At 56.9% G+C, this 140,543-nt stretch overlaps 1 protein-coding gene across 1 annotated transcript; it reads left to right on the top strand.

Moving 5' to 3' along the window:
* Window positions 1-75,201: 75,201 nt before the first annotated feature.
* PPP2R2C (protein phosphatase 2 regulatory subunit Bgamma) lies at window positions 75,202-130,886 on the top strand. The gene is made up of 8 exons (XM_042936940.1): window positions 75,202-76,251; window positions 78,278-78,443; window positions 80,703-80,815; window positions 87,307-87,484; window positions 103,863-104,027; window positions 115,382-115,551; window positions 119,274-119,365; window positions 128,137-130,886. Exons 1-8 carry the CDS (start codon window positions 75,955-75,957, stop codon window positions 128,426-128,428), a joined length of 1,473 nt encoding a protein of 490 aa, XP_042792874.1. The 5' UTR covers window positions 75,202-75,954; the 3' UTR covers window positions 128,429-130,886.
* Window positions 130,887-140,543: the final 9,657 nt, after the last annotated feature.

Below are 140,543 nucleotides of genomic sequence, written 5' to 3'. Positions count from 1 at the left end.
TTTTGATTTCTCTCTTCTTGGCTACCTCCCCTGTGTGGCCTCAAATCCTAGCGGCAGGGAGGGCTGCCTAATGGTTACCTCAGTCCCGCCCCAGACTCCACGGCTTTATTCCTGTGATAGATACGCCATAGTTCAATTAATCACCCCCATTGTTGCATAATTAGGTGGCTTGTTTTTCTGGTATAACACCGAGTGAACGAACACTGTTTGCTATGAAGATACTCTACGCCCAACTCCCAACCCCGAACAGCTTTGGAGTAATTTCTTCAGAGAGAACCCTGTGCGTGCAGTGTCTTGCGAAAATGATGAACGCGTTTGGTGTTCTCGACGCATGTCGCCAAGTTATGCTCCAGAAAGTGTTGCTGTTTTTACCACGTGCTGATCAGCACTCGATACCCTAACGTGTTTGACCTCTGCAGATATCACAGATGAAAAGTATTCGTTTTAATTTATGTCTGAGTACCGATGAGATGGGCTATTTTTTCCCCCTTTTGTTCAATAGATATTTGCCGCCCCCCCTTCTGTGCCGGGGGGATGTTAGCTGTTGGACGGGCAACGTTGAAGACGGAGTTCATTGCTGTCCTTCAGTCAGCCACTCATTCATTCGCTGGGCAGATATCTCTGGAGCTGCCTCTGTGTTCTGGGCACTGGCTTCTTCCGGGTTGCTGGGGCAGGGAGGGGGAGGGTGGGGTGAGAGCTGGGAGAGGAGAGCGCTCAGGAAGAGCCTGGGGTTCTGCAGTGGCTAAAGGACAGAGCACAGGGAGTCTGTGGCACGGTTGGGGTAGGCACCCAGGTGGGCCGTGGAGTCATAGGCCTGAGAATCTGGGTGGGAAGGGACAGGGCGGGGGAAGAAGGATGGGTCACCATCCTGCCATCCTGTTGGGTAGGAGGACAGTATTGGAAAGCGTCTCCCAGGCTCCCTGTTTCAGGTGTTTACACGCACCCTGCACCCTGTTCCCCGGGGCTCTGCTTCGGTGATGCCGTCTTTCCATGAACCCTTAAGGTCTGCAACCCTGTCTCCCCGCTCAGGTCTCCCTGCTGGCACACAGAGTCATTTGCTCTCTGTTCTCCGCTCTCCCCGACAGACAGCCCCTTGACCCCTTTTCTCCAATCTCACTGCCTCTGGGGCAAAACGCTCCAGGTCCTAGAAGGCACGTTTCCAGAGCTCTGTGCTCTGTGGACACAAGCCAGGCTGTGTCCTTCTCCAAAACGTCGGCCTGTCTCTGCCAGGGTCTTGGATGCCATTGGGAGAGTGAGCTGCCTCCAGCAGTCTGGAGGAATCTGCAGCCCGCAGCACCCTGGGGAGTCCTGCTAGTTAAACCAGGCCCTGCAAGACAGGTGCCTCTTTTCCACTGCACTGGTGTCCCGTGGCCCTCATCAAAACGACCCATGTAGGGGCGCCTGGGTGGCGCAGTCGGTTAAGCGTCCGACTTCAGCCAGGTCACGATCTCGCGGTCCGTGAGTTCGAGCCCTGCGTCAGGCTCTGGGCTGATGGCTCAGAGCCTGGAGCCTCTGTTTCCAATTCTGTGTCTCCCTCTCTCTCTGCCCCTCCCCCGTTCATGCTCTGTCTCTCTCTGTCCCAAAAATAAAAACAAACAAACAAAAAAAAAAAAAAACGACCCATGTAGACTTGAGTATTAAATGATTAGGAAACCAACATAATAGCCATTATTAGTATTAACCATTTATTGAGTATATACTATGTGCCAGACACGATGCTAAGTACAGCATCTTACTGGATCCTAACAAAGCTCTGGGTTGTATGTATTTTCCCCATTTTACAGGGGAGAAAGCTGAGGTTTGGGCACATGTGAAGAGTCACGGCTATAAACGGGCAGAGCTGGGGTTTGAACACAGGCTATCTGCCTGCAGAACCCACACTCCTGACCTCCACACTGTGTGGAGGAACCAACAGGGAGGGGACAGGAGATCTGTTGGGTTCTGATTATGCTCCTTGCTTAGCAGGGTCTGGGATTCAAACCTAGCACTGCCTGGTGTGGTGCTCACGCTGGGCATGCAGCAACACATCGGTCCTAGCAGTGTGTGTGGTTGGAGGCAGTTGAGATGGGCCAGGAGGAGAAGGGCTCCCCTCTACGGCATAGGGGGTGGGGGCCGGGGGGATGGTCACAGCTCTACAGAAGACAGGTGCTTTGGCACTGAAGGGAGTGGCATTCTTCAGGGCAGACAGCGATGCCCTTTGGGACATGGCATTCTAGTACATTCCAGGCAGGAAGAACAGCATGTGCAAAGTGACATATGCTTGTCTCCTGACAGCGTCTGGGCTCTTCCTCCTGGGTCCAGGAAGCAGTTCCCAGCCAGCTCTGGGTGCAGGGACCACCTGGGAGCCACTGTGCTGCCCAGGACAGGCACTGCCTCCTTGTACAATGGGGGCTATTGTCCTCCCCAACCCTGGGCTGAAGGGCCCATTGAAACGGAACAAAGGCAGCTTAGAGGTGCCGGCTGCCCCGAGCAGGGATAGGATCACCAGCTCAGGCCCGGGGCTTGCTCTGGGCCGGCCTGGCCTTCTGCATTTCTCCACCCTGGAGAGGTCATAGCCCTGACCCCTGGGGCTGCTGCTGCTGGAGGCTGGGACCTGGGCCTCCCGGGGCCTGAGCTCTGGTCTGAGCTGGCAGGTGCTTCAGCCTCGGAACCTGTTTCCCCGTCCATCCGTCCATCCGGGAAGCAGAGAGAGAACTCCCAGCCACCCGGGCTTTTTGTGAGCATTGAGTGAAATAATCTATATACTGTACAGAAACCTCAATAAAAGGCAATTACTTGTGTTATGAGTATCAGCTTTTGGATTTTGTTTTCATTTCAAAAAAGTGGTAATGAAAACTTTTATTTATTTTTTTAACATTTATTCATTTTTGAGAGAGAAAGAGAGAGAGAGAGAGGGAGGGAGGGAGAGCACATGAGTAGGGGAGGGGCAGGGAGAGACGGAGACACAGAATCCGAAGCAGGCTCCAGGATCTGAGCTGTCAACACAGAGCCTGACGTGGGGCTCAAACTCATCTGCCGTGAGATTATGACCTGAGCTGAAGTCGGACGCTTAACCGACTGAACCACCCAGGTGCTCCCGGACTGAAAAATTTTTAAGCCAAATCAGGACCCCGGTCACATCACCCCACCGCAGCAGGCCAGTGTTTCTTACCTGACCAAGTCAGAACGAGTGCTAATTCCTTCCCATCTGAATTCTGGTCCATCTTGGCAAGGTCCCCACTTGTCTCAAAAATGCCTTTTTATGGTTGCTGGGTTTGAACCAGGATCCCAAGGCCCGCACCTGCAAGGGGGTGTTCTGTCTCTTATGTCTTTCCTGATCGAGACCAGTCCTCTATCCCATTCTCAGACCCTTGACTGCTAAAGACATTTGTGACTGCTTTGGAAAGATGCTGGTTTCACCCCCTACTGTCCCCAGCCTGTGTCTGGCTCCCAGTTTTGCCAGAAGGGTCTAGAAGGCTAATGAGCGGTTGCCCGGACCCTGGGAGTCACCCCGGGAACGTGCCTCTCTCTCCTTCCAGGGCCTTCCTCACCTTTCATCAGCGGACAGACCGGGGCATCCGTCTTCACCGAGGCCTAGCCAGATGGGAGATTCGTGAACAAAAGCAGCGGTTTCTGTGTTAAGCCATTGAGTTTTGAGATGATTTTTTTACACAACAGATAACTGGAATAGTCATGGATTCCCAGCTTGAATTCTTGGTCCAGCTCAACTCCTGTTCCTTCTGAGGCCCCTTGTCCAGCTAATTGTGCTTTCCTTGGTTCTGCCCTTGCAGAGCCTTCCAGAACTTCCTACCTGTGTATGCTAGCCTGTGTCAATTTCTGTTGTTTATCATTACCCCCAATTCCCAGTGCCAGCCAGGAAGGCGACTCAGCTCAGATCATAAGACAAGACTGGAACCCAGTCCCTTCTGGAACATCAGTAGATACGCACATGGGACGTACCTGCTTCCCCTTACACAGCTCAGCACCTGCTACCCACCAGGTGTTGGGTAAATATGTGGTCGAGTGACCAAGAGGAAAAGTGCCACACTTTCCCCTACCAGCTTCCCCGAGTAGAAACAGTCTTCTCTTGGCAAAGTTGAAATACGTGCAGATTTCAGTCTTCACGGTTCCAGGGAAATCGCGCCAGCGCCGCGGCCCCACGGATCAGACTTGAGCTACCCCGGCGCGGTAGCTGTGAGGAACTGCGTCAATTGCAAACTTTGCCAGTAAGTTTTCAGGGCACGGATCACTAAGTAAATACCAGATGCACGTTGCAGAGCCTGCCAGGTCACTTCTTTCCGTGTCTGTCGCTGGCTGGTCACCGCGCGTGTGTTAGTTCACACACAGACAGCAAAGCATGTGGTACTGTTGCCTCCTTTGTCTCCCCGCGATGAGGCCATGTGACGCCTCACGGAAATGGAAAATCAAAAGAAGGAACGGGCCAACAGCGACGACGCCCAGCAGGGGAGTGAAAAGGGATCCTGCTGGAAGAGAACCGTGGGTGGCATGTGAACGGAGTCCTAGAGGAAATCGCTGATCCTGGGAGCATTGGAACCATGGCCTGAGGAGAGTCTCTTGGGCAGCGACAGGCGCTAAGTGAAAGAGATCCTACCCTCGTGGCTGAAGAATGTGGCTCCGGAGGGAGGGAGATACCCCAGAGGAAGTGACTCTGGGAGGTGTTTCACCACGTTGGAAACGCAAAGGGGTGAGATCTTGGAAGCTGATCTGAACTTGGGAAGACGGCTCTCCAAGGCACAGACGAGGTGCCAGCCGCCAGCAGAAGCAGCAACCTTCAAACTACTTTCCATATGCTTCTTTTTACAAAGACATAAAACACTTGACTTCTCTCAATGTTTCCAATGCTTTAAATCACTGAACTAAATAAATATTGGTTTTACTATTTTTTATATCCCTATACGCTTGTAACCATCAATGAGAGAGGTTTTTTTTTTAAATGCTTACTTATCTTTGAGAGAGAGAGAGAGCACGCGCGCGCACGGGGGGGAGGGGCAGAGAGAGAGGGAAACACAAAATCTGAAGCAGGCTCCAGGCTCTGAGCTGTCAGCACAGAGCCGGATGCAGGGCTTGAACCCACAAATGCGAGATCATGACCTGAGCCGAAGTCAGATGCTTAACCGACTGAGCCACCCACATGCCCCAATAAGAGAATTTGGTTTAAAAAAATTTTTTTTTAATGTTTATTTATTTTTGAGACAGAGAGAGACAGAGCATGAACGGGGGAGGGTCAGAGAGAGAGGGAGACACAGAATCTGAAGCAGGCTCCAGGCTCCGAGCTGTCAGCATAGAGCCCGACGCAGGGCTCTAACTCACAGACCGTGAGATCATGACCTGAGCCAAAGTCGGATGCTTAACCGACTGAGCCACCCAGGTGCCCCTAGAGTTTTTAATGACTTAAAAAAATTATCTTTAAAGTCACAGAACGTTTGTAATTTCCAGATTGATTCTTAAGATCACTTTGAATGATTTGAGCGTGCACGGTCATTTCTATGCTCCCCCAACCCAAGAACTCCCTGTACTTATTTCAAATGGGTAGTGTCTATGCTGCATGGCCCTTTCACAGGTCGAGGCCACGGTGATGTTCTGAATGGTCAATATTCTTCTTGTTGAAGGCAACGACTCGAGAATATTAAATAACGCAAATCCCTCACCGTGGGTATGGTCAGGCAGCCCTTGGATCGCTGAGAGAGGGACACACGCCCTCCCGCCGCTGTGCTCACCATGCGGACCTCCAGCCAGCCCGTCTGCTTCGGGGACAATCCATCACAGAATGAGCTGGCTGAAGGAGTCCGAGGCTGAACGAAAGTGGCTCCTGTATCGGCTTTCAACGTGAAAGGTGATAAAAACAACCCTGAATATTTTATAGCCCCGAGGAGAGGTCAGGCTCTTTATTGAAAGTGTGAAAATATAATCCATCATAACATGTCCCGTATCATCAGACTGTGGGAGCTAAGCTCCATTCAGGTGCTCCTTGCGAGAAGATTTTAATTGTATTTCTCTATTTATTTCATCTCATTACAGAAACGTTTGAAAATGCAGGAGGTAGAACGGGGGGGGGGGGGTGGAATAACATCCTGATGTCACTGCCCCGGAAACCGTTGTTCCAGTTTTTTTGTATTTCCTGTTTACCACTCCCCTATAGACTGTAATGTAAATACAGTTTGTATCTTTTAGAATACCTAACACGCTGAAACGTTTCCCCGTATTGTCACAGTTTCTGAGTAAATAATTTTTAATGGCTGCGTAATAGTCCGTTGCGTAGATATAATTATTCATTCAGTAACTAGGTCCGGATTCGTTCATCAGACTAAGGTGGATGCCTGCAGTCGGTGTGTGTGTAGGGGGGAGGTGCAGGACGGACGAACAGGGCACAGCCCCTCCCTGGAGAACGTCTGGAATCAGGGGGACGTAAATATAGGGTCGTAATACAGTGTGCTGGGGGCTGGGAGGCAGGGGGACCCCACAGCTGGGACGGGGTCGCCGTGTGGGGCAGGGCAGAGAGGCTGGGTCCGGAGCAGAGAAGCGGCCGTAGGGAGAAGGGGAGAAAGCGTTCCCAGCACTCGGAACCAGTTGGCACATTGTGGGAGCCCATTCACCTATGGGGCTTGGGCTCCCCGGGCAGTGGTAGACGAGCAGGCAGGCCGGGAAAGGGCCCTTTGTAATCTGTCCAGGCACGGAAGGAAGAGGGAACGAGAGTGGCCGGAGGTCCCTGGGGGGTTGGAGAGTGAGGTGGGGAGGAGGGTGACGTTCAGAGGTTGTGTGAGCACCTCCAGGAGCGGCGAGAAGGCTCCTGGGACGGGCCTTGGGAGGAGGTGGAAGTGAGGGTTGTCCACGCGCCCTGGTAGAGGGAGGAGGAGGGCTGAGCCTCCTCTCATGGTCTGATCACGACAGGAGTGCTCCCCAGCTGGCGTCACAGGTGACAGTGGGCCAAGGGAGGAGGCACCTCCCTGCTCCTGGACGCCGACATCCCAACTCTGGGTGGTTTTTTTTTTTTTTTTTTTAAGTTTATTTATTTATTTATTTAGACAGAGCATGAGTGGGGAAGGGGCAGAGAGAGAGGGGGAGACACAGAATCCCAAGCAGGCTCTGCTCTGTCAGAGCTCGAATCCACAAATTGTGAGATCGTGACCAGGGCTGAAATCAAGAGCCAGACGACTCACCGGATGGAGCCACCCAGGCACCTCCCAACTCCAGGGGCCTTAAACGTGCTCATCATGTGATGAGCGTCCTTGTGAATGTGTCTCTTCCCGTATCTCGGGTGTTCTTGTCTCTGGCCACCTGGGAAGTCAATTTCTCGGTGAAAGGATAGGAGAGTTTTTCGGGGCTTGAATAAAGATTTGGGTACCATGTTGACTACCGAAATAAAAACAAAATTGACCAACAGTTTTTCTGGGGGAGATCTTCGGAAGAGTTAAGTGTGTGTGTATGTCATGAAGCTTTGGCACAATCCGTAGGTCACAGTGAACCCGTCAGGCTCGGTCTTTCTTGCGTAAGAAAGACAAGGATGGATTTCAAGCTGGGCGCCTGGAGACGTAGGGCTCTGTTCATCGTCTCTCCGTGTGTATTTAATGGCGATGGGCTTCGGCTGTGCCGAAGGACACGTACCGTGAACCTCTGTCCGCACCTACAAACGTTCCTGTCTTCGTGGGAAGATGACAGTGGTGGTGACGGTGACAAGAGGAACTGCCATTTTTAAAAAATATTTTGTGGTGTTTTTGTCGATTTTTGAGACGGAGAGAAAGCACAGGTTGGGGAGGGACAGAGAGAGAGGGAGACAGGGACCGAAGCGGGCTCTGTGCCGATAAGCAGATATCCTGACGTGGGGCTGGAACCCACGAACCGTGAGATCGTGACCTGAGCAGAAGTCGGTTGCTTAACTGACTGAGCCACCCAGGCGCCCCGCTGCCATTTCTTGACTGCTACGGTGTCGCAAGACATATGTTCGTGACCTCGCTGGAGCTTTATACCCACCCAGGAGTGGGGGAGTGACCCCCTTTGGTATATCAGGAAACAGAGCCCCGTAAAGGTCAGGTTGCGTGCCTGAAGTCACATGGTGTGTGTTTGTACTTGACAAACCGCTGTAAACCGTAGTGACCGAAGACGACAGCCGTGTCGTTATGGCCCCTGGATGCTCCGGGTCAGGAGTTTGAGCAGGGTTTGGCTGGGCTCTGCGTGGCAAGTACCGAGCTCCCCTTCTAAGCTGGGGGGGCTGGCTGGTCTGCAGGGTCCAAGAGGGCTTCACACGGGTTGGTGCGTGGTGGGGACGGCTGGGAACGCTCCCCTGGAACGGTCGACTTGGCCTCTCCAACACGGCGCTCTCAGGGTCTCTTCAGGCGTCCGGAGAACCACGTGGAAGATATAACCTCCCCATCCTTGGAGTCCCCCTTCCCCAGTGGTTGAGTGCACCGGCCAGCCCAGGCTGGGTTGAGTCACCAGCCAGCCCAGGCCGAAGGGGACGTAGGCTCTGCCTTCGGATGTGGGAAGGGCCAGGTCCGCCGTGGGAGGGGAGACAGTGGGAGGGGAGACAGTGCCGTGGCCGTGGCCCTGGCTGGGAAACCGTCTGCTGCAGACGGGGCCCAGCCAAGCTCTGTCTGCCCTTGAAGCTGCCGCATCTCCAGGGAGCGACATTCTGCCTTTTGCTATCCTGACCGGCTGGAGGCAGCGGAGGCCCCTTCCTCCTCCACGCCGCTGTCCCTGGCCAGAAGCACAAAAAGCATCCTGCACTTTTGCCACCTTGAATACAGAGCCTGTGACAATATGGATGAAGCGTGGGGCCACTATGCTAAGTGAAATAAGTCAGACAGGGAAAGACAAACGCCGCGTGATCTCGCTTAGACGCGGAATCGAAAAAGGCCGAAGTCGTAGAAACAAGAGTCTAGGATGCTGGTTGTCAGGGGCTCGGGATGGGGGAAATGGGGACAGGTTGGTCACAGGGTACACGCTTCCAGTTTTAAGATGTATAAGCTCCGGGATCTAACACACTATGCGGTGATTATAGTTAGTAGCACTGTATTTGAGTTTGAACGTTGCTGCGAGAGTAGATCTTAAATATTGTCAACACAGAAAAGAACTGGTGGTCATGTGACCTGGTAAAGACGTGAGCCGATGCTGTGGTGGCATCATTTTGTGGTATTTGAGCCTGATCAAATCAACGCGTTAAACTCACTCACTCGAAACCCTATACGATGTTATATGTCAATTATATCTCAGTAAAGCTGGAAAAAAATAAACACAGAAAACAAGAGGTGAGGAAGGGCTTTCTGTAGGGGGCAGACTAGATTTCCCGCAGACCTGCCTCCCCCGTGCGTGCACCAGGCAGAAGTTACGAACGCAAATGAAGGTCGGATCGGGTGCCGAGTGAATCCCGCCCCCCCCCCCCCCCGTCCCTCCCCCTCTGCAGGTGCGCTACCCACATCAGGGAAAGTGGCTTTGGGTAGAGCGGGCCTTTCTCTCTTGCCAGGGCCCCTGCGGTGGGGGAGGGCTGCAGAAGAGAAACAGGTGAGCTGGATGGTTTTTCTGCTTGGCTTGACTCTAAGGACACACTGACCTCTCACAGAGGCAGTTTTATCGGAAACCATGATGGCCCGGTGGCCTGGTCCCAGACACGGCGTCCGCCCATGGGCAGTGGGCTGTGCTCTGAGTGAACGCCATGGAGGGGAAGGAAGCTGCCTGCCATTGAGTGAGAGTGCGGGCGGGGCAGGCAGTGTCCAGGCATTGTCCCTGAGGCAGACGCTGTCATTGTCCCCATTCAGGCGGGACCTCAGGGAGATGAAGGGACTCTCCTGAGCCTGTCTGCCCCGCCCGCCTGACTCCCTCCTCCACCCGGCTGCGTCCTTGCTGGAGAAAGCGATACCTTTGAGAGGTCACCCTTAGGATCTAGTCCCAGGCAGTAATCTTTCCCCTGCAGGCCATTCTTCTCTGGAGCAAGGGAGCGTTGGGGTGCATTAGAGGCTCCCTCCCAGCCTCAGAGTAAGTGTGGGGCGTTCCCTTTCCTCTGTGTGTCAGCAAAGCTAATGGAAAGAGTCTCTGTGCACCAGGGTGCATGCAGGCTATGGGACAGGCACGTGCCTCGGGTTCGGCCAACACGAATGGGCTCAGCCTGTCCCCCGAGGAACCCCGGCCAGCTTGAGGCCCCAGCGGCCGGGATGCATGCCTTTAATTAAAAAAAACAAAACAAACCCCCACAAAAATCCGGCTTTATTGAGATGCAGTTCATATATCATGCCATTCACCCATTTAAAGTGTCCAACTCAATGGTTTTTGGTATGTTACATAATTAAGTTTTTGAGAATGGAGGTAAAACAATACAACATAAAATCTGCCAATTTAGCCGTTTTTAAGTGTACAAATCAGTGCCATTAACTGCATCCACGATGTTGTGCGGGCATCACCGCTATCTGTTTCCAAGACCCTTTTATTACAGCAAACAAGCTCGGGGCCCATTAAGCAACAGCCCCCCTCCCTCTGGTCTGTGCCTCTTTCAGGGACGGCGTATAAATGCAGTCACACACTGTCCTCCATACCTGGCTCGTCTCCCTGGGCATATGTCTTCTAGATCCATCCACGCTGTAGCAGTTGGGAAGGAGGTTAGATGTTGGAAAGCCTCAGGTGCACTGGGACAGAACTAAGCCACGCAGATGGTCTTGGTGTTCCGCACGTGGGGGAGGCGGGGAGAAACTGGCCAGCCTTGGCCCTCTCACATTTGTGGGTTCCTGGATGACACACAGCGGGGGGGGGGGGGGGGGGGGGGAGGGGGGGCACTCCCTTCTGACCTTGCCTTATCTTTTCTGCATCTAGAGAGGGGAGTGGTTCTCCCCATTTTACAGTTGAGGAAACCTACCTGCCCAGGAGGTAAGACCTCCCCCAGCCTGGGGGGAGGGCCTGGGAGGGTCCCTGATGCAGACGCAGCTCCTGCTTCCCGCCTTAGGGCCCCTCCCCCATGCATTGTCCCTGGTGCTTTTATCTGCAGCAAAGGGCACCTTGAGGGACTCCAGTCACCCTGGGGCTAGCCTTCCTTTGCATTCACTCCCCTGTGTGCGGTTGGCCTGCCCCAGCCTCTCCTGGTGCCCCTGTACCTTCAGCTAAATTGGGGGCCAAGGTGAATGTCTTCCAGAGGTCTCTTTGAGGCTGGACTGAGCCCCGCATTCGGTTTACCTGATACTCGGAAAGGTCCTGCCTGACGCTCCTCTTCTGCTGAGCGGGGGGCAGGGGGGGGGACCTCACAGGGAGGGAGCCACCCAGCCCACCCACGCGTGTCAGCATCTCAGGAAAAGGTGCTGGTTCCCTGGCTCTGCAGGCCTTGACCCTTGGCTCTGACCCACCCCAACCGATCCCAGCCCTGCCCTTCAACCAGCTGAAGGGCATCCTGCAGTGTGGCCAGATGAAGGAGCCAGGGAAGGGAGCAGCCCATCCAGGCAGTGGGAGCCCTGCCCTGAGGTCCTCTGCGGCGCCCGTGGTATTCCCGGGAGGGTCCCCATCTGTGCTGGGCCAGAGGGCGAATGTATCTCCAGGAGAGAGCCGAGCTGGGGACAGCCAGCAGCACAGGGCTGGCCCCAAGGACCCACACGGGCTTTGTGCGAACGACTAAGTACTTGACACCCCGAGTCCCAGACTTGAAGTGTTTGGAGTGAGGCCGGGAGGCCCCAGGGTCAACCCTGTGAACCCCGTGTGAACCCCAAGTATAGACCTCACCGATGGCATCTTCCCTGTGGGTGACCCAGTTAAAAAAAAACCAAACTGGGACACTTGGCCGACTACAGGTGTGTCCATATGGGGACAGTGGGACAGCAGGTGATAAACTGGGGCAGTGGCTGAAAACCTGGGGGCTGGGGTCGCCGTAGCTATATCCTTGTAAGCGGCTGTGTGGCGTGGTGACAGGGGATGGCGGTGGGCTTGGAGACCCCGTGCAGACACAGGCTCTCCTGGTGACTGGCTGTGTGACCCTGTGGAAGCCACAAGGCCTCCCTGGGCCTCAGGTTCCTCACGTGTGCAGTGAAGACTGTCTCGAGGGCACAAATGCCCGCGTGTCCCCCGAAGGAAGGGCGCTGCACAGGGCAGCAGCACGTGCAGCTGTGAGACCCGGGCCCCAGGAGTGGGGTCCCATTACGGGGGGGCAGGGGCTAGGAAGTGAGCTAGATGTACCATACCCTGCCAGCTAAACTCCAGTCTTACACATTCGGGGTCTGAGAGGGATGTACAAGGTCATTCGGAAGGGACACATGGCCCCCAGGCCGGCAGGAGGTGGCCGGACCCATTTGTACGTCTAAGGAACGGCGCAGCGGAGTGGGACCCGGTCCCTCCTGTCTCCTGTCCAGGCTGTCGGGAGGCCCTGACCTCCCCCCCCCAGCCTTCCTTCCTGGGAGGGTTCTCTGTGCCCTCCCCACCCTGTTCAGGCACTCTGGGGGCGGGGAGAGGGTGCTCTCCTTTGTGGGTTTGGGATAAGTTGTGACATAGGTGCCAGAGCTAGGGTGGGGGTGAGGGCGCGGGTGAGGTCATTTCTGGGTTCTGGAGACACCCCATCGTACCTCCTACCGGCCTTTCTCAGGAGTCTGCCTTTCCCGGGATATCGGATTCTCCCCTCCCCCCTCCCCCTCCCTCTGGGGGGAGGGGCTTCAGCTTAGGGCAGGACCCTTTACTGGGCCCCCAGACACCCCAGCCAGTCCCTCAGAGGGGGAGGAGCAAGGGGAAGGGTACTGAGTACAGAGAACACAAAGGAGAAGAGGAGGGTGGGGGGTCCCCTCCCCCCCCCCCCCCCCCCCCCCCCGCCTCCCTGGCCGCGCCCCCCCCCCCCCAAACCGGGCCCTATGGGTGGTGGGGAGGCGGCTGAGAAGTAATTCTGCCTCAGCTTTGTAAATAGGCAGCTATAAAAACCCATCCGCAGTGCCGCACCTCCTCCATAAAACAGGCTCCCCTGGGTTTATCACCCGGGGCCCTTCTCCAGGGCCGTCCTCAGAGGAGGACCAAAGCAGCCATCACTGCTCTGTCTGCTGTCGAGAGCGCAGAAATACAGGCTCCGGGAGACAGGGCAGGTGGAAACCGTCAGGATAAGAAGCTGGATGTGGCTGGGGGGTGTGGGATGTTTGGGAGAGGAAAGAGCCACGAAAGGAAAGCTCCACCCTGCTGAGAAAGAGACTCAGGTGTTGGAGAGAATTTAAGTGAGGTGTGGTGAGAGTCTTTGGCCTGCAGTTTACTGAGCACATACTATGCATCGGGTGCTTTGCTGGGAGGGGGGACTACGGCCGTTGATGTGACTGACGAGGTCTGGGTTCTGAGGAGTGCCCAGAAGGGTCCAGAGGGACAGGGAGTCGGTGTTGGGAAGGTGGCAGGGAGCAGTCTAGGGGCTGACTTTCCCAGAGGAGGGCCTGGGTGGTGGGAGGTCAGGGAGGGCTTCCCGGAAGAAGTGAATTCATCCAGTATGTATTTCTCGAGGCCCGCCGTGTGTAGGCATCGAGATGGGTTTGGGGGAGACAGGAGAGACAGTTCTGAGCAAGTTCTAGGATCTAAGAAGGAACAGGAGAAGGGAAGATGATTCTGAAGGGTGAGCAGGGAGTGGGCAGCACTGAGGAGGAGGCAGAGACGGGCCGGCTCAGGACTCCTTGTGGGTGTGGAATTGTCCTCATCTCCAGTTGACAGGCAAAGAAATGGAGGTGGGGCTTCACAGCTCCTACGTGGGTGGGCTGGGATTTGTATCCAGGACCACAGATGCCAAACCCAGCCCACCCACAGTCTGCGCAGACCTCCCTGCACCCCCGGGGGCTCTGGGATGGGCACCTTCGTTGGCCCGCTCCCCCAGCGGCCTCCCTTCGTTGTTGGCCAGGATGCTTTGAGCAGGCGCTGCAGGGCCGGAATCCCCCGAGCTGACCCACTGTGCCGGTCATCTGGCGTTTTCCTTCAAGCACTTGGCAAGCCTCGAGAGTACGGCTGGGCTGCTGCTTGATATTTCTCTGACCCAGATGAAGAGCTGGGTCGCCATTCACCCAATAAAGTGAGCGACAGACCCCGTGTTCAGCTTGACAATGGGGGTGTTGATGGCAGGCGAAGGAAGCCCGTGTCTGTGGAATAGTTGCCGGAGACTGGCCAGAGGCACCAGCCACGGTCCTTGGGTCCTTGCCTGCAGGTGGTGCTGGGACTCCCTCCCCGCTGCCCCCCATAGATGAGAAAACCAAGGTTCAGAGAGGTCAGGCTCCCTGCCCTGGATTGCACAGCCAGCGGGGTAGTGGACTTGGGGTTCGACCCCGCCTTGCCTGGCTATATATGCTATTTCCACCACTCTGGTGTCTCCCAGAGCTAATTTTACTGCTGCTGGAAACTCCACCCCTGAAGCTATCTAGGACAGGGAACTCGGGTGAAAGAGAATTAGGAGGGAATCCTACAAAAAGCAGACGAGGCAGTTCTCCCAGGAGGTTGGGATTAGCCTCTTTTCTGGGCTCTGTGCTCCCCAACCCCCTCTCTTCCTCCCCCCCCCCCCCCCCCCCCCCCCCCTATTCCTGCACTCAGGACTTGCTGTTTCCCTGGAAGTCGTAGCTCACCAGCATTTGGCTTCTGGTGAAAGAAGAGAAGATTCTGGCCCCTGAGAGCAGGCACTCGCTGGCCGGGTGGGGGCCAAGCAGGGACTGCTGGGGTGAGGGAGACTGTGGGCTGCCCAGGTGACTTGGTGTCCTGGGACTTAGAGAGCTGCATCCCTGCTGAATATATACATGACTCTCCTGTCTGTTTCGTGCAGCACGCCCTGCTGTGCGTGGGGGTGAATGTCCGACCCCACAGAGCCCGGGAGGGGGCCACAGAGGAGGCACTGGACGATCGGATGGCTCAGGGCTGCAGGGACCTCACATCTGTATGGCTCTATATTTTCCTTTCTCCCAAGTACATGGTTAGTGGACTTTTATTAGCAGTTGCTTTGACACTCATTAAAAGAAATCAAATTCTTTATTAAAAATTAAAGTTATGTATTCACAGGGTAGAAATGCTGGGAACACACAGAGACATAATATGAAAATACAGTTCTTTCTGCACGGGCCCATGGAGTTGTGCCCGTTGTCCCTAATGGCTGCAGAGATCTCCTGTCGGGCTGGAGCACCATTGATGAAAGCCACCGTCGGTAGATAGACTAGGTGGTGTCTTTTCGATTTGCTTCCTGTTTTGCGTGATGCTGTGAATGAACACCCGCGCTGTATATCTTGACGAATGCACTCGCGTGTGTGGTGCCTGCTTCCCCACGCCTCACCAGCACTGGGCTCTGTGGCTTTCTACCCTCGACAAAGCCTTTCCTTTAGAAACAGTCACAGAGGGCACCTGAATGGCTCAGTCGGTTAAGCGTCTGACTCTTGATACAGGCTCAGGTCATCATCTCACGGTTTGTGGGATCGGGCCCCACGCCGTGCTGGGGAGTTCTGTCTCTCTTTCTCTCTGCCCCTCCCCCACTCGCACTCAGTCTCTCTCTAAAAATAAAGTAATAAACATTAAAAAAAAGAAAAGAAACAGTCTCGAGGCCACCTCTGTGCCGCCCAGGTGGGAAACCACTGAGCAGAGTGAACCCAGGCCCTGCCCGCAGGTGCACTCACTCTGCCTGGTGAGTCCCACAGGCCTGATCTTAGGGGATGGGGGTTGGCTGTTGGTTACTGAGGCTGACTGTGGGGCTTCGAGGGGCTCTCTGCGGGAAGTGCCATCGGCAGGGACATTTCGGTTGCCTGCTGGGGTCAGCCCTGCTCCCCGAGCCCACTAACCAGGATCTCATTTAACTTCATGCAGGCACCTTACTTACTGTAGCACGTCCCTCTGGGGTTACAGCCGATGGCTTGTGTGGTTCCTTTGTTCTTCTGGGGCGGAGGGGACCGCCAGATAACAGAGGACGGTTCCCGTCTTTGGCCCTGCTCCGGGCGTTCCTGGCTGAGGCCCTGGGGAGGGTCTCTTGGCTTCCTGGGCCCCAGCTTCCCCACCTCCCACATCAGCAGAGCCTTGGCCCTGGTGGTTCTGGCTAGGGGTTGTCGCCAAGTCTTAGGAGCCATGGTGACGTGAGGGACGAGTGGACCCTGGGACTAGTGAAGGGTGAGCCAGATGGAGGGGACAGCGACATATGCCGCATAGGCTTGGGGGGCCTCCCCCGACGGTCAGGTTGGGTCCCGTGCCAACCTCCAGCTACAGCTTGGAGGCTGGTGGGGTGGGCTGATCCGGGGAGGGCAGGGAGGTCCCAGAGCGGGCTGTCGTGCCACCCTCTCCATGTGACCTCTAGTGGCCTCAGTGTCCCCATCAGCAAAGCAGGGGCAACGGCTCTCAAAGTCGGAGGGTGGCTGTGAGGACCACATGGCAGAGAAAGTGCCCGACACCTGTTTGTGGGGCCCCTGTTTGTGGGGCCCCTGTTTGTGGGACGTCCTGTTCTCACCGGCCGGGTGCTCTTCTCATTGGCCAACTGCGCGTGTGAAGGCTGGCGCTCCCCACGGGGCTGCACGGGAACCCTCCGCTCTCCCTGCCCCCAGCAGGGGCCCAAAATCCTCTGACTGCATGAACCGAAGAACTTTTCTGTAATACTTTCGGATTATCAGACCAACGCGCTCCCGCTGCAGGGGGAGGGGGGCGGTGATTTCCGAGCTGCAGGTGCACCTGTATCTGCTTTTACCGGAGCCTCTGGAGAAAACGGAGGCTCTGAGCGAGGGGCTTGTCCAGATCACGCTGGGACGACAGACCCTGGATTCGAACCCAGGCCGTGTCCCTGCAAACCTGGGCCCTCCCAAAGGGAGGCAGACGGATGTTGTTCTAGATGCCGTTGGCAATTCCCTCCCTATGGCTCGCTCTCCAAGGACATGGCGTTGCTCCCGTGGGTGCAGGGAGTAAAGGCTAAGTGTGCCCCCAGGCCCTGGTCACCTCCGCCGTCTGCGCTGAGTGAGTGGGTGGGTGGGTGGCTGGGGCCGGGCCCTGGGCCTCGAGATTCCCATGGCGTCCGGGTGCGGGTGAGAGCCTGCCATCCCCCATCACATTTCTCCTGAGCACTTCCTCCGCAGGAAGGAACAGCAGCCTGTGATGGGGTTATTTCAAGGGGATCCCCATGGAAACGGAGAGTGGGAAGCTCCCTCGGCACTCGTGTGTTGGGAGTTGCCTTGGCTGAGGCTCCCGGGCTGGAGGGTGTGAGGGCCTCTGCCGGGCCTTCCTCTGCACCTCGTGGGTCTCGGGCTGGGAGTCCCAGGCCCGAGGGAGGTCGCTCCCCTCCATGCTGCCCTCCGTGGCCAGTGTGAGCCACCAGCACAGCCCCCCAAGCCCCCAAGGCTTCTTCACGGGAGACCAAGGAGGGCTCCACAGGGGCCTCCAGACCTGGCCCTCGGGCTGCTCTTTCCTCCAGCAGGTCGAGGCTGCAGCCGCCACAGCTTCTGGAAGTTTTCGGGACGTGGCCTCAGTGCCAATCAGGCCCTCATTCATCCCTCATTCATCCCTCAGCTCCATCTAGCTGGTTTGCATTGTGCAAGCAGAACCCTTTGCTCCGTGAACGCGCTGACACGGATTGCATAACCCCCTGAGCCTCGCTTTTCTCATCTGATTAATGGGGACATGGGCGCCTGCTCTGGTTGCCTCAGAGATGGCTCGTGAGGAGCGGGGAGAAGGTGGGCTGTGGGTCAGGAGTGCTGTGCAGATGACCTTGGTGTTTCCAGGGCCACGGGGCCAGATGGCCCGCAGACAAGGGCAGGGAGGCGGGGAGGCCCCCGGGAGACCTGCAGAAGCATCCAGGGTGGTGACACTCGTCAGCTCCCTCGAGCCCCTGTGTGTGCACAGCGCGTTTCAGCATGCGGTGGCCTTTCCTGCCTGTATACTTTTCGTTGATGCTTTCACCAGTCCTGCGGGGCAGACGGCATTAGCTTCCATTTTACAGATGAGGAAACTGAGGCTTGGGGAGGCACCGTGATCTTTGCCCACGCCTGGGAGGAGGCAGGGCTGGAACTCAAGCCCAGGTGCAATGCCCGTTGCCTGGCCTGGCAGCGGGGGTGGGTTGAGACCACACGGAGGGGGGGGGTAGGGGCGGGGGGATGGGTCTCAAGGGTGGGTGGGGCTGGAGAACTAACCTTCCTGTCCTCTTTCAAGTCAGGCTGTGCTTGATGGGAGTGGGGTGGGGTGGGGAGTGGTGGAGGGGGACGTTTGAGATGCTGCAGGGAGACCTCTGAGTTCTGGAGGCTCAGGATAATAACTGATATTTTCTGGGCACTGCCTGAGGATCTGGTACTGTCTGAGCTTTCGCCCTTCATCTTTAACGTGACCCCATACGGCAGGTTGTCACTGCCGTGGTCACTGACTTTTTACAGGTGAGGAAGCTGAGGCCCAGAAGGGTTCGGTAATGTGCCCAGGGGACCCTGGCCCTAGAAAAGCCAGCTCTCAGGGTCAGGGTGTGGTCCTTGGACAGCATCCAGACGAGTGAGTCCCCTCGGGTGGGCTTGAGGCCACATGGCCACTCGGGGGCAGAGATCTCGGCTTCCTACTTCAGGTGCTGGGACGCATGGGCGCTGAGGGTGGGGGGCCAACTTCTCGCTTCCCCCGGAGCATCACATCGGCGTGAGAACGTGCGTGTGGTGCAGGCTGGAGCCTTGGTGCTCAGAAAGGCCTCTTGAGCCCCTTGGATCGCTGAAAGTTACGCGTTTAGAATTCCTCTTTTGTTAAAACTTAAATTTTACAATCTCACCAGCCTATTTATGAAGCTTTGCTTTTGTGGAAGATGAGAACAGTCACCTCGCTGCTTCTTTGGATGTTTGGTTCGCAGAGAGAAAGCTGGCTCCCTCTGACAGTCTGTCCTTTTGCAAACTTAGTTAATTAACTTCCCCTAAATTGGTTCCAGTTGGATTAATTAAATGCACGGTTGCTGGTACGGATGTGCAAATGATCCCAGCATGTCATGTCTTACCTGGGCAGTGAATGCAAGAGCCTGGAATATTCTTAGCTGGTGCATGGAGCTGGCCAGGAGTCACCCTGAAAGGGCTTCAGGAGAGGTTTCTAATGCCGCAGGGCCATGGATGGGAAGGTGCCTCCCCGAAGTGATCCCTGGATGTTTCTCTGATCTATGCGGGATGATCCATCCCAGTAAAAAAAACTGCAGAGTGCAAAACCACCTGCCCAGCTAGTCATCACGTGGAAATGTGGGGACACTGCAGGTCTGTCCATCTTCCCTGTGCAGCATTCTTATGTTTGAAGAAATTCAGAAACTAAGTCCCTCCACTCTTAGTAGCCTCTGAAATGCAGAATCGCTGTCTTTGAAGCAGTGGGGCGGGGAGAGGTGGAGAGAAGGAGCGTGGTGACTTTGAGACCCTTGGGGGAGACCACACCTGTGAGAACCCTTGGAAGGAGCAGAATTCCCAATAGTCCTGCTTTCCCTGCTTACAACCCAGGGGACCTGGGGCAAGTTATGTGACCTCCGTAAGCCTCAGTCTTCTCATCTATAAAATGGGGGGAGTAGCAACCAGGCTCAGGTGTTGTTAGGAGGACCGACCGAGTAAGAAAATGGTTGTGGTGGGGCACCTGGGTGTCTCAGTCGGTTGAGCGTCCAACTTCGGCTCAGGTCATGATCTCACAGTTTGTGGGTTCGAGCCCCGCGTCGGGCTCTGTGCTGAAGGCTCGGAGCCTGGAGTCTGCTTCTGATTCTGTGTCTCCCCCTCTCTCTGCCCCTCCCCTGCTCGTGCTGTGTCTCTCTTTGTCTCTCAATAATAAATAAACGTTAAAAAATAAAAATGGTTGTGGAAATTGGCTGTCACAGCGACTGCCCCCCTCCCCCTGGTCCTCCCTGGCCTCTGCAGACACAGACCTCCGGTAATAAGTGTCGGGGCCTGTGTCTTATCAGTCTGGTTTCTGTACCTGGGGAGACTGTCTCTAGCCTCTGTTGAGCATTCGGTAGCCATCTGTACTGTCAGACTTTGTCCGTTACTTGGTTCTGGGCTATAGTTTTCCTGATCTGTCAGTTCTGTCCTCGATCATGGCCAAAGGGCTGCAGGCAGCCCAAATCTGTGACCTGGGTGGTTGTTTATGCTGCTGGGCTGGCTCAACGCTGGCCTTATCACACTGCTCGCAAGCCTTGCGTGGGCCAAACGAGGCAGCCGGATAAGATGCACCCAGAAGCCATCTGTTCGCAGCCCTTGGACCAGATGGTCTGCAAGGACACCCGGGGGTGGAATGGGGAGGGCATACATTTACTGAGCACCCAGCATCTTCCGGAGCCTCTCTGCAGCCCCGTAAGCCCGACGTTGCCATTGTGATCATACAGAGCAGGAGCAGGAGGCCCAGAGTGGTCAAGACTCTGGTGAAGGCCACACAGCCAGGAAGCGGTGGGGTGGAATTTGAACCCGGGGCTTCCTGATTCTTAGCTCGTGTCCTTTCCGGGCTGCTGGGGTTCGCCATCATCTAGCTGAATGCTGCGTCAGTGACTTACGGGAAATGTCCATAAATAGGGAGTGACTCATGCAGGCGTAAGCTGGCTCCTCTCAGAGTGCCTGATGCCCCCCAGGTCCCAGGGTGTCCTTGGGCTGTTGCATGACAGTCTGGACCGCTTCCTGCAGCAGTATCGGACATCCAGAACAGAGGGTTTGGGCTGGAGGGCACCCTGTGTGTGTCATGAGATACACCCATTGCCTATAAAAACCTTCCTAATAAAATCATTGGGAGACGGAGAAGCCAGAGTCACTTCTGAGAGATGATGCTGATCGTGTATTAAGGTTGATCAGGCTGACGTGTGTGCAGAGTTAGTCCTGCCAGGGGGCTGCTGGGTGGGCTGGCTGGCTGGGATCCTTACCAGAACAGGGCCGAGGAGAGAAGGAAGGGGCCTCATCTCTTCTGGAAGCTTAAAAAATTGGGGCCACTGCAGGACTTTGTTCTCCATGAGGCTGAGGGTGGAAAACAAGATTTCCCATAAAATGCAGGAATGGGTGGTGGATGGTGGTAACCCCACGGGGAGGTGGCCAAGTGTAGTGACTCAGGACATGGGTTTTGGAGTCCAGCAGACTCAAGGTCAGGTCCTCTGGGTGGCCCCAGGCAAATCATGCAAGTTCCCTGGGCTTTGGTTTCCACCGCTGTGGTAGGAAAAATACAGGTGTCTCCCTTGGGCAAATTCTGGGGGCCCAGGAACTCATTATGGGCAGCTTCACAGCCAGCAGCCACCCCATGCATTCACAGCTCAATACCTACTGGCTGTGTGCCTTGGGGCGAGTTGCTTAACCACTCTGTGCCTAGATTTCTTCATCTGTCAAACAGGGATGATAAAATGGTAGTCGTGCCTTAAAGGTTACTGGAAGCTTAAATGAGTTAATTAGTATAGAACACTTAGTACCTGGGACACAGAAAGTGCTATTTGTCTTGGTGGCTCTGATTATCACCACGGTCAGCAGCAGCATCGCTGTGTACTCTCCCCAGCCCCTGGCACCATGCTGTTTGCCCGGAAGCGGAACTGGATGGTCCGTAGAGCATCTTGATGATGGCTTGGTGGCCCCAGGGGCCGGAGCAGGTGGCTGAGGGCAGGTTTTGCTTCCCCGTGTGAGTTTCGGAGGGTCCAAGTGGGTTGGTCCTGAGCCCGGGCCTCTGCCCACTTGCCCACCTCCCTGCCGAGAGCAGGCAGGGGCTGATCCTCTCCCCAGGCAGGAGAATCATCTGCAACCCGAGGCTCAGAGGGGAGTGTGGGCCTTCTGCCTGTGGGGCAGATGGCTGGGAGTAGCTGGCCAGGTGCTGGGGATGGATGTGGGAGACGGCACGCTGGACAGTCTGGTGGCTTCCTCACCCTGGGGCCGCCCAGGCCGCTGGCAGTTTCATTGCGAGCCAGGACGCCACATGTCACAGCTTTCTGAGTCGCATCAGAATGTGACAGCCCGAGCTCAGCCACTCGAGGAACAGGATGAATTGGAGAGTGAGGTGGTCATCTTGGCCAACTGGCTTCTCCCACCCACAGTCGATGTTTGATTCCCATGGGCTGTGTGCTCCGTCTGACCCAGGTGGCCAGGTGGCTTCTGCCATGGCTTGTGGGGTGTGGAACGGGGCAGTGAAGACACGAGATGCAGGTGCTGGGTGTTTGTGCAGAGACACACGGTGCCAGGTGGAGCATCAGCTCACATGCGTGTGGGGGCCACGCCCTCTCCTTCAAACACCACCCCTTTGTCACTTACCCGGTTCACCTCCGAGGTTCCTCTGCTCCTCACGGGGACAGTTACGAGGGCAGCAGAGGCCCAGGCCAAGGAATGAGGTCTAGGAGAGGGCAAGGGGCAGGGATGCGGGTGTGCTGAATGGTAAACCAGCTGCAGAGGGGGACGCCTGAGTCCTTGGCCAGGTGGACAAGACTGGGGGGCTTTCAGGAGGAGGTCACAGCAGAGCACAGGCCAGGTGGAGGGAAGGCATGCGTGGGGACACTGCAGGCCATTCGGTAAGGCAGGATTGTAAAACAGGGTGGGAGTCAGGGGTGGGGGCTGCAGGTTGTGGAGGCCTTGTGGGGAAGGCTGGGGAGGCTGGATTTTCCCTGCAGGCTATGGGGCTGGGAAGGGCTTTGAGCTGAGGAAGGAGAGACCAGAGTTGGGTTGAGAAGGGCCACTGTGGCATTAGCGAGGAGAGGGGCTTCAAGTGAGGAGACTGAGGGAGGGGGTCTGCCACATCCCTTCAGGGTCCTGTACTGTTTTCTTACGTAAGGACCCCCGAAGTGCTTTCTCTTCCAGGAACCTGCATGTGGGTCTCCCTCTGCTGCTGGAGCCCCCCTTGCCAGTGCCCTGGTGGGGAGGGGCTCAAAGTTCCTGGACATCTGTGCCTCTGTGGGGCAGTGGGGGCTGGCAGGTGGCTCTGGCCTCTCACTCTTGATCACAACCCCCTGGGGTGACCTGCCCTGTCCCCAGAGCTCCCCTCAGGGCTGAGCCAAGTTGCCCTCCTTGTGTTTTCTCTTGGCCTCACTGCCCTCTTGGTCTCCTTTCTGTCCTGGTCTCTCTCCCCACACTCTTTCTGCTTTTTTCCTGGGAGCACTCTGTCATCACTTCTGCTCAGACCCTTGCCTCCAAGTCCATTTCTGGACCCAACCTAATACAGGGCAGCAAAGGAGCCGAATACTTATTCAAAAGGGTGTTCAGGGGAAATATGATGAGACAGGACCCAGGCAGTGGCCATCAGCCCTGCCAGGAGGCTCTGAGGCGATGGCAGATGGGGAGGGAGGTGCTGAGGCCATAGGGGAAGCAGAGGCTGGAAGTCAGCACCACGGACAGCACCGCGGACAGCACCACGGGCGGGGGGAGGGGGGCACCTGGGTTCTTTACCTTTGGCTGGGCCTCCCGGACCACAGCGGGCTTTACAAAAGTTGGGCATTTAAAATCCGGCCCGTTTCCCCACTGCTGAAAACCAGGCCATCTCTGGTCAGTGCCATAGTGTCCAGGGGCTTGGGCCTCCCTTAGGAAGTTGCTGGTCTGTTTCTCTATACCCACCCTGCAAATTCTTGGCCCAGGGGACAGGATCTGATAGGACTTTGGGTTTCCCTATTTCTGCTTTTCCTGTGCATGGGATTGGAAATCTGCCTTGAGCTTGCCAAGATAGAGGACTGATGGTTCAGGCATGAGGCTCTGAAGGTAGATAGATACCCTTTTCTGAGGACTTCCCAGAAAATGAATCTGTGAAGCATATGTTCACTACTCCATCTATCTACCCGTCCAATGTGGGTTGCTTTCCAGTTGTTGGTTGACCCCATGCTAGGCTCTGAGGACCTAGAGAAGGCTAGGTCATGACAGTCATGCCCTGGGGAAGCAGTTTGAAGGGGGAGACAGTTGGACAAAGAGACAGCTATGGTGTCATTTGCAGAATTCTGGGATGGAGGGAGCCACAGGGACTGTGAGAGCTGACCTCTATGTGGTGATGGAGGGATGGGGAATTGGCACAGGGTTCCTTGAGCTGGTCTTAAGAGATTAGCAGAGTTTTCCAGGCAATGAAGTGAAAGCAGAGGGCAGGCTGGGTGGAGGCGTTGGCCCCTAAAGAATGTGAAATAGCATGGTGTGCATGAAGAATGATACATAGTAGTGTATGGCTTAGGCTCAAGCTGGCCAAGATGGGGCTGGAGTATGGACGGGATTTTCAGATGATGTGCCAGTGCATTTGGACTTGCCCCTGGAGCTATAGCCATCCAACCAAAGTATTTAAGCTGGAGTGTGATGGAGTCAGAGTTTCAATGTAGAAAGATCTCTCTGGATCTGAAGGGAAGGGGGCATGAGGCGGGGGAGCCCAAAAGCTGGAGGGCAGTCAGGAGACCTGCAGACTTTCCGGTCAGAGGGAGAGGGCTGGTCCCAGGGCCTGGCTGTGAGGCTGTGACCAGAAGCATCCCTCAGCCCACATCACGCCTCCCTAATTTATTTATTATTTTTTAAAAATTTTAAATGGTTATTTATTTTTGACAGAGACAGAGACAGAGGGTGAGTGGGGGAGGGGCAGAGAGAGAGGGAGACACAGAATCCGAAGCAGGCTCCAGGCTCCGAGCGGTCAGCACAGACCTCGACACGGGGCTCGAACCCACGACCCTTGAGATCGTGACTTGAGCTGAGGTCAGACACTTACCTGACTGAGCCACCCAGGCACCCCAACGCCTCCCTAATTTAGAAGAAAATTTCATTTCTGCTCTTCTGGGATGGAAATGAACTATTTTGAACCATGCCAAAGTTAGGCTTCTAATTTTCCTCTTAATCCATATCTCATTTAGAGCATTAGAAACCGGAAAAGCAGCACAGTGTGGATGTGGTGCCGTAAATCAGTGCACGTCACAGGCTACAGCGCCCGTCATCTCTACACGGGCGCACATCCTGCATTTGTAATAAATCTAATTCTTTATCTTTCTGAGCTTCAGACTAGAGTAATTAGTAATTTCTGCTGATACTGGGAAACCAGCGCTTATGCAGGGTTAATGGAAAAGCAAATTTATTTGAAGTGCTTTTGCTGTTGCTAATGAATGTCACGATGGGCCTTCTTCCTGGTTTCGGAGGGGAAACATCCTATTTATTTATTTATTTATTTATTTCATTCTTGCTTTTTCTATAAATAGGTATGGCAATAATAGTAACAAACATCGTCGACTGAGTTCTTCCTTCCCACATCCCTAGTGCTGTTCAGGGATTCCGTGTGAGAGGATCCTTTGTCCGGATGTCATTTTTCTGTCCTGTGTGTTCTGAGGTCCTGTAATTGATCTTGTTGGGCCTGTGTTTTTGCTGTGTCCACACTATGTCAGGTTTCAACCCTGTAAACGATAGTGGGTCAAGGACCACCTCTACACCATTCATGGTGTTGTTAACTTAATGTTTTTCTTGGGGCACCTGGGGGGCTCAGTTGGTTGAGTGTCCGACTCCGGTCATGGTCTCACAGTTCATGGGTTTGAGCCCCACGTCGGGCTCTGTGCTGACAGCTCAGAGCCTGGCGCCTGCTTCGGATTCTGTGTCTCATTCTCTCTCTGCCTCTCCCCCGGTCATGGTCTGTCTTTCTCTTTCAAAAATAAATAAACGTTAAAAAAAATTTTTTTTTAAAAACTTAACATTTTTCTTTAAAAACTGGCCCTCTACTATAAGTGGAAAACCAGCAGATCAGGCCAAAAATAAAAAGCAACTGTAAAGATAAGCGTGGGTGTCTCTGCTCGAGCAGAATATATACGTTCCTGAGAAATCTCTCAACCGGGAAAATCACATGCTAACACCAGGCTGATGGGGAGAATAAGGCTGGGAGCAGAGCAATGGAAACCTAGGCCGAGTTGGACCAGAACACTAACAAATGTAGTAACAAACCTCTAAAAATCTAGCACAGTTAAAAAAAACAAACAGCATGTTAAATTCCTAATAAATAACTATCCCAGCAATTATATAATTTTTCTCTTGCAAAAAAAAAAAAAAAAAGTTAAGGTTGTTTGATGTGCAAAGGGAGACAAGTCCCATGTACAGAAGAGGGAGTTGTGCATCAAACAACTTCCAGACTGGGCCAAGAAGAAGAAGCGAGTGAACGGGCCTGGTTTCCTGTGCCGTCTTCTTGGCAGCTTTCTGCATTGAGCTGTTACTGTTTTTTGTCTTCAACTGCTTGCACTGGCTGGCACAATACATTAATACACCGAGAAAAGTCGTGCCTGAGCCAACCTGACTTTCCCATCTTCTAACATCGTCCTCGTGTTTGAGAATCACGTATGACCCACTCTGCTTTGCAAAAGCCACGGTCGCAGCAGAACTGAGTGTCGGATGGCAAGCGGTGTTCAGCTCAGGCTAGACTAGATGCTGTAGCAGGGCCGTGACCAGGACTGTTGGTCCAGGCGCGTGGGATGAGACAGGACAGGAAGGAGAGTTTTGGCGAGGGCTCTTGCAGAAGCATACTTCTCTTTGCCTTCCAGAAAGACCCAGTAAAACTGCACTCAAGCCAACAGGAACGCCGCTCGGGGATTGGTTCAGACCAAAAGGAGGGAAACTAGCTAAGATATTTCCATCCCCCACCCCATCCCCCCCTTGCAAGGGTGCTTAGATCTGTTAACAGTGAGAAAAGTTCCTTACAGAGCCAGGAGTCAGCAGCTCACTCCCGCAGAAGTGGGGGTGCTTTATCTCGGCCCAGAGTTGTGACGGTTTGATGAGCTAAGGTAGGGGAGAACAGACCGCGGAGGTGGCAACGAAGACTCGCTCACACGGCTGAGTGACACCACCTGTCATTTCTGCAGGAAGCTGCCATGCCTTTCTTTGTGCACCAAGTTCCTGGCATGTTTATGAGACTTTACAAGTACATTTCAGTAAACACAGCAGACAGATGGCAAGAGACACGACTCCCTCTGCTTTCTCTCTTTGTCTCGATGGAGTTCAGCTTTGAAGAAGGGGTCCTGGCGGGTTTATGATGGCCAAGTGAAGGGTGAAGGGACATTCGATGAAAGCTCTGGTCCAGGGGCTTCCCCGGCTCTGGTCAAGCCAAGCTCCCCTCTGGGCTGTCGTTCCCCGTCTTTGAAAGACAGGGCTTGGGCCAGATGGCCCCAAGAGGCCTTTCCAGCCCTTATGTCTCAGATCCCCTGTTGCCAGCAGGACAGAAGGAAGGCTTAAGCCACAGATGTGGTTTCCCTTTGAGCAGTTCCAGATCTATGTCTTGGTGGCCACGTTCATCTAGCACTTTACCAGCTTTTTTGGGGAAACAGAACAAGAGCCTTGTCCTTCACTTTGGTGACCATGAAACGTGGATGCCCAAAGACGCCAGGCAGGTCGGGCAGTGAGCAAAGGACGGCATGTATAAAGAGACACGGTGTGGCGTGCTGGTGAGCCTGGCCGTGGGGGACTCTAGAGTGGGCAGCTCTCACAGTTTCTGAGAAGAAATCAGAAATTCCGGTTTGCAGGTCAAATCTTGCAAATCTCCTTTTTCTTTTTTAATGTTTATTTATTTTTAGAGAGAGAGAGAAAGAGAGAACACGAGCAGGGGAGGGGCAGAGAGAGAGGAGAGAGAGAATCCCAAGCAGGCTCTGTGCTGTCGGCACAGAGCCTGATGCAGGGCTCCATCCCACAAACCGCAAGGTCAGGACGTGAGCCGAAATCGAGAGTCGGACGCTTAACCGACGGAGCCACCCAGGCGCCCCCCATCTTGCAAATTTCTAAATGTTCACTGAGAAGTTTTCCAGCATCATTTGGGCCACAGCACGTGTGTGGGTCAAGTTTCCCAAGGACAGCTCGGGCATTTGTGACCCCATTGTCACCTCTGCCTTGGAGTCCGTGTGAGCGATTAGTAAGCTGGGGCCCAGGGACCGAATCTGGACTGCCCCCTGTTGGTGGGTGGAAAGCAGCCCACACCTGTTTGTTTCGGGATTGTGCGTGGCTGCTTTCCTGCTACAGCAGAGCTGAGAAGTTGTGTCAGGGACAGCGTGGCCCGCAAAGTCTGAAATGTCTCCTGTCTTGGGTCTTTGCAGAAAAAGTGGCCCACCCTCCGGGTGGGGTCATTGTAGGGCAGGGGAGACATTCTGGATTTGGAACCAGAATGACCTGTGTCCGCAGCCTGGCTCAGGGAGCTCACCGCTTTAAAACGACAGGGGAAAGACAGTGTTTCCCTTTCTTCCTCCCGGAAATGATCCTGACGCAATAGCGGAACCGTGGAGGTGTTGTTCATCGCGGGCACAGCCGTGGCGCCCGGAATCCCATTTGTGGGGAGGGCCAGGGGGGGTCAAAGGTGGGTTCGGGAGGCCTCCGGAGGGAGAGCAAACGCCCAGGGCTGCGGAGCGCAGAGAAGGAAAGCAGAATTCTCCACACCCTGGGCGGTGCATGCACAACACAAGACCCGCCACCCCTTCTGGGGAACGGCAGGGATGAGTGCCTTGGCTGGCACGGAGTCCCCTCCGCCCCCCAAGTCTAGTTTATACAAAGGAAAAGCAGGGGAGTGTGGGCTGAACAACGATATTTTCTGGAAGCAGCCTCCTGGGGAGGCAGGGCAGGAGAGAGAGGCTCTGTGTGGGGTGCAGACCCTTGCCTTCGCTTTTGCCCAGAAAACAGTAAAGACCAAAAGGGCTGCGGTCTCGCTTTCGGGGCTGTCTTGCTCACGAATCTTGTAGAAAGGAAGAACCCACCTCATGCAAAGACAAGTAATAATCAGGAACACCCAGCACCGACTCCGTGTTAAATTACTCTAAAGAGCCAAGAAAGTAAGGGGCGAAGAATGTGCATGAGCAAAAAGTTGCCACCAGGCGGAGGACAATTTGAGCAGTGCAGAAAGCCTTGGTTAGGGGAGAAGCACGGGAGGCGATCGCATCTGTAAAACAAGAATGTGATGCAGGGGTGCCAGAGCTCCGGAGACGAGGCGACACGGCGGAGCCCCGTAAGACAGATGGACTGAAAAATGCAGCCTCCTGAAAGCCAAAGTCCACCATGGAATTTTTCCAACGGGAAGTACAAGGACACACTGGGAGATCCGGAGGGCGGGGCTGGGAAAAGCAAGGCAGATTAATATAAATAAAGGAGGAGAAAACAAGTGACCCAGGAGACAGAGGAGACCCAACATACTCGCAACTGGGGTCCCCGAAGATGGGAACGGAAATGACTAAGTAAAGCAATATTTCAAGAAAACTTGCCAAACAGGAGATTTGACTTCATGGATTGATAGGGAGTGTGGTGAGTGAGGAAAGAGGAAAGATACACTGGTGAGAGGATCACAAGTTAAAACGAGGTACCGTTTCCACGGGTCATATAGGCAAGGACCAGACGCCTGATCGTGCACGTGGTGGCCAGGGCGCAGGGGAAGCAGGAACTCCGAATGATGACAATTCTGGACTCGGGAAGCCCACTTGTGACCATTGTCTACTAAAGACGCTCACGTAAGTGAGAAATGACGCTGGCCCACGAGATGCACCGTATTATTGGTGGTGATACCAAAGGGCGAAGTAACCGTGATGGCCATCAGTAGGGGACTGGCCAGACGAACTGTCCCAGAGGCTGGTAAGGCTCCGCGATGGAAAGCATGAGGCGGCCCGATGCACCCGGATGTGGGACAGTGTCTAAGATTCTTTAGGTGACACGGGCAAGGTGCGGGGTAGTGGGAGATCTGGGACACCCAGGCTAATGAAATGGGATATTTCAGGATTGCTGTTCATACGATATTTCTGGCAGGATGATGCGCTTGAAACTGTTCACGGTGGTTGCCACCAGTCAGGACAGCAGGTGGGGAGAGAGAAGCATGTCAGGGAGACTCGCTCTCATGGTTGGTTTTGTTGTACTTTTCCGTAACCAGAGACTGCACAGCTTAGAAAAATGATGACCCTAAGCTCTGGAGCCTGCGGAGTGCAGATGCCGGCTGGGCCACCTCCCATCTGTGTGACCTTGGGCACGTCACTTCGCCTCTGTGGGTGTCAGACGTGTGAAATGGAGTTAAGGATTGTACCTACTGCTGTGGTCTTAATGTTTGTGTCCCTCCAGAATCCACATATGGGATCCTAACCCCCAAGGTGGTGTATTAGGAGGTGAGGCCTTTGGGAGGCGATGAGGTCATGTGGGCAGAGCCCTCAGGATTAGGAACATTGTCTCATGAAGAGACCCCAGAGAGTGAGCTCGTCTCTTGCACCATGTGATGTCCTAGTGAAGAGACGGCCAAGGATACGGGCCCGCACCGCACACCGAGTTTTCTGGTGCCCTGCTCTCGGACTTCCCACCCTCCAGAACTACGAGAATTGTTCATTGCCTATAAGCTACCCCGTCTATGGTATTTTTGTTACAACAGCCTGAAAGGGTTAGGACACTACCACATAAGCATGTCGAGGATTAACGAGTTCATTCAAGTGAAATGATTAGGCAAGAACCAAAGTACAGTCGAATTAGCTGTTACGATGACTGTGTCCGTGGTTGAACCCAGGGCCTGGATTCGGAGCCCGGGGGCCTCTCAGCCGCGTGGCGGAGGCCAACCTGTCGACGGATTGGCCACAGCCAGGAAGAGGGGGTCTGGAGCGGGGCCCTAAGGAGGGCCGGCCGGCTCATCCTCATCCAGGGGAGGCTCGGCGGCTGCCGTCCTGCTGGGTCTCAACGAATGAATGGGGAAATGAGGCAGGACCCTTTCAAAGCCCTCCGATGTGCAAAATTTTCCAAGTCTCATGTATCCGAGCGGAGGGAGGGTGGAGAAGCGGAGTTGCGCACGCACCGCCCTTGGAAGCAAAAATGAGAGCAACCATTTGGAAGGGGATTTGCTGGCATCTAGAAGTGGGAAAGCCGCCCAAGGCCTCCGGTCCAGCTCTCCCCTTCACGGGGAAATAGGATAGAACTGCCCAACAAAAACCATTCAATGATCTCACGTCCCAAAGCTCCAAAAGCCAGAAGACTTGTGTGACTTGTTAGGCAGCAAAACCTGACTTAAATTGATGTCTCGAGTTGACTTACAGTCTGTATTTATGCCTGTAGTGTGACTTTTGGTATGTTTTGCTGCAGAAATAAAAACGTGTGTCGGCCCGGGCGCTAGCCCGGATCCTCCCGATGGTGATGTGTGGCCGGTGGAAGGCAGGGCGGGGACCTCCTCTGACTTGTGCTCACTCACCGGCCGCTGCTGGAGGCTGGCTCAGAGGGGGCAGGGATGGAAGGGGAGACTGAGACCAGGTGTGTGTGTGGGGGGGGGGAGGGGCGTGGATGGGGGAGAGAGCAGAGAGTCAGTAGAAGCTGGTCCAGCCTCCACCCCAAGACCACACTGGCTGGAAGGTGCTGGAAAGTGTCCAAGGTAGGCTTGAGGTTGTGAGAATCCAGGCTCTTGGTGGGAGTGAGGAGGGGGGGTTTCCCTAGAAGCGCTGAGCCGGGACAGGAGTGTAAGCGACTTATTAAGGAGGTGCTCCCAGGGGAGACTAGGTGGGGCATGGGGGAGGCAGGGGGTGATTTCAGATGAAGGTAGTTTCAGGCTGATCCTGATGGATTGTTCTCAGTGGGGGTAAGGCAGCCGTTACTGCTATGGGCCTGGGGTGGGGGGTGGTCATCCGCACTCCCAGGCACTGCCCCCTCTCTTTGGGGGTGCGGAGGGCATCTTCCTAAGAGAGTCGCAGGTGCAGTTGGGCAGAAGCCAGCATGGAACGACACCAGGGCAGGGGAGCTCAGAAACGGGGAACGGATGGAAAACAGTGCTCCCTATGCAGTCTTGGTGCTCAGTCCCCTCCAGAGCACAGACTGGGGACGGGTGGACTTACAAAGGAACCAGGGAGTGGTGGTCTGACTTCTGGGTCCTCCAGCGTTCTGGCAGCTGGCCATGCATGGTCTCTGCCCGGTCCCCCTCTCTGCGGAAGCCCCTGGAAACCCCGTGGCCCTAACTTATTTTACCCCAGGAGGTGGGTCTCACCCGATCACGTTCTGAAGCTTCTCCTAGTAGCTCACGAGAGCCAGTCACTCGGCTTTTAGTGTTGTGAGCTGGTCGTTATCCTGTTGGTAGCTCGATACCGGCCACAGGATGCGTATTGCCCCCATGGAGGTCGGCCCCCTCCTCCCTCAGTCGTTCGATCCCTGTCTTGGGTAGGCTCGCTCTGAGATTAGGAGTGCTCGGTACAACTACGAATCTGTGGCTGTGGTCCTTACCTCGCACTGAAAGCCAGTTCTTCCCAGCACCCTGTGGCGGTGGTGGGGTGCTGTCACACAGGGGAGTCGCCCTTGTGTTCCTGAACCCATGGTCTTTGGCTTTTCGCTGATACAAGGTGGTAGAAGTGGAGCAGAGAGAGCATGGATTTTGGAGCCAGACCGCTGCTGCAGGCTGTGTGACCTCAGGCAAATTGCTAGACCTCTCTGGGCCTCGCCTTCCTTCTGGGACACCCGAATGATCATCAGGGAGCCCCCAGGGTTTCAAGGGAGATGAGGGCGGCTGTGAAGCACCATACCCATCAAGGGTCTGGTTGTGGTGGCCTCTCGTTGATTTCGGCGCTGGGGAAAATTCCGCTGGTTGCGGAGTTGGAACTCGATTCACGCGGCCACGGCTCGAGGGGAAGTTCACACCCCAACTTTGGTCCGGATCCGCCGGGCCCTGAGCATCAACGTTAGCTTAGGAAACTGGGGCATTCAGATGGGGGCCAGGCCCCTGCAGACGTGACGTGTGGCCTCGGGCAAGGCGGTCAGCGTCTCTGGGCCGGTGTCCTCATTGCACCGTCACCGCACCATCTCCAGCAAGGGCTGCCTCATCGTCACGCCTTCTGGAAGCTGTGGGGGGTACAGCCGGCCCTGCTTCCCAGGGGCCAGCCTGCGCTCCGGGAGCCTTTCTTCTCAGACGTGACGGGGCACTCGTTAATCCCCTGACCGTGAACTCCATTCCTTCAAGGATTGAGGTCCAGCGTGTTAGCATAAAATAAAGCCTCAAGGAGCTGCTTCAACGCCATGAGACGGGTCATCAATTTGGCTTTTCATCCCCGTCACAGCTTTCTCTCTACAGAAAATGGGAAGCGAGACAGAGCCACACAGGATATTCTGCTAAATCCAGAGCAACAGCCAGGACTCCAGGGTCTCTCGTGCTGCTTGTGACCGGGGACTCGGCTGTAATTCGGATCAGCGGTGCTGGAATTAATGTTATCGTCCTGGACTGTTTACTTTTGGGTTTCCTTTAACGTTTGCTGTGGATTTCTTTAATGGCCTTCCTTCTTTATAGTTTTCAATTAAAACACATCTTCGTGAGGCTTGTGTTCGTCGTTGTTTTTTTTACCATGTATGAGGGCCTGAGATTTACTGTTAATTGACTGCTGATGATCTGATTTGAGCCCTACATTAATTTTTTTAAGAAATGTGAAAGCAAGCTGAGAAATGAAAATACAGACGCGGTGTTTAAGTTAGAGAAATGCAGGGTCACGGTCAGAAGTTCATGCTGCTCCTGCCCTGTCGTGTGGTTTTGAGACAGGGTGGCGACGACAGCCTGTGGGCCAAACCCCGCCCACTGCCTGCTTTTGTAAATAAAGTTTTATTGGAACACAGCCACACCTGCTCACTTACAGACTGTCTGTGGCTGCCTTTGTGTGATGACGGCCGAGCCGGGGAACTGCAACAGAGACCGTATGGCCACAGACTCTCCCTGTCGACTCTCTGGCCTTTTATAGAAAGAATTTGCCAACGGTGATGTTATCTGTCAACCTGGTCGGGCTGTGGTGCCCAGATGTGTGGTCAAACGTTATTCTGGATGTTTCCGTGAGGGCATTCTTAGATACGATTAACTTTTAAATCAGCAGACTTTGAGTAAAGCAGTTGACCTTTTATAACGCGGGTGGGCCTCATCTAATTAGTTGATGGCCCCAATAGAGTGGAGACTGACTTCCTCCGGCAAGGGGGAATTCTGTCAGAAGGCAGCCTTCAGACTCAGACTGCAACGGGGCCTCTCCTCGAGTCTTTAGGCTGCTGGCTAACCCTGCAGCTTTTGCCCTCGTCAGCCTCCATAACCACATGAGCCAGTGCCTTATTAAATTTCTTTCTCTGTGTAAACATCCTATTACTTTTGTTTTCCCTGATTAATATGCCAGCCCTTGGTATGGAGGAAGGGGTGTGGCTCAGGGTCAGACCATCTGTAGTGAAAGACTGTGCAGTCTGGCAGTCCTGGGACTGGTCTGACCTGGGAGTCAGGCAGACCTGGGTTTGAATCCCAGCTCTGCCTCTTCCCGGTTGGGACTCTGAGCTAATCCCTTTGCCTCCCAGGGCTCTGGTTTTGTGTCTGTAGATTGTAGCCATCTCCTGCCCACATTGCAGGGCGATTGTTCCTGGCTGGGACACTTCACAAGGGGCCTGGCACCTGTTCCGGTCACTGTCCGTGTTATCACCGTAAATGAGTTGCCTGGCTTATTCATTAGTCTCTTGTGAGTTTGGTTCAGATGAGTCAGCCCTCCAGGCCTGCTAGACTCCAGCTGCCCTGACATGATGTGGTTTCTTAGCCAGAAAAATGGAAGCCCTGACCTTTAATGGTAGAGTCACAGGTGGCTCTGTGACTCTGGTCTCTTCCCTGTTCCCCACCCCCCTCCACAGAACCACACAAGCCCAGGCCCAGGAGCTGGACATTGGGGTGGCAGAGACAGCACCTCCTACGAACTTGGCTGGAAGAGGGGGGACTTCGGGCCAGCCGTGTCCTGACTTCTTGCTGTGAGCAAGTCTTGCGGAGGGGTGTCTGTCCAGACAGCCGTTAGAGGGTATTAGGCACAGCCACGGTGACAGGAACCAGAGGTGAGCAGAGGCCGTGAAGGTCTCCTCCCAGGAGGCCCTTCCAGCCTTCTCTTCCGCATAACCCGCCAGACAGCCTGGATCTGGAGTCGCTGTCCGGAGACATGACAGGGACTTGCTGCTCGAATTTCTGTCTGGTTGGAGCTGAGCGTGGGAGACGGGCCCTGAGGCCAGGCCCCAGCTTGGGAGCCGCTGGCCTGGTTGCAAATGGCTATACCTGGGATGTGGCCGTTGAGTTCGTTGGAAGGAGTCGTCTTGCCAGGCTTTCCCAGTCTTCATTTGAGCACCCAGGCACTGACGGCTGAGCCCTCATTCTCCTGCTCAGTTCTTTTATTCATTCAACAAACCTGTATGGAGCACCTACTGTGTACCAGACCTGTTCTAGGCACCGAGCACCCACCAGGAGCCTGGCAGACCCCTCCTGGCCCTCTAAGCCCCATGGGCACAGAGCGTAGGCGTCCGAAGCCGGGCCCAACCCAGCTCTGTGGGTCTCATTAACAAAGAGCCAGGCTCTGGGCCAAAGAGGAGAGTGAGGGTGGCCTGCTGTGTGGGTGGTTAGAACGCAGGCTTGCAGTCAGAGCTGAGCGTGAATCCTACTCTGCCACGCGACTCCCGGATGACCTTGGGCAAGTGACCCAACCTCCCTGTTTACGTAGGAGGCTGACCCTGATTTCTCAAGGGCCCCGGCCAGCACCCGCCCTCCGCGATGCCATTCTGGCTCTGCTCTGGGATGGTCCATTCTGTCTTCTGACAGTGACATTGAGAGTGCTTTGGAGCACTGGCAGGATAGAGTGGGGGTGCTGTAGAGGGAGGCGACGCTGCCCTTGTGTTGAAACATAGGGACCACATGGTCGTGCAGGTGTCGCTACGTGCAGCACACGTTTCCCCGAGCGGACTGAGCCAGCCGCTCCCCCGTGTGGGTCCCAACCCCTTCGTCCTGAGCCACGAGCAGTTGGAGGCCAGGCCCCGCCTTGCGTCTCTGCATCTCACATCCTCAGCCCGGATCCCGGTGCGCAGCAGGCGTGCGGGAAGGGCTTGGGGAAGCACGTGTGGCGCTGGAAGGATTCCCGCTGTTGGGAGTTCTAGCAGCTGACCGTAGAGGTGGCTGGACCGCGGGGCTGCCTCTCCCCTCCGTGAGGAGCCTGTAATGTGAGGGCCGCAGGCTGCTGGCTGCTGTCCGATCCAAGGAGCCGCTTCCTGCCAGTCCCGGGCTCGGCAGAGGGACCCCGTTGGTCCCCGGGACCGAGCCGGCCAGGAAGGAGGTGATTGGCCACGACCCCGTGGGCACCATAGCAACGGCTGGGTGCCTGCTGGCTCCTTGGATTGGCTGCATGGATCAGAGCCTGCCCCTGGGAAGTGGCCCATCCCACCCTACCGTGGCTGCAGACCCGCGCCCCCCTCCCCGGGCTCCCTCAAGTATTGATTCTGGGGCCGTGTTCTCCCTGCACGCGGATTTGCCCCCAACAGATGCCGCTGCCCGCTGTCTCCGTCAGCTGAGGCTGCCCTAACGACGTGCCGTGGCCTGGGGGACTTGATCCACAGTTTTTTCTCACCGTGCTGGAGGCCGGAAACCAGAGTCAAGGTGCCAGCCAATTTGGTTCTTAGAGAGAGCTCTCTTGCCTTCTAGCAGACGGCCACCTTGTCGCGGTGTGCTGACAAGACAGAGAGAGAAGCAAGCTCTCTTGTTTCTTCTTGTCAGGTTGCTGATCCCTCGCGAAGGCTCCCCCCTTGTGACCTAACTGCCTCCCGAAGGCCCCAACTCCAAACGCCATCCCGCTGAGGGATTAGGGCCTCCACGTACCCGTTCTGGGGAGATGCCAACGTTCAGTCCGCGGCCGCCCGGGATCTGATGCTGGAGTGGGCTCAGAGATGCCCGGTTGTGCTGCTGCTGGGGACAGGCACGGACACGCTTTTCTCAGGGTTCCCGTGTGTGCCGAACAGGAAATGGCAGCTGCCTGGGCCACCCAGCCCTCTGTTCCTGCGGAAAGGCGGAGGGTCTTGCGTCTGCTCGGAAACCAAAAGCCACACGTTCACACGTTTGGGCAGGTGGCGGAGGAGAACGTGTAGAGCTTCCGAGTCTCTGCTCGGGAGTCTCACAGCGCCCCGAGAACAGGCTGCACTTGGAGAGAGGCACCCCTAAGCTTTGGGCAGCACTGCCTTGTCAGACCTGGCTGGCCTGGGTCCTCGTGGGACTCCCAAGGAGGGGGCTGGCCTGATCCTGTTCTCCAGGTGACAGCGCTGCCCTGAGGGAGCTCAGATCAGAGAGGTTGTGCATGTGCCCAGGACACACAGCGTGTGAGGCACAGAACTGAGTGTGGCCAGCATGGGGCTCCTGAACCTGCTCTTAATGATTGTGGGGAGGGTGGGGCTAAGCTAACCCTGGGCGCAGGGTCTCCTGGGAGGGGCCAACAGGGGAAGAGCTCAGAGTTGAGGAGGGCTGGCTGCTCTAGGGACCCGGTGGAGAAGGAGGACCCTTGCCCCAGCCCATGCGGTTTCTGCGTTGGGGCACACAGTGCTGCCGCATCCTTCCTCTTGTCCCCAGACAACCCCAGATAAACGAGAACAGGAGCAATGAACATTGTTTCTAGAGCCTTCTGGGTCCCAGGCTCGTGCTAAGTTCTTTGCCTATATTAACCTAAGTCTTGCTTCCCCAGGACAGGCCTAGAGCTGGAGACTTGTATCCCTAAGTCACAGAGGAGGAAGTGTGCACACGGAGGCCAGCTCGGCAGTGCTGGAGTCGGGATTTGAACCCAGAAAGTCTGGCTCTGAGGTCTTAGCGTTGGCCATTTGTGAGTGACAAAATAGACTCTCTGAGGTGAGGTCACTGCCCCGGGTCTCGTGGGAGGTGTGGGGGCTGGAAGGGTAACACCCCTGCCCCACCTCTCCCACAGAGCTCTACACACAGGACACAGTCCTGCCCCCGTGCCTTTGCACACCCCACCCCTCTTCCTGGAGTGTCCTTTCCTCTCCCAGGGCCCGACCCCAACGGTCCAGGCCCCACACCGGGGCCTGCTTTGAGGAGGCCTTTCCTGGGCTCCCCCTAGGTACACCTCACCGATACTGCTTGTCTGTTTGGCATCTGTCTCCCCAGCTGGAAGGAACTTTCTTAAGGACTTGTGTTTCTGGCCGACTAAACTGTACCTGCCAGATAGCACAGGACTGGCACACAGTAGGGCTCTGATGTTTGTGAAAGGATGAGGAATGCCCCGCCGTCCCTCCCATGCAGGGCATGGCCAGGGGAGGAGGGGAGTATCTGGCAGGCCCCGGGGCGGGATGTGAACCCACCTGGCTGGGGTCGTTCCCTGGCTTAGAGAGGATGCGTGTGAAATGCATGGCCTGTTACTGGCACTCGGTGGGCACAGGTCAGTGCTAATTATTATTGGTGACGCGGGTGTGAGCTATATTATATGGTAGAGCCTTTACGTGTGTTACTGTTACGGGCTGAACTGTGTGTCCCGCCGCCCCCCCCCCCATTCATATGTTGAGTCCTGACCCCCAGCACCTCAGAATGTGCCAGTGTCTTTCTCCAGAGCTGGTGCAGGCCACGTGCTAAGCTCAGAGGTTGCCGTTTTGTAGCGTGCATGTACGCATCGTTTTGTAGTGTGTATGTACCCGGCCTGGTGACCAAGCCCTTTCTCGCCTGTATTTCAGTTTTGATGCTGACTCTACCCCACAAATGGTTGGGTCGGAGCCCAGCGCCGGGCAGGCCCTGAGCCCCCGGCCCCCCGCCCCCGGCAGGACCGTGCCAGGCCCCCTCCTCTCTTCCCTCAGCTCCCTGGTGGTGGAAGCCACCTGGTTGGTCCGCACGGCGCCAGGCAGGTCTGCGGGCTGTGCGTTCGCGGCCGTGGTTTGCGGCAGCCAGCGGGCTTTTGGCACAAAGCAGGTGACGGTGGCGCCCATCTCCGGAGCTGTCCCGTGAGCCACAAGCACTTAGTGAACACCTAGGTGCCAGGTGGGGTGCTCTGAAGGCCGGAAATGGGGCCGAGCCCTGGCCCTGGGTGGGGCCTAGAGACTGGGCAGGAGCTGCAAAGCCAGATTTGCCACTGGCAGACCGGGAAGCCGAAAGCGGGGAGCCTGCGATGCCCTTCGGCAGGACCGGGGCCAGCCAGCGTGGCCACGATGGAGTTCAAGGCCCCTTCTGTGTAGGAGTATCTGATTGGCTCACGCAGGTCATGTGCCAGCCAGGAGGCTCGTGATTGGCCGAGCCCAGGTCTCCTGCCTGCCTGTATTTGGGGGCGCAGAGAGGGTCTGGCCGCTCGGTTTCTGAGCATCGGGTGTAACCGGGGTTCACCCCAAATGCAGGGGGGTGCGCACAGAACAGCCAAAAGGACACCAGACACCCACCATTCCCACTGTGTGTCCCCCGGTGTGCTTGGGGTCAAGGGTACTGACACGGGGTTGCGCCTCGGTGCCTGTGGCCCCAGTGATCCCTCTGCAGGTAATACCCTCCACCCTCTTCAGAGCCCATCCCTGCACCCCTCCTCCAGGGAGCCCTCCTCAAGCCCACCAGGGAGAACCAACCCTGCCCCCACCACCAGCAGCAGCCTTCCTCCCAAGGCTATGTGGTGGGCTGGACAAAGTGGAGGCTTGGTAAACAGGTGAGGGTCCATTCACCTAAAATATCTGATTATAACATTCAGCGACGTGTTTAGTGAGCACCCAAGAGTGCCCGCACAGTCCTGGTGCCGGGAATGTCGTGAGCATCTTTACAGGTCAGATACGTGTTCGTTGTCGGGGGGCTGGTATTGCACTGGAGGGCCACGTCGTCTCATTTCACCCACCTTCTCTTCCTGGGCATTCGCTTCGTTTTTACTCTGTCTGCGGCATCTGCAGGGCCCCGGGATTTGTCGCTTCCGTCGGTGACAAACTCATGGGTGACAGCGTCCCCAGCAGATCACGGGTGCTCAGCCACCCCGTGGTTCCCTTTCCGGACCTAAGCAGGTGGGAGGCGGAGGTGGGCCTAGGGAAGCAGTGAGGGGCCTGCCCTTGCAGCTCATAGGCAGAAGCTGACACGTTGCAGGAAAAGTCTGGTCCCGGGGGCCAGAAGCTGCACAGGCAGTTATGACTCCCAGGCTGGGCCTCGCTGCCCGCCTGGTTCGAATCCACCCAGAACCTTAGCGAATATGGGCTTATTTGGAAATCGAGTCTTTACAGATGCAATTATTTAAGATGAGGTCATACTGGAATGGGCCCTGGATCCAATGACTGGTGTCCTCAGAAGAGGAGGGACACACAGAGACACAGGCAAGGGTATCGTGTGAAGACAGGCAGAGCCTGGAGTGACTCGCCTACAAGCCAGGGGAGGCCGAGGGCCGCTGGAAGCTACCAGAAACTAGAAGGACAATGCCTGGATTTCCCCTGGAGCCTCCCGGAGGGAACCAGCCTGCTTGGCGCCCTGACTTTGGATTTCTGGCCCCCAGAACCGTGAGACAATACATTCCCAGTGTCTCCAGCCTCTTTATTCGTAGTCAGAAAGAGAATTAAGACACAGACCCAGCCCAGCCCCTAACGCGCTGACCCCCCGGTTGTCTTCCTCTGCAAAGTGAGGTGTGGACAGGGCGAGGGTGACACACGTTTTGTGTAAATGACCAGATAGAGAATGTTTTAGGTTTGTAGGACTAAAATACAGCGTCTCCTGCATAGTTTGCTTTGCTTTGTTGTCATCGTTTCTTGGTCGTTTGTTTTATAACCCGTTAAAAACGCAAAACACATTCTTCATCTGGGGCTGGGTTTGGCTTATGGGCTGCACTTTGCCAGCCCCTGGACTTGAGGCATGAATTCTGCCTGTGGGGAACCCCAGCTGCATGCACAGTCCTCCCCCGGGGGCGCAGAAGGGTCCTGGATTCTACCGTCAGCCAACTGCCTAATGGAGAAGTGGGCCCGGAGCCTCCCTGGCCTCAGTGTTCCCACCTGTCAGTAGGGAATAAGGGCTGGTTTTCCTGAGTGAAGGTCACAGGACAGCACTAGGCGGGCGCGCACCTGCCTGCCTCCATGCCCAGGACCCATCCTGTTCACACTTCCCTCCTCGGCGCTGGGCGCAGGGCCTGGCACGTTGCAGGAGCTCAGGGGAGATTTGTTTGAAGAACGAAGGAAGCTTTCCAGAAGCCCTCTCTGGGTCAGGTATTCCCCAGCCCCCACTTTCACTGCAGTGACTTCCGTGGTGTCATTGTCTCTGAGGGAGGGCAGGTACTCTGGCCGAGTCACCTCCTGTGCAGAGTTTGATGACAGAGGGGAGGAGAATCAGCCGAAGGGAGTTACGTCTGACGGGTGTCTGGGCTAATGACGTGATTTGAACCGCACCCAGCCCTGGCTCAGGGCCACGTGCCGGGGCCCGGGTTCAGTCCTGGAGACTCAGACTCTAGAAAAGGGGGAAATGATTTCTAAAAGCCGTGTGAGCTGGTCCTGGGAGGGCCAGAGTTGGGAGTCAGACCCAGATTGGAATTCCAGCTTTGCTGCGTGGCAGCTGTGTGACCCCGGGTGAACGTCTTAACCTTGCCGGGCTTTATTCGGCCTCCTCCCTCGGAGGGCACAGAAAGCCTCCCTGTCCTGAGAATGGGGTACGGTGTGCCCGGCACAGCACAGGGCTGCTTGCTGTTAGTAACACTTCTGTAGTCACTGGCTGTGAAGGATAAAGCCTCACATTTTTGCCAGGCCCTCTCTCCTTCCAGAGTGGGTTTGTGTCCCCTGTTCCCTTGGGTCCCATGTTGCCACCGTGCAAGGGTTGCTGTGGTCACCCTGTTTTACGGATGAGCAAACAGAGGCTCAGCGAGGGAGGTGACTTACCTGAGGCTACAAGGCAAATGGCAGCATGGTGACCACAGCGTGGTCCTTCTTCTGCCCCCTCGTCCCCCTCCAGAGTCCCTGCCTGCTCAAGGCATTGTCCCGGCCATGGACGGTTGGGCCACATTGACCAGAGCTAAGAGAACCCTCCTCATCCCAGATCATTGGATTGAGCAACAGAAATCCGTCAGGGATGCTGCCGTTTGAGGCATGGCGACTCCACGGAGCACCTCCCTGCTGGCTGCTCTGTGCACCCACTCCCTCCTGCCCTGCCCTCCCCTCCCCTCCCGGGGCGCACACAGCCCCGATCCCACCCTTGATTAGATTCTCCTGGCCTTAAGCAGAATCTGTCCCGAGAAGGCCTGTTTGCCCAAACAGGAGCATCTTTGCGTTATTGCCACAGGGCCGAGGCCCGGGCTGGGGTCCCTGGGGCCCTCCGACTTGAGAGTCTCCGCAGGAGAATGTGTTTACCGAGAAGCCAGAGCAGCGTCCAGAGGGAGCCAGGCAGGCTGGGCCCTGGAAACACACCCAGTTCGGCTGCCCCTGGGATTCGAGAAGCTCATTCTCAGTATATTGCAGGGAGGGGATAGGTGCAGGCGGAGGGGGTGGGGGAGGGCCAGGCCGAGGCCACAGAGAGGGAGGGGTGCCAGGAGCCCCAGAAAGGGTGGTGCTTCTTAGCAGAGGATTCTGAGGCCTGAACGAACAGGCGGCAGAATTGGAGGAGGGGCCATGCCCTTAATTAGTGTAATCGGGGGGAGGGTCTGTGTGATCACCTAGTCTGTGGGGCCTGGGGGTCTCCGAGCCCTTCTTTCTTTCCTTTTCTTCGAAGCAGCATCCCCACCCCGTCCCTTTCCATTCACCCCCTCCCCTCCTCATCCTTTACGATGTCCTTACAGGGCGCCCAGGGGCTCACCCAGACAAGGAGGCAGCATAGGGAAGCAGAACGTCGCTTCAAGCACCGCGTCGTGGCTACTGGAGGACGTGGCTTGGGTGTCTCGGCAAATGGGCGTCCTAACAGCGAACCCCAGAAATGGTCTGGGGAACCTGCCCATCTCTGGACTCTGGCAGGCGATGCCGGGCGGGGGGGCGAGGAGGGGCTGGGCTCCTCGTGCCGGCCCTCCTTCCAGGTGCACCAGAGTGAGTCACCCTCCCTCCCAGGATGAGTGCAGGGGCGCGGCAGGAGTCTGGAAGACATGTGTCCCCGACTCTGGCAAGTGGTCCCAGCTGTGGGAGGTCAGATCTTGAGAAACGGAAGGATCCGGATTCAGAGCCTGGCTCTGCCACTGGGTATCTGCGTGGCCAGAGGGCGTGTTGGCAGCCGGGACACAGACAGGGGGTCGGTGTAACTGGAGCAGAGGTGGGGGGTGGGCAGGGATGGCAAGAGAGAAGCCTGGCTGGGGTGCAGGGGTCTCAGCCAGGGCTCCCACTTTGTCCTGGAGCTGGCAGCTGGTCTGCTGTGTGGACGAACTCAGGCCGGAGGGGGCAGGGGGTGAGCAAGGCTGGAGGCATGGTGGCGAGTGCTAAGCTGAGCAGAGGCTGGGGGGAGGGTCCCCGAAGGGCAGGATAAGCGGCATCAAGGTGGCAGAAAGGACGGGCCGTGCTGCTAGACTGGCCATGACAGTTTCACTGGGTTTCATTCAGACCCGGGTTTGAATCCTGGCTCTCACTCTTGGTAGCCGTGTGACTTCGTCAGCTTGTATGACCTCTCTGAACCTCAGTTTTCTCATCTGTAAAGTGGGAGAAACTCCCCGTTGTGGGTTTGCTGTGTGCACACGGCCGGGCACACAGGCGGCCTGGTGATGAGAGTATCTTGGTCGGCGTGTTATCCTGGGGGAGGCGGGAGGGGCACTGAGCCGACTCTGGCTTTGAGGCTGGGCTGATGGGTGGACATGGGGGAGGAGTGGGTTTATTTCGGAAGAGGGTGGGCTCAGTCCCAGGCAGATTGTGTTCACATTGCCGGTAAGGAAGCCAAATAGAAAGACCCAATGTCACAGGCAGGGATTGGAACAAAAGACTGAACCTGTTGTCCCTCTCACTTGTCCCGTGGATACCGGAGCCAGGTGCTCTGTGTGGGATGAAAAGGGGGAACCGGTAGGGGAACACTCAGGGGAAGTATGTTCTACCACAGCCACCTTAAATTGGAACGGGTTGTACGAGGAGGTAGTGAGATCCCCATCTTGGGAGGGATGAGAGTCAGCTGGAGGTCTACTGGGGGGCCCTGGAGAGAGGACACCAGTGAGGCCTGGACTGGATGAGCTTCAGGTGCCCTCCTGTGAGCCCTTGGCATCTGCCCGGCTTCTGCACAGGATCCAGGGCACAGAGGTGCTTTCCAAAGTGTGACCGTCACCCTGGTCCACACATGCTTGAGCCTTGGCCGGGCAAGCATATCGAGGGTTTTTTTGTTCTTGGGTTTTAAGCAGAAACAGTAAAGTAGGCACAAATTTGCCCTTAAAATAAGATGCTGAGTATCTTCCAAATGCAAATGGATTTAAACCGCTGGAGGTCTAATCTCCAGATGTGTCTTTGGTAGTTTCCAAGGGGCTCCGAGCCCCTCGCGGGCTGGCATGGTGCACCCACTGGCACTGGTGGGTTTGGGCCCATGGGAGGCCTCCTGTCCTGGGTGTCTGCTTCCGAGCCGGGGAAATGCAGCCGGTCCTCGAACCCGTGGACAAGGGGATGTGGCTGTCACCCGTCAGCTCTGTGCCAGGGCACACAGCTCTTCGCCCATTGTCCTGGCGTTTCTCGGCCCCGTCACCTGCACCTGTTGCTGTCGCTGTCCATCCCGTCCTTGTGCGCGTGGGTGAGATGCTTCCGTTGGCCCCTGGGAGAATGGCCCTTCGCTCCCAGAGTCAAGGGCAGCAGGCTGGTGCAGGAAGCCGGCAGCACGTGCTGAGCACCGCAGACAGCCCTGGACAGGAAGTACTTTCATCGGGGCTTTCAGATGAAAGCCCCTAAGGCTCAGAGGGGTTAGGTGGCTGGGCTGAGGTTGCACAGCCAGGAGCAGTGAAGGAGCAGCAGTTTGCATTGGGGTCCCCGTTCCCCGGTCCTCCCTCCACACCACGCCTCATGTTAGGTCACGCCTGGCACGGGGCCTTGTGAACACACAAGTAGCTCACCAGGAGTTCCTTTCTCTTCTTTCTTGCCTTTCTGAGCCTCAGCTTCCCCGTCTGAACAATGGGAAGAAACCCGCCCCCTTCGCAGGGCTCTTTGAACTGGTGAAGTGAGAGCCAGATACTGGCTCTGTGTAAACTGTGCACGTCCTTGGCCTTCCTTGAGCGTCAAAGGGACTTCTGCTTTGCCTGGTGCTCCCCCACGGCCTCCTGCTTTCTGTCCGGCCGCCCTCACCCCAGCAGAGACCAGAGCTGCCTGCGTAATTCATTTCCACCGGAATCCCCACCGTGCACGTGGCCAGAGCACCGAGCTCAGATCTCCGGAGAACCAGCTGTCCTCATACGGGTAGAAAGTAACACAGAGCGCTTCTGAATAAATCCTCGGCCTGCCCTGTCGCCAGCTGAGTGGCGTCCCAGCTCAGACCAGTGCTGCCTCCAGCCAGGCGCAGGATAAAGAAATACCAGACGGTATTTTGTTTCTTTGCGTCGTGGCTATTAAAACACACACCGCAGCCACAGGCAGGCACACGCGCGTGCACACACACCATCTGTGGTGTTGTCCAGAGGATATTTGGTAGATCTGGGCCTCTCTGATCCGGTTCTGGCCATCGACTGGCTACGTGGCGTTGACTGCCAGGACTCGAATGGAGGGTTCTCTGATTCTGATGAAGAGGGTGTAAGGAATGAGGCGCACAGGAGGAAGCGGAGGGCGTGAGCAGTGGCCTCGGGGGCTGGTGGTCGTGGCGAGCTGGGGGGTTCTGAGAGGGAATCCGGCTCTGCCCCCTGCTAGCTGTGATGTTGGACCAATCAGGCCCCTTCTCAGGGCCTCGGTGCCTCTACCCGCCGACAAGAGGATTGTTGGGGTGTCTACATTTAAAAATGCGGGTCACGGAAGACCCCGGCGTGGAGACCTGAGTCAGCTTTCGCTGTCACTACGGGAAACAAGACCCGTGCTCTTGCGTAGGCCGAGAAGCCAGCCGGGGTCCTCTACCCACAGGGGACAGATCCTGGCTCTGATCACGGCACCGAGGCCAATACCCTTGGGCCCTGGCCGCGTCCCCAGCAGTGTCCCCCTGGCAGTTTAATTACGGCAAGACAGGTGGTGCTGGGGTCATTCGTGGTTCTTCAGCAGCGGTAAAGTCGGGCGAATCCCCATATCTGAGGCCCTGGCTTTGACCCCAAGCCGCTGGGCCAACGGGGTTCCGCTCCAGCTGGTGTGAATGTCAGAGTATGTGTGTGTGTTTGCTCTGTTTATTCTTGGGGGAAAGAGCAGGAAACCTTTATTTTATTTTATTTTTTATTCTTTTTTAACGTTTATTTATTTTTGAGAGAGAGAGACTGAGTGTGAGCGGGGCGGGGGGGAGAGGAGGGCACAGAGAGAAAGGGACACATAGAATCGGAAGCAGGCTCCAGGCTCCCAGCTGTCCGCACAGAGCCCGATGTGGGGCTCGAACCCACCACTGTGAGATCATGACCTGATCAACCGACTGATCCACCCAGGCGCCCGGAGCAGGAAATGTTGAAGAAATGATTGCATGTCCGTCTTGCGGGCTGGGGCCGTGGCTCCGTTAGAACCTTCTTCGGTACGCGGCTGACCCTTCCAGGGCCGGGGAAGGGTCTGGAAATGAGGCTGCAGCTGGCGTTGTTCCAAGAGCAGGAAAGCACAGGGTGGTCCCTGACGCTGCCCCCTGGAGTTGCGGTCCTTGCGCGGGGCGGTCGGTCATTGTTCGAGCACACAGCGGGCATCTAAGGACGCCTACTGTGTGCCCAGGGACATGGCAACAAAGGGAGGAGTCACTGTCGTCTTGGGCAGCCAGCTTACCCTCCCTGAGTCTCATCTTCCTCACCTGTAAGACGGGGTAATTCTGAGGGGTCCCTTAGCTGGACATTGACAGTATCTAGCTGGGAGCCCCGCACAGTTTGTACATATTCTGTTCTGTCTCTTTCCATCGTCCTTGCTGCTTTTGACTGGCAGATGCTTCTCAACTTCTGACGTCGTGAAGAGAATGTCTTTTTTTTTTTTTTTAATTATAAATTGTTACTAAAACTGATCTTTTATCCACGGCAACTTCTGCAAAAACATCCAGTGAGGATTTACTAGGCTCCTGCCGTGTGCTCCTCACTGGGCACAGAGCCGGGGGCAGCCGGAGCTGGGGAGAGGCAGGGCTGCTCGGAGGAAGGCAGGCTCAGAGCGTACGTGCCCTTCTAGAATCTCAGGGCTGGAGGAGACCCAGCGTGTGAGTGATGCCTCAGGTTCCCCTTACAGCATTTTCTACGTGGGAACCTGCACCTTCTGTTTGCACACCTCCAGTGCCAGGGAGCTCACACCTTCCTACCGTTCTGTCTTCAGCTTTGACTGGTAGGTTCATCCTGTAAACTGAGCCGAGCGTCTGCCCGCTGGACCGGTCGGGCCTGTGGGGCCACACAGACGAAGCCAGCTCCCTGTTAACCATGAGAACCCAGCAGACCCCAGAGGACAGTGAGTCTTGTCTTCTCTTGGCCCAGCATCCCACACTTCTTCCAGGGTGCCGTTTGGAATAGGGTTTGGGATCCCTTCTGTCCCCTTCGTGCTCTGTGCAGAACGCACTTGGGTTGGTCTCTGTTCCCCTAAGATAATATGTGTGTGATCGAGCCCAGCTTCCCAGCCTTCGTCTTCATGGTGCTGTTGCAAGTAGGTGGCTGTGGTGGGCACCCTGGCTTTGTGAACCCACCCCCTGTTGAGTCACAAATGTGTGACATTGGAGAAGTCACTTAACCCCCGCCCCCCACGCCTCAGTTTCCTCATCTGTAAAATGGGGGTATTCACTTAACCCTTGCGATGGGGATTCAAGGAGGTACAGCAGGTGCATAATGCACCCAAGGTGGGGCCTGGCACACAGGTGCCCAGTCAGGGTTGGCCGCCATGGTCATTATCACTTTATTACTGGTCTGGACCCCGAGAGAGGTCCTTTACTGAGCTGGGCTGGTGTATGTGACCTGACACCCAGCCTGGTCTCAGCAATCTGAGGCAGGAAGGGCCTGCCACCCCCACCCCTTAGCAGGAAGGGCTCAGGAAAAGAATGGAAACAGACTTTCATTATATTTAACACTTCAACAGTGCATGCTGTTTGCCAGGCACCGTTCTAAGTCATGTTCCACCCTTAACTCATTTAATCCTCAAAATAATCCCTGGAGGTATTATTATCCCCATTTCCCAGATGAGGAAACTGAGGCACCATGAATATTAAGTACCCGGGGTAAATGGCAGAGCCACCGGGATGGAGGGCTGTCCGAACAGTCCAGGTGGAGAAGAGACACCGATGTGAGAGCTTACGGAATGCGGTTGGTTTAGGGCGAGACAGAAGTTGCGTGGAGCAGGGGTGCAGGGGAGGGCAGCTGGGAGGAAGGTAGAAAGGGCGGGAAGAAGGGAACCTCTCGCCCCCTCCTCCTTGCCGCCCTCCAGGCTCTGGGATGGGGCGGACCACGCCAGCGCTAACATTCACACCAGCGTTGGAGGCAGGCACGGACAGCCTGGGCTGGAATCCTGGCCCCACCCCTTCCGGGCTGTGTGCCTGTAGGCTTCCTTACCTGTCCTCTCTGACCCTCGGTCTCCTCCTCATCAAAATGGGAGTAATACTAGTCCCAGTTGCTCAGGGCTACTGTGTGGATCAAATGATCAGTGTATGCAGAGGACTCTGATCCGGGGTAAGTGTTTCTGGAAGACGGCCACTTGCCCAGACTCACTCCGGTGGCAAGTGGCAGAGCTGGGTTTCATCCTCGTCTGTCCGACTCTGGGTACCCCACAGTGCCTCGTGTGCAAGCAGGCCCTGTCCACACACCAGCCAGAATGCCCCTCGACGGCCCCTTCCTGCATGCCGCACATTCCTGCCCCTGCACCAAATGCCACCTGTCACCTGTCACCCTCCCCGTTATCTTTGTGATATTTTATCCTCCGTCTAAATCCGAACTCAAATCCCGGACCCCACTAGCTGGCGCATGCGCTCCCCTCTCCCAGGACCGGACCTCCTTCTAGGGCACACCCCCAGTTACACAGTCCCTGCCGCTGCTCCCCGAGTCCGGCTGGGGTCCCCTCCTTCGCAGTGGGTGACGAGGGCACACCCGGGGCAGAGGGTTAATTAAATCACACAGTGAGGTTTGTAGAACATGGGATGCTTCATTAGGCCCTGCGTGAACAAGCCGTGCGGGCTCGTGAACTGGTGTAATTACAGTTACACGGCGGCCTCATTAGTTCTGCGAGGCCGCCAGGCGGGCTCCTGCCTCGGGGCCCACAGAAAGTGGCCCTGAGCTCAGAAACCCAGTTCTCTAATAAAAAGAAAAATTTTTTAATGTTTATTTTTGAGAGACAGAGAGTGAGCAGAAGAGGGGCAGAGAGAGAGGGAAACCGAATCCGAAGCAGGCTCCAGGCTCCGAGCTGTCAGCACAGAGCCCGATGCGGGGCTCGAACTCACGAACCGTGAGATCATGACCTGAGCGAAAGTTGGACGCTTAACCGACTGAGCCTCCCAGGTGCCCCATTGGAAACCCAGCTCTAAGCAGGCATGCCCATCTTGCCGGCTTGCTGCTGGCTGTTTAAGGGCATCTGAGGGACATGTTTAGATGGTGACACCAGGGTGGCTCCCCCTATAAACTCTGTTTCCTGAGAAACAATTGCCCTCAACTCTGGAACCAGCTAGGACTTCAGGTGGAGGTGAAGTGGGGCTTCAGTCAAATAGATGCCAGGTGAAAGGAAGGGCATTGCAGATCGGCTGCTCAGGTGAGAGTGCCGAGAGCCTGGTGCCCACTGGCCAGTTTTCCAGGAAGTTCTGAGGCCACGCTGGCTGGGGTTTTGTGGTGAGGGTGCCCCTCTGATCCTCTCGGGGCCGCTGAGACACTGACCCTCCTGGCTGGCTCTGGCCCCCTGAACTGGACCCACGGCAGCCGCCCCTGGTCTGTTCCAACCTCTCTTCTCCATCCACCGACCTCCGCAACCTTTGCCCCTGGGGTTTCTCAGTGTGACCCTCAGAGCTCCTGTGGCCGACACACTCGGGGGCTGATTTAAAACACAGCTTCCCAGTTCCCACCCAGACGGTCTGGGGCCAGGGCCAAGGAATCTGCATTCTTAACGAGTGCCGTTGTAACTGACATGCTCAGCTCTGGATTATTTGTGTTTCTCTTGGCCCTGGCTCAGGGGTCCTGCAATCCCTAGGAATCCTTATACCTCCTGAACTCACTACCGCTCTCAGGCCACTGCGGGGGGGGGGGGGGGGCGGGGAGCAATGTGATTGGCTCAGATCTCGGGGCAGTCTGGTGATTGGCTGCCTTCAAAGAGGGGTGTCTACCTCTAGATCCAATCAGCCGAGGGCAGCGTGGAGGTGTGGTCATGAGGTAAAGATCTGTTGCTCTACCTGGTGGTGGGTAAGGGACAGCGAGAAGTCCTTGCTGCCCACATTTGACTCCTTTGGCATGTTGTTGCTTGTTTTGGGATCGTAGTCTCATCTGCCATTTAAAATGTTTTCTTTTTTCACCAACCGAATGGCACACACAATTTTTAAATCCCCAAATTTCCAGCCTACCCTAAATCAGTACTGAGCCGTAGAGATGTAATGGGGCCACACGTGTAATTTCGGATTTTCTAGTAGCCACATTACACAAGTGAAAAGAAATAGGCGCAATTAATTGTAAGAATTAATTCACATATCCAAAACGTGATCACCATATAATCAATATAGAAATTATTGAGATGTCTCACATTCTGTTTTTCACTAAATCTTTGAAATCTGTTGTGTGTTTTACGCTTACAGCACAGCTCGGTTTGGGCTAGGCACCTTTCAGGGGCTCAGTGGCCACGTGTGGCTGGTAACCACTGCCCTGGGCAGTGCGGCCCATGTGATGACTTTGCTTTACAACTTTTGCATCCTGTTGATTGTATTCTCACCCACTTTTGAATAGTTTAAAATAGTTTAAGGACTTTTCAGTCCACTGGCTAAGAGTGTGTGCCTTCAAAATGCTGGGTTGCTAGCAATAAATGCTCGCAAAGTCTGTTGGAGTTTTGGAGCATTAGGTCCCTTCATTCTGACTTACTCCCTGTATCCTGATTTTTTTTTCTGGGTCTTTGTTGACCAGGTCAGGTAGCCCATTATTTTCCATTAGCAAGTGTATTAGTTTTCTGGGGCTGCCCTAATTGTCACCACAAACTCAGTGGCTTAAAATGACAGAAATTTATTCTCTGACCGTTCCGCTGGCCAGATGGCTGAAATCAGGATATTGGGAGGGCCACACTCCCTCTGGAGACTCTGGGGAAGACTCCTTTGCTTCTTCTGGCAAAGGCGTGACTTGGCTTATGGCCCCATCACCCCAATTTCTGCCTCCTTTATATCACGGGAGTGTGACTCATCTCTGTGTCTCTTACGAGGACACTTGTCACTGGATTTAGGGTCCACTTGGGTAATCTGGGATGATCTCATCTCAAGATCCTTATTTTTATTATGTCTGCAAAGACCCTCTTTGTAAGTGAAGCCACTTACGTTCCGGGTTCTGGGGGTTACAACGTGGACACGTGTCTGGCAGGGCCACCATTCCACACACGACAGGGAAACGTCCGTGTTTCGCAGTACGGATGAAGAAGGGAGGAGGCAGGGACGGGCTTTCTTCCCCTAGGCTGGGAGATGCCTACGGCAGTGGGCTATGAAAGGTACGCCTGCCGGTGTCGTGGAAAGTGCCGGTCCACGCTTCAGCCAGGACCAGACAGGAGTTCAGGGGACACACACGTAAGTCAGACGCATCCAGAAAGACAAACCGCAAGACGATAGAAAGGCAAGCGTGTCTCACGTTGTTCAAAAGTAGATATGGCGATGCTTGTCACACGCCCGGAATAGGGCCGGCTCAGCCCAAGCACTTAATAAATGCTAAATCTCATCATCAAAATTGTGATTATCGTGATTGTGTATTTGCATCCAGATCGTACACCTTTATATTACTAACGAGGATGATCGCCGATAGGCTAAGAGAAAAAGAGACCCCTGCCAGGATACAAACACAAAGAATTAAGCTGAATCTGTAAGTCACCAAATGGGTTTCGGTGACAAAAACCTTTCTTTATGAGCTCTCCCGGCGCCTCGGTGATGCCGTTACCCGTGGTCATGCCTGTTCACGGCTCACTTTATGTGCCCATCTTTCTTGTATATGATCATCAGGATGGCACTAATTTGGGTTTGCAAATGAGCTTTCCCTGATGTTGTCATGTCAGCGTCTAGATTCAAGACGGGATGCTTCCCAGACCCGGACCCTCCAGTGTGGCCGGCGAGCAGGCCCAGCCCCTCCCCCTGATCTAATCGCCCCCTGGAGCCTGGGGGATTTGCTAATGGGCCCAGGAAACCATAAACAGTAATGACAGTGCTTGTGTTACTGCGGGCATGGGGTTGCCCTCGGGGCTCCCTTCCCTGTCATTAAATTGGGGATCTTCCTTCTGCCTTTGAGCCGGAAGAGAAGGTTCGCTCTCGCTGTGCCCTGCACTCATTCATCCATCCCTTCACCCCTCCCCGCCATTCATCTGTGGGCTCGTCCATTTATCCATCCACTCATTTGTTCAGCCCACCACTGCCGAGTGCCCCAGTAAGATGAATTTTGAGGGCCACACTTTCCTTCACGACCGAGGAGGTGGGGCTTGGCCGAGCTGCCCCAGGACAGGAAAGAAGGGTGGTGGGGTCCTTCTTTAGCGCCCAGCTGACCTGACCCAGCCCTTCTCCTTGGTGGGGGGAGTCTCTTAACTCTTCCCTCTTGGGGAGACTCATGAATAGCCATGGTCCTCCAAAGCAGCTTCGAGAATTGAAGGAGGTCGTGGAAATACCCGGCACCCTGGCTGCCTGTCACAGGGCACGACTCGTGGAAGAACCCCTGATGTGTACGTAGCACTCATTTTGTGCTAGGGGCTCCTCTGAGCACTTCACTGCCATGAACCCATCCAGTTCTCCAATGTCACCCCTCTGCCTGCCTCTCGGCGCACAGGGGACCCCGTTCACCTGGTCTGCCCACTGCGTATCAGACCCTCCATTGCAATCACCCGGTGCCCGAACCCACCTCGCTTTTGCTGACTTACCTGCCCTCACACTCACTGCAGCCTCCCTCACGGAGCCAGTCAAGTGCAGATTCCCCAACTCAGAGATGTCAGGGCCCAGCACCTTACAAGCCCCGGGGGAGATCATTGATGCACCTGCTTGTTGGAAACCTGTTCTGTAGGGAGCTGAAGGTCATTCCCGTTCCCCGAGTCTCAGCTCCTCTGTCTTAGGATGGCCAGTACGCTGCCTGGGGGCTTCACGGGTGATGTTGCACACATTCAACCAAACGCAGGAAGCAAATGCACCTTAAACCTGCAATGTGCTTTGTGGACGGGCAGGGTCGGGGGCACCGGTTCCTCTGGTGGAGACAAGGGCTGAGCACCTCTGGGTGGGAGCCCAGAGCTGGGATGCCACAGCTGGTTTCTGATCCCAGCTCTGCCGCTTCGCCCTGCAACTTAACCGCTCTGAGCCCCCAGCTTCCCCATCTGAGAAATGGGTATAATAATAATTACCTTAGAGGAGGCGTGGGAGGGCCAGTGACGTGGTGCAAATGTGTTCCTAAGGCAGTGCCAGACCTGCGGCGGGAGCCAATTAACCTTAGTCACCGTGTTAACCAGCAACGATGCGCACCCTGGGGAGGCCTGCACAGGCCTGACCTCCCTGCCGGAGTGTGGCAGGCAGTCGGTAAACCGTCAGCTGACCGGAACCGAGCTGAAAGGGATGAGGAGAGGCAGTTTGGATGGGAGGCCCTGAGAGTCACAGAGGGGGACAGCTGCAGAGGCCGGAGCTCAGACCAGGGTCTGGGTGGGACATGTGGTCGAGGAGTCCTCCAGGGAAGGGAGCCTGTTCCCAGGGCGCAGGGTGGCCTTGGACCGGCTGTGTAAACCCGGGCAAGTCCCTCCACACTTCTGGGTCTCCCTTTTCTTGTCTTTACGATGGCAGAGCAACAATTCTGCGCCTTCCAGGCTGTCGCAAGAGATACAGGGCAGCACAGCTGAGTGTCAGGGGCTGCAGTTACGTCACAGAAATGGTGGCATCCAGAGGGGACTGATCGGAGAGGTTCTGACAGGGTGCCCACCCTCCACCCCCCACCCCCCACCCTTTGTCCCCTCCTCCTCCCACCACGTTAGAATCCCTGCGAAGTCTATTTAGAGTAAGTTGTGTGCCTGAGCCGTGGCCAGAATTAGCATATGAAAAGGTCGCCCGATCAAATTTGATTTCAGAGAACAATTTCTTTTTTTTTTTCAATGTTTATTTTTGAGGAAGAGAGAGAGAGAGACTGAGCACGAGTGGGGGAGGGGCAGAGAGAGAGAGAGAGAGAGAGAGAGAGAGAGAGGGAGACACAGAATCTGAAGCAGGATCCAGGCTCCAAGCTGTCAGCGAAGAGCCGGGTGCGGGGCTCGAACTCACGAACCATGAGATCACGACCTAGGCCGAAGTCGGACGCTTTACCGACTCAGCCACCCAGGCGCCCTGAGAACAATTTCCTTTAGGAGAGGTGCAATTACAGAGTTCTGATTTCCTGACCCAGCTGCCACTGCCCACTTTACAGATGAGCAGGCTGAGACCCTGAGAGGCCAAGCACCAGAGCCAAGGTCCTTGAACAGCCAGGTGCTGGCAGGCGTGGGAGGGGGCTGGGGCCCTTGGCCGCACTCAGTGCTCCTGTCCCCCGTGACAGTCGTGGGGTGGGATGGCAGAGGGTAACCCTCTCGAATAACAGGTGGTGTTTGTCTAACCCCCAGGACTAAATATCCCGGCCAGGGGAATAGGTTCCGTGCTCGGAGAGGGGGCCAGCATGTGCCCTGAGTGGTGACAGTGACAGCTTCCAGGAAGCCCCGCCAGGCCAGCAGCCTCCTCTCTGTCCGGCACGTCTGATCAGCTGCACACATCTGGAAACAGCAGTGATTTCGTTAATCTTGTCTATTTTTTAATTAAATAAAACACTGGGGAGCGGCAGTCCTTCGTACTCATCTGGTCTCCAAAGCGGTTCCTGACGTGGGCTCGGCCCCGCTCCCGAGTTTCTGTCTCTGAGGCCCTGACCCCCCAGAGGAACACTCCGCCCACTTAAGCGAGACGGAATGGCTCTGGGACCCCGCTTCGTTTTAATACCTTGCACCGCCAGCGATGTCCCGGTGGACTCAATCACCCCGCAGATGTGGGGACGCGTTTCCTGCCGAGAGTGGTAATTGAGGCCCTCAAACTGCTCTGTGGTTCTAATTAGCCCAGAGTGGCTCCTTCTGGCCTCGGTAGAGTTTACAGCTCATCCGCCTCCTGATTTACCAGCTGGTCCTAGAAGGTGTGAGTCAGGAGACAGCGAGAGGACGCCCAGATTTCCTTCACTGACTGGAGCGTTCTCGGCGGGCCCTTCAGGGCCTTGGCTTTGGAGGACCGTGTCTGCCTCCCCTCGCTGCTGCCATCCTCCACGGGGTGGGGGCTCCACGTCTATGCCCCTGTCCACCCCGAATGCCTCCCGGCCGGCGGTGTTTCTATTCATACGGACCTTCCGGGACCCAGCTTCAGCACCACCTCCTCCAGGAAGCCATTCTTGATTCCCCTGGCGGGGCCCTCACTGGCCATACCACGTGGTACGTGTTTACCTGCCTGACTCCCCAACGGGACTGGGAGCCCCTAAGGCCACGGCCTCCATGTCTGAGTCACTACTGGCCTAGTGCGGTGGCACAGCACCTGTCTGCTGTAATGGAAGGAGGGAGTGAGGAGAAAAGGAAAAGGCAAGGAGAGAAGGAAGGAAGGGAGAGAGGCCGGGTAACACTGTGCCCATTTTGCAGATGAGAACACTGAGGACATGTGACTGGGAAGGGGCAGAGCCCCTGTGAGTTCATCATACTTTGTATCTTGGGTCTAAAATAGCAAAGAGGAGGGGCGCCTGGGGGGCTCAGTCGGTTACGCATCCAACTCTTGATTGTGGCTCAGGTCATGATCTTGTGAACCATGGAATCCAGCCCTGCATAAGGCTCCATGCTGACAATGCAGAGCCTGCTTCAGATTCTCTCTCTCTCTCAAAAAATTAAATAAATAAATGAACATTAAACAATTTTTAAAAAATGGCAAAAGAGAGCTTTTTTTAATGTTTTTTTTCCTTAATTTTATTTTTGAGAGAGACACAGAGTGTGAGTGGGGGAGGGGCAGAGAGCGAGGGAGACGCAGAATCCAAAGTGGGTTCCAGGCTCTGAGCTGTCGGCACAGAGCCCGACGCGGGGCTCGGACTCACGGACCGCGAGATCGTGACTTGAGCCCAAGTCGGTCGGTCAACCCACTGAGCCACCCGGGCGCCCCAAGGAGCTTCTTTCTGATTCGGCGAAACCAGAAGGGCTTGAGTTACAAGCCACAGGTAAAGTGCAAAGTGCAGAGGGCTTGGGGTGAGGCGGGTGTGTGTGCGTGGGGCCCAGTGGTACCCGCCGCGGGACCTTGGACAGGCACTTCAGCCTCCAGTGTGGCTTTTCCCCTCAGTAAAGTGGAGACCACAGCCCGCGCTTGCTTCCCGTGTTGCTGGCGGGTTGGAGGAGATGGCCAGAGCAAGGACAGCTACGCCCCAGGCAGTGTTCCAAGAGTGTCACTGTTTCCCGCCCCCCCCAACCCCCCTCCCCCGGCGCCATGAGGAGCTTGACACCTGCCATATCATCGACCGTGATGTACAGGCACACAGACATCGAGCAGTTGGCCTGAAGTCACACAGCCAGGGTGTGACAGAGCCAGGGTCTGAAGCTGGGTCCTCCGGCTGCGATATTGGGGCCATTGGCTCTTCCCCTCCAGCGCCTGAGGTATGTACGTTTCCAGCGCTGTGTCTGACTGCCGTGGGCACTTAAGTGGCACCTACCGTTGTCATTTTCCTAACACTCTCTTCAGCACCCTCCACGGCCGCGTCCAGGAGGGAGGCTCCCCTTCCTAGATTCTGCTGTTTGCGCAGCAGGAAGACAGGGCGTGTTCCCCAGTCTTGCTCGTGTCTTTCCTCTGTGAGCTCACAGCTGAGGCACCTTGGAGCTGATCTGCGGTCCCAGCTGTGTGGTTGTGGCTCCTGGAGCCGCTTGGATAAAGTCATGACAACGGAGGACTGTCAGGCTCATGGATCTTGCATCGGAGCCTGGAGCCTTCCAGCCCAGCTCAGGGCATCTCAGACCAGGATGTGCCAGCATGTAGGGCTCTGCGCTATGCAGAGCCCCAGGCTGCTGTTCCATGCACGGCCTTGCCCTTGGTCTCTGAAGCCCAGCTAGCCGCATCCTTGTCGTCTGTGAACTGTTGGGGATCGGCGGTCCGGAATCCCCAAGATTGCCGTTGTAGTCGTGCATAACAACTCACTAGGCAGGCGCGTGCAGAAGTATTAAAAATAAGCCTACAGGGAGGGAGGCGTTCTGAAGGCTGCACCCGGAAGATCTCAGAAGCACCTTCCTTAAACATTGGCCAACTGTCCACCCGTGAAACTGTATCCTCACTGTCAACTGTGGGTCAGGAGGCGGAGACAAAATCACCAAGTTTTTCTAGGACAGGCGAACTGAATAATTAGTGTGCTATGATTTCCAGTAAGATTAATGACTCAGGGGCGCCTGGGGGGCTCCGTCGGTTAAGGCTCCGACTTCGGCTCAGGTCATGATCTCAGGGTTCGTGAGTTCGAGCCCCACATCGGGTTCTGTGCCGACAGCCCGGAGCCTGGAGCCCACTTCGGATTCTGTGTCTCCCTGTCTCTCTGCCCCTCTCCTACTCGCACTCTGTCTCTGTCTGTCTCTCAAAAATAAATGACCATGAAAAAACCATTATTGATTCAAATGTTGGATATGATTTCAGATTCATTCTCATAATCCAGTTTTTTCTATGGCAGTGATATTTCCCTTTGGCCAAATATTGATTGTAGCCTCCAACCATGCACCATTTGGCCAAAATGTGCACTGGACACGTGCTGCTTTTGACATATGAGTTGAGATCTTTCTCCCCCCTTGAGACGTTCTCTGGGCCCCTCCTGGCTCAGCTCCCTTCCCACAATCCCTTGACCACAACAACCCCGTGGGCAGAGGCAGGGCCTTATCAGAGGGATCAGAGCAGCAAATCTGCCCGTGTGAGCTTTAGCTCGGTTTGGAGATGTCGGCTCTCGGAGTCTGATCGGCTCACCTTCACTTCTCCATTTGGCTCTGGGCATCTTGTGACAGGCGGCCCCAGCCCAGGGACACGGGAGAGTCCTTGATGGACCCAGGAGCTCTAAGGACCAAGGAACGTTGCTTGGATCAGGAGACACGTTAATAGATCAAAGACGCAAATTGCCCACCATACTTTTAGGGCGGTGCTTGTCAACCTTTTTGGTGTTAGGAATCCTTTACACTCATAAAAAATTATTGCGGATCGCTAAGAGCTTCTGTGTGTGCAGGCTATACCCATCGGTAGTTGCTGGGTTAGAAATGAAGACTGAGGCACCTGCAAGGATTTACGTAACTATCCATTTATTGTTTCATATTATTTTTTAATGTTTGTTATTTATTTTTGAGAGAGAGACAGAGTGCGAGCAGGGGAGGGGCAGAGAGAGAGAGGAAGACAGAATCCGAAGCAGGCTCCAGGCTGTGAGTACAGAGCCCGATGTGGGGCTCGAGCCCATGAACCATGAGATCACGATCTGAGCCAACGTCCGACACTTAACCGACTGAGCCACCCAGGTGCCCCTTAGGGGTTGGTTAAGTGTTAGTCGGTTAAGCGCCTGATTTCGACTCGTGTCATGATCTCACGGTTCGTGGGCTCAGCCCCACATCAGGGTCTGTGCTGACAGCTCAGAGCCTGGAGCCTGCTTCGGATTCTGTGTCTCCCTCTCTCTCTGCCCCTCCCCCACTCACGCTCTGTCTCTCTCTCTCTGTCTCTGTCTCTCTCAAAAAATAAGTAAACGTTAAAAAAAAGGGCCAATTATGTGTTAACATACATAATATTGTTTTGCTGGAAAATTACTGTGTTTTACAAAACAAAAAAAGCCTCAGGAGACGAGTAGCATTTTTGTAAATCTCTTTAATGTCTGGCTCACGAGATGACAGCAGGATCCTTGCACCTGCGTCTGCATCTGGCCTGTTGTGACCTGTCGTCTGGCTAAAGCGGTGGGACATCCAGCTTTGTGCCAATACGTGGCTGGAAAGACAGGACCCCGTGAGCCGCCTGTGTCCTTGGACCACATCCGAGAACTGCTGATTTGGGTGATTGATGACCTCAGGATGAAGCCAAGAGGGAAGTCGTGTCAGCCCCGGGTCACTTCATCCGTTGACAAGGGAGCTCAGGGTCTTTGAGCCTTGACCGTGTCCCACTGGAGGTGAACTGGGAGGAAAACAGCAGCAGCGACTGGCTGGACTTCAGACCCCCAGCCAAGACCCCCATCCTTTGGCTCAACTGTCCCCAGCAGCTGTATCTAGCTGCAGACTTCTGTCATCCAGCTGGATGGGGCATTTCTGGTGGAAGCCTGCCTTTGACCCCATAGCGGCTGCGCACTGATTTTCAAGCTTCACTGCTGTATTGCCCACCCCAGCCCCCAATGTCACATCAAAATGGTCCTCACTCTGCCTTCGTTCGCTGGTCCAAGCCTCAGCATCCGAGGGTATCCCGGGAAAGGCTTCGTCCGTGGAGGGGCGCAGTTCGGGCTTCTCCCAGGCTCAGCTCAGCCTGCCCACGCTGGCTTCTGGCTTCCTGTCACCACTGACGAGCTCTGCGCGCCTGGGAAAGATGGACGATTATTAATTAACTCAACACGCAATTAATGACATTCTACCGAGTGCCTGGCACAAGGCGTTCCTCACGCCTGGGCCAGGGCGGGTCAGACCTCTCTGGACAAATCGAGATGAATTAGCAGCTTGATAAATACGAATGATCTCAGCTGATGAAAAATGCGCCAAATGATTGTTTCCCTTCATGTAATTACTCAGGTGGTCGGCTTGCCTGTAGAGCCCTTAGGGTGTTGAATCAGCATTTGCTGGAGGCTTCAGAAGGGGGTAGGGGGCTGAGGTGGCGGCTGCTTTCCCCCCTTTTCCTCTTGGCTGCAAACAGAAACTTAGAAACAATGTTATCAAGTGCAATAAACTGAGTCTACTTATAGCTACAGTCCCATCGTGTTGACAGCTGTGTTCTTAGGAACGTGAGGCGGTAATCAGGATCCAGTACATTTCCATCACCCCCAAAAGTTTCCTTGTTCTTTTGCTCTGTCTTTGATGGGCCCTGCGTCCTGGTGACCACCGATTTGTCTTCTCACACTGTATATTAATTTTCTTTTTTTCTGGAGCTTCATAAAAATAGACCGCATATTCTTATGTCTGGCTTCTTTTAAAGATTTTTTGTTTTTCCAATGTTTATTTATTTTTCAGAGAGAGAGAGAGAGAGAGAGAACGCAAGCAGGGGAGGGGCAGAGAGAGAGGGAGGCACAGAATCAGAAGCAGGCTCCAGGCTCTGAGCTGTCAGCACAGAACCCCACGCAGGGCTCGAACTCATGAGCCCTGAGATCATGATCTGAGTCGCAGTGGGACGCTTAACCGGCTGAGCCACCCAGGCGCTCCTTGTCTGGCTTCTTTTACTCAGCATAATTCTTCCGGGATTCATCCTGTGGCGGGTATCACTGGCACCTCCTTTTTTATTGATGAGTAGCATTCCCTTGTATGGATACACCACAATTTGCTTCTGCAGTCACCTGCTGCTGGATATTTGGGTTGTTTCCAGCTTTGAGCTGCTGTGGATGAAGCCTCTATGAACACGTGCGCACAAGTCTTTGTGCTCAAGGGCTTTGTTGTTCCTGGTGACAAGAGGTGGCCGGGTCACATGAAAGGCAGATGCTGAACTCTAAGGAACTGCACGGCTGTTTCCCCAAGGCCACTATTGCTGTGCATGTCCACAAGGGGTCAGGATTTCCACTTGGGTGACGTCCTCGCCAGCCAGAGTGGTGTTATCAGTCTTTTTAATTTTAGCCCATATGATGGGTGTGTCCAGGTATCTCATTGGGATCTAAATGTGCATTTCCCTGGTGACCACGGAGGTTGAGCATCTTTTCGTGTGTTTGCTGACCCTTCATCTATTTGGCTTTAAGAGGTGCCTGTTCAAATCTTTTGCCCATTTTTAATTAAGTGGTTTGCAGTCTTATTGAGTTCTCCAAGGTCTGTATACACTCTGGGTACAGATGGTTTGTCAGATATTCATATTGTGACTATTTTCTCTCGTTCTGTGGCTTGTCTTTTGGTTTTTATGATGGTTTCTTTCAAAGAGCAAAATTTTAAATTTTGATAAAGTACAATTTACCCATTTTTTTCTTTTGCCATTTATGCTTTTTACGTCTTGTCTAAGAAATCGAAGCTGCTGAGATTTTCTCCTCTATTTTCTCCTAGCTGTTTTCTAGTCGTAGCTTTTATATTTAGGTCTGTGACTCATTTCGGCGTGATTTTGTATGTGGCATAAAATAAAGGCTGATGTTAATTTTTCCCCCATACATCTATTTATGTATTGGGAAGACCACTTTTTCCTCATCGAATTGCCTGGGTGCCTTTAGTGAAACCCAACTGACCACGGGTTTGTGGGTCTGTTTCTGATTCTCTGTTCTGTATGTGTGTCCTTTCACTGGTAGCATGCTGTCTGATTACTGTAGCTTTATAGGAAGTCTTGAAATCAGGCTGGGTAAGGGCTCTAGCTTTTCTTTCTTTTTTTCTTTCTTTCTTTCTTTCTTTCTTTCTTTCTTTCTTTCTTTCTTTTTTTCTTTCTTTCCTTCCTTCCTTCCTTTCTTTTTCTTCCTTTCTTTTTCTTTCTTTCTTTCTTTCTCTCTCTCTCTTTCTTTCTTTTCCTTCTTTCCTTCCTTCCTTTCTTTCTCTTTCTTTTCTTTTCTTTTCTTTTCTTTTCTTTTCTTTTCTTTTCTTTTCTTTTCTTTTCTTTCTTTCTTTCAAGTTGTTTTGGCTGTTCTAGGTCCTGATCTAACACAAACACATATTCACTCATTGCACCCTTACAGCTCTCTGAGCAGATATATTTTACTCATTTTTCAGTGTTCACAGCCAGAAGGAGCACTGGGGTCTGGCTATCCTCGGTGAGGGCCCTGGGCCTAGTGTGTGTGATGCCAGGCTGGGGCCGGGCAGGGGCTTAGAAGCCATGGTGACGGTCCTGCTGACTGAGACGTGGGGCTTCTGGGGACCGCAGTGCTCTCGGTGGGGCTGCGGGAAGTCTCACTCAGAGGCTGAAGGCTGGGACTTCAGCCGGATTCAGGGCCCGTGCAGGCACGGGTGTGGGGACTCTGCCCCCCACGGGGTGCACCACAGCTGCCTCGTGTCAGCAAGTTTGTGAGTTGGTTGTTAAGTTTTTGGGAATTTTGCAAGTGGCTTGAGGTCTCAGGCTCGGCCAACACACAAATCAGGGTGGGTGCTCTGGCTCTCCCCACCGCCCCCCTCCCCCCGTGAGCCAGGGGTCATCTGGTTTACCAGCACAGCACAGACCCCACCCCCGGGAACCTCAGTTTCCCCATCTGTAAGTGGGGGAGAGTCATGCCACCCCCAGAGGCCATCATGAGCATTTAGTAAGGTCATGGGTGTGAAACGTTTGCAGGGATCGTGATGCCAAAGTTAAGGGGCAGTCACCACGCTGGCCCCATAGATGCCACCCGCCCAGCAGCTGTGGAGTAGTGTGCTTGGGCTGGAAGTTCTTGTCTCCAGGAGAAACCTGGGAAGAGAGCCCGAGAACCCACAGCAGATGGGGCAGGACAGGGCTCCGCACCTGCCTGGGGTGCCTCGGTCTGCTCATCTTTATAATGGGTGCAGGGGCCCCTGGGTAGAGAGGGGTACGGGGCAACAGGCACGAGGCGTGGGGCCTGCCTGGAAGTCTGCGGCACCGCCACTGTCCCTGGAGGTGGGTGGCCGTCCCATGGCGAGGGGACCTGGGCCGGCCCCACCGTACTTCACGGTGTCAGGAGCACACCCCTGGGCTCTGCATGGCATAGAAGCCGCCTGCTCCCCGCACAAGGACAAGTTCACCCTCAGAGCCTAGGTTTCCCCACATGGAAGCAGCAGAATGGCCCCAAGTCCTATGGCTGTGGTGGGGTTAATGCTCCCGGCCAGTCCCCAGCCCCCAGTGGCTCTCAGTGAGTTCCCCCAGGGAGGCTGGGACCCCTTCCCACCAGGGTGCAAGGCACGGGGCCTGGCGGCCTCAGGATGCTCCTCGCCAGCCATCGGGGTCCCGGGGAGGGCCAACAGCAACGGCACGACCGAGGGGGCCCCAGGCCGGCCGTTGCTTGGAGCGCCCCGCGGCACGGGCACAGCTGTACCCATTTTACAGATGAGGAAGTGGGTCTTAGGAGGCGGAGCTGCCAGCCATCCTCAGCCAGTGCAGAGCCTCAGGGACCTGCCCGTGCACCTGCCCAGGCCGTGCCCTCACCCGGCTGTGGGCGCCCCCAACCCCACGGCTGCAGCTGCCGTACCCCGGCCACACCGTAGCAGGAATAGACTGTCACCCTGTGCTGCACCGTCACCCAGAGGCTGGGCCACGGGGCCTTGCCACGAGCGAGGGCGGGGGGGACGTGGATAGCATGTGGTGTTTGCTTTGTCTATTTGTGGGCACTCTCTCCTCCCCCTGACAGATGCTGGCCAGTCGGGACGGCCTGCCTGGTGCCCATTTGGGCCACTGCTGAATTCCTGTGGCCTCGCGTGGGGTCTGGTAGTTGGTGGTCAATAAATACTCCTTGAATGGATAAACAGTCCCGTTTGGGGAAACACAGAAAGTCCGGGCTGGCTGAGGAGTAGAGGGTGTGTTGGGAGGGAGAGAGAGGCAGGCGAGGCCAGTGGGGGGAGCCACAGAAGATCTTAGGGAGGGTCATGATGTGATGGGGTTTCAGCTTCACAAAAGGCCCCCTGGCCGGGCCGGACTGGGCCGGACCCAGAAACCCCAGTCTTCCAGGAGAGAAGGAGTGATGGCCGGGGCCAGGGCAGAGGCAGGAGAGGCGGGCACAGGGGGCCGTGGGCTGTGCCAGCTGTGACCTCAGCGTCCAGCTCCTGAGCCCGGCCCCCCGGCCCCAGAGCAGATGCAGGCCTGGCAAAGGATCTGGTGGACACACTGATGTGATGAGGCCCGAAGGGTGTCCTTGTCATTGGGCCACTCGGCCCTGCTGGCCCATCTGCCAATGGGCATCTGAGGGACTGGCTGCCAGCCTGAGCAGAGAGGCCGGGACCCGTGGGCCCCAGGCGTGGGAGGACCCTGGCCAGCCAGCCCGGCCGGGCAGTAGCGGTCAGTCTGGGTCTGCATCAGGTCCCCCTCGTCCTCTCCCACAGCGGCTTGTCATCCTGGCCCCGGGAAAGCACATTGCCATTTCCAGAGCCCTCCAGCGTGGGTGGCTCTTAACACGACCATGGCACAGATGGGGCAACTGAGGCTCAGAGGGGCGAAATGACAGCCAGGAGAAGGTGGGGTTCATAACCAGGTCCCCCAACAGCAAATTCATTACACCTCAGCCCCCCTCCGTGTCGTGTAGAAATTCTTCCCCTCTGCGCTTTCTTTCAGTTTCCAGATAGTTCTGCCGGTTTACACGTAGAACAACAGTGTACCGCTGATTGCAGTGAACGGTCTTTGAGCAGTTGATTGTTTCTGCCAGGCACTTTTGTGTATGTTGCCTCAAGTCCTCACAGCCAACCCTGAGATAATAGCATTGTGCCCACTTTAGAGATCGGGAAACCGAGGCTCAGGCAGCCCCAGGGAAGTGGGACTCCTGCTCCCAAACCTCCCAGGGCTTCACCGGTGCTCTCAAGTCTTGGGGCACGCCACAGGAGAACCTGTCAAAACGGATTCCAGGCACCCAGGATTCTGATCCCCTGGGTCAGGGCAGGGCCCTAGGAATCTTCATCTGTAGGGGAGCCGCCCAGGTGACCATGCCGTGGGCTTTTCCAGGAGCTTGTGCTGTGAGGAGACGGGCAGGGAGTGGGTGGTGTTCTCTGAGTCCCTTTCACCTTGACCCTGTCCCGAGGCCAGCTGCTGGCCCCAGGCCACCTGGCCACCTTCGGGGCCCGCGGGGGGTCTGTGTGATTGAGGGGCGGTGCCTGGGGGCTCTGCTGGAGTCAGATCTGGGGAGTCGCCCCCGCTCTGAGCACAATCTGACCTGGCCTGGAATCGAACCCCGCCGCCTGACCGGGCCCTGCTGACCACAGGCAAATCCACAGCTGCTCCCCGCCCACCTTCCCCAAGCCCATCTGCCTCGCAGTCCCCCAGGCCAACGGCTACCCAGCAGGGGCCCGTCTGCCCTGGCAGGGAGGAGCTGGCAGCCACAGCCCCTGCCCTCCCTGGACCCTGCCCCTCGGGGGGCACCCACGGGAAGGCAGCACCGCCCTCACTCTGGCTCACAGCTGGCAGAGCTGGGTGCCACTGTGGGTCAGGGGTCCCGGGGGGCAGGGCCATTCACAGGCTCCCAACCCCCACTCAGGCCTGCTGGCGCCTCTCCTGAGGAGCATCGCTGTCACAGGAGAGTCTTTCTCGGCTGAGAAAGGACCGAAGGCCACACGTGGGCGGGGACCTTGACCCCATGCCAGGCGAGAGAAGCCAGACACAGAAGGCCACACACTGCATGATCCCGCTCACAGGAAGGGTCCCAAAGAGGCAAGGCCGCAGAGTCAGAAGACAGGTGAGTGGTTGGCAGGGAGTGAGGAATGGCCGCGGACAGGTACGGGGGCTCTCTTCGGGGTCATGGGAATGTTCTGGAATGAGGCAGCGGTGATGGTTGCACAACACAGCGAATCCACTAAAAACCACTGAAACGTGCAGTTTGAAGCGTGAACTTCGTGTTCTGTGAGTTCCGTCTCCGTTTTTACAACGGATGCTGAGATGAAAGCAGCAGCACCAAAATCACTGTGATGCCAACACATCCCCTAATAGCTGTGGAACCAGCGCGGAACCAGACAAGTGAGCAAGTGAGCCGCAGGGGTGAAGCAGGCTCCCGCCATCCCCGCTACTCCACCCTTTCCTGAGAGCCGCTCAGGTGGCCAGGCCTGCGCCCTGCAGGGAAGGGGCTCTGCCCGCCCCTGGAAGAGCTGGGCTCCCTGAGTGAGAGCCACACATAGGAGGAGCAGGAGTCATTAACCCCTGTCAGATCGCGGTGCCCCAGCCCGAGCTCCCTCCCTCCGCAGTTTCTGCTGTCAAATTCCAAGTCCCTGCACGCCCCCCCCCCCCCCACCCCAGCTCACGTCCTGCCCCTTTTACCTTCATGCACATGCTGCCTCCTTGCTGACCTGCAACAGACCAAGCTGACTCCCGCCTCTCAGGGCCTTTGCACGTGCTGCTCTCCCGGATATCTGTGTGGCTGCCTCTCTGGCTTCCTTCGGGTCTCTGCTCAAATGCCCCTCCTCCAGGAAGTCTTCCCTGACCTCCCCGAGTAAAACAGCACCTCCCACCTCTTCCGTCCCCTTTACTTTTATTTTGCGTCGTAGCTCTTACCCCCTCCCCGGCAAAATAATCTAGATTTCTATGAAAATTTGCTTATTCGTGTCCTTTACTAGAGAGTGAGCTTCCTGCGGGGAGTGCACACTGCGAGTTCCCCGTGTATGCAACAGTGCTTGGGATACAGTAGGTGCTCAATTACTGTTCTTTTTAAAAATTAAATTAAATTCTTTATTTTTTATTTTTATGTTCTAATGTTTTTTAATGGTTATTTATTTTTGAGAGAGAGAGAGAGAGAGAGAGAGAGACAGAGTGTGAGTGGGGGAGGGGCAGAGAGAGAGGGAGACACAGAATCCAAAGCAGGCTCCAGGCTCTGAGCGGTCAGCACAGAGCCCGATGCGGGGCTCAGACTCACAGACTACGAGATCATGACCTGAGTTGAAGTTGGACACTTAACCGACTGAGCCACCCAGGTGCCCCTAAAATTAAATTTCTTATTGTAAAATAGACCCGAGATAAAATTTACCATGTTAGCCGTTTTTAAGTGTGCAATTCAGTGGCATTAAGCACATTTATGGTGTTGTGCAGCCATCCCCACTTTTCCACTTCTAGAACTTTCTCACCATCCCAAACAGAAACTCTACTTTTGGGGCAGTCTTTTATCCAGCAGCCCCCCTTACAGACCTCAAACCCTAGCCAACATTTCCCCTGTAAACAATAACTTAATAACTCTCCCCATTAGCTGACATGCTTTCGAGTGAATAAATGAGCGGTAGACGGATTAACTGAGTGCCTCCCACGTGCTAAGTGATGGGCAGCTCAGCCTTCCAACCATCTTGGAAGGTGTGTGTGGCCATCTTTGTTTCACAGGTGATCAGATGGACTCAGAGGGTCGTAAGAGTGGGGTCTGAATTCAGATCTCCCACCTGTAGACGGTGACTGCCCCGTGGAGTAGCTATGCTGTGAGGACATAGCAACACCGGCCCAGCGCCTCCCCCCAGGCCTCCCTCGGTCCCCCTGTCTCCCAAGGGCGTTATTCGAGCCCCACGCTCCCGGAGTCCCGGCTCTGGCTGGCTGACCACCGAGCAGCAGGCACATTTGGGGGCCACAGTTCCCGGTGCCAATATTCCGTTTCACCTGGAGCTCTTGGGGCAGGTGCTGGGAGAATGGGATTATTTTTCAACCTTTAAAATTCATCCGTACTCAGCCCAGTTTAAATGTTTACACTCCTCGTCATCCCTTGGGTCTCCTGTGTGGGCATGCTTTTCTTTTATCAGGCTAGCTCTGGGGAGGGATACTCTTGGGGCTCTTGGTCCCATGTAGTCCCCACCCCCACCCCCTCTGCCCAGGAGAGCGTGTGATTTTAGAGGGTGGTGACTTAATCCCAGGTGTGGGGTGGGACTGTAGCTCCTGTGTGACTCCAAGAGGCAGCAGGGCCGGCCCTGTCTCCCACCTGCGGGCAACTGGGGCCGGGCGCCCCCTTCCTGCCCTATGTGTGAGCTTTGGTCCCCGGCAGGCAGAACCTGGGGTCCTGGGCCTCCGGGCTGCATGGGTGGGAGGTGGTGGCGGCTGGGACCCTTGCACAAGACCCTCCCCAAACCTCCCCCTCCCCCCAGCCCCTTTGCATTTTCCTCCAGCCCCGTGAGCCGAGCACCGTCCGAGCAGACCCACCCGGCCCGGCCACAGCGTCCAGCTCGCCCCACGTGGCTTCTGCCCACAGGCTGGGAGCTGCTCCCCCAACCCCCGCACCACGTTCAGGCCGCAGGAGGGAACTTCTCACAGACCTGCTCGGGGACAGGGGCTGGGTTTCTGCAGCAGGACTTGAAATTCAGCAACAGCGTGATCGCGGCTCCCAGTTGGTGCCAGGACCCACCCCCCCCCCCCACCACAACCTGGGGAGCCGGGTGCTTGCTCCCACGTGAGCACAGGTGTGCGAGGGGAGCTCATCCACTCTGGGGTGGTGTCCCCACCCTTTCATCAGACCTTAGTCAGGGAGTCATCTTCCCTGCCCTGGACGAGGCCTTGGATGGGTCCATGCTTGGATGGTTACCCTCATAAGTAGTCTGTTGTCATATACGCAGTAGTGACTGTCTGGTCCCAGGTGATGGTCCGGAAGCTGACCCAGAGTTGGCATTTTCCCTTCTTTGCCCCCACAGCAGCCTGCTGGTGCTGGAGGCCGACAGTGGGTAGGGGCTGGGTCTCCCGGCTTCTGCCCGCTGCCCCCAACCCCTGCCTGCTGGGAGGGCCACCAGGGGGATGGGCCACCTCCTACTTCTGGTGGCTTTTTCCACTCTGGGTGGACCTAGCAGGTGGATACAGCTGTCTGGTTCTCTTGTGGGTCCTTTCCTGGGTGTTCTGGAAGTTTCCTGCCAAACGTCTCATGCAACCCTTGACCCAGGCAGTCACAGCTGTACATGTGGTGGCTTTCCTGGGCCCTGGGTGCAGTGGCCCCCTGCTCCTGCATTGTCCTTGCCCTTCTGGGAAGCCAGCAGACAGGACTAGGATGACCGATGCCAGCTCTCTCCTGTCCCCAGGAGTCACATGGGCATAGGCCATTGTGTCCCCAGCACAGCCAGACCCCGACACCCGGCCTTCCCAGTCTTGGGTCTGGGTCCGCTGCCCTCAGGAAGCGTATCTGGAGCTCTGCGAAGGTCACACTAGGCTTGGGAGGGAAGGTGTGGGTGGGGACCCTCCCCTCAGCACCTGCTTTTTCCCAGGAAATGTCTTCACCAACCCCCACTCCCATTTTTGACCCCTTTAAACATCTTGAGAAAGTACCAGGCCTGGGGCCAAGTTCAAGGACTCTAGAGCCAGCCTGTCTGGGAGTAAGTCCCAGCTCTGCACACACCAGATGGGCAGCTTTTGGCAAGTTATTAATCCTCTCTGTGCCTCGATTTCTTCATCTGTACAACGGGAACAATGGCATCACTCCAGCAGCTTGGGGGAGCTAAGAGGATTTAGTTCTGTGTGTAAAGTGCTAGAACACCTCCCACAAGTTCCAAGAGGGTTTACTATCACCGGGGCCTGTCCTGGTCCAAGGGGTCAGGTCCTAGAGCTGGTTCTCAGGGCCACACACTGTCCAGGTTCTCAGAGCTCCTGCTGCCTTCGCTGTCCTGATCCCTGTCATATGGGGCCTCTGTGAGTCCTACGACATTATCCCTGTTTTCCAAGGGAGGAAACTGAGTCTCAGGGGATGGGACTTGCTGCCTCCCACCCCAAGGGCCGTCACAGGCCACCATGACCTGAAGGAACCAGGTGTCAGCATGGAGGGCTCAGGGGCCTCCCCAGAGATGGGACATTTGGGCGGAGACCTGGAGAACCATCAGAGTTGTCCGGGCGAACCCGGAAGGGACGGCACTGTGGTCAGAGCACTGTGTAGACGAGGCCCCTTGGTGGGGGAGGGAGCGTGTGCCTGCCTGAAAACCTAGGCTGTAGTGGGGAGCTTTTTCTGCTCGGGAAAAGTCTCCCCTTTTAACTTTTGCTGATCGGGAAAGTCTTCCCTTTTAAATGACCGTGCCGCCTCCAAAAACAGGTGATCTACGGAGCAGAGCTGGGTGGGTGGCTGTTCTTCGTTTTAAAGAGGCCGTGCCTGGCAACCCCCGTCCCAGTCAGCCCCTGCTGTGTAACAAACAGGCCCAGAACTCAGTGGCTTCAAACAAGAAGCCTTTATTTTTGCTCCTGAGTCTGTAGGTCTAGTGGGTGTTCTTAGGCTGTGCTCACTCACACACTCGTGGTAGTTGTGGTCGGGAAGGTGCCTCTGCTGGTCCTGGTGGGCTGTGTCATTTTTGGGGACCGGCTGGCTGTAGACTGGCCCGGTGTGGCCTCCACTGCAGTGGCTCATCCCTGCCGCACATGCCTCTCATCCTCCAGCAGGCTGGCCTGGGGGTTCGTGGTGGCACAGGTGTCCCAGAGAGCAGGCGCTGTGTGGCCTCGTGAGGCCTGGGCTTGGAGCCAGCACCTCTCGTGTCCACCCCATTCTTTTGGCCGAAGCAGGTCACAGGCCGTGCGGGGCCAAGGGTGGGAAAGTAGGCTCTACCTCCGGAGGGGAGGGGCTGCAAAGTCACCCCTCCCAGGGGAACCCGGAGAAGGTGCTGGGGAAGCCCGCTCACCCAGTCCTGTCTCGGGCTGGTGCCCCGCTGCCTGGCCTCCTTCCTCTCACTGAGCTTCCTTCTGCAGCAGGCGGGTGCCTCTTGCCTCCTCTTTCTGCCCAAACCTCCGTCCTCATCAGCCTGACGCCTCTGACGATGCTAATTAAAGGCATTGCTCCCATCAGAAGGATCGGGCTGGGCTTTCTGAGGCCTCCCCTCTGCCGTGAGCCCCGACATCTGATGGATCATTAATGGTGTCGACGGCACTTACGGTGACGGGCGGTGATGGACGAGCAGGGCAGGAGTCCCCCCCCCGCCCCTGCCGCCCCGACAAGCATCTTAATCTCCCCTGCAGGTGTGTAGGCTTCTGCCAGAGTTTCCAGGGAACTTTCCAGGCCACAGAATCATTTGAATTTCACCTAAACCCTAGGAGAACTGTGGCCAGGCAGGGATGACAGTTGTGGCAACCGGGGCTCAGAGAGGGTGAGTGATTTGGGTGAGGTCACACAGCTAGTATACACCAGGGCTCGACTGGAGTATCTTCCTCTGGCGACAGTCACAGCAGATATCCTGGAGATCCGCGGGCTCCTGCCCCCACGTGGCACCAGCCGGAGCCACAACCCGGGGTGCAGCCCGTGTCCTCCAGGGCTGGCGTGTGTGTGGCCTCTTGTGTTAGCTCTGTTCTCCCTCCGTGTCAATTATGGCAGCCGAGACAACGGGCCATGAGCTCAGTGGCCTAAAACAACAGAGATCCCTTCTCTCGCCGTCTGGAGGCTGGAAGACTGAAAGCAAAGCGTCGGCAGGACCGTGCCCCCCCCCCCCCCCCGAAGCCTCCAGGGAGGAATCTGTCCCCCAGCTTCTGGTGGTGGCCGGCAGTTTCTCATGTTTCTTGGCCTCCAGATGAGTCTCTCCGGTCTCTGCCCTGTTGTCATATGGCCTTCTCCCTGTATGTGTGTGTGTCCCTGTGAAATCACATAGGCTTCTTGGTAGGACACCAGTCATTGGATTTAGGGCCCACCGTAGTCCAGTATGACCTCATCTTAACTCGATCATCTGCAGAGATGACCCCAATAAGGTCACAGTCACAGGAGGTTAGGACTTCAACATATTTGTGGGGGGGGGGGGGGGGGTGGACACAGTTCATTCACAACACCATCCCTGGGCTCCAGTTCCCAATGTGGACCTTGTCACTTGGCTGGTCACATCCAACACCACCTCTGATTCTCCCTAAGCCCATACTGGGCCACAGTGTGGCTTTCTGGCTCCCCAGACCGGGTGGCTCTGGGCTTCCCCTGCTGGCACTGCATGGTGGCCATTTCCAGGGAGGTGACAGGTGTCTCCTGGTGCCGTGGCCCAAGCTGCCTCTTCCAGCCTTGCCTTTTGAGGAGCTGAAGGAGAAGGAAGAGGGGACCTCTCAAGTGGGAAGGCAGCATGGGCTTTCGTGGGATTTTTCTTCACCTGTGACAGGGTGACTCGCAGCCACCACTGGCTTGTCAGGCGGCTCGGCAGCCCTCACTCAATGGCTGAGTGGCACTATGAGACCCTGTGGTGTGGGTGCAGGGACACACTGCACAGGCCCTGCTGCATATGTGACCTTGGGCAAGCTCCTTGCCTCTCGGTGACCAAGGTCGCTTATCTGTAAAGAGAGAATGATGATAGGACAGTAGGACTGTTCTGAGATTGGATTTCTGGTCCCTGGAAGGCCTTAACTGAAATGTCTTCGTTTGCTTTTCATTCTTGAGGAGTACGTCCACTGGATACAGAATTCTGGGTTCACCGGCTTTTGAATTCTCATTCAGCCCTTTGAACATCTTCTGGACTGCATCCTTTCTGATGAGAAATCGTCAGTCATTGGAGGCCTGATGCCTCTGAATGTGACATGGTTTTCTTCCAGCCGCTTACAAAATTCTATCACTAATTTGGTCCTCAGTCGTTCAACAGTTAGGTGTGGCTTTCTTTGTATTTATCCTCTCTGGAGGTAACTGAGCTTCCGAAATGTGTCGCTGGTGTCTTTTCCCGTATGGGGGATTTTTTCCAGCCGTTGTTCCTTGAAGTCTTTCTCCTACTCTATTATCTCTCTCTCCTCTCCTTCTGGAACCGCAATCACATGTGTGTTAGACATTTGACATTGACCTGCAGATCCCAGAAGATCTGTTCTTTTTTTTTTTTTTTTTTAATGTATTTTCTCTCTCTTTACTTTGAGTAATTTCCTTTGCATCCTTGAGCATAGTTATAATACCTACTTTAATTTTTTCATTTGCCAGTTCCAACATCCGGGGCATTTCATGGCCAGTTTCCATGAATCATCTTTATATTAAGTATGGGTGATGCGTTCATATTTCTTTGTATGTCTTCATATAATTTTGGATTCTGTCCTGGGCGTTGTGAATGATGACATTGTAGAGATTCGAGATGTTTTTTATGTCCCTCCAAAGAGCATTTTTTTTTTGTTTTATTTTGTGTTTGTGAGCAGTTAACTTGGTTGAACTCAACTGTAAACCCCATCTCCGGGGTGATGGACAGTAGCACAGCCTCAGGTCACTTCTTTTAGCCATCGCTGGGTTGCTTGGAATCTGTCATACACATGTGTGTTTTGTAGCCAAAGATTTGGGCAGAGTTTATATGCTGCATTTGGGGACTTCCTCAGTCACCCCCCCTTTCCAGAATTTACTCCCTCACTTTCCAGCTGCTAGGATTTCCCCAGTCCCTGCCTTCTGATTTATTGAGCCTTAAGAGTAGGACTTTATGTCTGAGTTTCAGTAGCCCCATGGCACAGACTGGGGCCTGTCCTCAGCCATGAAAATAGGAAACTTATCCAGTGAGTTTCAATTGCTGATTTTTCTGCAGGTTCCACCTGTACTTGGTTCCCTCCAATGCCTCAGGTAGTTGTGTTTTGTTGTTTCATCTGTTGAGGTTTTATCATCGCTATTGGTGAGAGAGTTGATCCAATAGGAGCCGCCAGCTATTTCCAGAAGCAAAAACTTCTATGGAGAGATTTAGAACAGTGCCTGGAAAACAAGCACTTTAAGAATGTGAGTTCATATTATTGACCACACTGCTGGGTTCCCTTCTGTGGTCAAGGTGAGAGGCAACCTGGACAGGGACCACCCCCATGTAAGAAGGGGTCCATATTCAATGAGGGACCCACAGTGAGCATGAGACTGTAGTTGTAGGAGAGACCGCTGAACTGGGGGGCAGGGGTGGTCTCCAGGAGGGCTTCCTGGAGGAGGTGGTATTGGGACTGGATATGTGTCAAACATTCCAAGATGAGAGACTTTCTGATTTCAAGGTTTTATTGATAAGAATTTCCAGCTCTCAGGGGAAGTAACCTTGCCTATGGCAACCCCTAGAAGATACTTCCTGTAGCAATAAATAGATGTGAAACACCCACCAACCTGAGGCCTGAGGGAGCGGTGCCATGGTCTGCTTGCTCCATAAGTGTTTGTGCGATGGGACTAGTGGGGCTGGAGGTCAGGACCCCCAAATCCGCATAGTGAAGTTGAGCCGCCATTCATCCCGCACACTTCTGGGCTGGCCACTGCAAAGTGCGTGGAGGCCAGAAGCAAGGCCGAGAAGGAACTTTAGTTTCTCCGTGCAGTAAATTTTAGTAACTCATCCTTGCTCAGAGTCGCGATCCTTCCTCCTGGACCCTCACACCCCGTAGTCCCACTGGAGCTTCCAATCCCGGGCAGACGCTATTATAGCCAAAAAACTGAGGCTCAGAGAAGTGGCGTGACCAACCCAAGGCCACACAGCCAAGCCGCTGGAGCCCAGACTCCAACCCAGGACTTCCGACTGGCCCGTGAGCAGCTCGGGAGGTTGTCCCCAAGCAGGCGCCTCCCTGTCTCCAGCTGCCAATGGAAAGAATAGTTGTGCCCCCCTCAGGGGCTGGCGTGAGTCTCAAAGGAGGCAGTGGATGTGAAAGTGACACATAAATTGTAAATTGCCTGCAGATGTTAGCGTCTGTTGCTGTGGAAACCGCCCAGCATTTAAGGACTGCGTTTGCTCTGGGCACCGGTGGTCACGTTGGCGTTTTAATTTAATAGCATTGTTATTCTTCCGTCATAAAAATAATATAAATTATGCATATGTCCAAACTAACTCATCAACTTGGATACGTGAAATATGTACATTTGTATGTATCACTTATACCCCGAGAAAACTATTAAAAATACACATTCATTACAGAAAATTGAGAAAACGTAGAAACGTGGAAAGAGAAACAAAAATACTTTATTTCAACCACCCCAAAGCTCCCTGTGCCAACGTGGTGGGGAATCGTTTTTCGGCTTCTCTTTCCTCTGCCCGGTGTGTTTGGCATTTAGCACGGCTGTGATCATTGGTCTATATGATTTAAAACACTTTATGCACAATTTTGCACCCTGCTCTTTGCCCCTTAGGGGCTGCTGATACGACGTAGCGGGAACCCAGCTCTGAGGGCTCTGGTTCCGCTGGTCCGGGTTCAGGGCCGGCTGCCCCACAGAGGGCCCGGCCCTTTCACAGCTCTGGGCCCCGCAGGCATTTACATGTTCCCGTACAGCCGCTCTCGCTGTCTTGTCTTGTCTTTCTAAGTTCAATGAAATGTGCCTTTATCTTGATCGATGAAAATGTCCAGCCCATCATCCCGCTTCTAAACCACCTTTTCTCTTCTCTTTTCTTTTGCTGTCAAAGCCGACATTTACCTATGGCTCCGGTGGCCAGTGCAGGCCGGAAGCTGCCTCTAAAAGGCACTGGCTGGAAAAGCAAAGGGCGTTTATTGAATAGAAATGCAAAAATCACTTGAGGTCTTGAGTAAGAGGTGGCCAGTGCTTTTGAGAAGCAGCAAGGAGCCCCGTGTGAGTGGAAGAGGAAGGGGGGCAGGAGGGGAGATGAGGCGGGGGGGGGGGGGGGGGGGAGGAGAGGTGTTACCTTTTACTGAGTGAAAAACAAGACGTAACAACAAACATTTTTTTTTCCTGGCACATCTGCAGATCTGCTGAACTAGGCTGGGTTGGGCTGGGTAAGTGGGGAGGCAGGGGCCCTCCTAGGGGCTGACTCTGCTGGTCCCGCCCCCTCCTCCTGGGACCTTGGGGCTAGCCCAGGCAGGTCCTTCTGGAAGCGGGAGGGGTTCTGGATGGTGGCTTGTCTGCTGGTGTCCCATAGGCCAAAGCAGATCACACGGCCAAGCCCAGAGTCCGGGAGGGAGGGGGCCTGGGAGGGGTCTGGCTGGGGCTTGCCCAGCCCTCAGTGGGGAGGCAACACCGAGTTCTGTGCGGGTGCTGGAGGGGAGTGACTATTTGGGCTTCTGATGGGGTCTGCCTCTGAGGACCAGAGACCACTCAGACTTTAGACCACTCTGAGACCTTTGCTTTTTACCCTGAGGTCAGATGGGTTTCGGGTGGGCCCCCTCTTGCTGTGCTGGGGCTAGCTTATAGCAGGAGCAGGGACGAAGCCAAGAGGTCCTTTCGTGGGCTGTCAGAATCTTGCGGGGGCGAGAGGTGGGGAGATGTGGGTGGAGTCTGGGTGTATTGCAAAGGCTGAGCCAGTAGGACTGGACGCGGCAGGGGAGAGGGGCAGAGAGAAAGGGGTCACAGAGACTCCCAAGGCTGGGGCCTGACCGGGGCTGGGGGGTATGGAGCGGCCACCACCTGAGAGGGAGGCTGCAGAGGAAGGCTTCGGGAGGGAACAGCGTCTGGTTTTGTGGACCCGCGGAGGGTTTCGGGCATCACTCTGGCAGCTGTGGGAGAACCGGGCAGGGGCTGTGATCATAGCTGCGGTTTGTCGCAAAGTAGGTCCACTGTGCTAAAGCTGGAGCAGAGATTCTGGTGCCTACAGAGTCCGGGCCAGGAGTGTGAAGCTTAAGGGGGTCCCACTGACGGGGGGCTCATGGGGGGCAGGGCTGACCACAGTTGGTCCCAGGGGCCCCCAGAGTAGGGCTAGTGTCCAATTTGTAGCCCAGTCTCCCGGCCAGCCCGTGAAACCCCCAAACTGCCTCTGGAAGCACGAGCGGGAGGAAGGTAGGAAGCAGGAAGGAGACAGAGTAAAGCCCATGGACGGGTCCTGCAGCCAGCGGGGAGGGGACGGGGGGGACCACTGGCCCCTCGTCAGGGCACCTGACCCTCGGGCTCCTGCTTCCAGATGGTGGCACAGCCCAGGGGTGCATTCTGTGCGGGTGGGTCCTAGTTCTGTGGACCTGCGCAGTACTGGGGTCCTAACGAGCCACGCCTTCCTGTCTCTCCCCCCCATAGCTGATATCATCTCTACTGTTGAGTTCAACCACACCGGAGAGCTGCTGGCCACAGGCGACAAGGGTGGCCGGGTCGTCATCTTCCAGCGGGAACCAGAGGTGCGGCCGGACCTGGTGGTGGTGGGGGGGGGGTTGCTACGCCCAACGCGGGCCCTTGCTCATTCTGCCCGGGATCCCTGAGAGGCACTCAGGACGGGCTGTTGTCCTGGCATAAGCCTGAGATTACTGCCCTGTGCCTGGGTGAGCCGGCGCTGTCCCAGCCAGAGGTGGGGGGACAGGAGGACTGGGTTTTCTGCAGGGGTCAGGCGGGGGTTGGTAATGAGGCTCAGCCCCAGGCCTCGCCCTGGTGAGGTTTGTTGTCCAGCAGAATTCCGGGTAAGACCGGAGTGGCCTGGATCAGCCTACCCGGGGTGGTGGGGGGGGGGGGGTACTGTTTCTGAACCCCTGAAAGAAACCTCATGATAAAAAGGCCCCCATTTGCTGAGTACCTACTGTGTGCAGTCCCCTTGCTATGCTCTTTAAGGACGTTTCTCATTTACTCTCCACTGCCCACCCCAGAGGGTGGGGACCGACACCCATTTTACAGATGAGGACACTTGGAGAAGTTGCCCAGCCAGTGAGCAAAGACCAGGGATTGAAGTCAAGACGCCAGCCTGCCTCCAAGGGGCAGGAGTGGGGGGCGGCATCCCACACACCAAACCCATGCAGGGATTAGATGCTGAAGACAGGATGGTGAAAACCAAGGGGGTTGGGGAGGGGGGGGGGAAGGGAGAGGAGAAAGAGAAGAGGAGGAGGGGTGATTGAGAAGGAGAGAGGGGAGGAGGGAGATGTTGCAGACGCAACCCTGCTCCATCCAGTTCCGGACCCGATTGAGGTCAGACTTCACCGTGCTCACCCCCGTCAACCTCCTCACGACAGCCCCAGTGGCACAATCAGGGGCCATTAGCGGTCTCATTTCACAGATGGGGAGACCGGAGCTCAGAGGGTGTGAAATAGCTTAGCAAGGACACATAGCCAGAGAGTGGACAGCTGAAAATCGGTCACCCATGCACCGTGGCCGGAGCGTGCTGATTTCACGGGGACCAGGGTAGCCGGCCAGGGATCGCAAAGCTCCTTTTTGCAGAAAGAAATTAAATCGCAAGATGCAAGTTTCTCAACTCTGAATTTTTCTCCTGTTAATGGTTTTCTTTATCCTGGTCCCGCTGACCTTTGTTGTGGGCAGCGCTCACGGGACAGAAAGGGAGTTAGCCAGGCATCCAGGGGAACTTGAAAGCTTTCCGGAAGCAGAACAGGTGTGGAAACATAGCAGTAGATGCTTTTGGAGAAAGTGAACAGGAACCTTGAAATCGTGCGTGGCAGAATGTCTCCGCTTTGCTCCCAGGCAGGTTATACTTCTGGTAGAAGCTTCATGTTGTGACATAAACTGAAATCGTCTGCTGGGACAGTTGTCCCTCTGCCCGCAATGGATTCCCCACCGCACTGTGTTGAGGGATCTACTGTGAGGGTCCGTGTCGGGAGCTCGCTGCCGAAACCGGGGTGGGCCTGCCGAGGAAAGTCGCGGGGACGTGACTGGCATTGCGGGATATTCTGCCACGGTGTAGTGTCTGTTCCAGAGCACGTTCATTCCTCAGGTCAGGCCTCCTGAGTTGGACACTCAGACTGGAGGAGCAGGCCAGAGCCTTGGCCTTGGTGTCAGACCTCAGAGGCACGGGTGACAGCACCTAGTAGACACATGGCCTTGGGCGGGGGTGGTCAACTCATCTCCAAGCCTCCGCTTTCCCATCTGTAAAATGGGGAGACTCACGGTGCCCACCGCAGAGGGGCCGTAAGGCTAGAACAAGACGAGGAGTGAGAAGCACTTAGCTCAGCACATAGTAGGTGTTCATCAAATGCGATGAGGTAGCCCGGTTGCTGTTGGTTTTACTTATTGGACAGAGAAGGAGACAGGGCTTGGTTTCCTTTGACCCTGGCGTCGGGTCTGCGAGCCCTGCTGGACACGGGCCGCCTGGCAGTCGGCCTCTCTGAGGGTTTGGTTCGTGCGTCCCTCACCCCTGCCTGGGGGGCTGCTCCCACCCCACCCCTGCCCTCCTGGAGCTCAGGTGTCCTCGTCTGGGTTTTCTTGCAGAGTAAAAATGCGCCTCACAGCCAGGGCGAGTATGACGTCTACAGCACCTTCCAGAGCCACGAGCCGGAGTTTGACTATCTCAAGAGTCTGGAGATAGAGGAGAAAATCAACAAGATTAAGTGGCTTCCTCAGCAGAATGCCGCCCACTCCCTGCTGTCCACCAACGGTGAGGGGCCGCCCGCCTGTGCCCGCCCTGGGCCGTCAAGTGCTCTTTCCCACCTCGCTTAGGTTGTGAGCATTTTTCCAGGTCCCAAGAACCCCAAAATCATATTTTGAGCAGCGCGTGAATTCCCTGTGATGACCCCGCTGCGTCTTAGCCTTTTCCTGTGGCTGGACACGAGGCTCGTTCCCACTATTCCAAGCAGCTGAGTCAGGAATGGCTCCGTGATGACTTTTGTTCGGGGGGTGTGGGGGGGGGCTCGATAGTCCCAGTGAAGGAGGCAAGCTTAGGTCTTCTGCAAGAGTGCGGCTGCCGCTCTTGGGGGTGGGGTGGGCTGCAGGACGGGCACAGATTTAGGAGCCTGGCTGGCCACCTGACCCTTCCGCCCCAGGGAGAACGCGTGCGCCCCCAGGCCCCCGGCTTCCTGGCCAGACTCCTTGCTTCCCTGAGCCTCGGTTTCCCCGCCTGGGCAGCAGGGTGGATGCAGCTCCCTCCCTTGTGTTGTGGTGAGGGTGATGGGAGGTGACACCCCCCCCGCCCCGGCACCCTGAGACCAGCCAGTCCTGCTGCCGTGTGCGTGAGCCTCACAAGGTGACACCACCCGTCTCCTCCATCAGAGCCCAGACTCGGTGCGGCTGCTAAGGCATCCTTGAAATGGCCCAGACTCAACCCCACCGACCCAGCCTTGTGCCCAAAGGCTGCCCTCCCTGCCCCTCGCCTGGCCAGCCAGCCCTATCATCCTTGTCCCTGAGACCTCCACTGGCTGTCACCTTCCACTGAGCCCTCGCCGACGTCTCAGCTGAGCCTGGGGTCCCTCCTGCGGCCGGTCCCGGCCCCTCCCTGCCCCAGGCCTGCCCTCCAGGAGCTCCCGCTGTCCTCGTCCTTCACTGTGCCACGTGCACGATCTGAGACCCCCTTAGGGGTGCCTGGCACGGGGTCATGTTCAGCCAGCACTGGAGCAGAGGCAGCGTGGACCTCCCCAAGGACGGGAGACCCTAATGTGGTTCACATCCTGGTCCTGCCACTTCCCCATCTGACCTGTGATGGGTGTGCCTGCCTCGCGGGGGCCCTGGGAGGACGGAGTGATGTGAGGCCACGGTGGGTTTCGAGCAGGGCCGGAGCTCCTGAGCCGCACACGTGGTTTCCCTCTACCCGTGGGAACAGGGTGCGTCATTCTCCTCCTGCCCTTCTGGAGGGAAGGCAACTTTAGAAGCTCCCTACCCTCCCACTCTCAGAGCTGCTCACCACCCCCCCACGTCCCGGGTTTAAATCCCAGCTGCTCCCTTTGCTAACGCATGTCTTTGGGTACATATCAAGGGTTTAGTGATCTCAGTCGTCTCCCTCTTCGTTCTCCTGAGCCTGACGGTGTGTGTTTGAGGCACAGGAGCGGCTGGCATTCTCCAGAGAAACGGGACCGAGGCGTGTGGACAGATGTAACATGTAGATATAGATACATAGAAAGAGGCTTACTTTGAGGGGTTGTCGCACATGATTGTGGGGCCAGCAAATCCACAATGTGCAGGGCTGGCTGGAAGGCTGGAGACCCAGGGAAGAGCTAGCGTGGCCGCTCGAGTCTGAAGGCCATCTGCTGGCAGAATTCCCTCTTCCTCAGCGGAGGTCAGTCTTTTGTCCTTTACGGCCTTCACCTGATTAGATGAGGCCCACCCACACAATGGAGGCCAGCCTGCTTTCCTCTACGGTTTAAATGTTAATTCCATCCAAAAAAAAAAAAAACAAAACACCTTCAGAGCAACACGCACCTACGTTTGACCAGATACCAGGGTAGCCTGGCTTCGCCACGTTGACGTATAAAAGGAAGCATCACAGTTACTACATGGCCCTCCTGATATTCGTGGCAGGATTTCAGAGAAGTGAGGCCACTGGGAACCTGCCCTCTGGATGGGCGGGGCGCTGCTCAGAAATGTGGGTCACCCTCCTTTGCCGCTGCAGAGCCTAAAAACTGGGAAACTGCAGTCGTATGCTCTGTCTGGACGTGGCTTTAGACTTGGCCAGCTGCCCTCAGAGGTGCCTTCCCTTCTGACCCGGGAGTTGTCCCTTGGGATCAGTTGTGAGGAGGCAGAGATCGAGGACAGATACCCCGTTCACGGCCACGTTCAGCGCATGGGTGCACAGGAGAAAGAACCTGCCTGTCCGAGAGCAGGACCCCGGTCAGGTGATTCCCGGATCAGCGCTCCCCTACCTCGTGGCCCGTTCCCTGTGCTGGTGTTCATCACGTATCCCGTTTCATTTGCTTTGTTTTTAAAGATAAAACTATCAAGTTATGGAAGATTACGGAACGAGATAAGAGGCCTGAGGGATATAACCTAAAAGATGAAGAAGGGAAGCTTAAAGACCTGTCCACGGTGACGTCGCTGCAGGTGAGATGTGGACCATGGAAGGTTCCGGCAAACGGGAAGCGGCGCATGCTTCTGTTAGTGGGGAGGATTTTAGGACTCGAAGGGCCTTTGAGATTTTTGCCAGAGCCGGGTTCAGGTCCTGGCTGGGCTGCTTACTCGTGGGGTGGCCACGGGCTTTCTCCCTGCTGGAAGCCTCGGTTTCCCCACCAACAGAGCTGGGAGGGTCATGTTTCTCCCGGAAGTGTTGTGCGGATGAGGCGGGAGTGATGCACGTCCAGGAAGCTCTTGTGAACTGCAGCTGTGGGTGCAGAGCAAGTTCTAGAACCCCTTGCTACACCGAGGGGGAGACTGAGGCCCAGAGAGAGGCAGCAACTCCCCCAAAGCCGCTGCGCCGAATGAGTGGCAGAGCCAGAAGAGGAGAACCTGGGAGGGGAGCTTTGTGTGGATTCCAAGCCCTTTGTCGAGGGACCGAGGGAAGCCTGGAAGGCACGGTTCTCCACAGCCGGTACGGAGGCTCGACCCAATGCAGTTGTCTTAAAAGAGGCCGGGGAGGCTAAGATGCAGGGCCTTGCTGAGGCCAACTCCTGTCCCCACATGCTTAAAAGGCAAAAGAGCTCCTCTTTCTTCCGGGGAGGGGTGTGAGACCTGGCAGAAAGGGTAGTGGAGTCCCAGGATCCGGGTTCCAATCCTGCCTCGGCCACCTCCTGGCGGTGCGCCCCTGGGCAAGGCTCTCCGCCTCCACGAGCCTCCGACTGCTGATCTGGAATGAGAATAAGCACTTCCGTGGCGAGCGTTGTGTCGCTGCCTGTAATGACTCAGTCCTAGAACGTGGGCACATGATCATCAGCCCCGTTTTACAGATGAAATGAGAGCTGAATCCAAACCCAGGGAAGTCGGGCTCCAGGATGGGCCTCCCGGTCTCCTCCGTGAAGCGGGAATGAGGCCCCCACCTCATGGGAGAGCCACGGGAATGGTTAATGGTGTCCTGCTGGAGGACTCCGTGAAAGTCTGCCCCTGTCCTTCTCCAGGGGGGCAGGAAGCCTGCTGAGGCCATCTCGGCTGTCCCTGGCTTCTAGAACCGAGCCTGGAACATAGTGGGTGCTTTGTTCACGCTTGTTGAAGGTGATGCTGGTGCACGGCTAATTTGGGTTTGTTCATTCATCACACACTTGGAAGCATCTACTGTGTGCCCAGCCCTGCTCTAGGCACTGGGAGGCCTCAGTGAAACAAAGAGCCTAAGGGAGGGATTGGGTCTGAGTTGGTGTCCCTTGCTCCTGGGATAGGCCGGGCTCAGAGCAAGCGGCCTGAGTCCCGTGCAGGTTCCATGTTCTAGCCAATGTGGAAAGGCTGGGTCACATCATCCGAGCGGCCTGTCCTCCTGGGTGAGGAGGACAGAATTCACAACGACAGCTGTCCGCTCCAGGCGGACAGTGGCGAGGCCTGGCGTGGGGGTGTTAGCGCCTCCCGCGGGCTCCCCAGCCACTCCGGATCTACTTGATGCTGGTCAGGTGGCTGTAGGCAGGGCCCTGCTGTGTGCCTCAGTCTCCTTGTCCACAAAATGGGGGCGGTGACTCACTTTCTCTGTAACAGCTTAGCATATGCGCTCCCTAGGTGTCCAGCAAATTGTCGTTAAATATGGAACGGTAATCAGCGTTGTTCCCGAGATGGAGAAATAAATATTTAAACATACTGGCCTCTAAATGACTCGCAAATTGTGCAAATAAATTCTGAGGAAGTCAGGAGGCCAATTAGCTTCAACATTGACTAATGGCAGTGACGGTGTCCCCCGCCCCACCCCCCAGCCCCACGAAAGTGTATGAGGGTTTCATCTGGTGGGAAGGATACAATTATCACCTCTTGATGGGCCTGGCATTTGCGGCAGAGCCGGGGGCCCACGGGAATCGGTTTATTTCCCTCTCAGCGTCTGAGACTTTGCTCTGTATTTCACTCACGTCCCCAGATGGCCCTTAGCCGTCCCTTGAGGCTGGGGGAGAAAGGAGAAGGAACGAGGGCATTTGGGTCTTTCCTCGACTCACCTCTTCTGTGTGTCCTCCCACGTCACCCAAGCCACCCAGCCCTGTGCAGCTCTTGACGCGATCCCTGCCGCTCATGCTGGAGGCTGGCGCTGTTATTTACTAACAGACTACTCTGTCCTTGGCCCTGTGCTAGGTCCCTGGGTGTCAGGCACATGGAGTCACCCCACACTGGTGGTCAGTGCTGTGACAGACGCACAGGGAGGCCTTTCTCTACCTTGTTGATTTGGCGTACTCCTATTCATCCTTTAAAACCCTGTTCGCCTTCTCTGTAAATCATCCTTCTGTGCACTCCAGCCTTCTGTATCCACAGTGTTCTGTCCTTAGTGTTTGTGTGACGGCCCTCCTGCCTCTCACCTTGACTAGACTGTGGCTTCTGGAAGTGTTGGAAGGGGGGGAATGTTTTATTCACGAGACACCCAAACCTTCAGGGCATATTTATTTTCACTCTTCCTCTCCTTTAAGGAGAGGCTTTCAGTGGCTTTGAAATACGGTTTGGGGTGGCAGTGAATGGCTGGAGCCCTGATGTAGCCCAAGTCCGACGGGAGGAAACAGCGTGGCCAGAAGGAGGGGAAGTGGACTGAGATCCAAGACTTTGCGAGGCCAGTGGCGCTCTGACCTTCTCCAGCAGCAGGTGCGACGTGAGAGAGTCCAGGGGTCCCCGAGGCAGACGGTAGCTGTGCTTTGAGGGAAGGGAAGATTAGGAGCTGATCCAGAATAGCCGACACATGGGGAGATGTGCAGGGCGGAGGGCCCCCTAAGAGGCCCGGGCACACAGACATCACCTCCCAGGCCGAGAGCCTAGAAGCTCAGGCACAGAGCCGGCGACACAAGAATGGCCCAGAACCAGGCAGACAGGCGCGCCAATGTGGCACACACCCACACTCATGCACACACATGCACACTCGCGTGCCCCACTCACATGAACACTCACACACCCATGCTCGCACATGCACACGTAGGCACATGCATATACTGGTACACACCCACATTCATATACCCACACATGTGCCTGTGTGCACATACTCTTATACACGCACGCACATGCATATACTTGCACACACCCACACTCGTGCACACACACCCATACATCGCATATATGCATACACTCTCTTACACGCATGCACACACATATACTTGCACACACCCACATTCATGCACACACACACCCATACACTTGCACATGTGCATATGTGCACATGCACTCCATACATTCGCACATATGCACATACTCTTACACACGCACGCACACGCAGGCACACACATGTACATGCACGCACACACATATAGTTGTACACACCCACATTCATGTGCACACACACCCATACACTCGCACGTATGTATACGTGCACATGCACTCCATATACTCGCACATACGCACACACTCTTACACATGCATGTACACGCAGGCACACACATGTACATGCATGCTCACACATATAGTTGTACACACCCACATTCATATATCCATGCATATGCCGATGTGCACATACTCTTATACACGCATGCACGCACATGCATATACTTCTACACACCACACTCATGCACACACACCCATACATCGCATATATGCATATATGCATACACTCTCTTACACACACGCAGGCACACACATGTACATGCATGCACACACATGTAGTTGTACACACCCACATTCATGCAGACACACACCCATACGCTTGCACATATGCATACGCACACATGCACTCCATACACTCGCACATATGCACACACTCTTACACATGCATGTACACGCAGGCACACACATGTACATGCATGCACACACACATATAGTTGTACACACCCACATTCATATACCCACACATATGCCGATGTGCACATACTCTTATACACGCATGCACGCACGCACATGCATATACTTCTACACACCCACACTCGTGTACACACACCCATACATCGCATATATGCATACATGTATACACTCTCTTACACACACGCAGGCACACACATGTACATGCACGCACACATATATAGTTGTACACACCCACATTCATGCAAGCACACACCCATACACTCACACATATGCACATACTCTTACACATGCATGCACACGCAGGCACACACATGTACATGTACGCACACATATATAGTACACACCCACATTCATGTGCACACACACTCATACACCAGCACATAGGCATACTTGCACACCCCCTCACTCATACACACATCCACGCACACTCACACGTGCACACGCAGGCACACGCGGGCACATGCTCATACTGCATTTGCATCAGAAGGAACACTTAATGTTCACCCACCCCTACTGCAGCTCCAAAGCTGTCACCTCCCATCTCAGCCGTCCCTGGGGAGCTCGAGGGACACAGCCCATTCATTCGCTCACCTGTTCACTCATTCACCTGAGGCCCTTGCCGTACTGGGCCCTGGGCTGAGGACCAGAGATCCAGAGGTGAACCAGAGAAGACACAGCGTGCCCCTCACTGGCTCCCAGGCCACCGCAGGAACAAGACAGCCTCGTCACGTGGTCAGGGCTGTGACAAACTGGCGACTCCAGCGAACCCCTGGCTGGCCTGAGAGTGAGGTGGACTCGGGAGGTGCCCTGGGAGGAGATTCTCAGGTCCCGCGTGAGCCTGAGTCCAAGCCGCCCAGCCCACGGCAGCCCCTCTCCTACGCCCCCTCCTGGCCGCCTTTCCAACCTGGCCCCACCCCTGCGGCCCTGTCACCCCATCCCCGCACCTGTTTTATTTTTCTAAATAACACCTATCGCTACGTGAATTCTCACTCTCACACACACGTACACACACACATGCACGCTCGCTTGTGTATCAGTCATTGTCTTTCTCTCCCACTCGAGGACAAGCAGCCCATCGGCCACAGTGTGTCCTCACCCAGGATGCTACCCGGTCATCACTGCCCCAGGCTCAGGGGGCCTGCAGTTAGCCCACAACGTCTGCACGGCCCGTCTCCAGAATCCCAAGGTCTCGTCACGCGGAGGCCAGCCTCGCTGCCTCTCTCCCGGACGCAGTCCCCATCGCCCCTGCAGCAGGGTCCACCCTGGCCCGCGCCGGGACCCCCGTGGCTTGTGAGACCTCCCCCGCCCCCGCCCACCCCATCACCTCCTGAGGAGGACCATCACGAGGACTCACCATGTGCTCAGCGCCATTCTAAGCGCACTTGACCTGCGTTAACTCGTGGGTCCTCATAGAAGCCGCTGAGCTTCTATGCCAGCACGCCCTTCTTCACAGATAAAGAAGGTGAGGCCCAGAGAGCTGAGTTCCCCGGTGAGGGTAACGCTAGTGGGCGGCAGGGCAGGAGGGTTTCCGGTCTCCGCCCTGCCACCGGGATGCCCTCGGGACAGTCACACCTGGCTCTGCATTTCCTGACGGCGACTTCGACAAGTCGGGGTCATCCTGGCATCCAGTCTCCCCATCCGGGACGTGCGGAGGGCAGTGCTAGTCCCTACTTCCTGAGCGTCGAGCGTGGGCCAGGCCTGGGAGAGATTGATGAAGCCGTGTCTGTGTGCCCGTCTCCGTACCTTTGAAGACCTCACGGTTTACTGGAATGGAGCGTCGTGCCCGACACACGCCGTGGCACACGCTAAGAGCCTTAGCAGAGAGGTGGTGGGGGTGAGCAGGCCCGTGCCCCCACTGCCAGGGCAGGCTAAGTCTCCGGGCCTGCCGCGTCTGGGTCTTACAGGAGTCGGCACGACCACGTGTTCAAAGAGGGTGAACGTTTCAGGCGGAGGGCGCAGAGGGAAGCCAGGCACGATACCGATGCTGTGTCGGGGGCCCCTGACACCAACCCTTTAAGGTGGGAGTTTGTAGGAGTTAGGCTAACGCCAGCAGCTGTAACAAATAGCCCCGGCATTGCAGGGCGGAAGATGCCGAAATGTCCTCCTCACTCATGGAAAGGTCCCGGGTGACACGTGACTGTCCCACAGAGACGCAGGCTCCTCCCATCCCACGGACCCTCATTCCCAAAGCTTGGCTCCTCACCTTCCAGCAGCGGAAGGGGGAAAAAGGGGTGGAGAAGACTCACCTGCCTCTGAACAGCCTTGGCTCACAAGTGCCGGGCACCCCTGTGCTCCCACTCCTGTGGGTGAGAACCAGTCCCGTGGCCACACCCAAACTGCAAGGGCAGCTGGGAGACGTAGTTCTTGTCCGGGCCACCACTCGCGAGGAGGAAACAAAAGTAGTGGATAATCGGCTGGGGTTGCCACGGTATCATCCCATTTTAGAGGTGAGGAAACTGGGGTGCGGAGGGGTTCAGCCACGGCTTCAAAGTCACACAGCAGGCTCAGAACCGATCCCGGGAGGCGAAGCTTTCCCGCAGGGCTGGCAGGCAGTGCCTGCTGGCCGCAGGGCACTGCTTACGTGCACCTTCCCAGCCTCCAGCTTTGATCACGCGGCCCCGGCCTGCCGTTTCCTGCCTTGGCTGCTGGCCCCCCTGCACTCCCCCCATCACCTTATCGCCCTGGGGACCGCCCCTCCTCTGCAGGTGCCCGTGCTGAAGCCCATGGATCTGATGGTGGAGGTGAGCCCACGGAGGGTCTTTGCCAATGGCCACACCTACCACATCAATTCCATCTCCGTCAACAGCGACTGTGAGACGTACATGTCGGCAGATGACCTTCGCATTAACCTCTGGCACCTGGCCATCACCGATAGGAGCTTCAGTATCCTTTCCAGCTGCGGGCAGGGGGCTTCTGGGTGGGGGCGGTTGGCTCAGTTGTAAGCGAGCCGACTTGGGGGCTTCTGCTTTGGTGCAGCGTCTCCAGTGAGTGAGTGGGGCCCGGATTTGGAACCACGGTGAGTTGCTTTATGAAGACTTTAAAGCCGTGGCTGCCGAGGGTTCTGTTCGTCCCCTTGCCCTTCTCCAGGTGGTAGTTTTCCATGTCATTCTGGGACCTCATCAGGGGCCACGGAGGAGGTAGAGGCCTGGGGTCAGCCCTCCTGGGTTGTGGCCCAAGGCAGGGGCTTCAGTGCTTGATGAACAGCCTCGGGGTCCCAACCAGGGCTTAGAGTGACAGTTGAGGTGTCACCTGTCCGGTTGGATGGGACCAAAGGGGGACCCTGCCTGGTGGTCCCCTGTGTCTAGGCAAGCTAGGGGCACTCCTGACCCCACTGAGAAGTGGAGAAAGAACTCTGTACAGAAGCCAGGCCTGGGAAGGGCCGCAGGGGACAGACCAGCTAGGGTTGCTAAGGTGTCGGGCCTTGCAGACCAACAATAATAATCATACACAGTGCAGCTCTCTGCCTGGCCTCAACACATGTTCACGTTCACTCACATCACCCTGACAACAACCCAGGAGGTAGGTGCTATCGTGACCTCCTTTACAGATGAGGAAACTGAGTCACGGGGAGCCCCAGTTCACCTGCTCAAAGCTCACACCTAGCAAATGTCCAGCCCAGGCCCCCCAGCCCCGGATCCCCATGTCCAACCTTCACGTCCAGCTGCCCTTTGTGAAGGATGCCTCCCAGGTGTGCAGTGGCAGGGGGTGCGAGGCCCCCCACCTCCAAGAACTCTCGTGCAAGCTGACGGTCTCCAGGTGTCCGCTCTGTGCGGGGAGCCGGGCAGTTCCTGCCGTGAGAACCTCCCAACACGGGCTGTCATAACTGCTATTGCTGCCGCCTCACCGGTCAAGAGTGGGTTGTGTCCCTCGGGGCAGAAGCCAGGACTGGCTAGGAGGGCGTTTGGGAGCCAGAAGGAGCAGCCTGGAAGGTCTGAAGGAGAAGCAGAGGGTAGCAAACGACTTCTGAGGGCCGAGAGCCAGGCACCTGCCGGAGGCCAGTGGGCAGGGAGACCCTGGGAACGGGGAGAAGGGGGCTCGGATGGGGCAGAGAGTAGCACCCGCTGTTCTCGAGCCCAGCAAGAGGATGTAGGGCAGATGTGGGGCCTCGCGGTCAACGTGAGCCTCTCTCTCTCACTCTGCACGTTCAAGCTCGCTGACCTTGGTGAGTAGCCAGATCTCTGGGAGCCTCGGACTCCTCACCGGCCCCTCCCCGCTGGGGCTGCAGGGTGCGCGTTCAGGGAGCCCCGCCGAGATGCACCCAGCACGGAGCTGGTGCTCTGCGTGTTGGGAAACGTAAGCGTCTGTCTCCTTCCTGCCCCGAGGGAATGAGTGCGATGAGCCTGGAGGGTGGAGGTGGATGGTCACAAAGGTTCAAGGAGGAGCTGAGGCTGGAGCGGCTTGGAAGGAATGGAAGCTCAAATTTGGCTTGGTGGACAGGGCTGGGCTGGGCACCTGCCTGACCTTCCGTTCAGGCTGAAAGCCTGGTAGGTCCCACCCCCTCCCCGATGGGAGAGCTTCAGTTGGTCAGGACTCTTCTGTTGCAAAGGTTAGAACAGTTCATCCCCATTGGCTCAGGCAAAATGGCATTTGTTGACTTATGGACCGTGAGAAGGCTTCAGGCACAGGTGGATTCAGGGGCTGAAACGATGTCATCGGGTGTCTCTCTCTGCTTCTTGCCTCTGCTCTCTGCTCTAGAGGCTTGTCTTAGGTGCCACGTGGCGGCAAATGGGGGCCAGCGGCACATGTCCCACCCTCCCAGAGTAAAGTCCAAGAGACAAGAGACCAGTTTTCTGTGAACTGTCCCACTATAAGCCCCCAGATGGCACCCCATGGGCTCTGATTGGGCCTCAGGGGCACCTCCGAACCCATGACTGGGGTGCGGGGGGGATGCAGTGCTCTCACTGGCCAGGCCTGAGTCAAGGGTGCTGGAAGGGGGTCAGTGGGGGGGAATCTCCTGCCAGGCACTGCCCCAGCAGTTGGGGGCCCCCACAGCGGGCCACACAGACGGACGTCCGCTGCCAGGTGTGAGGTGTGGGCCAGCTTCCTAGCAGAGTGAAACGAGTCACATGGGAGCCCCAGGTCTGCACACGGGGTGGGCGTGGGACTCGCGTGTACCTGCAGGGGGCCGTCCTAGGTGCTTCCTCCCAGCGCCGTGCGGTGCACGGAGCCGTTTGCCGTCGTGAGCTCGCCTGGTGTGCGTGTTGGCGTGAAAGCTGCGAAACGGTCACGCATCATCAGCCCGTTTTGCAGATGAGGAAAGAGAGGTTCCGGGAGACGGGGGGCTGGGCTGACGGGGGCAGAGCTGGGACTCGCGCTCAGGCCGCCGAGGCCTGGCCCCAGGCGGCTTGGCCTACCCTTGGGCTGCCCGCTGCAGCCATCCTCCTGGTTTCCACTCCCGGGCTGCTATGAAGATTCGGTAGCGTGAATGCCCACAGCCCTTAAAACCTGTAAAGCCCTGAAGCCGGGTAAGGGCTAGTGTATCATTCATTCATTCAGCCATTAAGGCCTAGTGCCTCTTCTGGCCTGGGCTCCGTGCAAGCCCCGGGACACAGGGGCAATGGAAGAACTCAGCCCTGCCGGTGGGGGCCTCCTTCCGCGTCAGGGACGTTGCACTGCTTTGGTGGGCATGGCAGGGTGAGGATGCTGGGAGGGGCCTGGCTCCTAATGTCAGTGGTTCCAGAAACCCCCTCACGCCTGCTCCTGTGTCTGTGTTCCTTCATTTTCCCGATGTTTCTAGTTTCTATTCATTTTCTTAAAATTTTTTTTTTATTAGAGAGAGAGAGAGAGAGAGAGAGAGCGTGAGCAGGGGAGGAGCAGAGAGAGAATCTTGCTCAGCGCAGAGCCCAGCTCGGGGCTCGATCCCACGACCCTGGGATCGTGACCTGAGCCGAAATCAAGACTCAGACGCTCCACCAATGGAGCCACCCAGGTGCCCCTCTGTTAATTTCCTTTAAATCGAGTTGCTTTCTTTTTTGTCTTTTTGTCTAAATTAACGCGTTCTAAATGCGGCTGCCATAAGTGAAAATAAAACCTATGACCTATCACAGGCGGGACGAAACGGTGAAGACAAATGCTATGAGAACAGGACAGCGGGAATAAAATCGTCCCTCCGCCCCGGCCAGTGCAACTTCCTGTGACAGTGCAAATATCCCAGCTCTGGGCAGGCTGGTAGGTAGCTAGGTTGACCACGGAACGGAGCTTTTTATTTAGTTTTGTTTCAGTTAATTCAGATTTCAAGTTAAACAGCCACCCGTGGCGGCCGAGCTGGACAGTTCATGCAGCCTCTGTTGGAGGCCGGTTCTCAGTCAAGGAGGGAGATGAAAACGTGCTTGAAGCCAGAGCATAGCAGCATGGAATGGAGGCTTTCTCCCTTCTCCATCAAATGGATTGGAAAATAATTGGAGACTTTTCTCAGTGTATGAATCTGTGCCGGGAAGGCTGTGCCTGCCCCTCTCCTCGCTGCACTGTAAGCAGGGGGCAGGGGCAGCACTGCTCAGCCCGGGGGGCTTCCTGGGCTGCGTGTGTGTGCCGTGGGCGGACTGGATTCCAGCGGGCAAGCCTGGAGGCCAGGAGCCCAGCGGGGAGATCCAGGGAGAGACGGCGATGGGCCGGCAGCGTCACGGCCATGAGCAGGAGTCAGTGGAGTAGTGAGGCAGGAGGCCGTATCGTGACTGTCTTTTGGACCGACGTGGCCACAGGACGTTGGAACAGGCTAGTTGTGAGTAAGAGAAGAGGGTTGATCCGCCACAGGACTGCAGGCCCAGTTGTCCTGAGTCCTCACTGGTGGCTGTGCCTCCTTGCCCTATTTAAACACACAGATTGCGCCCCGTCCGTGTGTTGGAGAGCACACCTTTCACGGCTGTATTTGCTGAGTACCTACTTGTGCCAGACGTTTGAATTAGCTAGGCAAAGTCCCCTGCCCCCCTGGACCCAGCAGACAATAAACCATTAATATAAGGAACAAGTGACAAACCTAGCATGTCCATGCAAGCAGCGGACAAGTACCGTGAGCCCACGGGGCGCGGCGGTGTGCATTGTGTCGAGCCCTGTCTACCTGCGTGGCCGCGGGTGTGGGCTGGGTGGGGGCTGCGTGAGCCGGGGCGGTTGTTTGGCCAAGTGAGGGTGCCTTGCAGGCAATGGCAAAAACGACGACTGACCCTAAGGTCTAGGCCAGGTGAGGAGGAGACGGCTAGTGACCAGAGAGGAGCACGCGTCATTGGGGGGTCCCCCTGGGGACCCAGGAGTCTTCCCTGGCTGCAGGTCCTGCCACATAACAGCACGTTAGACGTGTGTGGTGCCTCTTAATTTTGTGAAGGTGAACTGGTAGCTGATCGGAATATAAAGACGGGCCCGTGCCTTGAGGTGGAGGAGTGTGCGTCCTGCAGAGCTGGGCCCCGGGCAGCCCCCGCCTGTGGAAACAGTACCCTGGAGGCAGACAGAAGGAGTGGAGTGGAGTCTCCAGGGGTGGGTGGTTGTGGAAACCTCCCGTTCAGACCGATTCCTCAGGGAACCACGCTGTACGTCGCTCCCCGTGGCCCGCTGCTGTTTTGGCCACCAGAGCGACAGGACACGGGGGCCCGGAGCAGAGACCGGCGCCCGCCCTGTGGAGGTCGGCCTCCCTGGCGGGGAAGGTCAGGTCTGTCGGCTGCGGGTGTGATGATAGGTTCCTACGCGGCCGAGTGATTAGAAAAGGTGTTTCATTTCCACCGCGGGAGGAGGCCGGCAAGGCCTGCTGAGCTGAGGAGTTGCTCCGAATCTGGACATCCCTCTTGTGCCCGTAACTCCTGGGGGCTTCGGCGCCTGGGGCTTCCCATTCCTTCGACTCTCGCCCTCCGGTGCCTTGACTTGCCCTGACACTGCTGTTCAATGTCAAGGCCACTGGAAGTTTGCTGCTGTGGTACCACCTCCGCAAGTCGGAATGTAACACCTTCAGTCTAAGCAGAATTGCTTTGTAGTGAAGGTTTTAAGAGACGGGAAAACTTCTTGAATAAGGGAGAAATGGTGGGCGTCGTTTTGACCGGTGAGAAAAGGTGGTAAGAAAGCTCACTCCGAGGCCCCTTCCTCTGCTAATTTGAGCACTGGTCATTCTGAGCAGAGGGTGGGGGGCCTGGTGCTTACTGAGCCCCTCTGTGTGCCAGGCACACGCGTGATGCAGCGTCTCCTTCCTCTCCCTCACCCACAAGCTAGAAAGAGGTGCCAAGCCCTTTCCGCTTCCCCCCTGGACGGCTCTGGAATCATGCCCTCCTCTCCTTCTCTGCCAAGGGCCCCACTGGGGCCGGACCATTCCTGCTTGGCCTGTTGCCCGGATCCCACATTGCCCAGCCAGCCGGCCCTCTGCAGAGCTGTGAGAGTTGCTCATCAGAACCTCTGATCTGACCTCATCAGGCCCCTGCTTAAAGCTCAGTGGTTCCCGTCAGCTTCTGGAAAAAGTCGAAATCCTTCAGCGGTGCCCTAGGGCTCTTCATAACCAGCCCCCGCCCACCTCCCCAGGCTCCTGTGTATCAGGCTTATGTACACCTTCAGGCCATTGGGTTTCCCTTAATGTTATGGGAGGGGTTTAAGAGAGGGGGTGCTCTGTCTTCTGCTGGTCCTTCCGGGGATCATTCTTGCTCCCTCTCAGCCTGGCTGGCTGCCATGTGGCCATAAGTGTCACCCATAGCCCCCTCTGCTCTGTCTACTCTGCACCCCTCCTGGGCTATCAGAGCCCCTCCAGGCCCACACTTCCTGGTCACACTGGGCTTTCCTCGTCATATTTCCTCGTTAATATGACCGCCTCTTCTATTTTCTGGTGAAACCCTCAAGATTCAGTGCACCCAGTCTTAGCCCTCTCTGTATCCCCATGTATAATGCAGGGTCCAGCACATAGCAGGTGCTTTTGAATGGTCGTACACGGTGACTTTGGATGGAGGAGTTCCAGTCTCCATCTGGTCTTAGGGATGTAGACACCTCCTTGTGAATCTGGGCTCCGGGGGCCTCAGAGACCCTGAACACTAAAGAGCAGTGGTCTGGGCTCTGGGGTCTGGCAGACCTGCGCTCAGATTCCTTGTTTAACCCCCTTGGCCACCAATTTCCACCAATGTAAAATGGGCCACGTTCCTTATCCTAAGGATATTTGTAAGGAATGAAGAAATCACGCACATGAAAGGCCTGGTACTACTCGGGGCCCAGCAGGGGGCCAGTATTTCCCTCCTGAACAACAGATCCTCAGATATTTAAGGCTGGTTCTCATAAAATCCCTGCATTGTCTCTGGTTGTCAAAGCCCCTTTTTTACTCCAGCACTGTGCCCACATCTGTTGAAACAACCTCTCACGTCCCTTAATACCAACATTTGAGACAGTTAGGCAGCTCTGAGCGATTTTTCTTGAGCTTGATCCTTCTTAAAGGTAACAGATTGCACAGAGGGTCTCAGCTGATGGGCCTCTGCTTTATTTTTAGCACTCGGAGAACTGTGAAGATGGTTCAATTGATTTTTCTCCCCTCTGAGCGATTTCTCATGGTGGAATCTGGCACTGCACCAAGCCTTGGTCTGGAACAAATTCCTAATTGCCATTTATAGAGCAGGTCCTGAAGCTAGGTGGGATGGTGTGGCAATAATTAGGGGTAAAGGCTCCAAACCTCGGTCAGCACACTGCTGCCTGTGGGCTGGGAGTGTTCCCCATGCTGAGAGCAAAGGAAGGGACTGGCCGAGGCCCCTCCATGTGCCAGGGTCTGTGGTTAACGAAAAACCTGGAGCTTGGCACCCAGCCTGCCTCACTCACTGGCCACCCTGCCAGTCACTTAGCCTTCCTCAGCCTTGCTTTTCTTGTCAGTTCAGTGGAGTGTGACTCCTGTGCTGGGGGCTGTCAGGGTAGAATGGCTGGAGAGCACAGGGCCTGATGTACTGTAGACAGCCCACCCTGGCCCTGACCTGCTGTCAGGCACCCTACAGGCTACCTTCTTCCATCCTCCCCTAGTACCACTCTGCAGAGAAGGAACAGGAGCATCTGCTCAGAAGTGCTTGAGTCTGAATCCCCAAAATCAGTTTCCACCCAGGAAGCATGTCGTTAAGCTATTAGCACACCACTGTTTTGGGGGCTCAGCAAAGGCCAGGCTTCCCAGGGGCTCAGCCCCGGTGCAGCTGTCCTTGGTGCTGACCCTGAGCTGAGCGCCCACGGACCTGTCCATGGTGCTGACCCGGGCCCCAGCTCTCGTGCAGCTGTCCGTGGTGCTGACTCCATTGTCCGCCAGAGCATCATCTTCCTCACCACCTCGCACACACCACCGTCACCTCTTACTGAACACTTACTCTGTGCAAACAGTGCTCTAAGCACATTGCACGTATTAATCTATTTAATCCTCTTGACAACACTGTGGAGTAGGCATTATTGACATCCGCCTTTCGTAGACGCAGAAAGTGAGCCACAGGAAGGTTAAGTAATTACCCAGAGTTACCCAGCTGGGAAGTGTCAGGGCCTAGGAATTCAGACTTGGGGCCTCTGGATGCAGAACCTATGCGATTCACTGTCATGCCACACTGCCTCTCAGTCATGATAGTGACAACCCCAGGGCAGCCACCGTTACTCCACCTTCAATCTGCAGGCACTTGTGCCTCAAACCCTTAGAACGGCTCGCCTGTGTTGCTGTCATTCCTTCCATTTTGTGGGTGTGGAGATGGGCTCTGAGAAGTGGGTGCACTTGCCCATGGCCCGTCCAGCCCCATCAGTACAATGATGTTTCCTGGCTCTTTTCTTAGATCCTAAGGGAGAGCAGGTGCTTTTCACCGCACTGCAGGACAGAGTAGGGGTTGCTTGGTGGCAGAGGTGACACAGGTGGCTGAGTGCACAGGCCATAGCTGTAGTTTCTTTTTATTTTAAGTTTATTTATTTTTGAGAGAGAGAGAGAGAGAGGAGCAGAGAGAGAGAGAGAGGGAACCCCAAGCAAGCTCCACGCTGTCAGCACAGAGCCCGATGCGGGGCTTGAACTCACGAATCATGAGATCATGACCTGGCTCGAAATCAAGAGCTGGACACTTAAACCACTGAGCCACCCAGGTGTCCCAACAGCTGGAGGTTTCTAACATACCCTCTAATCGTGGGGACGTGAGACTCTGCCGTGCTTCTGATCCTTCCTGAAAGGCCTCCATGGCATTTCTGTGACACGCTCCTGATTAAAACCCCCTTGACCACAGTCTGGAGCCCCGTCTCCCACCCTCTCCCCCCATTGGGGCTCCAGCTGGCTGCCGTGTCACAGCTCCTCAGCCTTACGACTCTGTCTCATGTGGAACTCCCCCGCTTTCCCCCGGATGATCCTACTCTTCTCAGTCCTCGGCTTGATGCCTTTGGCTCCCTGAATCTCCACACCAGCTCAGGGCCTTGCCAAAAATCCTATCCCGTACACCCTGTGTGTCTCTCCTGGGGGAGTATCATGGGCCTCTCTGGTGTCACTGCTGGGTTAGAAGCCCTGGAAGAGGAGGTCAGGATGGGCTCCAGTTTGCCCTTTCTTAGCCACCCGGGTGTGTGTCCCAGCACTGTCTTGCCTAGGGTTTCTGTCTCAGCTCTTAGGAACCAAGGCATGCAATTCAGCACAGACCCCCAAGTCCTTGTTTTCTTGGGGGGGGGTCATTATTGCACGTCTGGCAACCAGCTTAATTTTGTGTTTTTCCAGAGAAAGAGAAAGCCTCTGATTCTGATTTGATAAACTTTAATTATTGCTAAAGGTACTAACCTTGCGCTGGGGCCTTTAAAAAAAACACACGTATCTCCACATCACTTTATTTTATTCATTTTATTTTAATTGCTAGGGCCTTTGACTTACGTCATCTCATTAAATCTTCATCGTAGCCCTGCAAAACAGATTTTATCAGTGCATTCTACAGATGAGAAAAGCAGGGTGCAGAGAGGTTGAGAAAGTTTCTGGAGGTCACACAGCTGTTTACGGTGGAGCTGGCCTGTCAAGTCCCAGTCTTTGTGACTCAGAACTGAGTGCTCTCTCCCTGTCCAAGTACTTGGGAAGGACATAAGCTGGCTTGTGGTAGAAGTGTGCAGACTGGCTCAACACATGGAGAAGACCTATAAGGGTTTCAGTGGGCTTGTACAGTGAACGTTTACCCAGAATCCCCCTCTCTCCATGGCCCTGTATGGCTCTGGCGATCAGGCTCTTCTCTCTGAGCAGAATCACACCATCACAGTAAGTTTCCAAGAAGAGAAGGGAAGAGGCTCTCATGGGCTGAATTGTGTCCCACCAAAATACATATGTTGATGTCCTAAATCTTAACCCCGGGACTTCATAATGGGATTGCATTTGGTCCTTAAATGGGTGATTAAAGCAAAACAAGTCTGCTAGGGTGGGTCTTAATCTCATATGACTGGTGTTCTTATAACAAGAGGAGGTTAGGACCGCACAGAGGGAAGGTCAGGTGAGGACCCAGGGAGATGGTCACCTACATGCCAAGGAGAGAGGCCTCAAAGAAACCCACCTCCTGACACCTCAATCTTGAACTTCCAGCCTCTAGGACTGGGGGAGAATAACGATTGTTTAAGCCACTCATCTATGACATCCGCTGTGGCAGCCCGAGCAAATTCATACAGAGGCAAAGGTTGCCAGGAACCTCGTACAGGATGTGACGTGGTTTGGCCAGAGTGCTTATGGCTCATCTTTGTAGCTAGGGCATCTCTTGGAGCAAATCTTCTGAAAAAAGCAACTCTGCTGGCTGTGCCCCAACAGGACTGTGTCCGTGTGCAGGAGGCCTTCTGGGGCACCTGCACACCCAGTGTCCCCGGAGAGCCTGTCGGGGAGGCTTCTCGTGGCGTGGTCCTTGGCAGAACTGCCTCTGTCCTCACTCGCTAGCTGCTCAGTCACCATGGGAACCGCCTCCCCCATCCTGATTGCCTGTTCCCGCAGAGACATCTAGATAAACCATGCTTTGCTCAGTTAAATCAATGGAGCCCAAGGCTGCATCTTTCTCATTACTGAACTCCCCCACCCACACTGTTGGCACCCACCTTGCAGGGTCACGGGCCAGTCCAGTGTGCCCCGGCAGCAGGGCCCTGCGGTTGTGTATTGGGTGGGGATGCACTTAGTCCAGAACAGAGGGCACACGGGGAGAAGCACCGCCTGGGAGTTAGGAAGCCAGGACTCTGTTCCCGCTGACCCATGCTCCACACGTGGCCCTGCACAAGCCACTCCCTGCCCTGGCCTGCTTCGTGGGAGTGGAGGGTGGGCGGTCTTTCCCACAGGGATGCGAGGTGCCTGGCCCGTGGGTGCAGGGCCGGGGGCTGCCCTCCACAGCTCTCTGAGGCTGTGACAGTGTCTCCAAGCTCAGTTAGTTGCTGCGTCTTCATAGAGCCATTTTTTGTGACCTTGCCACCGAAGCCTGTCCTGATATTAGTGAATATTTGTGTCCTTCTCTGATATTGATGGGATGGTTTTCATATCCGTTTCTCCCTTGAGCTCCTTCTCAAACAAATCAGTGACGTTTATTCATTTCGTGTGCCGGACTCATCTTATGGCCGGTGGAGGAGTGTGGCGCTTTGTGCCTGTGCCCACACCCTGCACAGGTGGGAGAGACGAAGATCGGAAGAAGGAGGGCCGCTGGAGGTGGAGTGACCTTCTCCCCGACATGTCAGAGGCTCTCTGTGTGGGGCCTCCTGGCGTTGCAGCTCTGGGCACTGAGGGCTGGCAAACGGTTCTCCACGCTGATGTGACCCTGCCTGGCTTCAGGCCATCAGACCGTGCCTTTGGCAGCAGGAGATAAAGGAGTTTCTATAAAAATCTCTGCAAACCCGATGACTCAGCAGAAGGCCTGCCTGGATTAGATGCCGGTGTCCTTGGCAATAAGAGCTACAGACTTTGCTGTAGGGCGGGACAAACGGGCCTGTTTTCTGAGCTCCGCCGACACCCCCCAGGCAAGGGCCAGAGCTCACAGGGCTGTGCCAGGCGCCGGAGGACATCCTCATGCTGGGGGAGGAGCCAGGCCAGTGAGGCTGTTTTACACACTGGTCCTGTGTGGGGGTCAAGAGGGAAGGTTCCTGCTACAAAAGCAAGATCGCGGTCCTTCTTCTTGGCCCTGGGCCAGCAGAGAACAGCCCTGGGGGCCAAATCCACCCATTCATAAAGTTTTATGGGCTCTCAGCCACTCCCATTCATTTACATGCTGTCTGTGACCCCGATAGAGCAGGAGGGTTGAGTATCGAGGTGAGATCTTATGGCTCCTATCCCTAAAATGTTTACTGTCTGGCCTCTTACAGACATTTGCCTGCCCTGGATCTAGAGCAACACACCCACTCACACTTGGGCCCTGAAGGAAGAGGGATTCATCATATGACATGGGGCAGGAGCCAAAGGCTTCGAGGAGCCAGAGACCTCCTCCTCCAGGGGGCGCTGGCCCCTCCATGCCCACCCAGGCGGTCAGGGGCCAGGGTTTATGCTTCTCACCCCTCCTCTGCTTTGCCCCATCACACAGTGGGTGTATTGCCAGCTCTGGAATCCGACTCAGTCCCAGGCTGCCCGCCCCCCGCCTCTGCCGAGTCCCCAGAGAGTGGCTCTTCCTTGCTGAGCCTCTATTTCCTCGTCCACGGGCTGGGGTACACCCCATTCACCGGTGGAGAGGTTTGAGCAGGACACAGATGTCCTGGGCTGGAGTTATTTATTTATTTATTTATTAATAAATAATAAAGGGGCAGAGAGAGAGGGAGACACAGAATCCAAAGCAGGTTCCAGGCTCTGAGCTGTCAGCACAGAGCCCGACCTGGGCTTGAACTCCCAAACCATGAGATCGTGACCTGAGCCGAAGTCAGACGCTCAACCGACTGAGCCACCCAGGTGCCCCGTGCCAGTCCCCTCCTTAAAGGACCCCGCTGCCACCACTCCCCTGGCCTGGAGTCTCCCTGAGCCCTACTGTTCATCTCCACGTGAAGGGCTTCTTCCCCTTGAGAGGGTTTGACACTTCCTGTACCCACCCCCAGCCTAGATTGGAGGGGCCTGAGACGGGCTGGTTGGTTCATTGACTCCAGCGGCTGTTCCCTGGGCACCTGCCATGTGCCGGGCACTCCTCTAGGCACCGAAGGTGCAGCAGCGATCCAGACAGGGCCCTGCCCTTGCTGGGCAGCTGGGCAGTGAACAAATACGCATGACGAGATGTCTGTGGTACTCGTGCAATGGCCGGGCCACTGCTCCCCAGCTCCCGGGAAGCATGACTTTCCCATGGATGTCAGAACAAATTTCCACAAACTGGCGGGGTGGGGGTGGGGTGGGGCTTACAACAGAAATCTACTCTCGGTTCTCGAGGCCAGAAGTTTGCAGTCAAGGTGCTGGGAGGGCTGTGCTCCCTCTGGAGGCTCCCTCCTGCCTCTCCCAGCCCCTGGTGGCCTCACGCCTTCCTGGAAAAGTACCTGGTGCTCAGTTGCAGGGTGTGGCATCGAGCAGGTTCACCTTCCCTCTTCCTCCTCCTCCTCCTCCTCCTCCTCCCTCCATGACCTGCTCCTCTCTCCACCTACCTGGTCAGCAAACTTAGTTGCCAAGGTGTGACTGGAGTTTAAATGCACGCCCATCACACAGTTGGAGCACAGGTATATGGAAAACAACATGAATAATTCATCCGGCTTTGCCAGGGGGAGGGGCTTGCCGATGAGTCTAATTACGCTCGTTCCCCAGGGAGGCCAGTTTGCCATAAATCTCGTGAGGCGCCGCGTACGTGTGGGATTCATGCAGCTGCCCATGAAATGTGGGAGAGGCCACCTGGGGGTCAGTCCTCCAAATGAGAGGGTGCTCCGGGATCACGCCCAACCCCTCGTTTCGCAAATGGGGGACACTGAGGCTTGAGGAGTGTAAATGACGTTTGCGTGCGGCCCTGAGCATCCGAGAGAGAGCTGAGACCGGATGCTCAGCCCGGGGCCCCCGGCTTCTGACCCAGCACGGGGCCTGCCAGAGTCAAAGCCCCCACATCAGGTCACGTTTGGACCAAATGTCTCACAGTCCACGTGCACAAGGCCACATGGGCGTGAGTCAAGGAGGAGTGTTTGCGCTGTGCGTTCCGTTCGGGGTATAGTTCAGGCCCGGCTTTGTGATGTGATGAAGGAGTTCCACGGTGACAGCCCCACTCGGCAATTAATCCTTTCACACACCCGCCTGCACCCGGGAGGAGCCAGGTAGCAGGTGCAGGGCGGGTCCTGTGGCGGGCTCAGCAGGAGGTCTTGGAGAGGCTGATCGCAGGGGATCAGGCTGGGTGGCCATGCCCCGAAGGATGCCGTGCTGTCCTTGACATGCAGGCATGACTCTGGCCCTGGGATGCAGAGGTGCGGGACCCCCTGTCCGGCCTCAAGGACCCCTTGCCCTGCGGGGGCCCCAGCACATTCGCTGCCACTATGGCTTGGTCTTCCTCCGCCCGGGTCGTGCGGGAATGTGTTTCACGTCCGTCTTTCCCTGGCACCCACTGTATCCAGAGCCCTTTGTTTGAAACAGCAAGAGATTTCCGGAGTGATGCTTGGGCTGTAAGTCCTGGGCTGTGGTCCTGGGCTGTCAGTGGGACCCAGGCATTGGAGGCTCTGTCTCCCGAGCCCACACACAGGACCCTTGGTCCCCGCGCATCACCCTCGGCCGGCTCTGTGTCACCTGGTTCAGGCCTGTTCGCTGCAGACCTGATTGTGCCCCCGTGTACTTCTAAAAGCCATCACGCCTCGTACCTGTTTCTAACGACTGTTGTCATGAGGCTGTCACGAGTGGTTAAGCACGATGGGGTCACGGGAAGCGTGCACTCTGGAATCCAGCAAAGAGGCCACACCCATTTGCTTGGCCTTGAGCCCCGCGTGAGTCTGGGAGCGGCACGCGGGGGCCGGGAGAGGAGGCTTCTGGGCCCTCCCACTGCGCTTTCTGGACACCAGTGCGCACAGCTTCCCAGCCTGGCCGTCCGTCTCTGTGAAAAGTCTCATAAACACCAGCCTCGGTCTCCATGAGCCAGACATCTGGTGAATGTGGGCGGACGGCTTCTGAGCTCATGCCGTGACTCACAATGAACGACAGTCGTAAACTGGGCGACAGGGGTCGTTGCGTGCGTCAGAGTTTTGGTCGTTGTGGAGGCAGAGCCATCCACGTCCGGGGTTCGGACGTCACGCCTCTGCTCCTCGTCCATTGAGGTGTGTTCTAGAACATCTCGAGGTGGGAAAGTGAATTGGGTTTGGACGCTGAGGGGGTCAGGAGGGTGGGTTGTGTGCAGGGACAGGTGATCTGAAAGTCTCTGAGGCTTGGAACAGCCGAGGGGGATTTCATGGCAGGTGACCTGAGGCGCGGGTCCCACAGCAGATGGGAAAGTGTCATGCACACCGCGTGCTGGCTCTCAGAGCTCCAGCCTGGGAATGACGCGTGGCACCTATCACTTCTGCCCTCCATCCTTCGGGAAAGCGATAAGGGAGCCGGCTGCGCAGAGTGCCATCGGGCGGATGGACAGGTTCCCCCGTCCCCTCCCCCTCCCCCCGCTCTGACGGGAAGCCGAAACCGGCAAGGTATTTCACCATATCCCGCTGAGGCCTATTCCCCCGGAAGTCGTCTCTCCGTGAAACGCGGAGTAAACACGTGTCCCCTGATGAGTGACCCCACCGGGACTCCAGGCCGGCCGGCGTTCCTTGGAGCCCTGGCCACTTTGGTGTCCCTCCTTTGATGTTTGTGGCCCGAGTTCTGCGGAGAGAATTTAGTCTTGGCTTTGTCTCTCTTACGGTTCAGTCTCATTTTCCGTGATTTAATCTCTGCTGCTTATCGTACGAGAAAACCGCAGTTTTTCGCAGCTCAGGCTCCTTTTCCCTCCTCTCGATATTTTTATGCGATTCTGAGTGTCTGGTTAATGATGGGCTTCCTGAAGCAATATTTGAGCACACAATATCGTGAGCACACACACCCTCCTCGGTGCCTCTGGTCACGCAGATTCAGCATTCTTTCGGACGTTTTATGAACTCTCGTGTTTACACAAGTCAGGAAATGTCTCTCTTATTGAGGCTTTGGCAGGAGGGGCAGGGAGAGCTGATGGCAGGAGGCGTCTCAGAGTTTCCATCCCATTCTTTCCAGACAATAAAAAATAATAATGGCAGCTGATATTCACTGAGCTCTGTGATGTATAAAACAGTGAGCAAGGGGATTTGCCGCTTCTGATTTTCACAGCAAGACTGTGTTAGCCCTGTCGATCCATTTTACAGAAGAGGAAACCGAGGCACGAAGAGCTAAGGAACTTCCCCCTTGATTGCACAGGCAACAGGTGGCAGAGCTGGGACTCAAACCCCAGACTCTGATTCCAGGGCCCACACACAGATGCAGGGGGAGAGGAGGGCATTTCAGCCAAAGGGAACGGCCTGGGCAGAGCCCCGCACAGGGCTGGGGAGTCAGAGACCAGGGTATCGCTGTCAGAGAGGAAAGTACCTTTAGGGCCGAGCGACTAGTGGGATCTGAAACTAAAGAGATAGAGGGTGGTGGAGGGGGGTGGGAGTGCCAGGCCTTGAATGCTACACCAAGGGGTTCGGATTTGCTATTGTAGGCCACGAGGAGTGGATGGAAACTCAGTCTTACCCCTCGCTGCTGAGCCATCCTGGACAAGTTGCTCACCCTCTCTGGGCTCCAGAGTATCAGTCAGGGGTATTTCCTTTGCAAGCAACAGAGTTCTTGGTCCTAGACAGAAAATGGATGCATTGGCTCCCGTATCTAGTCATCCAAGGGTCATGGAGTCCCTCCGTCGGCCCCTCTGAGGCCATGTGCTTGTCCCTCATGGTGATCGTGAGTGGAGACGACACAGATCAGTGGTGGGAACCCAGCAAGGAGAGAGCCTTTTCCCCAAAGGAGAACCTTGATGCTGTGGACAGAAGGGGAGCGGCTGCGGGGGTGGGGGAGGGGAGCCAAAAGGTGCCGCACCCCCAGCTCCAGGCGCCGGGAGCACTGAGTAGCGGGAGCACTGCCATTGCGCAGCAAGAGCCCTGCACGTACTAGGCCCTCAAACGCACCCTGCCTTCTCCTGGGCACCCGGTGTGGGGGATGGAGGGGAGGCCGGGCGGGCTGGTGGGTGCTGGCTGGGGACAGGGCACAGGTCGGGTGGGAGGCAGCGGGTCCAGCCTGCAGGGACAGTGGACGGCACCCAGAAAGGCAGCCGGCGGGCGGTCGGACGTGCAGGTGGGCAGCTCAGAGGCTGTCTGGGGCCGGGGCTTCGTCCAGGGGTCTCGGGAAGGGGGAGGCCGCTCAGATGCGGGGCACGTGGGAAGGCAGGGCGGCGGCGGTCCCCTCCCTTCTCTGGCCTCTCCTTGATGGGGCCAGACATCGTGGACATCAAGCCCGCCAACATGGAGGACCTCACGGAGGTGATCACGGCGTCTGAGTTCCACCCCCACCACTGCAACCTCTTCGTCTACAGCAGCAGCAAGGGCTCCCTGCGTCTCTGTGACATGCGTGCGGCCGCCCTGTGTGACAAGCACTCCAAACGTAAGTGCCCGTTCCCCCCGGGGACCCAGTGGGCAGTGGGGGCGGTGGGGCAGCGCCCGTCCTGGTGCTGTACCCGGGGCGGGTGGGAACGGTGCGGGCTGGGGGCCCGTGCGCTCCGTGCTGCTGTCGTGCCGCTGGCAGGGGGAGCCTGGTCTTGCCCCCCGCCCCCCACCGCCCTCCAAGTCCCTGCACAGGCTGGGGCTGCCCAGCTTCCAGGGGCCGGGCAGCTGAAACCAGGGTCGGGGAGCGAGCTGGGAGCCAGAAGCTAAGGTGGGACCCTACTCAGCTGGCACCTCCTCTGGGAAGCCTTCGCTGACCCCCCCACATTGGTTCAGGCCCCTTCTCTGTGTCCCCAGAGCTCCCAAAGCTTCCCTGCCACAGCCTGCAGAACTTTCTGTGGGCTGGGCCGTCTACCCCAGCAGCCTGTGTGCTCCACAAGGTCACTTCCTCGTGCTGGAACCCTGACAGGGCCAGCCGGGGGGGATGCCAGGGGGGATGCCAGGGGGATGCCGGGGGGGGGTGCCATGGGGGTCCGGGGCTGAACAAGGTCCGAGGAGCACGATGTGACAGCCACCAGGACCACACAGCGGCTCACACTCCTTGGATACTCTGAGCCAGGCACCCAGACAGCTGTCTACCCACATCATCTCGTCTTTACAGGAGCTCTGACGGAGTCCAGCACAGAGGAGGGAGCTGAGGCTCCAGGGATGGACCCAAGGTCCCCCGAAGTGAAAAGCGGCAGGGCAGGACCTGAACCCAGGACTCTGAGATGCCCTGGCTGGTGCTCTCACCTCCAGCCTGGCCCGCTTGGTGCTGGGTTCCCCAGAGGCCCCTAAAGGCAGAGAGGATCAGGGGGTCAGGCCATGGTATCCTCCCTGGGTGACCTTGCAGTGGTAGCAGAGGGGCAGGGACGGGCAAGACCCCAGTCAGGAGGGTGGGGACTTTGGTTCATCTCTGTATTTACCTCAACAGTGTCTGGGAATAAATACTTGTTGAGTGGATGAATGAATGAATGAATGAATAAGTGAATGGATGAATAAATGAATGAATGAGTGAATGAGTGAGTGAGTGAGTGAAAGAGTGAGTGACCAGTAAGCCCCTGGAGGTGGTTTCATTAGAGCTCTGTTAGGAGGGACTGGGTCACCTCTTCCCCTCGGGAGCCTGGTTTCCCAGAGGAGCCGGAGAGGGTGGCCCCTCGCCACGCCTTGGCCAGGCTGGGTCCCTACGTTCTTGCCACACTGCTGTTCTCCGAGCACGTCCACGCCCCGCAGACACTCGGCCCCAGGAACACCTTCTCCCCGGCGCTGAGCCTTCCTCCTCCTGGGGGCTGAGTGGCCAGCGCAGGTCGGGGGGACAGCAGATGTGTGTCTCTGAGCAGACCTGGGGACACCACCTGCTATGCTGCACACACGTCCCGCTGTGACGGCACGGCAGGAACCAGCAAACAGACGAACTCACCACCAGATGGTGTAATGGCAGGAGGTAGTAAGAGACATCAGCAACAGCCCCCAAAGAGCAGGGCGCAGGGAGGTCATCTCACCGGAAGTTACAACGGAACAGACGCCTCGAGGTGCCGGGGAGTGAGCCATGCAAGCTCTGGGCGGAGAATGTTCTAGAAGGGGGACACTTCAGGGGCAGAGGCTCCGAGATGGAAGGGCACCAGCGTTGTCGGAGGGCGGTGACTAAGGGGAAGGGTGTCAGGAGCTGAGGTCCGGGAGACACGCAAGGCGGGTGACTCAGGACGCCTGTGGGTCGGGGGAAGGATCCGGTTTTGTCTTAAGGGAGGTGAGAAAGCAGCAGAGGGGTGAGGGCCGGGCATGAAGTCACGAGACAGGTGTTTGAAAAGAGGAAACCTCAGAGGGGTCAACGTGGAAGCGGGGGCAGGAGGAGGCCCTGCCCGGGGCTCACTGAGAAGAAGCAGCGGGCCCCGGGGGGGATGACGAAGGTGTGGAGACGGGTCCCGTCCTGGGTGTTCTCGGAAGGCTGAGCTGGCGGGCTTTGCCAAGTGCGGTGTGGACCGCGGCAGCTCCGTCCGAGGGTTGGTTTGTGCAGCGGGTGAAGGTGGGGCCCTTTCCTGGACGGACAGTGAGGACACTGGGGTCGGGGGCAGGGCGGCCGGGAGCAGAGACAGGACCGACAGGTGGGTTTTGGACCCAGTAAGTGTGAGATCGTATTGGGCCCCGGGGAGGGCTGTCGGGAAGGCAGCCGGAGGTCTGCAGTCAGGGGCGGCGGCTCGGCCACAGATAAAGGTGTGGAGTCATCAGTGTATGGACGGATGGGAAGCCCAGGGGCCAGCTAAGACGCCCAGGGCGTGAGTGTGGACGGTGCCCAGCCCCCGAAGAGCAGCCCAGGGCCAAAACAGACGACCACAGGCTCCGTGGCTTAAAACAACACAGATTTGTTCTCCGAGGGTTCTGCAGTTCAAAAGTCTGACATGGGTCTTACCAGACAAGAAAATCAAGGTGTCGACAGGCCGGTTCCTTCTGGAGGCTCCACGGGGGAAATGCATACCTTCCCTTCTCCAGCTTCTGGGGGCACCTGCATCGCTTGGCTTGTGGCCCCTCCCTCCGTCTGCACAGCCAGCAGCGGCTACGGGCCCTTAATCATGCTGCATCACGTGACTGCCTCCCCTGTCCCCCTTGCACACTGAAGGGGCCTCGTCATTACATCGGTCCCCACCTGGATAATTTAGGGAGCCCTCCCTGCCTGAAGGTCAGCTGGCCGGCGGCCTTGATTTCCCCTTTGCCATGTAACATTCCATATTCCCAGGTGCCCCCTAACGGTTATTGTTCTGCGCCCTGGAGGGCATGGCCCCGACCACCTCATGCCCACCGCGTGTGGCTCAGGCCTCAGGTGCTCTGGAGATTTGCCCGGGTGCAACTCTGGGTCAGACTGGCACGGAACGAGGTTGGAGAAGAGAGGAGAGTCTGGGGTCCACCTCTGGGCCCAGCCTGAGCCCACATGGGGCCCATGGGAAGGAAGAGGGATGAGGCCTTGTGGTCCGGCCTTTTTCGTAGGGGCCAAATTCGGAAACATTGTAAACATCCAACAGAGCAAATGACGAGGAATGACGATGCCGTCCGTGGTTCGGTCGTTTAGAATGTGGCGTTAGATTTGTAATGACACGAGCAAATGATTATGTTAAAATATTTGGTGGGGGCAAGAAAGGAAGATAATGACTATTTTACAAAAAAAAAAAAAAAAGACACAAAAAAAACAAGGGAATGAAATATGCCAAGAGATTGTCCCTGAGTGCTGGGCTCTGAGAAAGTGAGACCATGTTCTTCCCTACATCCATCTGTGTATCTGTTTTAACTTGGATTTCAACTCTGAGCCAGGAAATGTGTGTGCGTGCAGGCGAGCTGGTGTCTAGGGAGCATGGAGACAGCTTTGGCACCCCACGCTGTTTGAATGACGGCGGGCGGGAGGTGGAAGTCGCAGTCCCCCTTGGCTTTTGTCATCTGGCTTCCCCCGGGGTCTGAGCGGGCGGCCACCCCCCTAGGCAGCCGTCACTTGTACGGTTCCCGAGCGCAGGCACACGTGTGCGGATTCCGGGCACGTCGCTGTCACACGCCTGGGGGTGTATGCCCTGCATGTGAATCAGCCCACAGACTCAGGAGTGCAGGGGCTAGAACTTTATTTTCCATGGCCCATCTCCATTTGTGTTTCTTGCCTCTTCTCCGAGGGCCCCCGTGAACATCGTAACTTTAGGGCTGCCTCTCCCTAGATCACACCGAGGTTCCCGAAAGCTGTTTTCTGCAGGGCCGAGGTACGAAGGGAGGGACATGGTGGCTTCTGACTGCCATGATCTCCTGCTGTGCCTGGGTGGCCTGTGGCCTGGGGGCCATGTCTCTTGCTGAGACAGTTTTGCATGAAGGCAAAAATTATGCATTTTTTTGCCTAAATGTTCATACGTGATGTTGGTCTTTAATTGTCTTTTTTTACACTCTCTTTGCGCAGTTTTACTAAGATTATTCGACTCTTGGAAAGTGAGCTGGGCCACTCTCTTTCTTTGCCTGGAACGGTTCGTTTAATATCTGCTCCTTGAAGTCTTAGTAAAACTCGTGTGTGCATTTGATTATTGGTTTATACAGGTTTGCTATTGGAATAGATTCTGGTTTGTTTGTTTCTTTACGTTTTTATTTATTTATTTTGAGAGTGAGAGAGAGAGAGAGAACGGGGGAGGGACAAAGAGAGAGGGAAAGAGAGAGTCCCAAGCAGGCTCGACTGTCAGCACAGAGCCTGACACGGGTCTCGAACTCACAACCCCGAGATCGTGACCTGAGCCGAAATCAAGACTCGGATGCTCCACCGACTGAGCCACCCAGGCGCCCTATAAATGGTTGTTTTCAAAGTGACCCAGAGATTAGATCCCTTCCTTTAGATCTCGCTTCTGTCCGTTCATCCAGGTGTGGCCCAAAACTCGGGAATGGCTGACAGTGGTCCCTAGAGATGAGGGGTCACGACATCATCTTCCCAGCAGGTGACGCAGCGATTTTCCCTCCCCTGGCTGAGAGCAGCCCAGACCACAAGCGGATGGCTATTTCTGCCATTGGACAGATGAGGAAACCAAGGCACAGGGAGGGGCAGTGCCCTCCATCGGGGCAGCGCTGGGGCCCTCAGGCCACTCCGCTGCCCAGCCCACAGCCTCACGTCTTTCTCCGAAGCAGTGGAAGTCTTTTGTCTGCTAGTCGGTATGACCGGGTAACCATGGAAACAGCTTCCGCGATGCCTCAAAATAGACAGTTACTTCTGCTTTTGACAGCACAGGGTCTGCGCTCCGCTGGGGCACGGGAGTCCCTGGAACAGGCGATCGTGTCAGGCGCTGCCCCTCGCGGGACCCCTGCGATGCGCTGGGGAAGCAACAGCCCAGCTAACGTTTGCCGATGCTTCCTGCACACCGGATGCCGTTCTAGGTTTACGTCTCATTAAATCCTCTGAGCCCCCCTACGACGGAGGCCCTCATCTGTTCATTTACAGATGAGGACGCCGGGCCTGTGGGTTTCCCATGCTGCGGTAAGAAATCGGCACAAGTTGGGGCGCCTGGGGGCTCAGTCGGTTGAGCGACCGACTTCGGCTCAGGTCACGATCTCGCGTTCCGTGAGTTCGAGCCCCGCGTCGGGCTCCGTGCTGACAGCTCGGAGCCTGGAGCCTGCCTCAGATTCTATGTCTCCTCCTCTCTCTCTCCCCCTACTCTGCTCACGCTCTGTGTCTCTCTCTCAATAATAAATAAACGTTAAAAAAATTAAAAAAAAAAAAGAGATCAGCACAAGTTTAGCGGCACAAAACAACGCAAACGTATATGTTTGCAATTCTGGAGGTCAGAGGTCTAGAATTCGGGTGGGGCTGCATTTCTTCCAGAGAGTTCAGGGGAGAATCTGTCTCCTTGACCTCTCTGGCTGCTAGAAGCCACCGTACCCCTTGGCTCTTGCCCCTTCCTGCACCTCCAGAGTGCGGCCCTCCACCCTCTGCTCCATCATCCCCATCTCCTCCTTCTGCCTTGAGCTTCTTCTCTCGCTCAAGGACTCTGTGGTTACAGCGGGCCCGCCCGGAGAATCCAGGATAACCCCGGTAGCTCAGGACCCTTCACGTAGTCAAATCTGTAGAGTCTTTTGCCACGTGAGGGAACTTGTGCAGCTTTAGGGGCCATTATTGTTGACCACATGGGTGGCACAGAGAGGTTAAGGTGTTTTCCCAAGGTCACACAGCTAGGTAGAGCTAGGATAGAGGCTCCGATAGTCCCATGCCTATGGACTTGTGTTCTTTCTCAGTCTTCACAGAGATTCAGAACTTGAGAACTAAGGACGCTTATGGGAAAGGAGGGTGAGCCGGATTCATTGAAAGGGGCTGGACTCACTCCTGATAATGGATCTGGGGTAGAAGGACCGGATCCAGCCACCGTCTGCTGGGGAGGCTGCAGGTATCTGGGGGCAAAGCCAGGGCAAATGTCTCCAACAGAGGGAGCGTCCAGTGCAAAGGCAGGAGCAAAACGCAGGGCGCAGGTGGGCGTGAGGGTCAGAGAGCTGCAGGGTTAGAGAAGGGACCACAGCAAGAGGACTTTATAGACCATGGCAAGAGCTTGGGGCTCACCCTGAAGGGCCAGCAGCCACAGGGCGTTTGAGCAGGGAGTGACCCGGCCTAGCTGTGTGCTGACAGGATCCCTCTGGCTGCTGCGTGGACAATAAACTGGGGTGAGGTTGGGCGCAGGGGCGGGCTGGTGCTCTGAGCTGCGTGGCATGGTGGAGGGGTGGAGCCTGCCGGTGGAGGGGTGGAGCCTGCCGGTGGAGGGGTGGAGCCTCCCCGCGGAATGGGAAGGGGGGGCGCGGGAGGACAGCAGGCTCTGCGTGGAGAGCGGGCTCCTGCCCTTGCGGGGCTGATGGGAGGTGTGGGGAAGCCACCTGCCAAGGAAATGACAGCATCGAAGCCGGGGAAGTTTCTGAAGGACTGAGCCTGGGAAGAGAAGCCGCAGAAGGGCGCTGAGGGCCCCCAGCGGGCGAGAGAAGAGGCAGGCTGACAGGTGCAAAGACAGAGAGGTGGGGGCAGACCACGCAGGGCCAGGGCCACATGGGGGTTGGCTTTTATTTTGTCCACTGGGGTCCATCAAATGGCACTGGGCAGGGGGTGGTTATTAACCGGAAATGACAATTGTCAGCTCTTCATCAGTGAGCATCCATTGTGCCCACTGTCTTGCACTGACTCCCTGTTCCTCCCCACTAGGCACGCCCTCTAGCTTCTGGTGGTGGTGGTGGCCAGGGCAGTAGGGGGTCAGGGGCGGGGGGATTGTATCAGGTTGGGGAAGAAAGGCATCAGGAAAGGCACAGAGAAGAGGCAGCATGGAAGGTTCTGTCCACTCTGTGAGTGGGTCTGGGCTCTGAGTGAAGCTCCAGGCTGGCCAGGGTCACTCAGATGACCAATGACAGAGAGGAAGGACCCCTGGCCCAAGAGCTCACAGCCCCACGAAGTGACCGCACGTCCCTGCTGATGCCATACAGGAGGGTAGTCCAGGCTGCGCAGGCAGCAAGGGTGAGCAGTTTATTTCTTTGGAAAGCATCTGTCTGGACAAGCTGTGCATAGAACAGGGAATTTGAGTTGGGGTTCTGAAGGATGTATAAGAGTTGATAGGAAAGACGAGGACGAAAAATGGGGAAGGAAATTTCAAGGAGAGAAAACAGTGAGGAAAATTACCATAAAAATCGCCACCCAGTTTTACTGAGCAACTCCTCCAGTCCCTCACTGAGTTAGGTGACCTCCGGAGGTCACATCATTGTTCTCCAGGTGAGGGAACGTGGGCTTGGACAGGTCAAGGGGCTTCCCTGAGGGCGCACGGAACTTTGCTGTGCTCTGTTGCCTGGGATGGCAGGGAAGGGCATCGAAAGAGGTCATTTAGGGTGACCCTGAGAAGGGGTTGCTTAGTGTGCTACCCTAGGGACCTTGCTTGCCTCACCCTTTTCGAGGCCCTGGGGCCCTGGTGGAAAGGCGGCTGGAGGGTGGCTGGAGCAGGTGGCCCATGAAGGCCGGGTGAGGAAGGAGCTTGTCTGATACCCGTAGGAGCCTGAATCTTGATCCTGCGGGCACTGGGAGCCACAGAGGGCTTTAGGCAAGAGTGTAACACCATCAGTGGGGCGCCTGGGTGGCTCAGTCGGTTGGGCGTCCGACTTTGGCTCAGGTCATGATCTCACAGCTCATGAGTTCGAGCCCTGCGTCAGGCTCGCTGCTGTCGGCCCGCTTCAGATCCTCTGATCCCGTCCTCTCTCTCTCTCTCTCTGCCTCCCCAACCTGTGCTCTCTCTCTCAAAAATAAATAAACATTAAACAAAGGAGAGGAACACCGTCCGCTGGGTATGAGGCTGGAGAGGAAAGCCAGCACTGACCTCTGGTTTCACCTTCCCATTCCTTGGGTGCACAGGTGCTTAGAGCTGGGATCCTCAGGGGGCCCCTTCATCTCACTTTGGGGCGTGGGGGGTGCTTCTCGCCCCTCCCCACCGTGTGACCGTGGCGATGCTGTAGGGCACCCAGACAAGAGGATGTGGTTGTCAGGGAACCAGCCAGGACCACGAGAGCCTTAATTATGCAAAATCATTCAAAAGAAACAGGAGATTTCTGGGGATTTAGAGCCCTCCAACCTGAACATAATTAGGGTGGGGGGGGAGAGGTGGGATTCATCCCGTCTCAGTGACAGGGGCTCTGGGATGCGTTTCTTTAAACTCGTGGCAGCAATAATTACTGTGAAATGTCCTTCGTGACTCCATCAATTAGAAGGGAGACCCCCCCCCTCCCCGCCTTATCTGTTACCCATGCCCTGGGGGATGTGCAGCTTGCCCGTGGTTGGGGGGAGGGGCGGGCGGGGACACTCGGTGACCTTTTGACAAAAGAATAGCGGTATCAGAAGTGTTTGGAAAATAAAAAGAACTCCTAGGTAAGACCTGTCAGTGTCCCTTCCCCTTGATCACGTGTAACGCTGGTCCTTTTGTGCTTAGAAAGCCTTCAGAAATGCCCGGTGTGGCCAGAACTGAGGTTACACGGGACCGTTTGGTGTTTCTGTTCTCAACTATTGATTAGGGCGCCCGCCCAGCCTTTGACCTTTGTGGCGTCTTGCTCCTTGAAGCTGGCAGGAGACACAGCCCATGGCTCTGTGTAGACACTCCTCTGACTTGGGGCCCCACCCACCCACCTACCCCACAGGACGTGCCAGACGCCCTGCGCAGGGCAGGGGGGTGAAGCGAGCTGGGCCAGCCCTGGGGGATTGGCCGGAGAAACCTCCAAAGTGGGCATGGGGTGCAAGGGGCCCCCTCAAAGTTGGGGTGCAAGAGACCAACCCCGTTTTATGCCTGTATAACTCCCCTTCTGTTCTGACCCTTCGGGGCACAAATGCTAATTCAGTCAAGAGGGGGTTCCTGCCTCGAACCTGGGGAGGAATGGGGGCGAGGGGACACCTAGGTCCCTGCTGATTGTTTGGGGTCGCTCTTCTCTGAAACCCTCTGCCCTGCTCCTCTCAAATACAGGTTTATACCCCTGTTCATTTAAGGAAGACACACAGTCTCGGCACTCCAAGTAGGAAATTAAGTGCTGAAATTTTACAAATGCTTATCCCTGCCAGAAATGAAGGTGTCAGAGGCACAAAACGTTGATTATGTGAGACGCGAATCAGAATTCAGAGGTTTTACGGGCGCCTGGGTGGCTTAGTCGGTTAAGCATCTGACTCTTGGTTTCAGGCTCAGGTTACGATCTCAGGGTTTGGGTGTTCAAGCCCCACATCAGGCTCTGTGTTGACAGTGTGGAGCCTGCTTGGGATTCGCTCTCTCCCTCTCTCTCTGCCCCTCCCATGCTCTCTCTCTCGCTCTCTCTCTCAAAATAAATAAGATAAAATAAAATAAGAATTCAGAGGTTTTAGAGGTTAAAGGTGACGTGCCAGGAGGTCTCCTTGCCCCTGTAGGGAGGTGAATCCTGGAGAAACCCACACCTCACCTTGCCGTCCTTTTCTCCTGCCCTCATTGCCTATGGGATGACTCCTTCCCTTGGCTCACGGCGCCTCACTCACTCCTTTCTCCGTCCATGTGACCTTCCACTTGTCCCTGTCTCAGGCCCTTTGCACATGCTGTTCCTTCTGCCTGGAGTCCTCCTCTCTCAGCACCTACACTGTTCTCTGCCTCACTCCATTCAGATCTCTGCTCAGATGCTCTTTCCCCCTGGGTGCTGTCCATCCAGATCACCAGCTCCTATCCATCTGTCTCCTTGCTTTAGTTTTCTTCCCTGCCCTCATCACTGCCTGACGGTGTAGCATGTAGTTTTACTGCCTGTCTCTGCGAGAATGTTGGTTCCAGGAGACTCACTGCTCTCTGCGGCATCTCAGGGTCTCAGACAGTGCCTGGCATATGGTGGGCGCTCGGTGTGGACTGGGTGTCTGAGAGAATGAATGAATGCATCGGACGCAAGAGCATCTGGCTGGCATGAAATGTTTCCAGCCACCGTGCAGAAAGGAGCTCAGCAAGAGCTGCATTTCTGGGAAAGACAGGAACAGGAGTGAGATCGGGGGTCCCGGATGGGGGGACAAGGGGCCAGAACAGACCTGGGAAGTGGCACATGGGATTTGGGGACTGGGAGGGGCTGGCAGGGAGGGCACTCTTGTGAGCCTCCAGAGACATGTGCTCAGCTCTCTGCTTCCGTGTTTCAGGTGTGGAGACTCAGGGGCCAGCAGACAGAGTGGCCACTCAGCCGGTGTCCGTGGGGACAGCTAGAAAGGTTGTCAAATGTCTAAATCCTTCCAGACTGGCTGGTAAAGAGGTGCTGGCCTCCCACTCTGTCCTTCCCCGTGATCCCGGGCCCTTCCGTGGCCCAGCTCCTAAGGAGCTAATAATGCTTGGTTGGCTTGGTTAGCTAAGGTGACGCTTGGGTAATGCCTGGTCCCCACCCTGCTCCAGCACCAGGGCCACTGTGGGATCTGATTGGCCAGCGAGGGTGTTGCTGGGCAGACTGGTGGGGCAGCCAGCAGTAGACTGAGCCCCGAAGAACCTGTCCTGCTGGGTGGGAACCTCCATGTGCCCCGAAGGCCCCGTCCTCAGGGGCAGCAGGGAGAGGACGTTGCCTGGGGGGCCGCTCACTGTGCACTCTGTCCCAGAGTGGGATCATCCAGTAGGGGCGGCAAGCTGTCGCCTTCAGGAGCCCGGGAAGCAACTTCCTGCGTGAAGCACCTTGTCTGAGATGCCGGGAGGTGGGTGGCGGGCAGCTGATGGGACTCAGGCTCCATCTGTGGCAGCGAGATTGGATGTAGCCGCGATCCCCGTAGCAGCCAGACAAAACGTGCCTGCCCGCGGGGCTCAGCCGTGAGTGCCCCGTGCACCGTGAGCAGAGGCCCCGGGCTGCAAGCAGGGCCCAGCCTCCTCCCCGACGCTGCCCAGCACGTGTGAGAACATCAGGACGCCAGTAGGTGGCAGCAGAGTGCGGCCCAGCCGGTGTCCCTCTGGGTTCAAATCCCCACTCGGCCACTTTCTTCTAGCTCAGTGCCTCGGGCATGGTTTTTAGCCATCCATGCCTCAGTTGTCCCGGCCATGAAATGGGACTGATAGTGGTACCGACCAGATGTTTTATCAGGGGATTGGACGAGGTGATGCACGGAACGGGCTGTGCACAGAATCCGGCTCAGAGAGTAAATGCTCAATAAACGTGGTTCCGAAAGCTGCCCCTTCCCTCCTCAGAAGGGTCGGTTCGGGGCCACGGCCTGACAGGTATTTAGCCTCAGGCTTCATGAGTGAATGAATGACCATACAGCGAGAGCCCAGGACAGAAACAGAGTCGTCTGTTATTCTGATCCGCGGGGCGGGCGGCCCGGTGACGGCAATCGATTCTCTGTCTCCACAGTGTTCGAAGAGCCCGAGGACCCCAGCAACCGCTCCTTCTTCTCCGAAATCATCTCCTCCGTGTCGGACGTGAAGTTCAGCCACAGTGGCCGATACATGCTCACCCGGGATTACCTCACGGTCAAAGTCTGGGACCTTAACATGGAGGCAAGGCCCATCGAGACCTATCAGGTGGGTGCCACGGCCTAGAAACTCCGGAGCCCCTCTGAGGGGTGGGAGACACCCCCCCCCCCCCCGGCCTCCGCCTCCTGTGCCCAGAACTCCCAGGAGGGGCGTCCCCACCGCAGAGGTGGCTTCCATACGCCCCATATGAAGGCTCAGGAAATCGGGCAGCCTGTCCCCAATCACACACCCCGGCCCAGGCCTGCCTTCCAGGCGGGGGTGGGGGCGGTGCCGTCCCCTTGCTGGCTCCTGCCGTCGGGGCCCAGAGGGACAAGGGTGAGCGACAGGCGAGGCCCGGTTTGAGGGTGCAGATGATGAAGGATGAGGTCGCCCGTCCTGGAGCCCGCGTCTGCAGTTAAGGCGGGAGAAGCCCTGTCCTCTCCCGGGGAGGGGTGCGGCGGTGACTGGGAGCGTGCTACCTTTCTCAGTCCTCGGCAGGGGCCTCGCAAGTCAGGCCCTTAGGCCGGAGCGTGGGGCACCTTCCGGAAAGTTACGACTTTTTCTTTTTCTGTTACGATCCACCCAGATAGAGTCGGGGGGTGGAAAACAAAGTTCGCACGATGTTAAGACCCCACGGGGTTGGGGCCAGAGTTCTCTCTATCCGGTTGTATTTGGAGAAAGTTGAGTTAAGTGGCAGACCTGCAGGAGTAGAGAGAGAGAGCTAGCCAGCCGCAGACCTGGGATTGCGGTCTTTCCCCGGAGCCCCTGCTCTTCCTTGCTCTGCCACCAGAGGGCAGGAGGCGCTCACTTTGCAGGAGAGGGCGGGCGAGAACAGCGTGCGTGGGTGGGTGCGTGCGTGCGTGTTGTGTGTTCGGACGAGTGCATCAGTGAGGCCGCTCTGACTGCGCAGGGAGCACACACAATGCAGACCTGGGGGGGCTGCCCATGAGCCCCTGGGAATCTGTCCGTGGCCGGCATGAAGCCAGGCACCGTGTATCCCCAGGCATCTAAGGGGTCACACCTATTTGGCAGGTGCTCTGTGCCTGGCTAGACCCTGGGCCCCAGGGAGAAGTGGCAGCTGCAGCCTTGCCCTCCAGGGTCCCGCGCGACAGCGACCCTGGGTGCGGTGTGGCTGTGGACCAGGGGGCTCCCTGGGAGCGGAGGCTCCCGGAGGCAGGCACCTGTCTGAGAGAAATAGCCGTGCCCTCCCGCGTCTCTCCCCTGGCTCCGCTCTCTCCTCCATAGCCCCTGGTGCCTCTCACGTGTGTGTTCGTCAGCCTGCCTCCCAGGCTCCTCCGGGGCTGCCTTTGCGCCTGTCACTGGGGGCCTCCCCGGGGACTCACAAGCAGTCAGGGGTCCTCTGCTCAGCCTCATCCGTGCCTGCTTCCCGGCAGAGGCAGTCTGGGGCTGTAACGTGCGCTGGGCATCACTCCTCCTCCAGCCTCGGCACAGATGAGGCCGTGCGGGTTCCCGTGGAGGCAGGTGCTGTTCCCCACCCGTCACGCTCGCCACGGGAGGAGGGCGAGAGTCCCTGACCCAGTGGCTCCATCCCAGGCTTGGGCCAGTGATCCCTGCCTTAGGCTTCCCTCCCTCCAGGTCTTGGAGACACACAAGACCAGTGCCCTCACCCCCCACCTCCTCTCTTGGCTCCCACGGCAGCCTCAAGGGGCATCCATTCCAACCGGAAGGATGGCCAGAGACCAAGGAAATACATGAATGAAATAAAATGAAATAATCACAGGCTGCAAATAAAACAAACCAGGAGCTGAGGCAGAGAAAGGAGGGGTGCTGGAGTCTGATGGAAGTGAGGGCATCAGTCGGGGGCGGGGGGGGGGGGCAGGGAAGGTGTTCCCAGGGGCGGAAACAGCAAGTGCAAAGGCCCTGAGGCGGGCATGTGGTTCGTGTGGTCAGGAAATGGTGGGGAGCCAGCTGGAGCAGAATGAGCAGGGGGAGAGAAGAAGAGTCTGAGGTCAGAGAGGTGATTGGGGGCAGAGTCTAGGGGGCTTGTGAGCACTGGAAGGTCTTGAGCAGCAGAGTGACATGGTCCAGCTTGGTTTCTTAGGGGTCTCTCGGGTTGCCCGTGGAGACAGACTGGGTTGGGGGGGCACAGAAGCGGGGAGCAGTCAGGAGGCATTTGCGGTGAGCTGGGAGACGGTGGTTCGGGGCAGGGAGCAGCACAGGACGTGGTGAGTGGCAGCTGGGTTCCAGGTCGCTTTGGATTCTGCTTCTGGACTGGCTGAATGTGGGGTGTGACCGACGAGCGGTGTGGAGAGGGATGCTGTTGTTTGTGGCCTTTGTACCGGGAAGGATGGGGGACCGGGGCGGGGGGCTCGCAGGGGGCAGCCTCGAGGGGCCTCTTGCCCGCCCCTGTGGCAGCTGGATGGTCCGCTGTGCGCCCCAGGGAGACGGGTCCCGCTGGAGGGGAGCATCCACACGTCATCGGAGTGTGGAGGGCATCACACAAGAGTGCAGGCGGGGGTGGGAACAGAAGGGCCGTGGAGCCCGCTCCATGGGCCGGTGGGCAGGCAGGGAGGGAGCCCTCTCCGAGGAGGGGCATCTCAGCCGAGGCCCGAGAAAGTCACCTTGTACGACCGGGCTGAGCCTTGGGAGCAGGGGGTCCACACAAACAGAAAGTCCGGGCAGGACCCTCAGATGCACTGGACGCTCCGAGGGAAGAGCCTCACTCAGCCTGGGGACCCTGGAGGCTGCTGGATGGCAGGGGGTGGGGGCGCCCATCTTTTTAAAGATGAATAAGAGGTTCTCAGACAGAACCTGTTTTCTTCCCCCTCCCTCCTCCCCCCTCCTCTCCCTACACTTGTCTCCTGGCCTGTGGCATTGCCCAACAGGAGTTGAACGCGTATTTCTGTCTGTTCCTCCGGAGTTAATCAGGGTCCCAAATACCTATCGGTGTTTGCCCTTCGTTTGTCTGCTTGGAGGGGTCCGTGACCCCCTTCCTAGATGGGAAACCTGGGGGTCACAGAGGCTAAGTGACTCCCGGGTCACACGGTAAGGGGCAGAGCCAGGAGTTCAGGCTTTGGGTACGCTGTCCCCTCCCCTCCCCCCACGCAGAGGGCAGGGCCACGTGCCTGGCAGAGAGCGGGCACCGACCAGGCCCTCTGGGTATAGAGGCTGCTGTCGGGTGGCCCCGGGCCACAGGGGCATCGCCGTCTCTCCTGTGGTGTCAGCTAACTCTGGAAGAGCGTCCTGGTCTGCTTACCAGCTGTGTGACTCTGGGCCAGTCGCTTACCCTCTCTGAGTGTCAGGGCCTCATCCACAAAACAGGACAAGTGACACACACCGAGATCACGTTTGAGAGGCCTGTGTGAGCTCCCCTTCCCCTTTCTCCCGTGATCCGTGCTCAGGGTGACTGTTCCGATCCTCAGAGAGCATGACCCTGCACCACACAGCCTCCTACAGTTGGTCCCGCCACAGCCCATGAGGTATGGTGCTCTTGTCACTTCAAGGCGGAAGAAACCAAGGCTCAGAGGGGTGAAGTCACTTGCCCGGGATCACACAGCGTGGGGGAGGAGGGGTGGAGCCAGGATCTGGTCCCTACGGTATCGTTCCCTTTGTCACTGCGACTGTCCCCTCTGGCCACACCTCTAGGGTCGGCCCTGTCCCCCTGTCTGGCTGTGGGTCCTTCTCAATGAGCAGGGCTGAGTCGGGGCTGGAGGGGCCATCCGGACCCAGAGGGCACAGCCCCTCCCTGCTCAGGGACACTCTTCTCGCAGCAGGGACCAGGACTGCTGGGGCGCCCCCTGCCCCGACTCACCGGCCCCTTCTCTCACCAGGTCCACGACTATCTGCGGAGCAAGCTCTGTTCCCTGTACGAGAACGACTGCATTTTCGACAAGTTTGAATGTGCCTGGAACGGCAGCGACAGGTAACCCCCAACCCGGGGGCAGTGGCCCCCTCGCCGGGGAGCGCCTCGGCTGCCGGCCTGGCATCCTGGGGAACTCGCTGGTAATGAGCCTGATGGATGAACGTGTGGGAAGCGGCCCATCCGTTCTTCCAGCGCCCACGAGCTCTCAGCCCTCACAGGCCAGGGCAGGAAACGACACCAGGTCACAACCTGTGACCACACCTGCTGTCCACTTGGACCCCCCCCCCCCCCCCGCCCGGTCTCCTAAGTGATAGTGGAAACAGTCGAGGCCAGGGCCCTAGCCACACGCATGCCCAGGTTGTCCATGAGGGGTGTTCCCTGGACCGCCACAGGGGGGGCAGGGAGAGCTTCGGCCGCTGGTCCACACCCTCCCCCTCCCCCCGCCCCCATTATGGCTGCACCTGCCTCCCTGGTGGCTCCCCTACATCAGGCCCCCCGGGGCGGCAGGCACATCACAGCTCCGCACTTCGGGCTGGCAGGGTCCCCCAGGCCCGGCCACATCTTACAACCCACCCACCCGGGAGATGGCCCGATGTGAGTTCCTGTTTCCCTGTTGCTGGCTCAGCCCAGCCAGGGCCGGCGTGGACGGGAAGGCCCAGCACAGGGGCCCAGGTGTCCAGAAAATGCAGGATATAGACCGCACTGTGTCCCAGAGCACTGCCCGTCACGTTTTCACAGCCCGAGCAGGCCCGGCGTCCCCACCCTGTCCTGTGGTCCAGCGCGGTGCAGGGGGGAGGCGTGGTGTGCGGGCCAGCAGCCTTTGGTTCAAGTGTCGTCCAGGGGCGTGCATCCGTCATGTGCTGCCGCGGTCACGGGAAGAGCTTCTGTGATGCGACAGGCACGCTGGGACCCTAGGATGGGGGTGGTGAGGAGGGGCCAGGAACCGCAGGGCCGGGGCCGGGAGGGAGCTGCCTGCATGTAGGCTGGCCCCACATGGGGCTGAGCCGCCGGGTCCAGGGTGGGGGTCCCCTAGAGCTGCTGCTGACATCCCGGGGGCTCACCTGGCTCAGCTCTCAATCGGGGACCAGCGTGGGGGTCACAGGGGCTCAGTTGGATAACAGTGAGAAGGCTGGCTTGAGGCCAGGCCGACACAGCACTCCCTCCGGGTGCCGCACCCAGGCTGACCCCAGACACCCCCAGGGAGGACAGGGCTTCTGGGATACCCTGAGCTTCAGACCCTGACACATTGGGGGTTCCCCAGCGAGCACTGGCTGTGGGTCTTGGGGTGGGGGCTGTCAGAATCTCAGGAGAGGGACTTACTGCTGGCCACGGGGGATTGTGTGTGTGTGTGTGTGTGTGTGTGTGTGTGTGTGTGTGTGTGTTGGGGGCAGTCTCCCCTGGCCATGGCTGATGCACGCCCTTCTTCCACATTACCACCAGGGGGCGCTCGTGAACAGGTGACGCCTGGCTCCCAGGGACAGGAGCCACCGAGCTTGTTCTGGTTGGAGCTCAGCTGTCCTGCCTCTCACGAGCCACTTCCTGCCACGCATTTAACATACCAGCCACCCCCCTCCCCGGCGGTCCCGCACTTCCCTGTATTGTCTCCCCCCTCCACAACCGCTCTGCTCCTGCAGCCTGGAATCCTGGCCGCACTGTACCTAGCTCACTCCTGTCGCCTCAAGTTACTACCGACCCAACTCAAGGCCGCCTCCTCCAGGAAGCCCTCAGGGCCCTCTCCACCTTGGCCCCGAGCCTCCTGACTTTTCCGCCTGTGTCTTGGCACTTTGCGTGTTTTCTCCTTGCCTCTGCCTTCCCCGTGGGATGGGGTGCCCTTGGGGGGGGGGCGTGACCGTGGCTCAGCCCATCCTAAGCGGCTCACTCCGCACCTCAGGGGTGTCTAGTCAGTGGCTATGACACTCTGGAGGGCGCAAGAGTGTGCCACCTCCTTCCGCTTCATCCTGAGCCCTCCTCAGAGCCCGTTGTGGCGGGTGGAGGACGGTCCCTGCCTCCCAGGAGCTCAGAGCCTAAGGGGAGAAGAAGCGCTGACCTCCAGGACCCCCGCTCGTACAGACCAGACCACCCTGCGAACTCTGCAGGCTCAGCTGAGCCATCCCTCTACTATCCGTGGGGAGCCCATGTGCCCTGTTGCCCAGACGGCAGCAGAGACCTGCTGGGGTCTGATGGCCCTCACGGTGGCCTCGTACCCAACGCCAGCAAGAGCAGCGGCCTGGTGTAGAGGGAAGGGCCGGACACCCTCGGGTTCTGGTCCACGCTCCCCCACCCTCCAGTTGTGTGCTCCAATTAGCCCCCGAGCCTCCTGAGCCTGCCCACCTGTCCCCTGGAGCATGGTTCTAATCAACCGTGACCTTCCAGGGCTGTTTCGAGGCTGAAAGTCCACGAGTCAGTATCGGCCATGGAAGTTCGGTTGAGCCTCCAATTTCAGCTCAGGTCGTGATCTCACGGTTCGTGAGTTCGAGCCCCGCATCGGGCCCTGTGCCGACAGCATCCTCTGTCCCCCTCTCTGCCCCTCCTCCGCTTGCACTCTCTCTCTCTCCAAGATAGGTGAATGTTTGGGGGGGGGGGGGGAAGAACCTCGCTGAGCCTCCAAGACCCACCTCAAATGCCACCGCCTCTAGGAAGCTCTCCTTGATCTGTTCTGCCTAGGACAAAGGGATTTGCGTCAACCGGGCGTCTTCCTGTTGCAGAAATCAGACCAGCCTCAGCTTGTTCTGAGAGGCTCCAGGCAAGGCTTCTCCAGGGCTCAGGTGTACCTTGGGGCCATCTCTTTCCCTGTCCTCATCTCTGTGCCTCCCTGCTTCTCCTTACACACTAGCCTCATGCTCTGCTGCAACGCCCCGTGGCTGGCAGGATTGCCCTGCCATTGACCTCACGGTCCGCAACCCTCCCAGGGTGTGGGGTCTGATTGGCTTCGTTTGGGTTACATGCTCACTTTGGGAGCCAATCAGCAAGGACACGATTATTGCAAGCCATGATCAGCCAGCAGGGGGTGCATGGAGCCCTGTGCTTGGCAGTCCCTCGGCTGGCCGGATGGGGGCAGAGAGCCCTGGGGACGGGAGCGGTCAGATCGGCATCCCCACGTGCAGAGGAGGAAAATGAGGCTAGCAGAGGTGAAGCGACGTGCCTAGACACAATCCAGGGCAGGGGCTGCCCTTTCCTCTGCTAAGGGAGCCTTCTGGAATGTAAGAATGCAAGCAGTGGGCCTTTCTGTCCTGGAGTGCTTTGCAGGGTGCTGGGACCTGCTGTCCTGAGATGAAAGGGACACTTCTCCTTGCAGGCCGGGAGGGGGCCCCCTCTCTCCCACGTGCCAGCCTGATTCTGCATCTTAAAGGGAGGAGGATTAGCAGTTGGGCGGGGTTGCCAATGACTTTAGTGACCCCACTCTCCCTTCCCCTGGTGGATCAGGACAGGCGGTTGCGTGACCACACTCGCTGGTTAAGTGGGCAAAGCTGGGCTGCTGTCCCCTCTTCTCTGCCCTTGCTGGCCTGGAGGGAAGGGTGTGGCCTCTGGCAGGGCCTTTCCCTGAGAATCTTTCCTTTTGCTTCCTCAGTTTGGGTGTCCTGCCTCAGGCTTAGCCGGTGGGACTTCAGGCCAGGAGCATGATTAGAATCAAGGCATCTAGCATAATGGGGGGCGGGTCTCCTGGGCCCAGCACTGCTCTGTTTTACTGAGACTCCTGGTCCATGCTCCCCAGAAGCTGGGGTCCCTCATTACCCCCATTTTATTGATGTTAGGGGCAGAGCTAGAATTTGGAGCCAGGTGGGCGAGCCCGAGCACCTGCTCCCAATACCTGGGCTTGGGGCGCTCCTTTGCCTTGGAGGCCCAAGTAAAGCAGGTGGGGGGAGAAAGGCCTCTGTCCTCACTTCTTACCGGGAGGCCAGTGTCCCAGATCGCCCAGCGCCTGCCGCGGCCACGCCCAGTTCCTGACCCCAGGCTGAGCTCCCTGGCAGCTGCTCTGGGCCCAAGGAGGGGAGCCCTTGGCCCTGTAGAGATCTCAGAGTCCCCATCCAGCGTGGGTGTTGGAGACCACAGCTGTGCCCCGGCCCCAGGCTGCCGAGTGCAGGCTGGTGTGGGTCTCATGAGCCTCCCCAGTGGGTCTGCGGCCTACAGGTGATCCCTCTTCTCCGCAGGCTCTGGGAATGTCTGCCTAATAGGGGCAGCCCCGTGCAGGGCGGGGGCCACAGGGTGAGGCCAGACGAGGGCAGGGGTGCCCCAGCTGCTCACCCTGGGGGAGGGAGAGAATCTTTTCTCTCTTGCTGCCACCTCAGCAGCGTCACCTGAGTCCCAGGGCTGGGCACGGGGGTGACGAGTAAAGAAGGGCGGAGGAAGGAGTGAAAGCAGGAAACACCTTCTAAGTAAAGCTTGGGGCCACGGGCATCTGGCTCAGCGGCACTTCCTGCCTGTGCATGTCCTGGGGGCTCCTGGCAGGTGGGGGCCCTCCCCCGGGCCCAGCGCCTGACACCAATGGATACCGGCCGTGCGAGTGAAGGGGGGGCGTCTGGCAGGGCCACAGGCGGGTCCCCCCCTGGTCTGCTGAGCCGGACGGGCCTGATGGGCTGCTGTCCTGGGCCGGGAGGTGAGAGTTCGTCCCAGCCAGTGACCCCTGAGGTCTGAGCATCCCCCTCTGCGGGGCATGTGGCAGAGCTGTGCCCCAACTGTGTCAGCCTGGGATCTGCAGGTTCCGGTCTTGGCGTCCCCGAGGGCACAGGGCACCAGGAACACGGCAGAGATGGGACGCAGTGCCTGCCTAGGAGGACTCTGTGGTTTACACTGCGTGGACTAAAGCAGAGCCCGGAGGGGGGCCCTGGGCAGGAGGAGAGAGGGTGGGGGCCCTGCAGGGGAGGGGGCCGGGGGTGGCCTCCTGGACGAGGTGTTCTCAAGTGTCAAGAAAGCGGTAGGAATTTGCCCGCAGAGCGTGGCAAGGCATTGGGGCAGAGGGAACAGCATGGCCGAAAGCTCAGGAGAAAGAAAGACCAACTGATGTGGCCACAGCTTAGCGAGTTAAGTCTCAGGTCAAAGTGTCCTTGGGCCTCCCTGGGGTGGGTGTCGTGGGAGAGTCTAGCATGGGGGATGGGGGGCTTAGGGACCGAAGCAGGAAGACCAGTGAGCGAGCCGTCGCAGCCGTCCCTCTGGGCCAGAGGTGAGGGGGATGTGGGCGGTGAAGGTAGAGGGGACAGGCTCAAGTCAGGCCACCTACCTTCAGGTGACCAGAGGATGCACAGGAGCCGGGTCGTGTACACCCTCGGGGGCGGGCACGGGGGTTGGGGGTGCCCCATATACCACCCACCGTGGCGGCCTGGAGCCTTAGAGCAAATGTCCCACCCTGTTCTAGAAAGCAAGAGATGGGGTACAGAAACTCCCCGGGAGTTGTCACCTCCCCGGCTGCGTGGGCCTCTGACTGTGAACAGGTCACGTTGTCCCTGAGTGTCTGCTCATTATTATAAGAGGTAGCCACGAGCTCTGTTCCCAGCAGCGCCCCTGCTCTCGGGCCTCAGGACTCTGGCACTGGGCCGCACGGCGGCCCCTCACGTCCCCCCAGCCTCGGCAGGTCACCCGGCCCCCAGCTCCCGGCCCCCAGCTCTGTCTTCCAGCCACGTACACACGCTCCACGGGCTGAGCTGCCGGGAGCCGCCGGCACCTGGATGGACTCCAGTGGGCTCCCTGGGGCCTGATGTTGGGAGTGAGCCTTTCCCCCCGAGAACAACTGTGGGTCTCTGACTCTGTTGCCCACTTTCCTTCCCACGGCCTGGTCTCAGTTCCGTGTTGCAGGTTAAGAGGGACGCCATTTGGCTGCTGGCCTGGCCTCCTTCTGGAAGGTGGGAGCGAGAGGGCCTCTCCCAGCATGCACCTGCGACATGCCATTTCTTTGTCTCAACAACAAAGCGATTTATTCACAGGGATGAAGGTTTGGGGGGCAGAGTTGTAGAACACAAGAGAATAGGGCCAGAGAATACTTTGGGATTCTCCACCCACCCTCCCCTCCCCTCCCCTCCAGAGATTAGACAAACCTCCAGAGAAGCAGAACTGCTCGACTGCGCCCCTCCCCCAAGCCCACCCCCACGGCTCTGCCCCCACAGCCGCAGAGAAGCCCCTCCGCCCACTGGGCTGTGTCCCAGGTCAAGTGCAGAGGGGTGGCTGGGCAAGGCCGCTTCCTGCATTTCTAGGACTTGGGAGGGTGGTTGTGAAGGGTTGTGACCCTTCCGCCGAATTCATTCATTCATTCACTCATTCACTCATTCGGCTTAGAGAGCACCTGCTGGGGGGAGGTAACTTCTGAACTTGCAGGTCTGGCCGTGAATAAGAGAAGGTTCTGGCCCTTCGTTCCCTACCATTTACAAAGCATTTACTGCCTTCTCTGCAGGCACCAGGGGGCTTGGCTTGGTCTGGTTCAGTCTGGCTGCTGCTGAGGGCCAGCATTCGCTCCCCCGATGAGGCCAAGCCAGGGCTTGGGACTCTGAGGCAAGACAGGCCCGCCCCAGGAGCCCCCACCCAGTGGTGGAGACAGAGGCAGCACAGAAGCTTGCCCACGGTTATTGGAGCAGGTGCCTCAACACGCCAGCATGCCCTCTGGCTTCTGACCAGGTTTCACCAGTGGGGACACTGGGAGGGAAGCAGGGAGGGAGAGGGTGTTTGTCCCACCTCCCTCCCTGTCCTCTCAGTGGACTATGCCCCGGTCAGCCAGCCCCTTCACACAGTTCTGCCACTCTGTCTCTGTGTCTCTCACCTTTCCTCCTCTCACCCCTCAGGCCTGGGGGATGGTAACAAAATCTCCAAATGTTCCAGCCCCGGGGGCACGGCACTTTCCCTGTGGTTCCCTTAGAACCTTCCAGAACATTTGTGCATAGCTCCTTTGTGGAGCTGGTCTCCAGTCACCCGGTTGGCCTGCACCCTCTGCCCTCTGCTGGGATCCAGGTGACCCCCGCCTGGCTCTGCCTGGACACCCCTGGAACATGGCAGAAGAACCACTTTATGGAGGTTTTCCATGCTCATTGTCCCCAAGCGCCCACCCACTGATCTCTGAACACAAGGTCGGACAAAGCGGTCTGGGCGTCGGGGGAGGGACACCAAATGCTAACTCGGCAGGTCGCGGGCTCTGGCGGGAAGCGTCGCCTCACGGGCGCAGGCCATCCCCGGGAACTGCATGTGCAGGGCGGGCAGGGGAGGCCCGGAAGCCGCTGTCTGTGGGAACACAAAGTACTTCCCTCAGAGGAACTCTTGGCCCGGACTTGCCAGGACCCAAGACTACAAGGCCCTTCCTGGAGAGGATCAGAACTCCGAGGGGCAGGGAGGCAGCGGGGCCTCCCCACCGCACGACCCCGCCCCTCCTTCTAGAAGGGACTGACCTTGAGAGATGGCCCACAGGCGAGGTAACTGTGTGACAATCACAGCTGGTCCGTTCCGTGCAGGCCCCGGGAGGCGGGCTTCCCGGTCTCCGATAGAGTTGCTGAGGCTGGGGCCTCGGGTGCTACACTCTCCTAGTGTCGGTTTACCAGCCCACGTTCTCCCACGAGAAGGGGACACGTTACAGGAGATGTGTCACGTTCAACCCGTGACTCAGCATCACCCGGGCCCCTGAGCCATGCCAGGAGCATCTGACCTCCCACAGCCCAGGTGCCTAATAAGAGAACCTCTCCTGGTCTGTCCGGGTGGACCTCGGCCTTGAACATTTCCTGCTTCCCTGCACTGCACTGTCCCCCTGACTTGGGGAAATGGAGACGTGGAAAGTGTGCACAACCCTTGTTCACCTAGGGGGCCGCGGGGCTCTGTCTCAGAGCAGTGAGGCCCCAAGAAACACGCTCAGCTTCCAAAGGGAAGACAGGAATCCCAGTCTGTACACATCTCCCCTGAAGGATGTGGAAGGGGACCTTGTTTCCCAGAATCCCCTCCCTCCTCCCCGGTTATTTTGCCCCCCTCCCCCACCCCCGGCTGCTCCAGAGACTCTCCTGGGCCAGACCCCAAAACCCGCTCTGTAGGCCCAGGCCCCGATCGCTGGCCTTCTTGCCGTCCTCTTACCACACAGACCACATGGCCTTTCTCCCAGGCCCCAGGCACCCCTTCTCCTTGGAGGGGGGAGGGAGAAGGAGTGGATGGACAAGGGGCAAATTCCCTTCAGCAGGACAGGAAAGTCCGTGAACATCTGCACATCAACGGCGTGCAACGTGTGTTCATTTAGTCACCCAACTACTCAGAACAGGAAGGTGCTGGGTCCCTGCCGTGAAGGGCGCGTCGGGTCAGTTCAGGGGCCTTCCCTCTGCTGGTGCCTGGAGGTCTGGCCAGGCCTCTCCTGGACAAAGGGGAAAGTACGGGAGAAGTTTCTTTACGATGTCTGGGGATGTCTGGGGCGGAGCATGAAGGGGTCTCCTCCCCTGCCTTAGGGCCGCCTGGGTGGCTCACTCAGTTAAGCGTCTGACTTCAGCTCAGGTCATGATCTCAAGGTTTGGGAGTTCGAGCCCCACATCGGGCTCTGTGCTGACAGTTCAGAGCCTGGAGCCTGCTTCGGATTCTTTGTCTCCTTCTCTCTCTGCCCTTCCCCCGCTCGTGCTCTGTCTCTCTCTCTCTCTCAAAAATAGACATTAAAAAAAAAAAATTGTTTTTAAAAGCGTCTCAGCTCCCGGCCTTGGATTCTGCAGGCAGACGGTAGCTGCGATGTGGGGGAGGACCAGAGCCCAAGGGGAAGGTGGGACCGGGGCGGGGGGCCCACCCCAGGGAGCGAGGTCCTGCAGCGCCCGGGGTGGTTACTTGAGGTGTGGCACGTTTCTTCCCCGTACCCTGCCCTCCCCCAACCCGCCTGACGCCTCTCCTTCTCCCGCCAGCGTCATCATGACCGGGGCCTACAACAACTTCTTCCGCATGTTTGACCGGAACACCAAACGCGACGTGACCCTGGAGGCCTCGAGGGAGAGCAGCAAGCCGCGGGCCGTGCTCAAGCCCAGGCGCGTGTGCGTGGGCGGCAAGCGCAGGCGGGACGACATCAGCGTGGACAGCCTGGACTTCACCAAGAAGATCCTGCACACGGCCTGGCACCCGGCCGAGAACATCATCGCCATCGCGGCCACCAACAACCTGTACATCTTCCAGGACAAGGTGAACTCTGAGATGCACTAGGTGTGTGCGGAGCCCCCGTCGGGGACGCAGCCGTCCGGTGGCACGGCTGGGAGCGCGTCCCTCCCTCCCGGTCCCCCGGCCGGGCCGCCGCCGCTGGCCGCCGTCTGTTTGAAAACGGGAGGAAGGAGGGTTCACTGAAGCCACAGACCGTAACATGGACGTGACCGTCGCCTCGGGGATCAGGCGCTTCGTTCATTAACCGCCTGCCGCCTGTCCCGCTCTTAGGACTTTGTCATTTCCAGGATCACTTTTCACTCCTTCCAGCAGCAACTCGCAGGGGACAGCAGGCACCCCGGGGGGCCTCATGGGCCCCCCCCCCCCCATCGGGGCTTTGGGGACCAGACGACGGACTCAAACCAGCCAGCCAGGATTCTTTTGATTACAGACGGAGCAGTTTCCATGGTCTCTGAGCTGAGGGTCATCCCTTTGCTTTTTGGATCGTGGACTCGTGCTGAGAACAGACAGGTGCGAGATCCACTTTTAGGTTCTTGCAATGTCTTTCAGTCCCCCAGGTCTGGCGTTCCCAGACAGGAAAGGGGACAGCAAAAGCCACCCGTGTGTGTGTGTGTGCCTGTTCTCACCGTTGCCCCAGCCTTTGCTGAGCGTGGGCCGGTGGGGGGGCCAGGCACGGCGTTTGGCCCTTCACGCGTACGGATCCAGTCCCCACTCTGCGGGGCTCTCCTGTCGTGCTTCATGGTCATCGGGCCCCTCGAGGGAGCTCACGCGGCTCTGTCCGTGACCCATCGCTTCCTCCACAAACACCAGCCCCTCACAGAGTGCCAGATGCCAGGGATGAGAGGTGAGTAATTTATCAGCCCCACTCGACGCGGGAGGACGCTGAGGCCCCGAGAGAATGAACCAGTTTGTCCAACGCACGTCCTGACCGAGTGGTGGAGTCAGGAATCCTGATCCGGTCTTCACGCGCACGGGGCCCTTCCCAAGTCCACCACGCTGGCGGCTCGTGTTAAAGCAACGTTCTTGCCTGGAAGGTTCTGGAAACATATCTTCATCTTGTGAAGCGGGACAGAGCAGATGGGCCATGACGAGGGTCCGGGGAGACCCGAGCTGCAGCACGGAGTATGGAGAAGGCCCCCGTGGTGCCAAGCTCTGTGTGGTGACTTCAGACCCCCGCCCTCTGTGGGGCACCTCGCCGCGCCCCCATCTGTACCCCAGCCCCTCGTTCAGGTGCACCGAGCTGCCTCCGAGGAGATTGCATGTTTTGACCTTTCAGGATACATCTTCTTTAACGACCTGGCCCGTGTCTCCATAGCACCTGCTCCTGCCCGATGGACGTGGAGACCAGCTCCGCCCATCCCACCCCGCCCACTTGTCCTCTGCACGGAATGACAGATGACGGGGAACCACTGGCTGGGCGTCCTGATTCAGGAAACCGAGTGCAGAGGCCGAAGCCAACATTTTTTTACAGGGTGTAACCCAACCCAGGAAACAGACCCACCCGAGGTTTTTCTCAGTGGATAGTGGTGTACTTTTCTGTGCATCAAAGCACAAAACGCATGTGCATTCACTTCTGGCCATATGATATTTACACAAGGAAATGGGTCCATCGGTCCTGTTTTGTTTTGTTTTTTTTTTTTAAATCAACATGAATGAAGAATGTTTGTTTGTATATCACTGTAAAATCCAGGTGACCTGGACAGTATTATATGTACATATCTATTCTAATTGAAATTAACAATCACTGGATTGGATTCCTCTTTTCCCCCCTTTGTAAAGAGGTTCAAGAATGTGGTAAATTGTATAGAAATCTTGTCGAAGCCAAAATCCAGCTCTGAGGGCCTTACACAATTACACGGATATTTGGCACAATCCCCTTCCCTTTGTGATTCGGATGCTGAGGGGAGACTCGAACTGCAGCGAGGACTTACTGTCAGAGCGTAGATTTCACACTTACCCGTCTACACAGTACCACTCTTACACTGCATTCAAAAGGAGGTCTTAATACAGTTCCTGGTTCCTTACTTCTGTGTGAAGCTTTGGATAGCAAACCAAAAAAGGAAAAGGAAGAAAGATCCTAGAGGAAAAGCATGCCTTCAGATCCCTGGAAAATCGTGATGTCCAAAGCAGGTTGTGAACAACGACACGTGCTGTGGGGGAGGGGCAGGACTAGCCGCCGCAGACAGACGGGCCAGTAACATAGTCACAAACTCGGCTGCTTCCTCTGTTTAAATTTTCTGCTCTTCTTAAATGTATGGGCATTCACCTAGTCCTTGTGAAGTTGTTGGGTGGTTTTTGTTTTTACTCGAATACTCTGAGGACTGAAGTCTTGGTTGGTGTTGGACGTGTGGTAGGTAGACAGACCTGATCACTTTGGATTCTGTAACTCATGGGTGCATTCTGGTTTCATTCGGTATCTCGGATTATCCGACTGTTGAATAAAATTATAAATATGTTAATACCAGCTTTTTCCAATAAAATAACAAACGTTACATCGAAAATGGGACTCAGAGTGCTGGTGGTTTCTAGTGAGGCCAACCCCCGGGGGGGGGGGAGGCAATATGGCAGACGGGAAAGGCTGGATCACGTCAAAGCTTTGCTATCTCTCTCTCTCTCTCTTTTTTTTTTTAAATTTTTTAAATATTTATTCATTATTGAGAGACAGAGAGCCAGAGCATGAGTAGGGGAGGGGAGCCTGGGAGGAGAGCGACCACAAGGCAGCTGGTTCGTTCTGGAAGCTGGGGTGGCCCGGCCTGGTGTGCCGCAGTGGCTGAGAAAAGCCAGAAGATGGGTGAGGACCCCCCCCCCGCCCCCACCCCCCGCCGTGGTCTCCCCCCGCACCCCTCCTGGGGGCCAGGCCTCTCCTCTCCGCCTTCCAGAGGGCATTTTATACTTCAGACTCAGCAAGAGGAAGGCAGGTGCTATTCTAGTGGGTCCTGCTGGTGGGGCTTTCATTGGCTGAGCTCTTTGTCAACCACACGGCCCCTGGGCAGAGCTTAAAGGAGAAAGCTGCTCCCAGGCTGTGCGGCCTTGGACCCGGGCCGACCTCTCTGAACCACCTGGGTAACTAGAGGGCAGTGCCGGTCCTTCTCAGTGCTGTTGGGACGACTGATGAGACACACAAAATACTTGACAGATCCTGTGGTACCGCTGTCCCGGGAGGGTCCCGTACTGTCTTGATTCCGGGCGTTACCTTGTCTGACCTACCTTTCGGCTTCATGTCAGCCCTTTCGCGGGGGGGGGGGGGTACTTCTGCCGTACCCATTTTATATACGGAGAAACTGGGGCTCGGAGAGAGGAGGGGGTTTAGCCCGCGCCCAAATTTCTAGAAACACCAAGCGGTGATGTCTGGATTCAGACTCTGATGGCGAGTGGCACGTGGTCAGGGACATCGCGGCCTCAGCCCCACCCCGTCCAGCTTCAGCCAGCACTGACTGCGCACCAGCTCGGGACTGTGGCCGTGTGACCTTGAGATGACAGGTTATCCCCAGCCATCAGGCAGACCGATCTGTCACGTGAGTCCTTGTCAGCAGAGAACCTCAGAGGGAGAGGAGACCAGGAAGAGGGGGTCAGATGTGGCAGGAGGGTCCCGTCTGCCATCGCTGGCTGTGGAGATGGGGGAGGGGACGGGCCTCAGGCCCGAGAACGTGGGCGCCTCCAGAGGCTGGCAAGGGCCAGAGTGGATTCGGCAGGACACAGCCTTGCTGACACCTTGCTGATGGCCTGAGGGGTGGTTTATTCCTCACTGACTCCCGGAACCACTCTGAAGAGCTGGTCCTTACCGTCTTGATCTCCCAGAGGCGTTATCTGGGGCCCAGGAGATTCAGGGCACGTGCCCAAGGCCCACCGCCCATATGGTAACGACCACACTGGTGGCCACTGATGGACCCCAGCTCTGTGCCAGGGACTGTGGCCAGCCCTTTGCGTTTATTTCAGCCACAGTAAACCCCCGTGGCAGGTACTCTTGCTGCTTCTGTTCTAGAGATGAGGGACTCCAGGCTCAGAGAGTTTAGGAAACTTGCCCAGGACCACACAGTAAAGGCAGAGCTAGAACCCAGCTCTCTGAAACGTCTGTCCTGTGCAGGCGTAGGTTCCGGAGCTGGCATCTGACCTCATTCTGTCTTGACCTCAGCGCCCTGTTCTTCTGGCATCGACACCCCTGGGGCAAAGGGGGGTCGACTGCGTGCAGCCTGCAAAATCTAGAGAAAGCTTTGTGATTTCTACCGGCACTGGATTCCTTCTTTACACGCTACCCGAAGTTGCTGGGTGGTAACTTCTGCTACTCTTTGCTGAAAGGGAGCGTTGTTGCTGAAATTCATGCAGCCTCCATGTTTTAACCGAAACATAAAGCCCTTCAGGTTGGCAAATGCCTGGAGAAAGCTTGTCCGGGGGTCAGCGCCGCTGTAAGAGCCGGGGGTGGGCAGTCAGGGTGGAGAATCTCGCCGCGGTCAGGGGACGGACGTGCACTCCCTTCTTATCTCCCCCAGTCAGTCCTGAGAGGGACCCGTGAGGAAGTAAGGCTCAGGAGTCTGACAAACCCCAAGTCACGGAAACGGCGGCTGGTGGATGGGAGATCTGGGTGGTGCTCAGACCCCTCGTCGAGCAGGGCAGCAGGGAGTCTCTGACCAGGAGAGCAAGTGATCTTGGCAGGAGTGTGGGGTTGATGAGCGTACCAGGGGCCAGCGTAGGTGACACCACAGCCACTTTCAATGTAGCTTCACTCTGGGCTGACTTGGGACGTTGCTGCGGCCCCATGGGCAGAAAAACCGCACTTGCCTTAAGCTTCATGAAAGTAAACTGAGTCAGGAGTGATCAAAACACCTAGAAAAATATGATTGATTCAAATAAAGGGAAAATGGGGGCCACCCTCCTTGGCCGACGACATTCAAGGGCACCTGGGGACTTCTAAGGGGGTTGGGGGAAAGATTCTGGGAGAGATGGGGCTGCTGGCCTGGGGATGGGCTGAGGGCGCAGCCACAAGAGACCCGGGTTTAATCTCAGGCTTGTCACTGACCAGCATTGAGATTGTATCTGTCATCTACTGCCGGGTAACAAATGGTCCCCCAATGTAGCAGTTTGAAACAACAGCATCTGTTACCTCATACAGTTTCTGAGAGTTGGGAACCGGGCGTAGACGAGCTGGGTGTTTCTGGCTCAGGGCGCCATACGTGGCCGTCATCTCTGAAGGACTGACTGGGGTGCAGGTTCTGTGTCCAGGCTCGCTTACGTGGCTTGAGGCTTTGGTTCCTTGCCACACGAGCATCTCCCCGGGGCTGTGTGCAGCACGGAGTGCTCGCCGAGTAGCCGATCTGAGAGAGAGGGCACCCAAGCCGAAAGCCAGTCTTTCTGTAAACTAATCTCAGACGTGCCATGTTTTATTGGTCACATAGCCCGATCTTGGCACCCTGGGACAAGAAGGCGTGGGAGGTGGTGGGGGTCACTGGGGGCCATCTGGAGGCTGGCTACCACAGGGGTCCCAGCAAGCCTCTGCATGTCTCTGAGCCCAGGGTTCAACTATAAAGTGGTGGCAATTGATGAGGGAGCATGGGACAAGCTGAGGGCACAATACAGGCTCACAGCACCACCCCGCCACCCTCTCTCACCGCCCCCCCCCCCCCCCCAGTGAAACGTGTGATATTCCTCAGACACTTCCGGCTCCGCAAGAACACAGGAAAGGGGTTTAAGTGCTTGCCGTGGTGATGTGGGAAACTAAGGCAAATGAAAAATTAAACTCCCTCCCTGCCTACAGCCCATTGGCAAGTCCTTGAAACCAGCCGAGTGACCTCCCTCTGGGAGCTCAGCTGCCTCGATGATGGCACTTGGCTGGGGGCAAAAGGGAGTCTTGGCTTAACATTATCCTGACTCCCCCTCCCCAGGAACCTGTGAGTCGACTTCAACATGCAAAAATTCCTTTCGAAACTTCCTTTATCTCAACTCCCCCAAGATATACGCTGGCGATCATAGTCCAAGCTTCTGGCCCCTGATGCACATCTGAAGGGTCTCACGAGTGAGGTTTTACTAAACGGTAATAAATGGCGTTTTCCTATCAACAGCCGGCCCCTCAAGGTCCCGGAAACCTCGCTTCCAAAATTCCTTAGAGACTTACTCTATCCCTGACCCCCTCCCAACCTGAAGGTATCTGATCAGTCACCCGTCACGACCCCAGGGCAGCTCTTCCTGCCCACGGGTCCCGTCCCCGGGCTTTCATAAAATCACCTTTTTGCACCAAAGACATCTTTGAGAGTTCTTTCTTGGCCATCGGCCCTGGACCACCCCACCGTCACCCCCAAACTTCATCAATGATAACACCGATCACCTAAGGTGTTTTTGAGAGACTCCAGGTGCTGACATCCACAAGGCCACCGTCACAGCATCTGGCAGGTGCCAGGTGTTCGTAGAGACCTAGTCAGCTGTCTCCCACTTGCTCTGGGCCCCAGTGCCCTCCTCTGGTAGGCTGACATTCTTGGGGGCTCTTCCGGCTCTGTGGAGATTGGCAGGGGATAAGCTGACCCCGTCTCCTCTGGTCTTGTCCGGCTTGGCTCCTGGTCTCCCGGTGGCTCTCGGCCTCAGGTGTGTGTTAGCCTCGCCTGGGAGCTCTCCCAAAACCCGTGGCCCAGCCCTCAGCATCTTGGGCTGGGATTCGGCATAGGAACTTTTTAAAGCTCATCAGATGACTCCACTAAGGAGACAGGTTATTCTGTGAATGACATAAGGAAACAGTCTTTCTGCAGAACCGTTTGCAGGAAAAGCAAATGATCCATAGATTTACTTGGAGGAAAGCTAAAAGCAGCGTGTGGGTCCATTTGTTTTCACCACTTTGGGCAAGGAAGACCCGGTCACCCGTCTTTTTTTGCTTTGTTTCACTCAGACTACATTTCAGAGCCCCCTGCAAAAGTTAACCACTTGAGAAAAACTTTAACAAAGGCTTACCAGCTTTGAGAGTGGTATCCTAGCAACGGAAAAGCTTTTAGAGCTCGAAATAATTGCCCAAGTCGTGAGTGATTCATTTCAACCAGCCATGTCCTTTTTTATTAAAAAAAAAAAAAAAAAAAAAAACACAAAAAAAACAAAGCCCCATTATCTCTACCTGGAGACTGTTAGCATTTTGCACAGGGGCCCACGCAGTCAGATGACAGGATGAATTTCACGGAGGGACTGAAAATCTGCAAAAGGCAGCAGCTGTCTTAGGACAAAAATAACAATGAAAATGGAAAGGAATCCATTAGCAAAATTATGCCCTCCCCCCCCAAAAAATCTAAACGTGAAAAATACATGTGAATGTTTGGAGCAGTGAATGAGTCATGTAATTCACCTGTAAAGCCGATGACCGTCTCATTCGTAAACGGGCCGAATAAGTTCACCTGGGAAGGATGCCCATTTCTCTCGGCAAATCTACTTGGTCATTCACGCATTCCCTCAGCAGACGTGTTCTGAGCATCTGCTATGTGAGCGGTGCCGATGCACGTGGCTCTGAGCTGGGACGCTGGACCCCAGCCGCTGGGACTCAAACCTTGGCATTGGAGGTGGCCGGAGGTCTTGGGGATGTTACCCACCCGTGCTGCCCTTCAGTTTTCTCACCTGCAAATCGTGGAGAATGACAGTACCCACCTCAGTGGTGCAGGTCAAACAAGAAAATCTCTGCGTAAGTGGTCAGCGTGTCACCTGAGCTCCCGGGGAGCCCGTTAATGACAGTCCCTCTCACGGTCACCGAACGTTCCACGAAGCCCCGCTGAATGCTGCATCTGGCCCCAGCCATCCTGGGGACATGGGGACAGTCTGTGCCTGTGCTAAGAATGAGGAGGGGGCTCACTGAGGAGGGCAGCAGGGGCTGCCTGCAGGAAGGAGGAGGGAGCAGGGGTGGGGTGGAGAGGACAGGGTGGGGGCTTAGCTGCAGCCTGAAGCCACCTGCCGACCAACAGTGCCAACACCAAGCAGGCTGGTCTAGGGGTCCGAGTGCATCCCTGGGCCCCTCGCACTGCTGGCCAGTGTCTGGATTCCCTGCTGCTGTGCAGGGTGGGAGCACCCCTCCCACTGCACCAGCAGCCTCCCCCCTTCTGCTGGTAACTGGGCTCCGTGCTGGGCAGGGAAATCCCTGCTCCCGGCGAGCACAGGGTGACTGGAAGCGTGTGAGTGCCCTGCCCCTCGGGTCCTGGGGTTGCCGTGTGGCCCCTGACCCTCGAGAGCCAGGAGAAGAATGGCACGTGAGCCCCATGCGAGTCCGTGTGAATGTGGGGTTCGTGCTTCTGACATAGCCTATGCTAGCCTGGTGGTTTCGCTCTGCAAGGCTGGCAAGAGGAGGCAGAAGCAGGACGCGGGCCTCTGTCCCTAAGGCCACCGCCCGGAAGGTGCCCGTGTTCCCTGCCACCCCTGGCCGGAAGTTAGGCACACGGCTGGGAGATGTGGTTTTTCTTGACCAGCTACAGGCCCGGCTCAGAGTCAGGCTCTCCTGCCATGGAGGGCACTTGGGGGGACAGAGCAGCACATCTGTGTCTGTCGCCGCAGAGAAATGGGCTGCGACTCGTTCTTTCCAGCGCTTGTTCCCAACCCGCTCCCAGAGGGGCCCCCCGGAGCCAGCCAGAAGCCACCGCCATTCCTGTGACTTGCCACCAAACGGTCCCTAGAGGATAAGGACACCTGTGCGCGGTGTGACTGTCACCAGGTAACACGGGCCTGTTTCCTGTGTGCGAGCTAATGGATGACTGTCCCACGGTAACGAACAACGGCGACTTTCTGAAGGTGCTGACGGTGGGCAAGAGCTGGCAGATCCAGAGGGGAGTAGGGGGAGGGGCAGCCGGGCGGGTCCTGGGTGTGAGTTCAGCCCGCGGGCAGGTGCAGGCGAGGCCCCAGGGAGAGGCCGGGACACTTCCCAGGAGGAGCAGGGTCCTGACGCACAGCCTGGCTGCAGCTACCGAGCTGTGCGCCTCTGCATGGCTGACGGGGGAGGCAGGGGGGTTGGTAAAAGGGGAAAAAGCCCCACTTTCGGAGATAAGAAGCAGTGAGCGGGAGGCAACTGGGGGGCAGTCAGCAGGGCAGTGGGTGCCGGGCCCTGGGGACTCGAGCCTTGTCACTGGCCCACATCCCACACCCCGTCACCCCTGCGTGGGTGCACCGGTCACCATCAAAGAGCCTGGGCGTGTTTTCGTCAGCCAGCAAGGGGGTGCTGGGGAGGCCGGGCCCTGGGACCAGCACCACGTGGGAGGGCTCCCTCCAGGGACAGAGTGGTGGAGGCAGCTGGGGAGTGAAAAGTGGGGCAAGTACCCGGGTGCTGGGTTCAAGGAGAAGCAGATCGGGACATCAGCGGAGGCCTGAGCAGTGCCTGTGGGGCGAGGAGTCAGGATGAAGGCCCCCAGGTTCCCCTTCCGCAGGTCCCAGCTGCGGGCGGGTGGGCGGGCGGGCAACGCTGAGCAGGGGGGCTGGTGATGAGGCCGCACAGGTAATGTGGGGATCGGGGAGGCGGGGGCCGCAGGGCCAGCGGAATGCGGACAGCGGGGCTCACCCGGGGGCCGGGCCCCGCCGCCATGCCACCCAAGTACTCGGGGTGTTGACAAGTGCCTCCGCCTCCAACCCAGATAAGAGGGCAAGTTGTGCAGAAAGAGAAACTGGACCGTGGAAGCACCTTGAGGGTCCTGGGAGGAGGGGAGCGCGCCCCGGCCCTCTGCCCACTTCCTGCCACACACGGGCACGTTTGTCCCAGCCGCTCAGGGGCACCTGCCTCTGTCGGCGTGACACCCGGAGGCCCGACACCCGGAGACCCAGAGGCCCGACGTGACACCCGGAGACCCCACCCCCAGCGCAGACCCTCCCCGGTGCTCCCAGAGCCCTGGAGGATGTGCCCAGCAGGGGCTCGGACACAGCACTGACCGACGGCGGGCTGCCCCCGGTTCTTTCCCCGCGGGCCCGAGGGACGGCCCCCAAGACCCAGCAAAATGTGATTTCTTGGTGGCCCGGGAGCAAGAGCAGGACGTGGTTTCCATCACAGCTCTGCTCCCCTCCTGGCCGAGTGACGCTGGGCAAGTCCCACCCCGTGAACCTGATCAATTCTCATACGCGAAATGGTGGTGGTGGGGGGGGGGGGCGGGTTGCTGCGTGGGACCTGTGCGTGTCACCCGAATCACTTCACGTGAACACGGTGCCAGAGCCACGGCCCAGCTCTGTTTCGGGGGACCCTTTGCCCCCCGGCCGCCTGAGCTCAGCAAACCCCTGCGTGAGCCTCACACCCGGTCCTGGGCCGGGCGGGCGGCGGCCTGTTTATCAACAGAAAAAGCAGGACGGCAAGCACATCAGGAAGCCTCGGGACCAGGCGGGCCAAGGGCGTTCCGATGTTTATGGCTCCTTGGAGGCAGTCCAACGAGGCGGCGTCTCGAACCAAACAGCTCAGAGCCGGCCAGGTGGACGGGAGGCCGGGGACGGCCTCTCCGTGTCTTACTGGGGCCCCGGCTTCGGAGCCAAGAGGGCCTCCCAGCTGCTTGTAGGACAGTAGTGACAACCCAACCTGGCCTCTGGGCCTGAGGCTGTATCTTCTGGGACCCCTGGCATCCTGGGCCACGCCCGAGGCCTTCCAGTGGGTGCCTTGAGTGATGAATCGGCCTCTGACCTCCCCAGCCCAGTCCCTCCCCTGGCTGTCAGAATGGGGCGCCCCCCGCCCCGTGCTCCCGGAGGCCTTCTGGCCCCCATCCTACCTCAGGCTGGACGTGCCTCCCTCCCCGGGCTCCCACAGCTTCCCGTGTCTGGTGGCAGGAGGGCCCTTCTGACCCAATCAGGGCCACTCACATCCGCTCTACGTGACTTTCCTGGGGGTGGGACCCGGGTTTGACTCCAGCTGTGGAGTTACAGCATCTGTTCAACATCACGGTGCAATAAATATTTGCTCGTGGGTGGCAAGAAGTGCGTTCAAGGCTCATTAGTTAAGTTAAATAAGGAATGTTTTAGGTACCGGCTGAACTTTCCTGGACTTGCAGCCCTGAGGAATTAGAGGCGGGGTGCCCAGGGGGCAGGGCTGCAGGCAGGTCAATAACCCACAGTTATTTTCATCAAGTTTACGTTTCAGAAAAGATAGAAGGGGTGCGGTGAGGGTCTAAAGGCACAGACCTGGGCACTGAACTTGCCCAAGGCCACAGCTGGGAGGCACAGGAGTGGGATTCACACCAGGCTGTGGGCTCTCACCTGCCGGGTATATTGCACCTGAACTTACAAATAACACATTCTTCACTTGATAGATTGGAGTCGTGCACAGCATTTAAGCTTAAAAAGGGTTTCGTTGCGAAGTCTGACCTAGCCCCGACTTTTGCATTCTGCAGATCGGGGCACAGGCCTGGGGACAGGGGTGTGGGTGGCCGGTCACAAAGGCGTCTGTGATGGGGGCAGGGGAACTGGGGTCCGATACCCAGTCTGAGGTAATCTCCGTGAGCTATCACCACTCCCTGCACCAAGCAGGGGACTCTGCTGGGGGCCGAGTGGCAGCGTGGTGGCCCAGGGGACAGATCTCTGCGCAACCCTGCCAGGATGCAGTGCGACCTCCTCACTGAATCTGTTTCCTCCTCTGGGCGGTAGGGCCGTCCCTGTACCTCCCCGTCCAAGTGCAAGGATCATAGGATGTCGTCTGCGTGCCCCCCTCTCTGGACCGCCAGCGGTGAGCCTGGGAGGCAAAGTCAAACCGTGAATGCACTTTGTGGCCTCCCGACACTGCGGGGCCAGAGAGGGGGATGGGCTTTCACCTGTCCTCACTGCCCAGGGAAGAAACCCGGGAGCAAACCCAGTGCAGAGGGATGCGGCCTGGGGAGCACTTTCCAATGCACGGGATTTCAGGCGGACCCACGGACAAAGCAGGATGAGCCAAGGGTGCAGGGACACAGCTGCCACCTGCCATGGTGACAGGAGCCACGTCCACGGAAAACGGAGGCAGCCACACCCTGGACGGTCGGTGCAAGGGTCTCCGAACCACAGAAAGAATGTAGGAAGGACTCCACGTTTCCCGACCTCTGCAAAGATGTGGACCCACTGCTCCCCGGGCGTCTGCACACTGGGGAGGAGCGGGGTGCCGGCTTTGTCCTCAACGTCGGGGAAGAAACAAAAGACCCGAGGGACTCAGACACCCGTCCCTGTCTGAGGGGGCACGAAGCTTAATGGGGGACCCGAGCCACTCCTCCAGCACCCCTAAATG

This window comes from Panthera leo, chromosome B1 (assembly GCF_018350215.1).
Source record: "Panthera leo isolate Ple1 chromosome B1, P.leo_Ple1_pat1.1, whole genome shotgun sequence".
In the NCBI taxonomy this organism is placed as follows: Eukaryota; Metazoa; Chordata; class Mammalia; order Carnivora; family Felidae; genus Panthera; species Panthera leo.
Note: the sequence above shows the minus strand (reverse complement) of the source record. Positions and strands in the feature narration are given on the sequence as shown.

Bases quoted from the DNA above. Each gene is read 5' to 3' on its own strand.
- PPP2R2C (XM_042936940.1), top strand. From the start codon at position 75,955: ATGGACGGGTCCTGCAGCCAGCGGGGAGGGGACGGGGGGGACCACTGG. The intron at 78,444-80,702 runs GTGAGGGGCCGC...TTGTTTTTAAAG, and splicing joins CTCCCTGCTGTCCACCAACG to ATAAAACTATCAAGTTATGG. The intron at 104,028-115,381 runs GTAAGTGCCCGT...CTGTCTCCACAG, and splicing joins GTGTGACAAGCACTCCAAAC to TGTTCGAAGAGCCCGAGGAC.